Raw genomic sequence first — 144,179 nt, forward strand, 5'->3', positions numbered from 1 at the left:
GGAACCACATAAACAATGTCATCAAATAGTGTGCTCGCTACATCAAACGTGGGAGAATTGAACTTGGATTTATTCATAGAAGCCAATTGATTTTGTAAGGATAAAACAATTTGAGCTAGGTTATTGATAGTTGCTTTGGTGGATGGATTAAAATTAGACATATTGGATTGTAACGGAGGAGTAACATTATTGTAAGTAGATGGAGATTGAGAATAAGGAGGGAGAACATTATGGTATGTTGGTATGGGAGATAGTTGTGAAACAAATGGAAGACTCATGAAAGGAGGGATGCAAGAATATTTATTAATAGGATTGTCCCCATGAATAACATGTGTAGGATTAACATTTTGTGTGGAAGTAGTCATGATAGAAATGTAAATGTAATAACACTAGGCAAGGATGTAGGCATATGAATAAAATGGTTAAATTGGCTAATGGGTTGAGAATAGCCAAGTATGTAAACACAAATTTTGATTGGCATAATATTATTATCAACAATATGAGAAAGACTACATAATAAATCCACACCTATCTTATCATTTTGCACCATTCTTTTTAATCCTTCAATCAAATGGATTGCCTCACTATTCGAGTATTGGTGACCCATCCATTGCTGAATATTCTCAAATTCATTATCAGTATTCTCCAATTGGTCACTAGTAATCCTAGTTAGTGATTCATCCTCATCATGAGAAGTATGAGGAGAATGAGGATAAGTGATGTCATTTATTGGATTAGAGAAAGCACCAACATTCACATGAAACAAGTTATCCAATTGAGGCTCCATATACTTAGTGTTTAAACCTTGGGAAGTCCTAAGTCTATAAATATTTCTCATTGGAATATTGTATGTAGGACTAAGGGTAACAAAACGCATGCATGAAGGAGGAAAATTGAACACAAACATTAAAAACTATGATTAAACAATGCAATTCTTTGTAAAAATGATTGATTAACCAATAAATTAAACACTGTGAATTATGATATTGGATATTATATGCATATAAATCTTAACATAACATAATAATTAGATTTGAAAACACAATTGAATAATTATGCAACCCACAAATCAATTTTAGACTAATAAATTGGGGTTTTTACGAATTTAACCTCTAAATCTATGCAGTTCAATTGTAAATATGATTTATGAGTGAAAGGATTAATGTTAAAGTTTATACTAATCATATCTAAGATAATAAATCAAAATCAAGCATGAAAGAAGTCAAGTTTCACCAAAATGTGTTGGTGTAAAAATTAGGGTTTCACAAGTTATACTTTACAAACTAGGAAATAACCCAACTTTTAAATGTATCACATTAAAAGGAGGATAGAAACAATAGGTCCAAACTCAGTTCTATTAGGAAGAGGTTTGAATGTTGATTGAATTTTTGTTCCCCTTTTGTTTGAGTTGAAAATGCAATTGAAATTGTAACATTGAATTCGGGACAAGTATTTGAGAATTTGAAGTACACTGATGAGAATAGATTACTACAGATATCCAATAGAGCCACAATCAAGGATCTAGGCAAAAAATAGAATCCAAACATGTTCCTAAAAGTTTGAGTTTATTTTTTAGGACTAAGTAGTAGAGATCCACCTTAGTCATCTAACTTTTGCACCATTAAAAGGTGAACCTATTTGTCATCATCAACTCTATCAAAATTTATGATTACAACTCCAGAGTTGATTCCCTACACACATAAAGAGAGTAAAAAAGTTGTGAATAGGGGTTTTACTTGGGTCAAACCTTAGTTTAGAAATTAACCTTAAATTTAAAATGTTGAATGTAATAAAAAATTGTAACAAGATACTTTCCTTTTTAAGGAAAGGCTGGATCTGAAATGAAATTCTTGTAATTGGAATGTATACCTTGATGAAGCTTTCTTCAATCATCATGCAATGGTTTTAGTATTTTGTAGAATATCTTCATATAAAGTTGATCATGGATGTCATCTTGAATTCTTGAACTTGATTTCACTTCTTCTCAAATGCTTGATTGCTTGCTCACTTGAATTGAATTTAGTAGAGTGTAATTGAGATCATTAGATGACTTAGGTTTTAAATGAAAGGGTAGACCTCTTTTTATACTTGACTATCCAAAAAATATCCAAATTTATGGAGTAGGTAAACATGTGATCTGATTTCCTTCTCACTTGATGTGACCATTGTGAGAACCAAATTCGAGTCCTAATTAAGAGGACCAAGGCGCCCGATGACATGGTCCTGAGAATTAGGACTTAGGTCTAGGGATAAGGCAAGGAAGATGGCAAAAATGCAAGTTTGTGGATGGTCTGAGTAAAATCAAAATTGTCATCGAGAATTAAGAGACGAAGCACTAAGATGAGGTCTAGGTGAGGATGAAATTGTATGTGGGTACAATTTATGATGCTACAGTTACCTTGGTGTAAATGCCTCTATGAATTTTACTATGAGCTATTGATGTTGAAGGTCAAACACAAAACTATTTTACATCCAAAGTGATCTATGAAAAAACCATTCATATAATGTCAACTATTCACATGTAATTATTAAATTCTTTAATGAATACATACCTGGCGACTTAATAGTGTCATGTAAAATGGGGTTGGGGGAATGTCATAGGTAGTAAAAACACTCAAACCTTGGGTTTTCATCATAATAATTATCCTAATTTCGCTATCCTAACATTTCAAAATAAAATTTAATAAAAAAAATTAAATGAACTTGCAAAAAGTTTCTTGGCTATCAATGTTGATTTCCTTATTTAATGGAGATTCTACCATGACTATATTCTTTGTAGCATCTATGGTTATTGTGTAGGTACATACTAAATACTATTGGGGTCATAAGTGCAAAGAGATCTACATGATTAATAGTAGTGATATGGAACTCAAGGCCTACAAACTTCACTCCCATCACAATGTACTAGAAGTGTGACATATTGTATGATGGTTTGACTAAGGGAGCTAATGGACTCTAAGGCATTCACCTAGAAACTCTCCTTCACAATGGAAGGAATGGTCACATGCCCCACCATAGGTTTTGGAAAGGGTCTTGGTGGCAGGTTTGGTTCATGATGTTCCCCTAATTTGTCATGTGAAGATCCACCAACCCTACCTTAGAAATTTTGATAGTCAAAATAGTTAGGGATCTTATTGAGGAAAAACTCACAATAGAGTTTCCTCAAAAAGTATTGAGACACCTCATGATAATTGCATGGAGGATAATAAAAAAACATTCACTACCTATCCCAAAAGTTATTCCTTATCCCTTAGTGGTGACACTAATGGATAGGGAACCTCCTACATTCAGGGTGTAAAGGTTGATTGGTTTTAGGGTCCATGAAAGGTGCACATAGTCAACTTTACTGATTTTATTTTTCTTAACTTCAACATATGATAACTTATATGTATAATTTTTTTTTGTTCTTCTCTTTTGTTAGACCACATGTTAACTTGTCCACTCACTAAGCCTACATGGGCCATGTGATATAATGTAGTGATTCAACAAGGCTTGTCCTATGAGAGGTTGTTCAAGCAAGATCTTTAAGCCTATTGATCAATTCCTCAAGTTGTCTTTTGTTATTTTTAGTTTTCCCTAATATGTTTTCTTGTGTTCCTGGGAGTGTGTATGAATTGAAGGAGTAGTTGACCATCCCTCTTCTTTAGAATACTCTTGATGAGGAGGTGATGGTGGGTTTTCGATATTCTCGGACATATTCTCAATTTCTAAAAATCATAACAAATTTTAATTTAAAAACCTAATTTAATCAAAATTTGAGAGTAAGATATATAAAATGCATACCTCTTTGACCTCCTCAACATGAAAGTATCATTTTGATGACAATATCACACCTCCAAGTATTCTTTTGGTGAGCATGCTCTGCAAAGCAAAAAACTCAATCAAACTTGCAAGTTGTAGTAGGAAAATGATAGAATGGGCACAATTATGGGGTTTCTATTTGAGTTTTGATATTTGGTGCACAAAAAGTAAGGCATGCACCCTACTTGGTGCGTACCACATAGGATGCATGCTAAGAAACCTAATGGGGGGTAAAAATGTTTCTGGAAATTTTTTTGTCCCCCATCTTGGTGCACACACCCATTGTGGTATTGCAAATCCACTTAGGTTGCTATATTTGTGCATATAGAGTTCATTCATGTACATGATGCTATAGAGGAATATCTTGAGGGATGCCCTTTTTATATTAGTAATAATAAAAATTCTATAAATTTTGTGTAAGGTTTCGATTTGGTTAGCAGTCTAATATATCATTTAGTTAGCATTACATATGGTCAGATAATTGTACATCCCAATTTAAGAGCTTGTAGATGTTTTATTGGTTGAGTAGGATAAATAAGATTAATGGTGTTTAGCTTGTGAATTTTTTTTGTGAGGTTGAGCTTAGAAAGGGGGAACATAATGGTGTAGGAGCATGTATTAAAGTATCCTTAGCACAAGAAGAGTTGAAGTACAAAGATAATGAAAAGTTAACATATGTAGCATCTTTTGTCAAATGGTATAACACTACAACGGGTCTAGGTAATGAAGGCAAGTCTATAGTTCATAGATTTTTTTCCTTGGTATATGATACAAACATTACAAAATATGAGGATTGTTATACATTGATAGGATTGAGTGAGATACACTTTTTTAGAAGCTCAAATGTAGGTTCATGGAGCATTCATATAAGGTAGATTCCTTGCTTCTATTATCTATGTATATGCCAAGGTTGTAATGAGTATGAGTCAAAAGAGTGAGTTGATGAATGGTATATAATAATTTAAGCCCACTTGAGATATATCGACCCTTGAAAGTAGTACAACTCACGAAGATGAAATAATCAATTGACTTCAACCACATATCAAATCTAGTTCAACCAAGTAATATCTACATGCATATTTTAAGAAAATTAATTATTTTAACTTATTTTGTATTACACTTTCTATTTTTGACTAGGTTAATCTAATTAAATGCACATATCAATGTAGAGAATGTTTATATAGTTATTGTAGATGAAGACAACCAAGAAGGAAAAAATTATTATTTGTCATTGTGTTGAGAAAAATAAATAAATTAGAGGCACTTGCCATGGATGGAGAAGATATCAAGTATCCTATAGTATCAATGGTTTTCATAGGAACATGGCTGAAAAATATTTCATATGTAGTTGAGGACTTTGACATGAAGAGGAATATTCTTTATTATTCTAACCTTATTGTGGCATCAAATATTTTTTTGATCAAATATGGGGATAGACAATTGAATAAGAGATTGTTGAAGATTCATGAGTTTTACCATTGGGCAATACTTGACACATAATGAGTAGAGAAGATACACATGTGGTTTGTAAGGTTGATTTTAAAATTTAAAAAAAAATTGTAATGTCAAGATAATTGTATAAATGTACAAATGATTTGTATAAGTGTATGCATTAAATTTTGTTTCTTCTTTATGATCATGTCTCGCATGAGATACTTAAGTGCATTACTCTTATTTGTGTGTATTATTTTTAGATAATAGTCACACTTATACCTGCATCTCCCTTGATTGTTTGTATATTTACATAGGTTTATTTCATAATAAATGTAATGATAATGATAATTATTTAGTATCCATTACCAACTAGTGTTGTTGATCAAGCACAATTGAATTGCCCTAGTTGGAATAATCCTTCATACAATAATATCGAGTTATTTATTATTTAAGATTGACAATTATCTCATTACCATTACTATTAATTTAATCAATATATAAATTAAGAACAAACTCACATCACAATATATACTAATAATTAGTTTAGATCATTAAGTGTTTTTCTTGAGGCATTACATCCTTCCCTCTCAAAAATATATTATCTTGATGTTGACACAAATTTCTTGGGACTTAGAGTAAGAAATGAGAAAATTTTTAGATCATATAATTTACTTTCAATCATAGTTCTGATGGTCCTTTATTAGTATCACAGTTTCTTAGATTAATGATTGCATTAATTAAATTATTTATTTTGACAATTTTAGAAAAATTTCTAAGCTTTTTGAGTACATTGAACCTTCATACATGTTTATTTTAAGTACTATAATTTTGACTATGTTTTTTGCTAAAAGAAACATATATTTATGTGTCACTAACTTTAAAACAATCACAATACCAACACTTTTAGTATACCTTTCATGAAACAAGCCTAACCAAACCTTTCATAAATTATAATAATAATATACCATAACATAATAGATAACTTTAAAATCATGGAAAAACGCAACCACATCCATATAATTCTTGGGTGCTAGAAAGTTAAAAAATAAATTATTTACTATATATGTTAGGTGATTATTATTTTTTTATTAAATACTTTTTAAGAAACTTGTTTTGAGAGATATTTTTAAAATTATGTTCTCCAAAACATAAAAGTTTGATAAAATTCTTGGATGCTAGAAAGTTAAAAAATAAATTATTTACTATATATGAATTATTCACTATATATGTTAAGTGAATATTATTTTTTTATTAAATACATTTTTAGAAACTTAAAAAATAAATTATTTACTTTAACTTTTAAGGTATTTAATTTCTATATAAATATTAAATTTCAATAAAAATTTTAAACAATGCATCAAACTTACTTTAACTTTTATTTGACTAATTATTTTGTTTATTATATAAGTAATATAAAAAAAGTATTTTATTTTTATGGTGTACGTATCATATGGATGGGGTGATTATAGGGGTCAAACCTATATGGACATGATTATGTGTCGATGTAGCTACATACTAGAAACATAGAAACATATGATGGAATTTCATGTGAATATGAATATTGAAAAAAATATTTATATTAAACATATTTAAGTAATTTTTCTTAGGTAATTTTGTTCTTATTAGTTAGGCAGGCATCTCATTCCCTTACCTTTTTGGATTCTACCTTATTCTCTTCAAAATTTAAAAATTCAATGTTATATATTGTTTCTCTTTTATTTCATTTATTATTTAATTTAATTCAACTATTGAAATAATGAAATTCTTATCTTTGATTTCTCATCACCCTAAGGTACCTAAGGTATACTTATTATTGGAAGTTCATTATTCAATCTAACATGATATAGAAGTAAGGAATTTTAGATGAATTAATTTATTCTATGATATTGTATTACCTTTCTTTTGCCTAGAATTGATAGTTCTGATACTTAATATTAAGTACAGATCTGATAGCCAACAAGAGGAGAGGGGGGGGTGAATCATACAAACTTAATCATTAATGAAAACATCAGATTCAACCTCGGTAACATATATCAGTCATAGTATAAAAACTGTCAAACATGTAAACTCAAAAGCATATGAACAATATAATCCTCATAACACCAGATTTAATGTGGAAACCCAAATAGGGAAAAACCACTGTGGGATTTCGGACCCACTAAGAAATATACTCTTCTAGAGTATGCTCGGTTAAAAGCCAATCCTATTAAAGATTACAAAACACATTGCTAGATGTGACCCGGTTAAGGGATTTCCCTCAGATCTATTAGGATCTTCACTTTGTTAGAAGTGACCTTGTCAAAGGATTTCAAACACTCATTTAGAATGTCACCTTGTTAGAGGATTTACTTATAAGACTATTAAGTCCACTTGGTTAAGAGATTTCCTGTTACTTTCACAAGCTAACAGTAATACAATCTAGCTGCAACTTTACATCTAAAATGCTAAAGTAGATTCTTATTTGTTCAACACAATCTAGACATAGATCTATTCTGGTCTATCTGTTGGGCATCAATACTATGTTATTCCAACAGGTTTTCAAGCTTCTGTGCTCGGTGATCACTATGTAGCATCCCTGTGCATACACTTGCCCGCATTCATTATTTATCAACAGTTTCCTATTTATAAACAATCATCTAACTGCTTAATCTCCTTGATCTCATTTCCCATGATCAATCATAGCCATCAGATTTTCAATCTTGTCTAGGTTCATTGTATCTTACGATCTGAAAAATGTTTTACCCTGCCTTGGAACTTGCACAATCATCTTGGAACTTGTGTTAGGGTAATGCGGTTCAATCTAAGCTGTAGATCTTCTTGCCGACTTTCCATTGCCTTATATTTGTTAACAAACTTCTTCCACAGCTTGCCAATCATTGATCCGCTCTAGCTCATCAACTTCTTTCATTAAATATCACATGTAACCATTTAATTCATTCTGTTATAGCTCGGTAGACATTCTGTCTTCATTAACCGACTGCGATAACCTTAGGGTTTACCGACTAGGTTCTTTGGCTGATAACATAGTGTAGTATTAACCTTTACATTTTACAACATATGTATATGTTAAAACAATCTAAAGCATCAAGATCTCATCATTTTCTGACTTGGTAGAGTTGCCCATTGAATAACTTATCCCTTTATTCATCATATTCTTTCCTATGTCTTTACCGATTTCTTTATAATCTTCATATCATATTTCTTAAGATATGGCAACATCATACTGAATTAGAAAATCAATTTCTTGACATCAATGACAAAATAATAATATCAAGACAGTAAAACATCTTTAATCAGTTATGTCCATAATCATCAACAACCTTCTCAATATCCTTGTTATATTGCCAACAAGAATGTATAGCCTTACAAATTATGTGTTTTATACCACTCATTTTAAAAGAATTGAGGAGAAAAAATAAACTATTTTATTATATTAAAAACATGTAAAACTAATTAGGTCAAACTTTTATTTTATCAAAATTAGATATTGAATTCAAGTAACTAAAATTTTATAACTTTTATCTAGCACCCAAGGCTTTTACAAAAATTTTATGCCTTAAATAATTGTTAGTAAACAGATTTGTCAATTCAAAATCTTTACTATGTACCCAATGGAGGAGTGACAAAAAGTTCCCAACAGTTGGAGACATCATTTTGTGGAGCACGATCTTCCTCTACGTTTGAGAGGGGCAACTCCCTCGTATGATAGGGGCATTTGTATTTTTAAGAATAATTAACCTTGCAAATGAAAATAGAGAATAACTATGAATGGATTTAGAGGGAACCATCACAACAAACATACGATTGCCACTTGGATTCCATTAACTTTTAAACTTGTCACTATCAACTCTAGACTACGCATGAGGAGAGAGTTATACAAAACATTTAATTTGCATAACATTTATATATTTCTGAGATACCAAAGAAACTTGTAATGTTATATGACCATTGTCTTTATGAAACTGGGAAAGTAATTTGCAAGCTTGCTATTGCAACATTTGCGACTGCATCAAAACTAGGAGCTATCAGCTGAACATTTCTATTCTTATTCTGCAACCTCTATTGTAACCAGAATGATGAAGATGATGGTAATGATTCTTGATTGTTCACATATGCAGAGGTTAAAGATGCTAAATTATTTGGGAAGGGCAGAAATTGAATTTCAGCTTGAGCATCATCCATTTCAGCTTCCTCATGAATAGAAAAATCATCCTGTTGGGGTGAAGAAATAATGATAGTTGGTGAGATAGAAGGAAATTGTTGACTTTCAACATTGGGAGGGTGTTGGGGTGAAACAATTTCTAATTCAGCTTCAAGCTCTTGGACAAGATTCACTATTTTTCCCTTTGTCTTTGATCTCTTCTTGTTAATGACAGAGCTCACTTCACATGCCTTGGCAAGATCCTTCCCTTTTTCTGGATCTTCTGCATCGTCGCCTCCTTTGGAAATATTTTGGTGTGAACCCATTCTCAGATTAGATCTTTGCAGATCAGTTAGAATGAAAGAACTTCCCTGTGCCCCATTTCTATCCTTTGAGGAATTAGCTTTATTTGAAGGTCTAGTTGTCATAGACTCAATCCTCTTACCTTTAACCCATTTGAGAGTCCTTCGAACCATATAAGCTGATCTTTCTTGAATACTCCTCATTTCTGAAATTGACCAATTGATGGGTGGAAGTGGAAGAAGTTGGATCCTTTCAAATTAAAAACCATCGACCAAATCAGATTCATCGTTCTCAATGTCATTTACATTTATTTCAATTCTATAATCAAGTATCTACTTGATAGAAAATCTCATCAAGTCTCTTTTCCGCACTTCAAAATCATCTTCATAGTCTTGCCAAAAAACTTCCATATCAGGAAAGTGTTCAAATCCGGCACCAAGCTCTAACTCTCCTGTAGCATATCCTTTGCTATCAAAAGGAAATACCATTTCATAAGGATACATGTGAATCTTTTCTATAGACCTCTCGATACTTTGAGCATTTGAATGGCTCTCGCAGCTATAATAACCAAGTCCAATGGGAAAATAAATGATACCCTTTCTTTTATTCCGGCAAATTTTTTTGACTTGTGTAATTTGTCGGCATACCTCGATGAGAACCAACTTATCTTCAACAAACCTTGGAAACATGAGAGGGAAGCCATCATAACCACCTATTTGAATGTATGTGAACTTCAGAAACTATATAAAATAACTACCATATTTATGAATCAATGATGTTGCTTATGAGGATATTCTGAGTCCAATATTTCCCTGTAGTTCTCTTACTATAAACATAGTGAAAGCATCATTAATTCTCCTAGAATAATGATAACTTTCCTCCAACTGCAACTATGGATGATAATTGTAAATTTGGGTCATATCATCATAAACACCTTTAATATTTAATCCTGACCATTTCTTCATCCCAGCAATAGCATAGAAGAGGTACAATGTCATGTAGAAGTTATGATTGTCCTTTAGTTTGAGTAATCTATCGCAAAGATTATCCCTGATAATCTCAACCCAATTAATGAATTGTATGCCCTCACATATGATATTAATCAATAAGAACATCCATCCTTCCAAGTCATTTGAGTCTTCATTTGCTATGACCTGATTCAAGAAAATAACCATATTAGCAATATCTTCCATTAGTAGAGACCTGTGAATTATTTTAGGAAGCTGTGTTTTTTCCTTTCCTTGGTTTTGCTAACCACTTTCTGGCTATGTTATTCAAACACTGGGTTTCATTATTGATGAAATAAATTTCTGCATATTCCCTATTTACCTTCGTGAACTGATCTCTGAAAGGTAACCTGAAAGTTATAGCAATGGAAACTGGATCAAGTTTGGCAACCATGTTACCTTCCACTGTCCTAATTTCTTTTGTATCAGGATTAAATGCTTTCATGCATTCCAGAACTAACTTCGGACATTGCACTGATGTGGCATATCCTGCTGCAAGAGCTAGTCCATTATCTAATAATCTCTAAGCTATCAAATTCTTATCTTCCTTTTCCATTGTTTTCTAGAAGTCTGCAAGACTTACATTTCCCAACTTGGTATCCCCAATATCTGATATTGAACATTTAAGAATGGGAGCATAATAGGGGCTATGGAATTTATATTTCATTATGCCAAAATAAAAATGATGCCCTCACAGTCTTATTTTAACGAACATCCGCAACTTAGCCAAAACAATTTACACTCTATTCTTTATCCTAAACATCATACAAATCTTCTAAAACAAGAGCAGCTGCAACTTCCTTCCTCTGTACTCCGTGAATTAATCCTTTCATGAGATGACATATTACTGAAAATTTGGCCAACATTTGTGTGCCATAGCTATTTTTTTATACATCACATAGATATTTTATATGTAATCTCCGCGCCATGATACAACATACCGTCAAGGTATTTTAACAAGCACTGCACATATTTTCTAAATTTACAACAATGGACAAGTGCAATTTTGCAATGATTCCATCATCTACACCATTTGAAATCATTAATTTCTTTCATTAAGATGATATCTTTGAGGAGCATTCTGTCAAAAAGTTCATGTGCATTGTATGTGCTTCCACGGTGCTTTCATGTCTGCGGTGATTCCTTCAAACAGCTACAAAGAAATAACGATGCCTCCACTATCTACAACATATGACACATGTGTGTCGCTAATGGATGTAATACCTGTTTCAAAATCCATTTTGTGGATATTATGCAATCATTGCATTCCAACAAACAGTTCACAGTCTTGTCTCTGCCATTCTATAAAACATGAACTGCGGTTATTGAAAATAGTAAATATATATATATATATCTTTGGCGGCTTTTGTCAAATAGTTCAAATGCCTTGTCTAGCAAATGCATATGACTGAAAGTTTCTATCGCCTTGTCAACAGATGGATTTGTGAATACACTACAATCATCTCATTCTGCCTCCACATTTGCACGTGTAGTTATTATATCATTTCATTTTCGTCCAAACATTGTTGTTTATGCTATCTGATGAAAACCTTTATACAGTATGCCTCGATAGATGTTTACATGCTTTTTAAAAGCTCTCATTTTGGTATCAGCTTGAAAGAAAATAGGCAAAGGCTATTGTTTTGCTTTATGCTTGCCAATTGCATTTGTTTGAAAGTTCCATTTTTTAAGACTCATCAACAAATTAATATTGTGCATTTCATGTAATCATTGCATTCCATCAAAACATATCGGCTTGAGACATTCTATCAAACAATATACGTGCCTTGTCTTTCCTTAATCATTTTACTTGCATATCTAGCTGAGTATCTTCAACTATGATTTTGTGGAATCTAGTTTCATTTTACACCTACGAGAAGCATTTGCTAGAACTTCTAAAGATTGTTCAACATATACATAATCATGTGTACCCTGCGATCATATGTTCCATACGACCATATTTCTTTATGATCAACGTCTGCCATGAGACACGTTTCTTTGAGGAATTATGTCAAACGGTTCACATGCGTTGTCTGTGTTTTTCCTTATGCTCCCACGATACCTTCAAATTTGCCATGCGATTTGGTCAAACAGTGCACATGCATTGTATGCCAAATAGTTTTGTAGGGGCTTCCATGGTTTACATCTGTCAGTGACATACTCCTTTGTGGCCACTTGTCAAATAGTAAATGCCTTGTTTATGATTGCATTATAATGTGAACTGTGGTGATCTGCCAAAACAATTTATGTACATTTCCTCAAAATAGAAGCTACACCTCCATATTATGCATATCAATCATTCCAAGCAGCTACAACTCCATGCTTGACAAAATTCTTTGATCCTCTGTGTTATGATGAATATCGCGGTAGATTAACTCAACCTCAGCTAAAGGCATTCATTCATTCTAACAATCTACGCCTTCCACACTTTGCATCCATATTCCATTTCCAGTATGTCCGTTCTTCTTTCAGTACATTGATGAATGTTCATATCCTGCTACTTGAAGCTCTTTTTTTTGTTGTTTTCAAAACTCTTATTCAAAAAGGTTAAGAATGCTCACTTTTTTAGCATTTCTAACCTTCTTTGACAAAGTGGGACCCACAAGGTTAAGATATGAGGTTAGAAATGCTCATGAAAGGTTAGAAATATGGGTTAGAAATGCTCAAAAAGTGAGCATTTCTAACCTTCTTTGACAAAAGGTTAAGAAATGAGGTTAAGAATGCTCACTTTTTGAGCATTTCTAACCTCATGCTTCAACAAGCTATCCTTTACACCTTGGAAACCATTTTTCATTGAGAATGAATCAAGGAAGAATGACACTGATGATTGAAGATGATTTTCTTATCACAAATGACCAAACATAATGAAATAATTTAAAATATTAAATTATCATTTGAGAAATAATTTAAATATTTTAAATATAATTCTTTGGCTGGAAAAAAATGGCATAACTTTCAAATGATAGGGAGTTAGGTCCTAAAATTTGAAACACGCGTCAATGGTAGGGAAATAAGTCCACACAATCATTTACACCTCATGATGAAGCCTTAAATGAGATATTTTAATCATTTGGGAGCAACAAACACCAAAAATTGAAAGTTTAAAATATGACAAGGTATGAACTTGGTTCAGGTGAAAGTCTGACATGTGATACAAAATGATGTTTAGATCCTGATTGTCAATTGGTTTCCCTCAATTTGAGGTAATTCTCAAAATTCTTCCATTTTTCAGATTTTGACTAGTAATGACCTTGGACAACGCGCTCATTACTTACGCATAAACACTCATTAGACCTCTTTCCAACCTTGGGAACAATTTGAAATTCAAATAATAAGTATGCCAAATATGAGGGCAACAGCTAGCTCTGACTGGGGACAAAGACTACAAAGGACACAGGATGAACCCAAATCTCTGGTTTCGTAGGCTAGTGCACAATTCATTGGGCCAAAGAGTCAAGAGAGACACAAGACAAAAACATGTAGAAGAAGGGAAGGACAAAAACAAAAAATGAAGGGAAGAAAAATCCCTCACTACAAACCAAAACTGGGACAAGGACAAAAACCTTATATATCTTATGTACATGGACGAATGACAGTTCGTGCTACTGATTATAAAGTTTCAAATGTTGCCCACTATATGGAAGGGGCAACTGTGTTCCATCCATATATGCCAAGTAGAATGAATTCTCACTGCAAACCTGTCTGATCTAAAAAGGTCCTCTCCAAAGAGAGTCAAATTTACCATGCATTCACTTTGGCTCTCTTCTTTTATCCCACAACAAAACCAAGTCACCAACATAGAATAGTCTTTCTCTTGCTCTTCTATCAAATAACTCCTTGACTCACATTTGATGTTCTTTAATTCTGTCGACCACCACCTCTCTTTGTTGTTCCATCTTGGTCAAATACATCACTCGCTTTTCTAAGGCATCTTTAAATTCATAATTCTCCAAAACTTCCTGCAATTTGAGAAAAGATAACTCCAAAGGAATAGGCAACTTTGCTTCTGTTCCATAAACTATTTCAAAAGGAGAGAACCTTATAGCTCTTTTCTTCGTGGTGCGATCAACCCATAATGCCTCATACAAATGTTTGTGCCATGTCCTTTGATTTTCATCAACTAGCTTCTAGAGAATGGTAATAATATTCTTATTACTGGCCTCAGCTTGACCATTCCCTTGTGGGTAATAGTCAGATTCATGAGAGAGAATGATTTCATATTTGTAACAAAAAGCTGATATCTCATGGGAAGAGAAATTGGTAGCATTGTCGATGACAATCTTATGCAGGACTCCATATCTTACTAAGAGGTTTTGCTTGATGAAGTCGCAGACTACCTCTAATGTTGTTTGTTTCACTGGAACAGCCTCAACCCACTTAGTAAAATAATCCATAGCTAATAGGATATGGGTATGATTTGCACTAGAGTGAGGATGAATAGGACCGATGAAATCCAAACCCCATTGTTGAAAAGGCTCCTCTATGATTACTGGCTTTAATGGAAAAGCAGCAAGTTGTGCCTTTCCTTTAAACTGCTGACATGTGTCACATTTCTTCACCCACTCATCAGCATCCCTGAACATCCCAGGCCAATAGTAACAATTTCTTAGCATCTTGTATGTCGTTACTGAGGAAGAAAAATGCCCACCACATGCTTCATTGTGAAAGAACTTAAGAAGCTTCTCTCTTTGCTCTTTATCCACACATCTAAGGAAAGTACCATCGATTCCCTTTTATACAAGACATCGCCCCAGATAATATACTTAGCTTCCTTCAACTTGACAGTCTGTTTCTCTTTAGAGGCGAGGTAAGCTGGACATTCTCCATATGTGAGAAAGTAGGCTATATTGGTGAACCAATCGTCTGTGGTGCTAATGAACAAAACCAAAGGCAATTCAGACTCTGAAATAACCTCTCCTTTAACTTCTCCCTTTGATGTATTTTCAGCCAACAGCTTGCATAATCCTCACCCTCGGACAAGCTTGGTAGGTTTGATGTCAATATCATATTCCTAAACCTTTGCAATCTAGGAAGCTCTCTTGCTTAATCCAATCTCCCGTTGAGTAAGAATTATCTTCACAGCAGTATCTGGAACATATATTTAGAGTGTGAATTCAAGATGTAGAAATGAAATTGTTTCACAGCCTTCACCACCACAAAAGCTTGTTTTTCAACAACAGAATATCAGCGTGGGAGCATCTGCTATGGCTGACTTGATTTGATTGAATGCTCGCTTTCCTTCCTCTGACCATTTGAAAACCTCATTACCCTTCATCATCTCAACAATTGATTTTGTGATCTCGGAAAAATCTGGGATGAATTTCCTTATAAAATTGATTTGGCCAAAGAATGAGCGAACTCCTAGCTTACTAGAAGGTAATTGCAACTATTGAATAGCTTTAACTTGCTCAGGATCAATGTGAATTCCCTCCTTTGCAACAATGTGACCCAACAACTTCCCTTTGGTTACCCCAAAACTAGATTTCTTTGGATTCAAGGAGATCCCTTGTTGCCTACATCATTGCAACACGTATTCAAGATGATAAGCATTCTCTTCTCATTTCTTGGAAAAGACAGTTAGGTCATCCAAATAAACAACCACAATCTTGTTTCTTAGGCAACCAAAGGAGAGATCCATTGCACACTGAAAAGTGGCACTAGCATTAATTAAACCGAAAGGAATTTGGTTGTAAGTGTATATGGTGAAAATGGATAGCAATAATAACAATATTGAAAGGCTAAATGAATTCAACCACAAAACCCTAGCCTAAGAATCAACAAAGATCCACCATAACATATGAAGATTACCTAAGACAATGCAAATCACATGAAATCACAAAGATTATACCATCACATGTCCAATAGGGTTTTGATCTCCATTCTTCCTATCTCCATTGATCTTGCTTGATATATTTGCTCTCAGATTTTATGTGCACAAGAGATCAACAAAGAACAGAATGTGGTTGCAAGTATGATTGTCTATGCCAAGTAGTCAATTGATCAAGTCATTAGGGTTTGATAATGAAGGAAGCATCTCCTTATATAGAAGACACTATATGAAATGGAGGGATAAGATTGAGAGGTGTAAAAGGAGGTCGGCTATGATTAGAGGGTAGGTAAAAGAAATAATAAAATAATGAGAGGGGTAGGTAGTGTATGAATTAAGAGATGAATGACATGTGTCATAGGTAGAAAAGGCTAATGAATTAATTAAATAAATAAAGATTTATTTAATTAATAGAAGAAGTGGGATCAATTAAATAAATAAAATATTTATTTAATTTAGGAAAAGGATAATTTAAATAAATAAAGTATTTATTTAAATGAGAAATAAGGCTAGAAGAGGATAAATGAATTAATTAAATAAATAAGGATTTATTTAATTAATAGAAGAATTAAGCTTAGATAATTAAATAAATAAAATATTTATTTAATTAGACATGACGATTTTGGGTGTCTACATTTTGCCCCTCTTTGAGACAATGCGACTTGTCGCGTTGTTTCAAAGAAGATAAGATGAACTGATACAGAGTTGCCCCAGAATGGGAATGATATGCCCCCTCGAGAGATTGGAGATAAATGTCTGGAAAGATTGCAGACAATCTCTCGATAAGAAAGACAAGATAGAATGGATTGACCGGATAAAGTGACAAAGTCACAGGATAACAAAGACTGACTCGGGAAATGAATGCGAGGGCTAGGGTAGGCTATAAGATAGACCACGGGGGAAAATACATCCTCATTCTCATCTACACATTCACAAGAGCATATTGCAGAGCAAAAATAGAGCAGGAGCAGTCAGTAGCGATGGCTTTGGTTCACAGATTCGACTGCATTTGCCGATTCCAGAGGCCAGCAGAGGCAGGAGATCCACTAAGTACCACCAAATCTCCTCGTACTTTGATGCATTTAATTTTGTCATTAATGCATGGCGAATAGGGTAATAAATGTGTTTAGACTAGGGTCCAAAAAGTGTCAAAAAACATCCAGGCACGTCTGTGCAGAGCATAGGCACGTCTGTGTCAAGAAGGCGCGTCTATGTTTTTCAGGCGCGTCTATGCAATCTTTGAGCGCATTTATGTCATGTAAGCACGTTTGCGTTTGAAAAGTATGAATTTGCATCTTCTAGGTCAAATCGGCAGTTCTGTGATGAACATATGTTGTCGATTGAATAAGCTGCTGAGGGGATACACTCAAGCAGGTCCTCTAGGAAGACTAGGATAGATCAAGGCACTTTGTGATGAACAGGGAGTACTGAAATATGAGCAGCACTTTGTGATGAACAGGGAGTGCAAATGTGAGTAACACTTTGTGATGAACAGGGAGTGTCACACATGTAGTACTTTGTGATGAATAGTGAGTACCACTAGGATAAATAGCAACACTTTGTGATGAACAGTGAGTGTCACTAGGGTAGATAGCCATATGCATTTAGATAGTGAGTAGCATTTTGTGATAAACAGTGAATGCCACTATAACTGACATGATTGAGTTGTTTGACTACAGGAGTATTTGCCGATGCTAGAGTCACGGGAGAGATTCCCGTCGACGCAAAGGTTGCGACCTGAGTTGTCGCTCGAGGATAGAGCTACCATCGAGGAGATGGGTTTGAGACATGTGTTGTATGTGCCTAAGTTTCAGGCAAACATGGGTTTGTTGACTGCGCTGGCTGAGAGATGGCACTCTGAGACGTGCACGTTTCATCTACCGATGGGTGAGATGACAGTCACCCTGGAGGATGTATATAGGATTATGCGGATACTGATTGATGGGGAGCTGATTCCGTATGATCGAGATGGAGACAAGGATGCCCTTAGACGAGTGTTCTAGGATCCAAGACTGGAGATGAGGGTGGGACACATGGCATGGGATACCATAACATGGATAGGATTAGTACTACCAATAGTGTTGGCAGGAGTGATCAGTGAGTTCCTCTGTATCAGTTTTGTACCATTTTGTATAATGATGTAGACACCTGCGGGTGATTGTAGCCATATTATTTTGACATCATTGTATCATGACACTTTATATATATATATGAGATGATTCATCTTTGCGGCAGCTATATGCATGTGTACCTATGTGATGAGATGTTCTTATGTGATGCTTATGATATGGATGCAAATATGTATATGATGCAATGCAATATTTTTATTTTTTTTTGTTCATTTATGTTTTATATGTGTATGCATGATGCAAATGTGAATGTAAGTAATGCAGATGAATATGATAATGCAAATGTAAATTGTGCTAACAGGTGTTGTGTGCAGGATGTGATGTAATTGTGATATCTATATGTATGTATGAAATGCTTATATGTGGTAATGTAGGTGCAGCTACATGAAATGCAAATATTTTTGGTGTGTCATTATACTCAGTCATGTGATAGCAGGCTATGCGGACTCAAGAAGGACGATGGAAGTCAATCAAGAAAGGGGGATGGAAGATAGAAGATATGAAAGTGAAAGAGCTTCTTGTGTGTTATCATCATTGAGCTTTATTATGGCAAAATAGGTTATGACAATCGAGGCATATGTTTGACCCAGAAAGTCATTGTACCTGTTTGCATGGAGATAAGACAGTCACAAACAAGGAATGCCCCAGTTCACACTAGACTCACAGTGTCCTCATATCCTTGGACAAGTCATAGCATTACTAAAAGACAATCCACAGACAACAAATACAAATAGGTGATGATACCCCATCCTCACCTTTCTAGTCAAAGACATCCTGGAGATAGAATCTCTAGTCAAAGACATCCCGGAAAAGCTAAAAGACATGTCACCAAAAAAAAAAAATGAAATCAAAAGAAAACCAAGACTCGACACCAACATCCACTGTAGTCCTCAAGTTTAGTGTCTCTTGTCACTTGTATAAGTCTTATTTGATTGTGGTCACAATGTTTACTTTCACAAAAAGGATAGATAGCACTGAACCATAATGTTGTCTGAGTCTGTTGAAAGATTTGATTTGTTGAAGCCCATTGTTTTTGCTGTCTCATCTGAAATTGACTGAATCCATGAAACTGATACTTTATTGCGGATTTGTGATGCAAATGCTGCTTTATTGCGGATTGTGCGCGGATAGACTAAAGAAAGCTGGAAGAAACTATACTCCTCGAAACATGTGATGTTCTCAGTTCCATACCCATCACTAGACATAGGATTTGCCTTAGCCACAGATAAGATCTGATTTATTATGGATGGAAAGGGAGGTGAAAAGGGAGGTTTATTATGAATGGCTAACCAATCTTAGGGGGATCAATAACAAGCCATGATGGGAATGGGTAAGTTTATTATGGATGAATTGGCCGTGAGTGTGTGCAAAGTGAAGTGATGAAAGCGAATCCTGAAGGATGGAGGAGCAATGTCTCTATGCATGGCGCTGGTGACCCATTTTTCACCATGGTACTTGCCCAGGGCGCCACTGAAGTGGTTTTCACCATTGGACGAAATTATTTCTCTTTACTTTTTTCAATTTTTCAATGTTTTTTGTGTCACAAGGTGCCTGTTTGCCAGGTTTTCACCAAGTAACGATTTTTTTGTTTTATAATTTTTTTTTGTACTTTTGAATTTTTATTTTATTTTTTTGTATTTTTGAATTAGGATACTCTGAAGAGCTATGTGTAGAACCTTCGAAGGTGCATGCTATTGATAGGATCCTCCAAAGGTTCACCTTCTGCAGTTGAGAGCTGATATGCACCAGATCGATATGCTGCTGTAATAATGTAGGGACCAAGCCAGTTTGGTTCGAACTTTCCCTTCTTCTCTCTGTCTTGTTGATTTTTAGGATTTTCTCTGAGGACTAAGTCACCTACCTCAAATGTACGAGGCTTGACCTTGTGATTGTAGATGCGACTCATTCGTTGTTGGTAAGCCTTGAGATGACTATAAGTAGTTTGTCTTCGTTCATCCAATAGTTCCAGCTCTTGTAAGCGAGAGACCCTGTAGTTTTCATCACTGATGATGTTTTGCAAAGAGACCCGTAAAGAGGGTAACTTGACCTCGATAGGCAAGATGGCTTTAGAACCATAGACTAGCGAATAGAGTGTAGCTCCTGTAGGTGTACGGACACTTGTGCGGTAGGCCCAGAGTGCAGGATTAAGTTGAATATGCCAATTACGACCAGCATCGTCGACTATCTTCTTTAGGATTTTAAGGATTGTTTTGTTAGACGCCTCAGCTTGGCCATTACCTTGGGGGTAATATGGTGTGGAGAAACGATGAGAGATATGGAAGCGGTCACAGAGTTCATGAACATCCTAATTTTTGAAGGGACGCCTGTTATCAGTGATAATGAAAACAGGAATACCGTATCGACAAATGATATAGTTGAGGATGAATGTAGAAATCTATTTTCTAGTAACTTGTGTGAGAGGCACGACTTCAATCCATTTTGTAAAATACTCTGTGGCAGTGATAATGAATTTATGACCATTGGAAGAAGGAGGGTGAATCTTGCCTATGAGATCGAGTCCCCATTGACAAAAGGGCCAAGGAGACGCAAGCGGTTGAAGTTCTTGTGTTGGTGCATGTATGAGGTCTCCATGAATTTGACATTGCTTACATTTCTTGACAAACTAATATGAGTCTTTCTCCATATTGGGCCAGTAATATCCAGTCCTGATGAGTTTCTTGGCCAAGGTAGGACCACTAGCATGTGGACCACATATCCCTTCATGCACTTCCCCTAACGCAATCTGAGCTTTTTCTCTTTCTAAACATCTAAGAAGAGTGCCATCTAGACCTCGCCGGTATAGGATATCAGCTAAAATGACATATCGAGAGGATTGGCGAATAAAAGTGCGACGTTGGTTATTTGATAGATCAGGAGGTAAAGTATTGTCACGTAGGTATGTGAAAATGGAACCATATAACTGGGATTCGGGACCGACAATGCATATCATCTCAGTAGGCATTATCTCATATGAAGGTACCAAAAGGTTATCCACCAAGAACTCATAGCGGGTCTCGTTTGGAGGTAAATCGATCAATGAAGCAATTGTAGCCATGGCATCTGCGGCTTGATTTTGCTCTCTTGGTATCTGCTCAAAGTCTATCTTTGTGAAATGTTGTTTTAGACCATCCACCATTTGTTTATAAGGCATTAACTTTTCATCTTTTGTCTGGTAATCATCAGTTGCTTGATGGATGACAAGTTGGGAGTCCCCAAAAACACGAAGTTCCTGGATCTTCCATTGAACTGCAATTCGTAATCCTGTTGTTAATGCCTCATATTCCGCTATATTGTTAGTGCAAGGAAATGATAAGCGGTATGATTTTGGTATAGAATCCCCTTGAGGAGTTATAAAGAGGATGCTAGCTCCTGCCCCATGCTGTGTGTATGAGCCATCGAAGTACAGTTGCCATGGCTTTGCATGTGACATTGTCAAAATGGATTCATCTGGAAATTCTGAACTTAGAGGAACATCATCTATCATGGGAGCATCTGCTAATTGATCTGCGATGGCTTGTCCTTTTATTGCTTTTCTTTCCACATACTCGATGTCGAATTCACTCAGTATCATTACCCATTTGGCCAGTCGTCTAGTAAGCGTTGCCTTATTGAGAAGGTATTTCAACGGATCTATCCTTGCAACTAACTTTGTCTTATGAGTAAGCATGTAATGTCGTAATTTTTGTGAAGCAAAGACCACAACAAGACATGTGCGCTCAATTGGTGTGTAGTTTAGCTCGTATCCCACCAATGTGTGACTGATATAGTATACTGCTTTTTCCTTGCCTTCAATGATTTGTTGCGCTAAGAGTGCCCCCAGTGCTGTTGGAGTAGTTGATATGTATAGTAACAGTGGTTGATCTGGAACTGGTGGCATCAGAACTGGTGGATTTAGAAGATAATCTTTGAGCGTCTGGAAAGCCTGTTGACAGTTTTCATCCCATTTGAATTTGATGTTTTTATGTAGCAGGTGCTGAAAAGGATTACACTTATCTGCCAGTTGTGCTATGAATCTTCGGATGGACTAGAGTCTACCCTGTAAGGATCGAAGCTGACTGATATTTCTTGGTGGTTGCATTTCCAAGATAGCTTTGACTTTTGCTGGATCCGCTTCAATTCCTCTTTTGGATACAATGAATCCTAGGAGCTTCCTGGAGGTTACTCCAAAGACACATTTCTTAGGGTTTAATCTTACTTTGTATTTTTCCAACCGATCAAAGGCAACTGAAAGTATGTCCAAATGTGTATTTTTGTCTATTGATTTGACCAAGAGATCGTCAACATAATCTTCCATAGTTACATGCATGAGATCATGAAAGATAGTAGTCATGGCTCTTTGATATGTAGCACCTGCATTTTTTAGCCCGAAAGGCATGACATTCTAGCAGAAAGTTCCCCACGGACAAGTAAATGTTGTTTTATGTTGATCCTCGGGTGCGATTCTTATCTGATTATAGCCAGAGAATCCATCCATTAATGATAGCATTTCATGACCTGTTGTGAGATCAACAATCAAGTCAATGTTTGGTAATGGGAAATCATCCTTTGGACAAGCTTTGTTGATGTCTCTGAAATCTGTGCAAATTCTGATGCTGCGATCTGGTTTACTGACAGGTACCAAGTTAGAGATCCATTCAGGATAATCAATTGGATGTATGAATCCGACATCGAGTAATTTCTCAAGTTCTGCTTTGACTAGTAATGCCACTTGTGGATGCATTTTTCTTAATTTCTGCTTTACTGGTTTTGCCCCCGGTTTGACTGTCAGATGATGCATTACCAAATCTGGATCCAATCCAAGCATATCAGCGTATGACTAGGTGAAGTTGATTTGTCGCTCTTTGAAGAAACTTATGAATTTTGACCTTTCAGACTCTGTCAGTGATTGAGCTAGGAATATGTTGTGTGGAACCTCTTCTGTACCGATGTTTGTTCTGATAGTCTCCTCTACCAACATGGATGATTTTTCCTCATATGATGCTGGGAGATGTCGAGCTTTCCATCTTCGGGCGCCTCAAAGAGATTTTCACCCTCAGATACGTCCTTTCTTTTTACTTTTTTGGGGTCAGATAGCACCACAATGTGGTTTTCGCCATAAGACCCTTGATTTGTTCTTATTTTCACATTTTTGCGACTGGAAGGTCCGACACCCTCACCAAAATATGCCACGCTATTGAGTTCTATGGTGTATCCCGCTTTATGGTCTCCAGGGGGAAGATCATCTCGTATGCCTAGATAGTCAATAAAAGCTTCATCGTTTTGAAATGTATCCAACTGTGCAGGTCCTTCATGATCCCAGTCAATGAGTTGGTGGTGAACAAGGGGAAGGTCGTTAATGTCTTCAAAGTTAGCGGGGCTAAGAGTGAAGATGTGGTCATATTCGGGTATGTCAAGGTAATTATCGAGGTCATCGATGGCACTCTCCTCATCAGTCTCGATCACAAGCGAATCCCAATTATCATCACTAGTAGCGCATTCTGGGACAGGTGTTCTCATCCTATGTGATTTCAACCTAGAACCTTGAGACAAGGACTGTGTAAACTCCTCATGGGTTGTTTCTTGACCAACTCTGAATTTGTTATAAAACTCCTCCTCTTCTGTGTGTTCACCTGGCTCTCTGAATGTCTCGGTGAGCTCGTAGTCATTGGAAGACTTGTCGGAACCCCATTCCCATTCATTGGAATCTATGGAATAGCAATTCTCTTGTTGAATTTTGGCAGCTTTGATTTGTAAGGCTTCTTATGTCCTTTGGGTGTGGACCTTGGAAGTTAAGAAACCAAGTCCTTTCGAGCGTTCCTTCTTGAGAGTCAATTCAGGTTGCAAAGGTTCAATGATGCCTTCCTTTCGTAACCCCAGAGGGCTTTTTCCATCATACCCGAATTTTTGTAGAATTTTGAAGCCTTTGCCATATTTCTCACATGGTAGATTGACGTGATCTTGTGTTTCCTCTTCATTATCTCTGAAAAGCATTTGGTATAAACCTTCCTCTTCTAGTTCACCCCATCTTTGAAAGATAGTAGGGTCCCATTTGAGCATCATGATGGAGATTTGCTTGTTAGGATGTGGTCTTCCATATTCTTTTGGGGAACTCATGACTTGTCTTAAGTACATGGTCTGATTGAAAGTATATTCCCCCATGCCTTTGTCTTGAAACTTGCCTTTAAGCTCACCTTGTTTTGATGTCGAAGGTTTTAATGACTCAGGATCAATGTATGCCGACGAAGGAACAGCCTCCCGATTACTAGGAATGATGGTTTCAATTTTTGATTTCAGGTTATTGCAGTATATGAATGGATTAGGATCACCATTAACTGTTACTTCCACTCCATTTTGAGGAAACTTAATGCATTGGTGATATGTGGATGGGACTACCCTCATTTCATGAATCCAAGGACATCCTAGCAATATGTTATAAGTGAGATTTAAATCCAGGACTTGATAGACCACATCCTTTGTAACTGGTCCAACTCTGAGAGGTAAGATGACTGTACCCTTGGATGAACGCTCTTCATCATCATATGCCTTAATGGTGATCTTGTTTGTAGAATTCATAGCTTTATCAGAATATTCCAATTGTGTGATAGTGCTTAATGTGCAAATGTTTAGACCTGCTCCTCCATCTATCAGGACTCATTTTATTCGATGTTTGTGTATGAAGGCTTCAATGTGTAAGGGTGCATTATGCGGCTGACTTACAGAGGCATCATCAGCTTCCGTGAAAGTAAGTGAATGTGGAATGGAAAGGTATCCCAGCATGGCTTGAAACTGGTCCATGTTTAGATCAGTAGGAACAACAGTATCTCTCAAGATTTTGTCAAGAATGGCTTTATGTGCGGGAGATATGCGTAATAGTTCAAGGATTGAAATGAGCGCGGGTGTCTTCCCTAACTGTTCTACAAGGTCATACTCAGGTTTGGTTGATGAGGAGGCTGTGTTTTTAGTTGGAGCACCTTGCAAAGTGATTTTGCCTCGACGAGTTGTAACATGACATTCAGAGGTAGGTTCGGAAGAAGATCCAACACCTTTTAAGACAATCTTGGGTCTCTGGGTAGAATTCTCAGACGCTTTGTCCTTAATGATAATGGTAGAGACATAATTGTCCATTGAAATGTGATTAATAGTTGAATCATAATTGTAAGATGCTCTGGTATAGTTGGTTTGATCCTCTGTGGCTTTAGCTTTTCCCTTGTCATGTTTTGGGAAAGGTTCCTTAAACATCTCATGTTCTTGATTAGACGAATGTCCCTCAATCTCAATGTCACCTCTATCAATGAGATCTTGTATGATGTTCTTCAGTCGATGACAATTTCCTATCTTATGACCCTTGCTCTTATGAAATTCACAATATTCATCATCATTCCACCAATTTGGTTTAACCTTTGGTTCATATGGAGGAAAATCTGGAACTGTGATTACCTTGGTTGCCACAAGCTTCTTGAAAACTGACTCAAGTGGTTCTCCCAATGGAGTGTATTTCCTTCGTGATCTGGAAGTTGTTTGAGTATTCACTTGATTGTTGGTAGAACTTGATCCAGAAAAAATGAATTTGGGTCGCACTGTGTTGGCATCAACAACACCATCATTGACTGTGTTCTTGTTTTTATTCCAAAATCTTGGTTTATCTTTTCCTTTAAAGTCATCTTTGTTTTCCTTAAATATTTTAATGACTCCTTGTTCAATTAGGACCTTTTCTATCGCTAAGCTTTTTTCAATGACGTCCTTGAAGGTGGACAAACAAGCTTTCCTTAGATCATAGCCAATGTCTTTATTAACATTTTGGGTGAACATTTCTACCATTTGTTTTTGTGGAATTTCACAAGAGCATCTGCTGGCTAGATTTCTCCATCTTTGTAAGAATGATGCAAAAGACTCTCCCTCTTTTTGCTTAGTATTGCACAAAGTAGTGACTGATATGTCTGTCTCTATGTTGTAGGAGAAATGTTGAATAAATGCCTCTGCTAAGTCACCCCATGACTTAATTCCAGGTGGAAGTTGGGAGAACCATTCCATAGCTTGATCACCTAAGCTTTGTGGGAATAATCTCATCAAATATGTCTCTTCTGCTGCTACCTTAATGCAAGCTATGAAAAATTGTCTTATGTGTGCCTTAGGATCCCCTTTTCCTCTATACTTATCAAATTTAGGCGTCACAAAGTGTGTAGGAAAAGGAGGCATTGGAATGCTCTTGTCAAATGGATAAGGACATATGTCTCTCATTGTGTAAGTTGGCTTCAGTGTATTTATGTCCTCCATTTTCTTTTGTAAGTCCCTGATTTGTTGCTCCAAATTGCTTTTAGGTGGAGATCGACTTCTTGGCCCATATCCTATGTTTGAGGTACCCATTGGAGGAGGTGCATGTTGCATGTATGGATGATATTGATCATACACATGTTCATATGGAGGAGGTCTATAATGATGCTGCGTATATGGACCACTTGGTATAGATTCATGTTGAGGAACACCATATCTATTTTGTGCATGTATACCATATTCTATAGGCATGTCATGTTCCATTGTGTTGCCCCCAAATTTGACATGAGGTTTCCTTGTGTCCAAATTTTGAGCATGTCTTGGAATATCCCATTGCTTTGGTGGTTGATCCTTAGCATTGGTATGTGATTGAGCATATTTTTCTCCATAAGACTTCCATAATGGTCTGCGAAGGTGAGTATCATATGTTTGACCATGTGTATGTGGGACCTCTGGTTTTTGAAGCAAAGCTGATGGTGATTCAGGTACCATATGTGGTCCTCTACTTCCTCCACTATTAGGTCTCCTTTGATCCATATTGGAGTGAGGTTGTTGCAAAGGTCTATGTTCCATTATTTGAGACATGTCAAAATCATGAGGTATCTTGGCTCCACTTTGTGCCATCATTTGTAAGAAGTATTGTCTATCCCTCCTCATTATTTCCTCAACCAATCGATTGAAATGGGGATTCATGATGGATTCTTCCACATCTGCTGAATGTACTGAAAAGTTGTCCACATTGTCATTGTGTATAGCATTGTTGTTTATAGTGTCCATGTTCTCAACATTTGGATTGTTTCTATAGACATCCATGTCAGGTAATGTAGTATGATCAGAATTGAAAAAGATCTCATTGTCATATTCATAAGAACTCATGTTTGCAGACTCTTGAGCCTCTTTAGTTTCTCTCCTAAATTTTTGAAGACAGGTTTCAACCATGAACTAGGTATTGACCAGGATGTGTGAGACTAGATGAAAAATGGAAAAAAGAGTATGGAAGACCAAGAGTTGAATGGAATGTAAATGAGTCTGAAGTGTACTTGCAATGTCCAAAGTGTAAGACCAAGTATGTATGTAGTAGAGTAGGTGTGACTTCCAAAGAGAGGATAGTTTCTCTTGATGAGGTAAGTTGACCTTGACTCTAAGTAAAACCAAATGAGACCCAAAGGTAAGAAACCTTGATGAGGGACCACTTAGCAAAGTGTTGTTGTATGTAGTGTGTTGACAAAGTATGATGAGGACAAGCAAGTGACCTTTTGACTCAAGTTTAGACAAATGTGAATGTAAAGTGAGATGTGAAGCAATGATGGACTTTGTGAGACCCAAAGACAGGTTGAATGCTAAATGAAACCCTGGAGAAATGACCTAGGAAGCTCAAGAATTCCAAAACTGACTGTGTTTGTTTTCTGGACTGTAACAGTTTTTCAATCCTGGACACAGACGTGCTTGTATACTTCACAGACGCGGTTTCCCGACACAGCCACTGCTCTGTTTAACACAGACGCGCTTCTGAGATTTTTTTGTTTATGATTGCTGGACTGTAACAATTTTTCAATCCTGGACACAGACGTGCCTGTATACTTCATAGACGCGGTTTCTCGACACAGGCGCTGCTCTGTTTAACACAGACGCGCTTCTGAGATATTTTGTTTGCCAAATGCAATGTTGACTGTTGGAACACAGGCACGATTCTGTCCTTCACAGATGCGGCTAGAAAACACAGATGCTATTATGCCCGACACAGACGCGTTTCTGCAAATTTTGTGCAATTTTTCCAATCTATGAAGTTGTTTTGTTGTGACCAAATCTGACTACTTGACTGTTTTTCGTGACAAGAGGACACAGTGTTGATGAAGACCCAATGTTTGCAAGTTTTTAGACTCAAAATGACTCCAAGAAAAGTGTGTTGTTTGATGTAAAAATGTTTTGCATACACTTGAAGACACAAAAGACACAATGTTTTGCTATTTGGTCTTGAATGTTTAACATAAGTCAAGCACAATTCTTATGGCTGGCCAAGACAATAGTTGTTGATCCCACATGGGGTTTTACCCCCGAGGCTATGCTATTCAGAGTGGATACTTAGATGCTTGACCTCACTAGCTCCACCCTCGGCACTCACTTCTCGGGTCAGCCAAGCATCAGTCCCCATGAAAACTCCCCATGGCGAACTTTGTATCTCTACTAAGAACCGTATGTGTGTGGGCCGCTACCAGAGGTCCAATCTCCTGCCCCAACAACTAGAAGGATTTGGGCCTCTAAAAAAAAATGGTGCTAGTAAGGGCATCCGCTTGTGTGGCCATACATGCCGCACTTTCAGCTCTATAAATATAGAAGGCTCCCAGCCGGTAGGGGTTACGCCCTACAGCTGATCAAATAAATTTGATCAAACGGGTTTATGGGGAGACATAGTGTCGGTATGAACTAATCAGCACACGTTATTCATAGTTTTCACCATGAATACATTTATTTATAGTGGTTCAGAAGAAGATGGCTTTTCTTTTGCTACCACTTGGGTCGTTCTCTTCTCACTAGTAGTCCTAATGACCACACAAGAAGACAGGCCCTCTAAAGATTAAACAAAAAGAGCCTATTGCTCAAGACACAAAAGACAATGATTCAATTTTAGTGCACCAATGGAAGTGTTTGCTAGTCTATAAAAACAAGGCACACAATAAAATCCAAAAAAACTCTTGCCAAGGACCTGCAACAAAGATTTGTTAGTAGTTTGGGTTGTTTCAAATGATCACCCCTTCCTGCAAGCACACAAGTTAGGTAAATTTTAAAACCCAAAAGATTTTGTGAAAATAGGGGCCTTCAACCAAACGATTTTGCTTCCAAGACAAGCTGCACCAATTTTGTTAGCTAGATCTGAAAATGTTAGTCCAAAAATAAACCAGATCTGAAACCCTAAATGCAAAATCCGAAAACTGAATCAATGAAAAATTTCAAAATTTTGAAACAGGTGATACACAGATGCGATTACCCTTGACACAGACGCGACTCTGTGACACAAACGCGGTTCTGTGAGACACAGATGCGGATAAAAACCACAGATGCGCTTCCCCGACACAGATGCGGATAAAAATGCCACAGACGCGTTTTCGTACCATAGACGCGCCTTTCGGAAACCTGCAAAATAAAATTTTGTCGATGACACGGACACGCTTCCAGATGTCGCAAACGCGCTAGAAAATCAAAAACGCGATCCGAAAGTATGCAGATGTGAAAATGTCAAAAAATGTTGTCCGAAATGCCTGATCTGCAACTTCAAACACAAAATCTACAACAAAAGGTTAAATGCAAAAGGGACAAGAGTCCCACCGGGCATGCCAAAATGTATATGGTGAAAATGGATAGCAATAATAACAATATTGAAAGGCTAAATGAATTCAACCACAAAAACCTAGCCTAACAATCAACAAAGATCCACCATAACATATGAAGATTACCTAAGACAATGCAAATCACATGAAATCACAAAGATTATACCATCACATGTCCAATAGGGTTTTGATCTCCATTCTTCCTATCTCCATTGATCTTGCTTGATATATTTGCTCTCAGATTTTATGTGCACAAGAGCTCAACAAAGAACAGAATGTGGTTGCAAGTATGATTATCTATGCCAAGTAGTCAATTGATCAAGTCATTAGGGTTTGATAATGAAGGAAGCATCTCCTTATATAGAAGACACTATATGAAATGGAGGGATAAGATTGAGACATGACGATTTTGGGTGTCTACAGTAAGCAAAAGTTTCCCATGGAGTAGTAAAAGCAGTTTTGTGTTGATCTTCTTGATCCACACTGATCTGATTATAACCTGAAAAACCATCAAGCATGGACATCATTTCAAATCCAGAAATGGTTTGAAGAAGGTGATCCATAACTGGAAGATGATAGTTATCTTTGAGGGATGCTTGATTTAAATTGTGAAAATCAACACAAATTCTGATCTCCCCATTTTTCTTTCTAACAGGAACTATATTTGCTACCCACATAGAATGATGAATTGGATAAATTATTTTGGCTTTCAGCATTTTATCCACTTCTGTGAAGATTGCATCTGCTATCTTTGGGTTGAATTGCCTTTGCTTTTTCCTGAACAGAATTGAATTAGGTTTGAGGGAAATTTGATGCTTGAACTCACCATTCATAAATTCTTTGAGGTCGTCATAGCACCATGCAAAAACATCAATGTATCTTGTGAGTAGATCAATGAATACCTTCCTCTCCTTTAGTGTAAGGCATTTCCCAAGCAAAACCACTTTGGGATCATTTTCAGAACCTATGTCTACCTTCTCAACTTCTGAAGATCCTCAGGATTTGTGTTCACTTTTCTTCTTCACAAACTGATCATGTTTATCAAACAAACTCTCGAGAGAAACCAAGCCTTTGGGAATGGTATTACCTTTAAGCTGCAAAATTTCAGGTTCCTTCTCCTCTTAGGTTCCTTCTCCTCTTCTTTATAGTTTGTTGACTACTCGAAGGTGGGTTCCCATCAAAAGACAAATTGGAAAAAGTTTCCCTCCCTTCCAAGAATGAAATGATATGTTTATCATCATCGAAGACTTGCCAATTCTGATTATTGTCTGGCATACCAGGTTGATAGATCATCTCTACAACATAGACACTCCTATTAAATTTAGGATGAGGAAGTAACAAAGAAGCCAAGACAGTAAGAGAATCCGTCTTTTTATTTTTCTCTCTTGGAATGGCTTGTATGGAAAAAGCATCAAAACCTTCGATCTCATCCCACACTTTATTTCGATACAATCTTAACCTCTTATTCTTGCTCAAGTATTTATTATTTACTTGATTCACTATCAACTCAGCATCCCCTGTGACCTGCAACTTCTTGATCCCTTTCTCCTTAGCAAACTCCAGCCCTAAAAGGAGAGCCTCGTACTCTGTAGTATTATTTGTGGTGTCAAATGCAAGTTTATAAGCTTTAGGAAATTTTTCATCTAATGGGGAAATCAGCACCACCCCTACACCTAAACCAAAAGATGAGGAACGTCCATCAAATTGCATCTTCCAAAGTTCAGAAGATATATCAGGAGCTAGGATTTTAGAGACATTCTCTCCTTTTGATGACATCATATAAGTACCCAGACCAGTCTCAACATATAATATCTCTGCCCTTGGGTCATCAGTTTTAAGGACTGTATATTTTGCTTTAGGCTCTAGATCTAACCTGACTTTCTTGCTACCTAGAGGTATCAAAGCATGGGACCAATCTAGCTGAATTTCACCACCTAAATCTTTACAAAAACTGTGACTTAAGAGCATTCCATAACTAGCTGGGATATCAGCAACCAAGATGTTGAGTTTCAACTTCTTTTGGGGGTGAGCGGCTAAGGCAACTTGGGCATCTTTGATTTGTCCAACAAGAGGGACTTGTTTAGACTCCATTGAAAATACTTTACCGGTTGGTTTGTTCAAGGATAAACCTAACACATGAGCAACTTTGGAAGGCATTACATTATCAGATGCACCAGAATCAATGATACAATTGCTTAACTTACAACCAGCTATATACAAAGATATATAGAAAGGATTGGGCTTATCAGAAAAAGGAAGTAGCAGTAAGTGATGATTCCTTTACAATAGATTCCACTTGATCATCATCATCAAATTTCTTACTTGATTCTTGGTGTACATCGAAATGAGACTGCTTAAGATCCTTTTTAATACAATGCACCAGTTTATCCAACTGCTATGGATTCTTCTTGAGATACTCAAACTGAGAAATTTGCACCTTGGTCTTTTTACAATGTTCTAGAAAATCAAAAGAATCTTCAAGGGAAGGTTCCCTGTGTTCAACGACTTTGCCAGCTTTTCTGTCGATCCTGGCTCTTCTTTGTTTTGCTTCTTGGATAAGATCCTCTTAGGAATATCTTCCACTTCTTTATCTTTGGTAGCCGTTTTAGCTTTTTCCTCTAGTTTCTGGCACCAATTCTTTGTAAAGACATTACAAGAATGATTGTTGATGTCTTTCTCTTTCTCATCTTCCTCACCAGACTCATATTCTAAGAAGTTAATTGTAGATGAACCAAACTGCTGATCAGTTTCATCTTCAATATATTCTTCAATCTTCTCACTAGTTAGATTCATCTACATAAACCAAGTCATTTCAGGGCATGAACTTCCATCATGATCTATTGTGAGGTGAAAGTCACACATCGCAGTAGTTTGGCGATTACTTGTGGATGGATGTTTGATGGCCAACCTTGGTGTGGGGGTAGGAAGCTTTGGTTGCTGATTTTGTTGAGAAGGAAGATAATTTCTCCTAGGAATATCCTGATTAAAAGCTGGTGGATTCTGTGGCCTCAACTAGAGCAAATCATTGGCCAACTTTTGAACCATTGGATCAGTGGTTGTAGGGTTGGCTTACGTCTTTCCTTTCTGCAATTCCTTGTTCCATTTTCCTGCACCTAATAGGTCATCTTCAACCTCAATAGCTAGCCTTTGTGTTGCTGAAAGATCAGCAACTCGTCCTCGCCTTATTTGAAAACTTATATCAGGAGGTTGTGCATTAATAAAGAAACAATTTTGATTATCCTCTGTGAGTCTCTTATCAACTGCAAGTCTATTGAAAAGTTTGTTGAATCATGCCATGAATTCTCTCATAGGCTCATGCACTTCTTTCTTCATCTGAGTCAACTGTGCCAGAAGCAAGTGTCCATCACCGATAGTTTTGAACCTGTCTTCAAATTTTTGTATCATAGTCACCCAATTATGGATAGAACCTGCTGAGAGCTGATTAAACCATTCAATTGCGGTGTCGATAAGAGTTCAACAAAGAGTCAAACAAAAACATCTTCGTATTGAACTCCAAGAATTGCACATGCGGTAAAGAAAGCACTGATGTGATCTTCCGCAAAAACTTTTCCATCTCCTAAAAATTTCAGAAGATGCTTTCTTGAGCCAGTTGGCAAGTCATGTAACTGATTTCCCAAAGCCAAAGGACCTATGACAACGCCCTAGGGAATTGGTGGAGGATTTTGTTGCATGATTGGTGGTATAAAATTGATAACAAGAGGAGGAAGTAAGGTTAAAGCTTGAAAAGATGGTGAATATATACTTGCTTTCTTTGGGGTAGAAGGTCTATTAGTAGACTTAACTTTATTTTTATGAGATATGAAAGGTGTTGAAAAATTTATCTTATCTAGTTCAGCAAAATCAGGATAAAAAATACCCTTACTTCTATCACCTCTAGTATATCTTTTGCTTGTCAGTGTTCTTATTGGTTATTTTGCTCCAGCTGATCTTGTATGTGCTGAAAATTTTGCCTATTGCACCTTGGAATTACAACAATTATTTCAATGACGATCACCTCTTGTCCAATAGGTGCTCTCCTAAGAAGGTCACCAAACTTTCCTTCTTCAACCAACACTTGATGTACTTGTTGATATTCTTGATCACTTTTGTGACTCTTCCATGCGAGCCTATTGAACTGTAATATCACAACTTCTTGTTCAGCTTGCACCTGATTAAGATTTGGTTGTAGGACAGGTGGGTTATGACGAGTCAGAACCATAACTAGTCACAAAACACAATGTCTTATCTCCTAGGTTATCTTTGAACTTGAGGCCGATTCAATTCAACAACTGGGTTTATTCCTAAGAACATGGGAGGAAATCTTTCCACTATTCTTTCAAACACCACCATTGGATTTCTAGCTTGTCTTTGTTCTTCTTCTTCAATTAAACTCACTCTCTCGTATTCAGCTCGATTTCTTCTATTTTGCTAGGCTAAAGTATCCAATTGTGACACTATATTTTTTTGCTCAGCTTGAACCCAATTAAGATCTGGTTGCAATACAGGAAACACATTTTCATGCGGAAGAACCATCTTTCTTCATGGCAAAAAAGAAAGAAAATATCAAAGCGACCGTCTTCTTGTTTTGGTCCCCAGTAGAGTCACCAAAAATCTGTTAGTAAACAGATTTGTCACATCAAAATATTTACTATGTGCCCAATAGAGGACTGACAAAAAGTTCCCAACAGTTGGAGAGATCATTTTGTGGAGCACGATCTTCCTTTGTGTTTGAGAGGGATAGCTCCCTCGTATGATGGGGGTATTTGTATTTTTAAGAATAATTAACCTTGCAAATGAAAATAGAGAATAACTACGAATGGATTTAGAGGGAACCTTCATAACAAACATATGATTTCCACTTGGATCCCATTAACTTTTAAACTTGTCACTATCAACTCTAGACTACGCATGAAGAGAGAGTTATACAAAACATTTAATTTTAATAACGTTTATATATTTTTGAGATACCAAAGAAACTTGTAATGTTATATGACCATTGTCTTCATGAAACTAGGAAAGTAATTTGCAGGCTTGCTATTGTAACATCATGAGATAATCACATAACACCAAGCAAATGAACACTTAAAAATCATAGGGGCACTCCCAATTTGCCTTGTATTAAAAAATGATGAAATAGTACAATCCAAAAAATTTAGCTGTCCCAAAATCATAAAATCCAAAAGTCCTTCTATCATCTACCTTTCTAATATTTATAGTCATTCAAAATAACTACCTCATAACTAACCTGGTTCTGAGTTAGCAACTAACTCATTTCTGTGCAAATTACAATGAGTTCATAACTAGCATATTTATGCACAGAAATAGTCAACCTATTAACCTTGACTCTATGCTATGGAAAATCACAACATACACAATGAAACCAGCAATAAACTAAAGACTAACCAGGTATCACGTAACAAAATAAAATATACAAAGATGTGAACATGGTGTTGCTTTTTCAATATCCCAAAGAGCATGCTAGCTGATTATTTGCTTCTATTGAATTGGTGCTTTGACCTTGAATGACTTGTATGCTTTGAGTGTGTCCACCATGAGCTTGTACCTGGGAATGATCACATTATCGATTTTTAGTTTGTCAGTTGCTTGGTTATCTTGAATATTGACCAAATCCCGAAAATATGAAGGCATATCCCAAGCTTCTAAGGCAACTGAAACAACACTAAGTCTCTTCATCTTATTTGCATCTAGCATTTGTACATCTATTAACTCGGTATTAATTATGTCATGAAACTTGATTAAGAGCAGTTGCTTGTCCATTTGCTGAAATTTCTCTCTAACCAACAAATCACCAATGATATTCATTGTATCTTCTATTATCTTCATCTTTGTTTGTTCACAAGCTATCAAGAGTTTCTGATACTCATCTAAGCATTGCTTAATATTTTCCAATTTCCAACTTATACTTTTGCACCATGTATTGGATTGATTTTCTTCTTTGTGAGAGAAAACTTTCTCGGCAATGAGTATATTCACATCTATTTTTGCTATCTTCTGGAATTCCTTCAAAGTATCTTGCCAAGACATTTCTTGCTCTTTAGCATTCTTCAATTCTGCTCCAATCTCATGTTCCTGTGCATCCAACTTAATGTGAATATCTTTGGCCTTCTCAATAAAATCTTGTGCTTTAGACTTCATTTGATTAATCCGGTCTCCTAGCATCCTACTCTGTTTCCTACATTTGCGTATATCTTCCATCACCTTCTTCTCAATAATTCCTCCAATGTGTGCCAATGTAGAAGTTGAGGCCGACTCCAATTATCTATCTAAAGAATCCACAATAGATTTGATGTAGGATGAAAGAACTTGAATTTTATTCTTAAGTTGATCCTTTGTTTCCTTATCTTTATTTGCTTTATCGATAAGGATAGCTGCTGAAATTTAAAAATTATGAACAACTCCCTCATGTGTTGTAGGACCTAGATCCAACTGTGTCATACTTAAATCAGCTTCATTATCTTCATTTATATCTTTTTCAACAATGGGTTGAGCTATTTTAACACATAAGTTTCCTGGGAATGGATTAATCCACAATCTGGATGTGACTTTGGTTTTCTTGGATTAAGTCATCTCGTGAAGTACATTTGCGACTGCATCAAAACTAGGAGCTATCAGCTGAACATTTCTCTTCTTATTCTACAAACTCTATTGTAACCAGAATGATGAAGATGATGGTATTGATTCTTGGTTGTTCACATATGCAGAGGTTAAAGATGCTAAATTATTTGGGAAGAGTGGAGATTGAATTTTAGCTTGAGCATCATCCATTTCAACTTCCTCATGAAAAGCAAAATCATCCTATTGGGGTGAAGAAATAATGATAGTTGGTGAGACGGAAGGAAATTGCTGACTTTCAACATTGGGAGGATGTTGGGGCGAAACAATTTCTAATTCATCTTCAAGCTCCTGGACAAGATTCACTATTTTTCCCTTTGTCTTTGATCTCTTCTTCTTAATGACAGAGCTCAATTCACATGCCTTGGCAAGATCCATCCCTTTTTCTGGATCTTCTCCATCGTCGCTTCCTTTGGAAATATTTTGGTGTGAACCCATTCCCAGATTAGATCTTTGTAAATCAGTTGGAATGGAAGAACTTCCATGTGCCCCATTTCTATCCTTTGAGGAATTAGCTTTATTTGAAGGTCTAGTTGTCGTAGACTCAATTCTCTTACCTTTAACCCATTCGAGAGTCCTTCAAACCACATAAGCTGATCTTTCTTGAATACTCCTTATTTTTGAAATTGACCAATTGATGGGTGAAAGTGGAAGAAGTTGTATCCTTTCAAAGTAAAAACCATCGACCAAATTAGATTCATTGTCCTCAATGCCATTTACATTTATTTCAATTCTATAATCAATTATTTGCTTGATAGAAAATCTCATCCAGTCTCTTTTCTGCACTTCAAAATCATCTTCACAGTCTTGTCAAAAATCTTCCATATCAGGAAATTGTTCAAATCTAGCACCGAGCTCTAACTCTCCTATAGCATATCCTTTGCTATGAAAGGGAAATCTCATTTTATAAGGATACAGGTGAATCTTTTCTATAGACCTCTCGATACTTTGAGCATCTGAATGGCTCTCACATCTATAATAACCAAGTCCAATGGGAAAAGAAATGATACCCTTTCTTTTATTCCGGCAAATTTTGTTGACTTGTGCAATCTGTCGGCATACCTCGATGAGAACCAACTTTTCTTCAACAAACCTTGGCAACATGAGAGGGCAGCCATCATAACTACCTATCCGAATGTATTTGAACTTCGGAAACTGTATAAAATAACTACCATATTTCTGAATCAATGCTGCTACTTCTAAGGATATTTTGATTCCAATATTTCCCTACGGTTCTCTTACTATCAACATAGTGAAAGAATCATTAATTCTCCTGAAATGATGATAGCTTTCCTCCAACTGCAACTGTGGATGATAATTGTAAATTTGGGTCATATCATCATAAATGCCTTCAACATTTAATCGTGACCATTTCTTCATCCCAACAATAGCATAGAAGAGGTACGATCTCATGTAGAAGTTATCATTGTCCCTTAGTTTGAGTAACTGATCGCAAAGATTATCGTTGATAATCTCGGCCCAATTAATGAATTGTATGCCCTCACATATGATATTAATGAATAAGAACATCCATCCTTCCAATTCATTTGAGTCTTCATTTCATGTGACCCGATTCAAGAAAATAATCATATTAGCGATATCTTCCATCAACAGAGACCTATGAATTATTTGAGGAAGCTGTGTTTTTTCCTTTCCTTGGTTTTGCTAACCACTTTCTGGCTATGTTATTCAAACACTGGGTTTCATTATTGATGAAATAACTTTCTGCATATTCCTTGTTTACCTCCGTGAATTGATCTCTGAAAGGTAACCTAAAAGTTATAGCAATGGAAACTGGGTCAAATTGGCGACCATGTTACCTTCCACTGTCCTAATTTCTTTTGTATTTGGATTAAATGCTTTCATGCATTCCAGAACTAACTTTGAACATTGCACTGATGTGGGATATCCTGCTGTGTGAGCTAGTCCACTGTCTAATAATCTCTAAGTTGTCAAACTCTTATCTTCCTTTTCCATTGTTTTCCAGAAGTCTGCAAGACTTACATTTCCCAACTTGGTATCCCCAATATCTAAAAGTTAACATTTAATAATGGGAGCATAATTGGGGCTATGGAATTTATATTTCATTATGCCAAAATAAAAATGACGCCCTCACAGTCCTATTTTAACAAACATCCGCAACTTAGCTAAAACAATTTACACTCTATTCTTTGTCCTGAACATCATACAAATCTTCTAAAACAAGAGCAGCTGCAACTTCCCTCCTTTGTACTCTACAAATTAATCCTTTCATGGGATGACATATTACTGAAAATTTGGCCAACATTTGTGTGGCATAGCTATGTTTTTATACATCGCATAGAAATTTTATATGTAATCTCTGTGCCATGATACAACATACTGTCAAGGTATTTTAACAAGCACTACACACATTTTATAAATTTACAACAATCGACAAGTGCATTTTTGCAATGATTCCATCATCTACACCATCTGAAATCATTAATTTCATTCCTTAAGATGATATCTCTGAGGAGCATTTTGTCAAAAAGTTCACATGCATTGTTTGTGCTTCCATGGTGCATTCATGTCCGTGGTGATTCCTTCAAACAGCTACAAAGAAATAACGTTGCCTCCACGATCTGCAACATATAACACATGTGCGTCGCTATGCTTTAATGGATGTAATACCTGTTTCAAAATCCATTTTGTAGATATCCTACAATCATTGCATTCCAACAAATAGTTTGCAGTCTTGTCTCTGCCATTCTATAAAACATAAACTGCGGTTATTGAAAATCATAAAAAAAAAATCTCTTTGGTGCCTTTTGTCAAATAGTTCAAATGTCTTGTCTAGCAAATGCATATGCTTGAAAGTTTCTAATACCTTGTCAACATATGGATTTGTGAATACACTACAATCATCTCATTTTGCCTCCACATTTGCATGTGAAGTTATTATATCATTGCATGTTCACCCAAACATTGTTGTTTATGCTATCTGATGAAAACCTTTATATAGTATGCCTCGATGGATGTTTACATGCTTTTTAAAAGCTCTCATTTTGGTATCAGCTTGAAAGAAAATAGGCAAAGGCTGTTGTTTTTGCTTTACGCTTGCCAATTGTATTTGTTTGAAAGTTCCTTTTTTAAGACTCGTCAACAAATCAATATTGTGCATTTCATGCAATCATTGCATTCCATCAAAACACATCGGCTTGAGACATTCTGTCAAACAATATACGTGCCTTGTCTTTCCTTAATCATTTTACTTGCATATCTAGCTGAGTATCTTCGACTATGATTTTGTGGAATCTAGTTTCATTTTACACCTACGAGAAGCATTTGTTGAAACTTCTAAAGATTGTTCAGCATATACATAATCATGTGTACCCTGCGATCATACGTTCCATACGACCACATTTCTTTGCAATCAATGTCTGCCATGAAGTACGTTTCTTTGAGGAATTATGTCAAATGGTTCACATGCGTTGTCTATGTTTTTCCTTATGCTCCCACGATACTGTCAAATTTTCCACGCGATTTGGTTGAACAGTTCACATGCATTGTATGCCAAACAGTTCTGTATGGGCTTCCATGGTTTACATCTGCTGGTGACATACTCCTTTGTGGCCACTTGTCAACAGTAAATGCCTTGTTTATGATTGCATTATCACATGAACTGTGGTGATCTGCCAAAACAATTTATGTACATTTCCTCAAAACAACAACGACGCCTCCATATTCTGCATATCAATCATTCCAAGCAGCTACAACTCCACGCCTAACAAAATTCTTTGATCCTCTGTGCTATGATGAATATCGTGGTAGATTAACTGAACCTCAGCTAAAGGCATTCATTCATTCTGACAATCTACACCTTCCACACTTCGCATCCATATACCATTTCCGGTATGTCCGTGCTTCTTTCAGTACATTGATGAATGTTCATATCCTGCTGCTTGAAGCTCTCTTTTTTTGGTTGTTTTTAAAACTCTTATTCAAAAAGGTTAAGAATGCTTATTTTTTGAACATTTCTAACCTTCTTTGACAAAGTGGGACCCGCAAGATTAAGATATGAGGTTAGAAATGCTCAAAAACCTTCTTTGACAAAAGGTTAAGAAATGAGGTTAAGAATGCTCACTTTTTGAGCATTTCTAACCTCATGCTTCAACGAGCTATCCTTTACACCTTGGAAACCATTTTTCATTGAGAATGAATCAAGGAAGAATGCCACTGATGACTGAAGACGATTTTCTTATCGCAAATGACCAAACATAATGAAATAATTTAAAATATTAAATTATCGTTTGAAAAATAATTTAAATATAACGCTTTGGCTGGAGAAAAATGGCATAACTTTCAAACGATAGAGAGTTAGGTCCTGAAATTTGAAACACACATCAATGGTAGGGAAATAGGTCCACACAATCATTTACACCTCATGACGAAGCCTTAAATGAGATATTTTAATCATTTGGGAGCAACAGACACCAAAAATTGAAAGTTTAAAATATGACAAGGTATGAACTGGGTTCAGGTGAAAGTCAGACATGTGATACAAAATGATGTTTAGATCCTGACTATCAACTGGTTTCCCTCAATTTGTGGTAATTCTCAAAATTCTTCCATTTTTCGGATTTTGACTAGTAATGATCTTGGACAATGCGCTCATTACCTACGCGTAAACACTCATTAGACCTCTTTCCAACCTTGGGAACAATTTGAAATTCAAATAATAAGTATGCCAAATATGAGGGCAATAAGATTATAATTTAAAAAAATCTCTAAGGACCTAGGATTAAAATTTGACATTGTAAAAATTTATGTCATCTCTTAGAATGCCATTTAGACCAATGAGATAAATGTCAACATGAACCTTAAGTTATTTGAAGAGATAGATTAGATCAATTGTAAACCATTTTTACCATATTTTAACTATGCCCATTTAAAATTTAACTAGTTCATAATTATATATTAAAAATATAATATAAAAAAATATATTAAAAAATAAAAAAATTAATATAAATAATATATATATATATATATATATTACAAAAATAAAAAAATATATTATGAATAAAATATATTAAAAAATAATAATAATATAAAAAATGTATATTAAAAAATATAATATAATATAAATAAACTATATTAAAAATAGAAAAATATAAATAAAAATATTAAAAATTTATTAAATAAAATTTTTAAAATATTAAACAAAATTTTTAAAAATATAAAAAAATTATTTTCAAGGGGAGTGGGTGCTGGTCCGCCAGCATGCTGGCGGCCCCACCCCACATCCCCTGTGAAACGACACTGGCTATCCAGGGGAAAATTTGCACCGCCTGGATAGCCGTGCTTCCTCGGTCCGTGCCTTCTGTGCCTGCCACTTCCTGCAGCATCGTGCAATCCTCTCTCCCGTCCGTGCAACTCTGCGGCTTCGAAGAGTGTGCCCTCCGCTATCCTGTTAAAAGGAATTACGCTACCCCTTCAAAAGAAATTATTTATATTTTTGTTAAATTTTGTATATATTTTTTTATATTTTTTTAAATGTATTTTATTTATATTATATTTTTTATATTTTTATTTATTATTATATTTTAAATTTTATATATTCGTTTATATTTTGTTAAATAAATTTATTAAAATATGTTTAATATATATTTTTATTTTAGTAATGTATTTTATTTTTAAATTTTTAATATACTTCTATATTTAATTTTATAATTTAAAATTTAAATTATAATATTACATAATTCATAAATAATTATATAATCTATATTTAATATAAATTAAAATATATTTTCTATGTATTATATAATATTTAAATATATTATATTTTATATAAGTACTTTATAGTATAATAAATTTATGTAATGCATAAAATTTATTATACTATAAAGTACTTATATAAAATATAATATATTTAAATATTATATAATACATAGAAAATATATTTTAATTTATATTAAATATAGATTATATAATTATTTATGAATTATGTAATATTATAATTTAAATTTTAAATTATAAAATTAAATATAGAAGTATATTAAAAATTTAAAAATAAAATACATTACTAAAATAAAAATATGTATTAAACATATTTTAATAAATTTATTTAACAAAATATAAACGAATATATAAAATTTAAAATATAATAATAAATAAAAATATAAAAAATATAATATAAATAAAATACATTTAAAAAAATATAAAAATATATATACAAAATTTAACAAAAATATAAATAATTTCTTTTAAAGGGGCAGCGTAATTGCTTTTAACAGCAAAGCGGAGGGCACACTCTTCGAAGCCGTAGAGTTGCACGGACGGGAGAGAGGGTTGCACGATGCTGCAGGAAGTGGCAGGCACAGAAGGCACGGACCGAGGAAGCACGGCTATCCAGGCGGTGCAAATTTTCCCCTGGATAGCCAGTGCCCTGCGAAACTGCCCCTTTAAAAACCGGTTGATGTGCAGTTTTCTGAGCCTAGCACGTTTGTCGACCAGGCACATACGGATTGACTAACATACCGTATACGGAGGCATAGGAATTATAGGGACCGTAGGGAGGCTATGGGGTGTTGTTTAAAGGGACTCGTCTATTCTGGTTTCAAAAAGACAGTACAGATTGACTAACATGCGTGTTAGTTGCGCATTTTAAACCGTCGATTTTGCAATTAACGATTGCGATTGACTAACCTGTCACTAACACGCTGTACGACAGTTCTGTTTTGGAGCTAGAATAGCGGCTGCCTGTTTAAAGGGCCCCATAGCCAGTGCTTCAGTGTGTTTTATTTTTATTGAATGTGTTCACCCTCCCTTGGGGCATTTCATCTTGATACTTAGATTGGGTTATCACCTTAATTTCAAACTCCACTTTTCCCTAGGTCAGACTGTCCTCCATTATCTTTATATGTAGGTGAAAATAGGTTGTTCAAGTTTGAAGCTTCGTTACACCATTTGATCCTTCAAACCCATTTAAAGACAAACGTTTAAGTATATCCCAGCTGCAACGGCTACATTTTCTATGTTGACTACAAATTGCAGCTTTATGTGCCAAGCCTTGCCCACTAAAAAATCTAAGAGTAGTGCTTATTTTCACAGTTAAGAAATTCTCAAATATATGTTAAATATAAATACAAAATCTTAGTTAAATATCGGAGCTGCAAATAACTTGGTTGTTTGAAAGATCATTTGGTATTTGGAACAAAAAACAAAACATTTTGGGATATATTGTGAATATAACAGTGGACAACTTTTTAGTATTCCGCACACCTCCTTTTGCTACTTTGATCACTTCTTTTATCCTTCGCTTTCCACCATGCCCTGAATGCCCGACTTTGGAAATGCTTTAAAAATGCTCTTATACCAACTTTTGAGATGCGTTTCAGTTCATGGTATGGGATCTGCTGTTTCTACGTATCACTTCATTCACATTTAAAAGTAGTAAGTAGTACTATTGCAACTTCAATTTTACAGGCGCAAAAGCTTACAACCCACCTACTTGATATATTATTATAAGTTTATATATATATATATATATATATATAATGCGTCAATCTTTCACATTCATTTTTGTAATCTAGATTAAATCTTTATGTTTACACAGAATATTTGGAATATTTCATCATGATGTGATTATATAGAACATCTCTCGACGTAAATATTTGTATTCATGTGAAAGTTGTAATTTTAAAATATTATAAAATTACATAGGATACCTTTTTTCAACTAACCATCACGTCACTCAATTGCATCCATTAAATAAAGAATATATTACATTTACACTTGCATGCATGTTCATTCAACTTGATATATTATTATAAGTTTATATATATATATATATATATATATATATATATATATATATATATATATAATGCGTCAATCTTTCACATTCATTTTTGTAATCTAGATTAAATCTTTATGTTTACACAGAATATTTGGAATATTTCATCATGATGTGATTATATAGAACACCTCTCGACGTAAATATTTGTATTCATGTGAAAGTTGTAATTTTAAAATATTATAAAATTACATAGGATACCTTTTTTCAACTAACCATCATGTCACTCAATTGCATCCATTAAATAAAGAATATATTACATTTACACTTGCATGCATGTTCATTCAACTAAGAATATGAAAACAGGTTTTCTAATCACACTTATATTGTATAGATAACCATGAGAATGAATAAATAATGTCACACTTATTTTTCACACCAATTTGAAGATGTGCCAAAAGAAACAGGAGAGCTCTCCCCCCCCAACATGGATGAAATACAATCCAACACAAACAAGTCCAAAAATATTAATTATTACCATACAATGAGGAACTAATATTCCAAATTATACATTTTCTCGACAAGAGAGAAGAAAGGGTTGACACAATTGAATGTATTATTTTTCTCCAAAAGAAAGATTGGTGTCGATATAGACACTATCAAAGTATGATCATAAGATGGAGGCTGCATCTCAAACATAGAAGGGCTATACTCTAATTCAAAAATGATACAATATAAACAATGGCATTATTGATAAACTCCAAATGTGCTCTAATAACTGTAAATTATATCATAACAATAAATAGAATATATTTTCTGGACCATGCAAGATTTCCAAGAAGTGACTCATCCATATTACCATCATTGAGCACAATAGTTTCCTATGCCATTCTAGGAAACCGCTAAGCTATGGAGAGAGAAGATTATGGACACAATAGCAACAAAGCCACACTCACAAACATACATAGAGTCTCAAGTAAAGCATCTTCATTCACATGAGAGTTACATAAATTATCCTCACACATGTAACATTAAACACACGCTTTTCTAAAAACATGATTGGATACAAACAACCCAATCAAACAAGGAAGGTAGGGGTAGCTAAGGTATTAAACAATTTTCACTTTTTTCATTCAAAATCAAGCTAAGACGTGAAATAAACCATACAAACCTCATAATAAGAATCCACATCATGGATACTCCTCAATATGTAATGACATTTTTATTGCTTGCATTGGTGTCAATACTTCTTCAACGCCCACATCGTTCATTATCTTTCAACAATGTAGCATGTTTAATCAAGTTTTAGATTTCATTTTTATAGTTATTTTTTATTTAGTTTTATGGAAGGCATCAGTTTAAAACTTTCCCTGGTTGGAATTTATAAAGTAGATGATGACCTAAGATCTATTGCAGGAAATACAAACTATACAACTATAAATATAAAAGTTTTGACACTTGATAGTAGGAAATAAAGTAATGGTTTATGTAGCACATCCAAGTGTGTGAATAATGGAGGGAGAGATCATTGTGAAAAGAGCTATTTAGATCACATACATCCTTGGATATGATGTGGAAGTTTGGCCCACCAAAGTGATCCACAGAAAGGGACTCTGTGAATACTCAATAGAAGAATAGTCACTAGAATAGTTTTTTATTAACTAATTTGAGTATGCAAAAGATTGGATAACAAATTGAGTAAGTTTCATGTAGACTGGAAAATATCTGACTAGTCTTCCTCAAAAAAAAAAAAATTTTTTTTTACAGGTTGCAAAGTACTAGAAGTGTACTAGTTGAAGGGATCCTTTTTAGAAGAAACTTTGGCAGTATTCTCCTCCACTATGTGGACAAGGAGCAAGCACAAATAATTATAGATGATTTGTATAACAACCTCATAGGTTTTCATTTTTCTACACAGACCACTTTCCTAAAGATCATGCACACATCTTACTTTTGGCTTACTCTATTCATATAAAATCATCGTTTGGTTAAGAAATGACATAAATGTCAGTTCTTTGTTGGAAAACGTAAGAACTCAGCTATGCCTTTGAATCCAATTGTAGTTGGCAAGCCCTTTGCTTAGTAGGATTAGATTTGATTGGAACGGTTAGTCTGATATCCAATGCTAGACATAAATGGATCTTGACTACAATATATTGTTTCACTTAATGGACAAAGGTGGTACCCTTGAACAATGCTATTGATGTTGACCATTTGGAGGAATTGATTATGTGTTGCATTGATGTTTTGTCATTGATGTCAACACTAGCTATTTTGGATGCTTTATCGACACCCTTCTGGTCCCGGTAGGATGAGTAGTTTCTAGTTGGTTTGGATCCGGCATGATCCGATATGCTCTGGTATAGTTTAGTTATGGAATTGGCTTATTCAAGATACTCATGTTCATATTCAGTAACTTGGTTTTTCTCTCATGATCGGATACTATCCTGTTTGCTTGGAATCTTGGCTTGTGGTACCGACGAGGGTTTCACCGGCAGATCTTTGATGATATGCATAAGTGGTGTTGGTGATCATGTTCGAGACTTGGTGGATGGAGATCATTGCCTTAGCGTGTGGACCTAGATTGGGTCCTGATTGATCTAGGTTATGGACCGAATTAATGTAACGTGTGGATAGGACCTCTCGATGTGTTTTTGGGATGTCTTATGGGTTGAATATTGTTTGTTTGGTCTAAGGCCGACATGTTTTGTAAGTATGTAATTGGTTTATTATCTGGTGGCCGACCTGATTGTTTATGGTCGAGGGTTTGCATATATATGATGTAAGATCTCATTGTAGATCATCATGGTTATGGTCAAGGGATGTAATGTGTGAATAATGTAATATCATTTAGGCAGAGGATTTGGTCTATCATTGCAGATCGAATTGGGTTTATGTAATTTAGTCCTCCGGTATTGAGCTTAACTAGAACTATACTTAGGCATAGGAGATGTTATCTTTGCAATTCAAACACTTCTCCATATTGTAGTTTGGATTTCAATGTAGTCAGTGAGAGTCCTTTCGTGATGAGTAGTGCACTCTAGGTTGTTGGCCTTCTGGCAAGTGCAAGCCCCTCAATTGTAATTCACATACTTACTGCAGAAGTATTATCTGACTGTGGGTAGGGTTCCCACCATGGTTTTTCCCTTTACTTAGTTTTCCACGTATAAATATTTGTGTCATGTAGATGATATTTATTCTCTGATTATTGTTTATGCTTAATTGATTTAACTGCTATTTCAGTATTTGGTTTAATCATTCTGGTATTAATGTTTTGGGTTCCGGTATTAAATTTTTAATTGCCAAATGCTCTGGTAATTTGTGACAAATGATTCACCCCCCCCTCTCAATTGTCTTCTGGTTATTTGAATTATCTAACAAATGGTATCAAAGCTTTGGTCCTCTTTGCATAAAGCTTAACTGCTTGAGGAAGATCCTATGGCAACTAATAGTTCAAGTTCATTCAGTTCATCTGGAGATATCTTTCGGAGAGATATTCCTAGGATTGATGGAACAAATTACACAGTATGGAAGATTCAGATGGAGACTCATCCGAGATGTCTTGACAAGGAGATTTGGGAGATCACACAGAATGGTGTTACACCTTATAATCTGACATCTAGAAATCCTCCTCCAGCAAACCTGGATAAGGATCTTGAGAATGATTGTAGAGCAAGAGAAGCCCTCTTGTGTGCACTTTCTTATCATCAAATAATGGGATTTGTTTATGGTGAAAATGGATTACAATAACAACAATATTGAAAGGCTAAAATGAATCCAACCACTAAACCCTAGCCTAACAATGAACAAAGATCCACCATAACATATGAAGATAACCTAAGACAATGCAAAATAACTCAAAATCACAAAGATTATACCATCACATGTCCAATAGGGTTTTGATCTCCATTCTTCCTATCTCCATTGATCTTGCTTGATATATTTGCTCTCAGATTTTTGTATGCACAAGAGCTCAACAAAGAACGGAATGTGGTTGCAAGTAGGATCGTAGTGTAGCCAAGTACTCAAAATCAGTCATTAGGTCATTAGGATGTGTCATTAGGGTTAGACAATGAAGAAAGCATCTCCTTAAATAGAAGACACAATATGAAATGGAGGGTTAAGATTGAGAGGTGTAAAAAGAGAGGTCGGCTAGGATTAGAGGGTAGGTAAAAGAAATAGTAAAATAATGAAAAAGGTAGGTAGTGTATGAATTAAGAGAGGAATGACATGTGTCATGTGTAGAAAAAGCTAATGAATTAATTAAATAAATAAAGATTTATTTAATTAATAGAAGAAATAGGACAATTAAATAAATAAAATATTTATTTAATTTAGGAAAGGGATAATTTAAATAAATAAATGTATTTATTTAAATGAGAAATAAGGCTAGAAGAGGATAAATGAATTAATTAAATAAATAAAAATTTATTTAATTAATAGAAGAATTAGGCTTAGATAATTAAATAAATAAAATATTTATTTAATTAGACATGACAATTTTGGGTGTCTACATTTTGCCCCTCTTTGAGACAATGCGACTTGTCGCGTTGTTTCAAAGAAGATAAGATGAACTGATACAGAGTTACCCCAAGATGGGAATGATATGCCCCCTCGAGAGATTGGATGAAAATGTCTGAAAAGATTGCAGACAATCTCTCGATAAGAAAGAAAGGCTAGAATTTACTGACCGAATAAAGTGACAAAGTCACAGGAAGAAGAATATTGACTCGGGAAATGAGGGCGAGGGCTAGGGTAGGCTATAAGATATACCACGGGCAAAAGACATCCTCATTGTCATCCACACCCTTACAAGATCACAGTGCAGAGCGAGAGAAGAGCAGCAGCAGTCAGCAGCGATGGCTTTGGTTCATAGATTCGACCGCGTTCGCTGATTCCAGCGACTAGCAGATGCAGGAGAGCCGGTAAGTACCGCAAAATCTCCTCGTACTTTCACGCATTTCAAGTTTTGTCATTAATGCATGCTAGGTAGCAATAAATGCGCTAGGAATAGGATAGTTAAAAAATGCAAAAACGCGCAACCGCGTCTGTGTCAGTGTCAGGCGCGTCTGTGTCGGGTCCAGCTGGTCTATGCCTGGGACCGCGTTTGCGTTGATTGCGGGCACGTTTGCGAATTGTAGAGGCGTTTATGTCATGTAGGGACGTCTGTGTTCCCTGGCCGCGTTTGTGCATGATATAGGCACGTATGTGTTCAAGAAGCGCGTCTGTGTTTCAGAAGCGCGTTTGTGCAGTCTATAAGCGCGTTTAGGAGTGTAAAGCGCGTTTGTGTGTCAAAATGCATAAGTTGAGTCTTTTTAGGTCAAATCGGCAGTTCTGTGATGAACATACGCTGTCGATTGGATAAGCTGTTGAGAGGATACACTCAAGCAGGTCCTCTAGGATGACTAGGATAGATCAAGGCACTTTGTGATGAACAGGGAGCACCAAGATAGGCAGCACTTTGTGATGAACAGGGAGTGCGAATGTGAGTAACACTTTGTGATGAACAGGGAATGTCACACACGTAGTACTTTGTGATGAACAGGGAGTACTACTAGGATAGATAGCAACACTTTGTGATGAACAGTGAGTGTCACTAGGGTAGATAACCATATGCATTTAGATAGCAAGTAGCATTTTGTGATAAACAGTGAATGCCACTATAACTGACATGATTGATTGGTTTACTGCAGGAGTATTTGCCTATGTTGGAGTCACAGGAGAGATTCCCATCGACTCAAAGGTTGCGACTAGAGTTGTCGATTCAGGACATGATTCCTATTGAGGAGATGGGTCTCACACATGTGCTATATGTGCCTGAGTTTCGGGCAAACATGGGTTTGCTGACTGCACTGGCGGAGAGATGGCACTCCGAGACTTGCACGTTCCATTTGCCTATGGGGGAGATGACAGTGACGCTGGAGGATGTCTACAGGATTTTGCATATTCCGATCGATGGAGAGTTGATTCCATATGATCGAGACGGAGACAGAGAGGCACTGAGACGGGTATTTCAGGATCCCGGGTTGGAGATGAGAGCAGGTCACGTGGCATGGGATACCATGACCGCGATAGGGCTAGCGTTGCCGGCTGTTATTGGAGGAGCCATCAGTGGTTTCTTATGTCCAGACAGGGCTGCATGGGGATTGGCAGTTGGCTGGGGAGGAGCATTGGAGACACTGATGACAGAGCACACCAGATATGCATGGGGGCCATGTGTCCTGGCACATTTATACTATGAGCTGCATCAGTTTGTTTACCACGGATCAGTGGGCTTGGGCTGCGGAGTGACTCTCCTACAAGTGTGGGCATATGAGCACCTTCCTATCACACGACCTATCCACTTCAGAGGCAGAGGGCATGGACGGAGTTTTATTCATTTATACGATATGATTACATCACAGCCTCGGATTGGTCGATGGAGCATTGGAGACGCGTCATAGATGACATTGATATGGTTATCTAGAGGTCGTACCTGGGGTGCGAGGAGTGGGATGACGACGCAGTGGAGCTACCCTATGCATTTAGGAGCAGGTATCTTATTGGGCGGACGCCCTATATTCTGGAGAGGCAGCTTGTTGACAAGGTATGCAGACAGTTCAGCCGGATCCAGAGGATGCCGCGAGGCTCGGGCATGTATGCCCGTACAGTCAGAGATCAGGTATAGTTCGAGCCACTTCTATCATATGATCAGGCCGTGACACAGATGGCCGAGATGATGCCATTACCGTGGGACATGTGGCCGGAGGTAGAGGATGCAGGGATGGACGCAGAGTATTCTGCATATTGGGCAGAGCATCCATTTCCGAGGTTGACAGATCCGGGAGAGCTGCTGGAGGGAGAGGTGGGAGGGGATGATGATGATGATGGTGGAGGAGATGGAGGCAGGGGCCGACGGAGGCGGAGAGGAGTGGTGGGGGAGAGGCGAGTAGCACCTCGGAGGGAGGGAGGATAGGAGAGAGCAGCCCAGGTGGTGAGGGGTCGAGGTGGATTGCCCCTACATGTACCAGCAGCACAGGGTCCTAGAGCACAGGGACCGAGACAGGTGCAAGGACAGGGACAGGTGCAGAGACAGATACCTATTCAGGCACCTAGACAGGTACAAGGGGAGGCACAGGTGTAGGCACCTGCAGAGGAGGAGCCACAGGCAGAGGCTGAGGGTGGTGATCCTAAGGAGGATGAGCTGCTAGAGCTGAGAGAGATCTGCCAGGGCCAGGCAAACGAGATTGCGGATTTGGAGCGGGAGAGGGATCACCTCAGGATCAGGCTCAAGGACATAGAGCGGGAGAGAGACCAAGCCATCCAGTGATATACTGAGGCCGAGACAGCTCTGAGGGTAGGGAGGCGGGCAGCAGAGGATGCAGGGGCAGGCTACGCATATGTGCTGCGAGCCGGAGAGGAGATCGCCTACTGGAGGGATCTGTACTATGGTGCCGTGCCAGCGGATCAGCGAGCGAGGAGCTTCCATAGATCGTCGCGCACAGCGACGGCTACGGGAGGGAGTCGTAGGAGGCAGGCATCCAGCGGTGGGGTCATGGGTCCTCCACCACCACCAGACAGGCAGGGGGATCCTGGAGCGGGACCATCTAGAGCTCAGACTCCGTCGAGGCCAGGCGGCTCCGAGGGAGGGAGTTCATCATAGCCATAGAGGGCTCCCCTTTGTATCAGTATATGTACCATTTTTGTATTGTAGACACCTGTGGGTGATTTTGTAGCCATATGATTCTTTTGACATCATTGTATCATGACACTTTTGATTATATATGAGAGATGATCCATTTTTGCGACAGCTATATGCATGTGTACCTTATGTGATGAGATGTTCTTATGTGATGCATGTTTTATGATATGGATGCTTATATGATGTAATGCAATATTTTTGTTCTTTTATGTTTTATATGGGATGCTAATGCAAATGTGAATGTATGTAATGCAGATGAATATGATAATGCAAATGATTATTTACATAATGAAAATGTGAGATGTGCTAACATGTGTTGTATGCAGGATGTGATGCAATTGTGATATCTATATGTATGTATGAAATGCTTATATGTGGTGATGCAGATGTAACTATATGAAATGCAAATATTTTTGGTGTGTCATCATACTCAGTCATGTGATAGCGGGCTACGCGGACTCGAGAAGGACGATGGAAGTCAATCAAGAAAGGGGGATGGAAGATAGAAGATATGAACGTGAAAGAGCTTCTTGTGCGTTATCATCATTGAGCTTATTATGGCAAGTAGGTTATGACAATCGAGGCATCTGTTCGGCCCAGAAAGTCATTGTACCTGTTTGCATGGAGATAAGACAGTCACAAACAAGGAATGCCCCAGTTCATACTAGACTCATAGTGTCCTCATATCCTTGGACAAGTCATAGCATTACTAAAAGACAATCAACAGACAGCAAAAATAAATAGGTGACGATACCCCATCCTCGCCTTTCTAGTCAAAGACATCCTGGAGATAGAATCTCTAGTCAAAGACATCCTGGAAAAGCTAAAAGACATGTCACCAAAAGATAAAATCAAAAGAAAACCAAGACTCGACACCAACATCCACTGTAGTCCTCAAGTTTAGTGTCTCTTGTCACTTGTATAAGTCTTATTTGATTATGGTCCCAATGTTCACTTTCACAAAAAGGATAGATAGCACTGAACCATATGTTGTCTGAGTCTGTTGAAAGATTTGATTTTATTGAAGCTCATTGTTGCTGTTGTGTCTCATTTGAAACTGACTGAATCCATGAAACTGATACTTTATTGCGGAGAAGATAAAACTTTATTGCAGATCTGTGATGCAAATGTTGCTTTATTGTGTACTGTGCGTGAATAGACTGAAGAAAGCTGGAAGAAATTGTACTCCTCAAAACATGTGATGTTCTCAGTTCCACACCCATCACTAGACGTAGGATTTGGCCGTAGTCACAGATAGGATCTGATTTATTATGGATGGAAAGGGATGTGAAAATGGAGGTTTATGGGTGGCTAACCAATCTTAGGTAGATCAATAACAAGCCATGATGGGAATGGGTAAGTTTATTATGGACGAATAGGTTGTGAGTGTGTGCAAAGTGAAAGAATGAAAGAGAATCCTGAAGGAGAGAGGAGAAAAGTCTCTACGCATGGCGCTGGTGACCCAGTTTTCACCATGGTACTTGCCCAGGGCGCCACCGAAGTGGTTTTCACCGTTGGACGAAATTATTTCTCTTTACTTTTTTTTTCGATTTTTTTTTTTTTTTTTTTTTTGAAATTTTTTGATTTTTTTGTATTTTGAATTAGGATGTTCCGAAGAGCTTATGTGTAGAACCTGCGAAGGTGCATGCTATTGATAGGATCCTCCAAGGGTTCACCTTCTGTAGTTGAGAGCTGATATGCCCCAGATCCATATACCGCTGTAATGATGTAAGGACCAAGCCAGTTTGGTTCAAACTTGCCCTTCTTATCTCTGTCTTGCTGATTCTTGGGGTTCTCTCTGAGGACTAGGTCACCTACCTCAAATGTGCGAGGCTTAACTTTGTGATTGTAACTATGACTCATTCGTTGTTGATAAACCTTGAGATGATTAAAAGCAGTGTGTCTTCGTTCCTCCAGCAGTTCTAGTTCTTGTAAGCGAGAGACTCTGTAGTCTTCATCGTTGATTATGTTTCTCAAGGAGACCCATAAAGAAGGTAGCTCGACCTCAATAGGCAAGATGGCTCCAGAGCCGTAGACAAGTGAGTAGGGTGTAGCTCCTGTAGGTGTGCGGACACTTGTACGATAGGCCCAAAGTGCAGGATTGAGTTGGATATGCCAGTTACGGCCAGCGTCATCGACTGTCTTTTTAAGGATTTTGATAATTGTTTTATTAGACGCCTCAGCTTGGCCATTACCTTGGGGGTAATATGGTGTGGAGAAACGGTGGGCAATATGGAAGCGCTCACAGAGTTCACGAACATCCTGATTTTTGAAAGGACGCCCGTTATCAGTAATAATGGAAGTAGGAATCCCGTATCGGCAAATGATGTAGTTCAAGATGAAGGTAGTGATTTGTTTCCCAGTAACTTGTGTGAGAGGCATGGCTTCAATCCACTTTGTAAAATACTCTGTGGCTGTGATAATTAATTTATGTCCATTGGAAGAAGGAGGGTGAATCTTGCCTATGAGATCGAGTCCCCACTGACAAAAGGGCCAAGGAGATGCAAGTGGTTGTAGTTCCTGTGCTGGTGCATGTATGAGGTCTCCATGAATTCGACACTGCTTACACTTCTTGACAAACTGATATGCATCTTTTTCCATAGTGGGCCAGTAGTATCCAGTCCTGATGAGTTTCTTGGCCAAGGTAGGACCACTAGTATGCGGACCACATATCCCTTCATGCACTTCTCGTAACGCAATCTGAGCTTCGTCACTCTCTAAACATCTAAGAAGGGTGCCATCTAGACCTCGTCGGTATAGGATGTTAGCTAAAATGACGTATCGAGAGGATTGGCGAATGAAAGTATGGCGTTGATTGTTCGATAGATCGGGAGGTAAGATATTGTCGCGAAGGTATGTGAATATGGAACCATATAACTGGGATTCAGGACCAACAACACATATCATTTCCGTAGGAGTGATTTCATATGAGGGAATCAATAGGTTGTCTACCAGGAATTCATAGCAGGTCTCATTTTGCGGTAGATCAATGAGCGAAGCAATTGTAGCCATGGCATCAGCAGCGCGATTCTGTTCTCTTGGTATCTGCTCAAACTCTATCTTTGCAAAGTGTTGTTTCAGCTCATCTACCAGTTGTTTGTAAGGCATTAGCTTTTCATCTTTTGTTTGATAATCATCAGTTGCTTGACGGATGACAAGTTGAGAATCCTCAAAAACACGAAGTTCTTGGATCTTCCATTGAACTGCAATTCTTAACCCAGTTGTTAATGCCTCGTACTCCGCTATATTGTTAGTGCACGAAAATGATAAGCGGTATGACTTTGGTATAGAATCGCCTTGGGAAGTTATAAAGAGTATACTCGCTCCTGCCCCATGCTGTGTATATGAGCCGTCAAAATATAATTGCCATGGCTTTGCAGGTGATATTGTTAGAATGGACTCATCTGGAAATTCTGACTGTAGAGGAGCATCATCTATCATGGGAGCATCTGCCAATTGGTCTGCAATGGCTTGTCCTTTTATAGCTTTTCTGTCCACGTATTCAATGTCAAATTCACTCAAAATCATTACCCACTTGGCTAGCCGCCCAGTAAGTGTAGCTTTGCTGAGAAGATATTTTAGTGGATCAATTCTGGCAATCAACTTAGTCTTGTGAGTGAGCATATAATGTCGTAATTTTTGTGAAGCAAAGACCACAGCGAGACATGCACGCTCGATTGGTGTGTAGTTTAGCTCATATCCCACCAATGTGCGACTGATATAGTAGACTGCTTTTTCCTTGCCGTCAGGTATTTGCTGTGCTAGGAGTGCCCCCAGTGCTGTCGGAGTAGCCGATATGTAAAGTAGCAATGGTTGATCTGGAATTGGTGACATCAAAACTGGCGGGTTCAAAAGATAGTCTTTGAGCGCCTGAAAAGCCTGTTGACAGTTCTCATCCCATTTGAACTTGATGTTTTTGTGTAGCAGGTGCTGGAAAGGGTTACACTTATCTACAAGTTGTGCTATGAATCTTCGTATGGACTGGAGTCTCCCTTGTAAAGATCAAAGTTGGCTGATATTCTTGGGTGGCGGCATGTCCAAGATAGCTTTGACCTTCGCTGGATCAACTTCTATTCCTCTTTTAGACACAATGAATCCTAGGAGCTTCCCGGAGGTTACTCCAAAGACACATTTCTTAGGATTTAATCTTACCTTATATTTTTCTAGCCGATCAAAGACAACTGAAAGTATGTCCAAGTGTGTGTCTCTGTCTATTGATTTTCCCAAGAGATCATCAACATAATCTTCCACTGTTATGTGCATGAGATCATGAAAAATAGTGGTCATCGCTCTTTGATAAGTAGCGCCTGCATTTTTCAACCCAAAAGGCATGACATTCCAACAGAAGGTTCCCCATGGACAAGTGAATGATGTTTTATGTTGATCTTTAGGCGCAATCCTGATTTGATTATATCTAGAAAATCCATCCATTAAAGATAGCATTTCATGATCTGCTGTGAGATCAACGATCAAGTCAATATTTGGTAATGGGAAATCATCCTTTGGACAAGCCTTGTTGATATCTCTGAAGTCTGTACATATTCGGATGCTGCGATCCGGTTTGCTGATAGGTACTAAATTGGAAATCCATTCGGGATAATCAATTGGGCGTATGAATCCGACATCCAGTAATTTCTCCAGCTCTGCCTTGACTAGCAATGCCACTTGTGGTTGCATTTTCCTTAATTTCTGCTTTACTGGTTTTGCCCCCGGTTTGACTGTCAAATGATGCATAACCAAATCCGGATCCAGTCCAGGCATATCAGCGTATGACCATGCAAAGTTGACTTGTTGTTCCTTGAAAAAGCTTATGAATTTTGTCCTCTCGGCCTCTGTCAATGATTGAGCCAAAAATATGTTGTGTGGAACCTCTGCTGTACCAATGTTTGTCTTTATAGTCTCCTCTACCAACATGGATGATTTTTCCTCGTATGATGCTGGGAGAATGTCGAACCTTCCATCTTCGAGCACCTCAGAGAGGTTTTCACCCTCAGATACGTCCTTTCTTTTTACTTTTTTGGAGCCAGATAGCGCCACAGTGTGGTTTTCGCCATAAGACCCTTGTTTTGTTTTTATTTTCACATTTTTGCGACTAGAAGGCCCGACACCCTCACCAAAGTATGCTATGTTGTTGAGCTCTATGGCGTATCCTGCTTTGTGGTCTCCAGGGGGAAGATCATCTCGAATGCCAAGATAGTCGACAATAGCTTCATCATTTTGAAATGTATCAAATTGTGCTGGTCCTTCATGATCCTAGTCAATGAGTTGAGGATGAATAAGGGGAAGGTCATTAGTGTTTTCCGAATTTGCTGGACGAAGAGTGAAGATGTGGTTATATTCAGGTATGTCAAGGTAATCGTCGAGGTCATCGATGGCACTCTCCTCATCAGTTTCGATCGTGAGCGAATCCAAATTGTCATCACTAGTAGAGCCTTCTGGGACAGGTGTCCTCATCCTATGTGATTTTGACCTAGGACCTTGAAACAAAGCTTGTGCGGGATCCTTATGGGTTGGTTCTTGACCAACTCTGAACTTTTTGTAAAATTCCTCCTCCTCTGTGGGTTCATCTGGCTCTCTGAATGTCTCGGCGAGCTCATAGTCATTGGAGGATTTGTCTGAACCCCATTCCCACTCATTGGAGTTTGTGGAATAGTAATCCTCTTGTTGAACTTCGGCAACTTTAATTCGCCATACCTCTTTTGTTCTTTTATTATGTAGTTTGGGATTCAGAAAACCAAGCCCCTTGGAGTGTTCCCTTCTTGTAGTTAGCTCAGGTTGTAAGGGCTCCATGACACCTTCTTTGCGTAGTCCGAGAGGGATTTTTCCATCATACCCGAATCTTTGCAAAATTTTGAAGCCTTTGCCATAGTTCTCACAGGGTATAATAATCTGATCATGTGTGTCCTCTTCAACGTCCTTATAGAGCATTTTATATAAATTTTCTTCTTCTAGTTCACCCCATTTTTGAAAGATGGTAGGATCCCATTTGAGCATCATGATGGAGATTTGCTTGTTAGGATGTGGCCTCCCATATTCCTTGGGAGAGGTCATGACTTGTCGTAAAAACATTGTCTGATTCAGAGTGTATTCTCCCATGCCTTTTTCTTGAAACTTGGCTCTAAGTTCACCTTGTTTGGATGTCAAGGGATTTAATGACTCAGGGTCAATATATGCTGACGAAGGAGTAGCCTCACGATTGTTGGGAATGATAGTCTCAGTATGTGATCTCAAGTTATTACAATATATGAATGGATTTGGATCACCATTGACCGTTACCTCGACTCCATTGTGAGGGAACTTTATGCATTGATGGTATGTTGATGGGACTGCCCTCATTTCATGAATCCACGGACGTCCTAGCAATATGTTATACGTGAGATCTAGATCTAGGACTTGACAAACCACATCCTTTGTAACTGGCCCAACTCTGAGAGGTAAGGTGACTGTGCCCTTGGACGAGCGCTCTTCATCATCATAAGCCTTGATGGTGATTTGGTTTGTAGCATTCACAGCTTTGTCAGAATATCCCAATTGTCTTATGGTGCTCAATGTACAAATATTAAGACCTGCTCCTCCATCTATCAGGACTCGCTTTATTCGGTGTTTATGTATGAAAGCTTCAACGTGTAAAGGTGCATTATGTGGCTGACTTATGGAGGCGTCATCGGCTTCTGTAAACGTAAGGGAATGTGGAATAGATAGGTATCCCACCATGGCTTGAAACTGGTCCACATTTAGATCAGTAGGGATGGTAGTGTCTCTCAAGATTTTGTCAAGGATAGCTTTATGTGTAGGGGATATACGTAGAAGCTCCAGAATGGAGATGAGCGCGGGTGTTTTCCCTAATTGTTCTACAAGGTCGTACTCAGGCTTAATTGATAAAGGTTTGGTATTCTTAGTGGAGGTACCTGGCAATGTAATCTTACCTCGATGGGTTGTAACATGACATTCGGAGGTAGATTCGGAGGAAGATCCCACACCTTTTAGGACAATCTTGGGTCTCTGAGAAGGATTCTCAGGATTTTTGTTTTTGATAGTGATAGTAGAAATATGATTGTCCATCGAGATGTGATTGATAGTAGAATCATAATTGTAAGGTGCTCTAGTGTAATTGGCTTGATCATCTGTGACTTTGCCTTTTCCTTTGTCATGTTTTGGGAATGGTTCCTTAAACATCTCATGCTCTTGATTAGATGAATGTCCCTCAATCTCAATGTCGCCTCTATCAATGAGATCTTGCACAATGTTTTTCAATCGATGGCAATTACTTGTCTTATGACCCTTGCTCTTATGAAACTCACAAAATTCATCATCATTCCACCAATTTGGTTTGACCTTTGGTTCATATGGAGGAAAATCTGGAACTGTGATCACTTTGTTTGCCACAAGCTTTTTGAATACTGATTCAAGTGGTTCCCCCAATGGAGTGTACTTCCTTCGAGGTTTTGAAGTTGTTTGGTTGTTCACCTGATTGTTGGTAGAACTTGATCTAGAAAAGATGAACTTTGGTCTCACTGTATTTGCATCGACAACACCATCATTAACTGTGTTCTTGTTCTTGTTCCAAAATTTTGGTTTGTCCTTTCCTTTAAAGTCCTCTTTGTTTTCTTTGAATAGTTTGATAACTCCTTGTTCAATTAAGACCTTTTCTGTTGCTAGGCCCTTTTCAATAACGTCCTTAAATGTAGACAAACAAGCTTTTCTGAGATCATAGCCAATAGCCTTATTAACATTTTGTGTGAACATCTCCACCATTTGTTTCTGCGGGATTTCACAAGAGCATCTGCTAGCTAAGTTTCTCCATCTTTGTAAAAATGTTGCGAAAGATTCTCCTTCCTTTTGTTTAGTATTGCACAAGGTAGTAACTGAGACATCTGTTTCAATGTTGTAAGAGAAATGCTGAATGAATGCCTCTGCTAGGTTGCCCCATGACTTAATACCAGGAGGTAATTGAGAAAACCATTCCATAGCTTGATCTCCTAAGCTCTGTGGGAACAACCTCATTAAGTATGTTTCTTCTGCCGCTACCTCAATGCAAGCTGTGAAGAATTGTCTTATATGTGCCTTGGGGTCTCCTCTCCCTCTATATTTGTCAAATTTTGGTGTCACAAAGTGTGGAGGAAATGGAGGCATTGGAATGCTCTTATCGAAGGGATAAGGGCATATATCTCTCATAGTGTATGTAGGTTTTGATGTACTCATGTCCTCCACTTTCTTTTGTAAATCTCTTATTTGTTGCTCCAAATTATTTTTGGGAGGAGATTGATTTCTTGTAGCATACCCCATGTTTGAAACACCCATTTGAGGAGGAGCTTGTTGCATGTATGGATGATACTGATCATAGACATGTCCATATGGAGGTCTATATTGTTGCGACATGTATGGAGCATTTGGCATAACTTCATGTTGAGGGACCCCATATCTATTTTGTGTGTATAAACCATATTCAATAGGCCTTTCATTTTCCATTGTGTTGCCCCCAATTTTGACATGAGGTCTCCTTGTGTCAAAATTTTGAGGATGTCCTTGAGTATCCACTTGTTTTGGTTGATCCATACCTTGAGCGTGTGTTTGAGCATAAGGCCTCCATGATGGTCTTTGAGTATAAGTATCATATGTTTGAGCTTGTGTATGTGAGATTGTTGGCTTTTGAAGCAAAGTTGATGGTGACTCCGGCATCATATTATTCGGTCCTCTATTTCCTCCACTATTTGGTCTCCTTTGATCCATGTTGGGTTGAATTTGTTGTGAGGGTCGACTTTCCATAAGTTGAGATAAGTCAAAATCATGCGGTATTTTAGCTCCACTATGTGCCATCATGTTTAGAAAGTATTGTCGATCTCTCCTCATTATCTCTTCAACCAATCTATTGAATTGAGGATTCATTATGGATTCTTCTATGTCTGCTGATAGTATTGAAGAGTTGTCCACTGTGTCATTGTGTGTAGCATTGTTGTTTATAGTATTTGCGCTTTCCACATTTGAATTGTGTCTATAAACATTCATGTCTGGTAATGTAGTGTGCTCAGGATTGTAGAATAGATCATTGTCATACTCATAAGAACTCATGTTTACGGATTCTTGAGCTTCTTTAGCTATTCTCCTAGATTTTTGAAGGTGGGTTTCAACCATGAACTAGGTGTTAGACCAAGATGTGAGAAACTAGATGAAAAATGGAAAAAGTATGGAAGACCAAGAGTTGTATGGAGTGTAAATGAATCTTGAGGTGTATTTGCAATGTCCAAAGTGTAAGACCAAGTATGTAAGTAGTAGAGTAGGTGTGACTTCCAAAGAGAGGATAGTTTCTCTTGATGAGGTAAGCTGACCTTGACCCTAAGTAAGACCAAATGAGACCCAAAGGTAAGAAACCTTGATGAGGGACCACTTAGCAAAGTGTAGTAGTATGTAGTGTGTTGAAAGAGTATAGTGAGGACAAGCAAGTGACCTTTTTGACTTAAGTTTAGACAAGTATGAATGTAAAATGAGGTATGAAGCAATGATGGACTGTGTGAAACCTTAGAACAGGCTGAATGCTAGATGAAACCTGAAGAGACAACCTAAGAAGCTCAAGTATGCCGAAACTGATTTTCTTTGTTTGCTTGACTGTTAAAGTTTTCAAATCCTGACACAGACGCCTCTGTATACTTCACAGACGAGATTCCCAGACACAGACGCCTCTCTGTTTGACACAGACGCTGATAAAAACACAGACGCTATTCTGTACTTCACAGATGCGCTTATCCGACGCAGATGCGGTTTGAACAGACACAGACACGTTTCTGTAACCTTAGTGCAATTTTTCCTATCTGTGAAGTTGTTTTGTTGTGACCAAATCTGATTTTTCGACTGTTTTTCGTGACAAGAGGACACAATGTTGATGACTCAATGTTTGCAAACTGTTTAGACTCCAAAAGTGTGTTGTTTGATGTAAAAAGTTTTTGCATACACTTGAAGACACAAAAGACACAATGTTTTGCTGTTTTGTCTTGAATGTTTGAGTGTTTAGCATAAGACAAGCACAAATCTTAGGGCTGGCCAAGACAATAGTTGTTGATCCCACATAGGGTTTTACCCCCGAGGCTACGCTATTCAGAGCGGATACTTAGATGCTTGACCTCACTGGCTCCACCCTCGGCACTCACTTCTCGGGTCAGCCAAGCATCAGTCTCCATGAAAACTCCCCATGGCAAACTTTGTATCTCTACTAAGAACCGTATGTGTGTGGGCCTCTACCAGAGGTCCGACCTCCTGCCTCAACAACTAGAAGGATTTGGGCATCTAAAACAAAGAGGTGCTAGTAAGGGCATCCACTCGTGTGGCCATACATGCGGCACTTTCAGCTCTGTAAATACAGAAGGCTCCCAGCCGGTAGGGGTTACGCCCTACAAATGATCAAATAAATTTGATCAAACGGGTTTATGGGGAGACATAGTGTCGGTATGAACTAATCAGCACATGTTATTCATAGTTTTCACCATGAATACATTTGATTATAGTGGTTTGGATGAGGTGGGTTTTCCTCACTACCACTTGGGTCGTTCTCTTCTCACTAGTAGTCCTAATGACCACACGGGAAGACAGGCCCTCTAAAGATTAAACAAAAAGAGCCTATTGCTCAAGACACAAAAGACAATGATTCAATTTTAGTGCACCAATTGAAGTGTTTGCTAAGCTATGAAAAACAAGGCACACAATCAAAATTACAAAACCCTAACTAAGGCCCTGCAACAAAATTGTTAGTAGTTTGGGTTGTTTCAAATGATCACCCCTTCCTCCAAGCACACAAGTTAGGTAAATTTTAGAAAACCCAAAAGACTTTGTGAAAAGGGGCTTTCAACAAAAACATTTTTTTCCTCCAAAGCAAGCTGCACAAACCAGGTTAGCTAGATCTGCAAGGGTTAGCCGAAAATAAACCAGATTTGAAACCCTAAGTACAAAATTCGAAAACCCGAATCTCAGAAAAATTGAAATTGCAAAACAGAAAGAACAGACACCTCTATACCAGACACAGACGCGTCTGTATGACACAGACACGGTTCTGTTATTCACAGACGCGCTCAGAGATCATAGACGCTGTTAAATGACGCAGATGTGGTCCGATGCAGCGCAGACGCGGTTAGGAGTCACAGACGCACCTTTTGGAAACCTGCAAAAATAAAATTGACAGAAACACAGACGCGATTCCCTCTATCGCAGACGCTTCTGAAACACAAAAACGCGATCCGAACACTCGCAGACGCGGAAAAAACCTAAAATATTGTCGAAATTGTCCGATCTACAACTTCAAAAATGCAAAATCTGCAACAAAATTGTTAAATGCAAAGGGACAAGAGTCCCACCGGGCATGCCAAAATGTATATGGTGAAAATGGATTACAATAACAACAATATTGAAAGGCTAAAATGAATCCAACCACTAAACCCTAGCCTAACAATGAACAAAGATCCACCATAACATATGAAGATAACCTAAGACAATGCAAAATAACTCAAAATCACAAAGATTATACCATCACATGTCCAATAGGGTTTTGATCTCCATTCTTCCTATCTCCATTGATCTTGCTTGATATATTTGCTCTCAGATTTTTGTATGCACAAGAGCTCAACAAAGAACGGAATGTGGTTGCAAGTAGGATCGTAGTGTAGCCAAGTACTCAAAATCAGTCATTAGGTCATTAGGATGTGTCATTAGGGTTAGACAATGAAGAAAGCATCTCCTTAAATAGAAGACACAATATGAAATGGAGGGTTAAGATTGAGAGGTGTAAAAAGAGAGGTTGGCTAGGATTAGAGGGTAGGTAAAAGAAATAGTAAAATAATGAAAGAGGTAGGTAGTGTATGAATTAAGAGAGGAATGACATGTGTCATGTGTAGAAAAAGCTAATGAATTAATTAAATAAATAAAGCTTTATTTAATTAATAGAAGAAATAGGACAATTAAATAAATAAAATATTTATTTAATTTAGGAAAGGGATAATTTAAATAAATAAATGTATTTATTTAAATGAGAAATAAGGCTAGAAGAGGATAAATGAATTAATTAAATAAATAAAAATTTATTTAATTAATAGAAGAATTAGGCTTAGATAATTAAATAAATAAAATATTTATTTAATTAGACATGACAATTTTGGGTGTCTACAGGATTAACTCACAAATCATCTAGAAAGGCTATATGGGATAAGTTGGAGACTCTTAATAAAGGTCACTCTATAGTGAAGATTGCTAAACTTGATGGTTACTGGGTGAGATATGAAAACCTGAAGATGGAAGACGATGAAAGGATTACTACATTCATGGAAAGGGTAAATGAAATTGTTATTGGAATTCAATGTTGTGGTGGAACTCTGAGTGAAGATGAAATTGTTTCTAAAGTCTTGAGATCCCTACCACTGGCTTACAAGATGAAGGTTTCTACTATTAATAAGTTGAGAACAATGGCTAATACATCTGTCAACAAAGATACCTTGGTTGGGAAATTATCTTCTTTTGAGCTTAAAGAATTTGGACCTTCTGGAGTTGTGAAGAATGAACCTTCTTTTCATGCATCTGCATCAACAATCGGTAAGTAAGATTGGAAAGCTTTATATGCAAAGGAATTGGATGATATGAAGAGAGAATATGATGAGTTCGAGCAACTTGAAGCCCTATTTGCTAGAAGAGTACCTAAAGGACCGGTAGGAAGTAAGTATGAAGGAAAAGAACCTTTTAAATGTTTTGCATTTAATAAGCTTGGTCATTTTGCATCTAGATGTCCTGAAAGGAATGCAAGATTTGAAAAAAGAGTTAGAAGATCTTTTAAGCCTAACCTTGGATATCAGAACAAGTATAAGTAAAGGAAAAATAGAGACAAATCATGCTACATAGCGGATGAGGAAGGTATTACTGACTCTTATGATGAACCGGTAGAAGACTCTGCTAGTGGTTTGGCAATGAAAAGGAATGGGTGTTCTTGGCTATCAAGGAAGATGTTCCAATGCTGAAAGAGTATGTACCTGAAGAAAAGGCACTTGCTGCTAAAATTAAAGACAAGGATGAATGGGTAATTGATAGTAGATGTTCATATCATATGACTGGAGATAAAGGGAAGTTTTATCTTTGCAAAAATTTGATGGCGGTCTAGTTAGATTTGGAGATGATAAAGCATGTATGATGAAAAGAAAAGGAACTATATCATTGGATGGTAAGAACAATACTGATAATGTTTATTTTATTGAAGGTTTGAAGCATAATCTTTTGAGTGTAGGACAATTGGTGGATAAGGGATTTCAATTATAGCTCAAGGATGGAAAATAGAAAATCATTAACAGATCTGGTTTGGAGATTGCAACCGGTACACAGACAAAAGGTAATATATTCTATTTGAATCCCGATGAGAAGACATGTTTGATTGCACAAATTGATGAAAGTTGGCTATGGTATAAAAGGTAGTGTCATGTGAATTTTTATTGTATTGTAAAGATCAGTTCAACTAAGGCAGTTAGAGATATACCTAAGATTGTGAAGCCCTATAATCTGGTATGTAAAGAATGTCAAATGGGAAAATAGGTCAGAACCTCTTTTAGGAGTATACAAGATAAATCTAATGATGTTATTGATCTTATTCATACTGATTTGTGTGGCCTGCTAGAGTTAGAAGTTTTCAAGGTGATAGATATTTCATGCTAATCATTGATGATTATTCTAGAATGATATGGGTTACTTTTTTAAGGGAGAAATATGAAGCTTTTGAAAAGTTTAAAATCTTTAAAGCTAAAGTGGAAACTGAGACAGGATTGAAGATTAAATGTTTGAGGTCAGATCATGGTGGAGAATTCACATCTGGTGAGTTTAATAAATTTTGTGAGAAGCATGGTATAAGGAGACAATTTTCGGCTCCTTGGACACCTCAACAAAATGGAGTTGTGGAAAGGAAGAACATAAATATCTTGGATGCTGCTAAAACAATGATGACGGAAGCTAGTCTACCTCATATCTACTGGAGAGAAGCAATGATCATAATGGTTTATACATTCAACAAGGTACATATCAAAGGAGAAATTGGTAAGACACCTTACAATTAATTATGGTTTGGCAATACACCTACAATTAAGTATTTCAGAATCTTTGGTAGTAAATGTTATATCAAGAGAGATGATATCATTAGAAAATTTGATCCTAGATGTGATGAAGGCATATTTCTTGGTTATTCTAATGAAAGAAAAGCATATAGATGTTATAACAAGAGATTGCAGAGAATTGTGGAGAGTGCTAATGTCAAGGTGGATGAGCTGAATAGAGGTCAAATCAAAGTTTATGAAAAGGAACTAAAGGTGGAAATTATTATATCTGAATCGGTAGCACCTTTATTGGAATAGAGTGTTGAACCAGTTACTCCGGCAATATTAGAAAATTCAACAGTAACTGAAGAACCGGGAAGAGGAACAGAGAGTCAGAGGACTCCTAGGAATGTGAGATTGAATCATTCAGAAGATCAGATCATTGGGGATAAGAACAATGGAGTGATGATAGGAGTGATGACAAGAAGAAGACTGACAACTAATAAGGTATGTTTAATTTCTCAAGTTGAACCGGTCTTAGTAATTGAAGCATGTCAAGATGAATATTGGTTGAAAGATATGGAAGAAGAATTAGATCAGATTGAGAAGAATAACACATGGAATTTGGTTCCCCGGCCCAAAAATAAGAATGTTATTGGAACTAAATGGGATTTTTAGGAATAAATTGAATGAGGATGGTCAAGTTGTAAGGAATAAGGCTAAATTGGTTTATAAAGGATATTCTCAGAAGGAAGGAATTGATTATGGTGAGACTTTTGCACCTGTAGCTAGGATTGAAGCTGTAAGATTATTTCTTGCCTATGTTGCCCATAAGAACTACAAGGTTTATCAGATGGATGTTAAGTGTGCATTTCTGAATGGGGATTTTGATGAGGAAGTTTATATTGAGCAACCTGATGGTTTTTCACTATCAAATGATACAAACATGGTTTTTAGATTAAGGAAAGGTTTATATGGATTGAAATAGGTACCTAGAGCTTGGTATGCAAGGTTGGATAAATATATTTTGAAGCTTGGTTTTACTAAGGGTAATGCTGACAATAATTTATATTATAAGATCACTGATGATGATATACTGATTATTGAAGTATTTATTCATAAGATTATTTTTGGAGGTGAAGATAAGTTGTGCATGGAATTTTCCAAGAATATGGAGAAAGAATTTGAAATGTCTATGATTGGGGAAATGAAATTTTTCTTAGGTTTGCAGATTACTCAGACTAACAAAGGTATTTTCATCTGTCAAACTAAGTATGCTATGGAATTATTGAAGAAATTTTATATGGGAGATTCTAAACCAGTAAGTACTCCTATGGTTACAAGTGAGAAATTAACAAGGAAAGATGTTTTCGCACCGGTAAATCCTACAAGATACAAATCTATGATTGGAGGTCTACTTTATTTGACTTAGACTAGGCCTGACATAATGAATGTTGTTTGTATTGCATCTAGATTTCAGAGTGATCCTAGATAAAATCATGAGAGTGTGATGAAAAGGATTTTTAGATACTTTCAAGGCACATCAAAATATGGTTTGTGGTACCCTAAGGATGATGACTTTACTTTATTTGCATATACAGATGTTGATTGGGTTGGAGACGTTGATGACTAGAAAAGTACTTCCGGTGGAGCTTTCTTTCTTGGAAAGAAGCTGGTTTCATGGATCAGCAAGAAACAATCATGTACTTCTTTATCTACTATTGAAGCTGAGTATGTTGCTGCTACTATTAACTGTACACAGGTTTTATGGATGAAGTAAATGTTGAAGGATATCAAAGTGCATTGCACTGGACCGGTAGTTATTCACCATGATAACTCTATTGCTATTGACATATCAAAGAATCCAATATTTCATTCTAAGATAAAGCACATATCTATCAAGTATAACTTTTTAAAGGAAAAAGTGGAATAAAATGAAGTCAGATTGGTTTATGTGAACACTAAAGAGTAGATTGTAGATATTTTTACTAAACCTTTGTCAAAAGAGCCATTTGAGTACCTGAGAGACAGGTTAGGAGTTGTTGTCCCTTTGGTACAGAACTGATTGATGCTTTTTGGCATCAGTCCAGTATGTATTATCAGGGATTTTTTTAATTTCAACACTGATGTGGGGATGTTACTACTTAGGGATGTAGTTAGCTTTGTATTTTAATGGTTTATGTTTTTGCTTTGATATTTTTGTCAGATTTCTCGCATTGATGTCAAAGGGGGAGAGATATTGAAGTGAAAAAGAAAAAAAAAGGGAGTTGTATACATTAGGGGGAGAGATATATGTGTAATTCAGAACTTTACTGGGATATCATTCACAGGGGGAGTTTTGGTCTTTTCATTGCTATATCTTTATGTAGGAGATTATTGGTTGTCTTCCATTGGGGGAGACTTGTTTGGCATTTCTTGGTACTTAGATGTTTTTCACATCTAGTGTTGCCATCAATGCCAAAGGGGGAGATTGTTGGCCATTTGGAGGAATTGATTATGTGTTGCATTCATATTTTATCATTGATGTCAACACTAGTTGTTTTGGATGCTTTACTGGCACCCTTCTGGTCCCATTAGGGTGAGTAGTTTCTGGTTGGTTTAGATACGACATGATCCGGTATAGTTTGGTTATGGAATTGGCTTAATCATGATACTCATGTTTATATTCAGTAAGTTGGTTTTGGTTTGATGATCAGATGCTATCATGTTTGCTTGGAAGCTTGGCTTGTGGTACCGGCGAGGGTTTCACTGATAGAGATTTGATGAATATCTTTGATGATATGCATAAGTGGTGTTGGTGTAGCTTTTGGTAGAGATTTAGGATGTTGTTGGTGATCATGTTCAAGACCTAGTGGATGAAGATCATTTCCTTATCATGTGGACCTATATTGGGTCCCGATTGATCTAGGTTATGGACCGACTTAATGTAACGTGTGGATAGGACCTCTCAATGTGTTTCAGGGATGTCTTATGGGTTGAATATTGTTTGTTTGGTCTAAGGACAACATGTTTTGTAATTATGTAATTGGTTTATTGTCTGGTGGTCGACCTAAATGTTTATGGTCGAGGGTTTATAAATATATATGATGTAAGAACTCATTGTAGATCATCATGGTTATGGCCAAGGGATGTAATGTACGAATAATGTAATATCATTCAGGAAGAGGATTTGGTCAATCATTGGAGATCAAAATGGGTTTATGTAAGAGGATTTAGTCCTCTGATATTGAGGTTAACTGGAAATGTACTTAGGCATAGGAGATGTTATCTCTGCAGTTCAAACACTTCTTCGAATTCTAGTCTGGATTTCTATGTAGTCGGTGAGACTCCTTTTATGATGAGCAGTGTGCTCTAGGTTGTTGGGCTTCCTACAAGTGCAGGCCCCTCAATTGTAACTCACATACTTACTACAAAAGTATTATCTGACTGTGGGTAGGCTTCCCATCATAGTTTTTCCCTTAACCAAGTTTTCCACGTATAAATCTTGGTGTCATGTGGATGGTATTTACTCTCTTATTATTGTTTATGCTTAATTGATTTAACTGCTATCTAGTATTTGATTTAAGAACTCTGGTATTAATGTTTTGGGTTCCGGTATTAAAGTTTTAATTGCTAAATGCCCTGGTAATCTGTGACAACTGATTCACCCCACCCCCCTCTTAGTTGTCTTCTAGTTTTTTGAATTGTCTAACAATTGAAAATGAAATTGTAAATTTCCTAGAAGAGATGGTAATAAGGTTTGGTCCTCCTAAAACTGTCATTTTTAATAATGTTGGGATTTTATGGGATCTAAGATTTCAGAGTTCACATTAAAACATGGGATATTCCTCAAAAAATCATCAAATTACTATCTACAACAAAATGAACTTACAAATCTTCCAATAATAAGAATTTGATAAGATTGATCAAGCGGATAAGATCAAAGTATTAGAGGGAATGTCATAAAAATCTGTAGATGGTCATGCTATGGGCTGATATTATCATGCTGAAGCAAGTCAAAAGTATCTCCTTATAAGTTGGTCAATGGAAAAGAGGTTTTGTTGCCAATCTCTATGGAAACTCTAGTGCTAAAATTGCTCAAGTCATTGGAGATCAAAGAGGATGATGACACGGGAGTAAGGCTAGCAGAATTTCTTAGTGTTTAAGAATCTAGAGAAAAAAGCTTTTGAGACCTTGATGAACTGCCAAAAAGTCATCAAGCGATGGTTTGATAGGGTGTTTGACCCCTTATTCATGGAAGTGTTAGAAACTTGATTTTTTGTGTTGTGTTTTCATTGATGTCAACCTATCTTAAGTTGTCATAGATTTTCAAGTAATGGTGATATGGAAGTTTCAATGCGCAGGAAAGACAATTTATGTGTTTTGGTACTATTGAATTATCTAGTGTAGATGGTGATGTATTTCTAGAAGGGTGGCATGGTAGAATTCTTTATATGTAGGAAACAATATTTAATATCTCAGTGGAATAATATCTTGTATTCCTCTAACATGTAAAGATTATATGCTATGGTTATACATATGATTTATATGCTTTGTGTACATTGTACTATCTATTTTTTAGGTCCTCTACTTCTTAGTTGGAGGAATTGGTTATTGTTTCTTCTAACAGTAAGGTTGTCTATTAGAACTAATTTGGAGTATTCCTAGTGGCTTTTAGATTTGTGAATTTAGGTGCTAAGATTTGGAGGATTTTTTCATTTGATTTGTGCAATGCTTTAGTTTAGTTTTCAGGTGGTAACTTGATTGGAAAGTGAAATTAAGTTCTGGGTGTCAGATATTCCATTCTCTAGTTGATAGTGATGTTGCATTCTACTTGGACCATATTCTTTTGATCTAGATATCGCTTAATGGTTGAGTTTGGATGTTGATATGGGTATCGCAATGGCATGTGTACTAGATCCGCATTGAGTTTCATGCATTGGAGAATATTTTTAGGCTGACTGGTTGGTGTGCTTCATTGTTTATCTACATGTTTCATTTGATGTCTACTTTGGAGTATGTTCTAATGTGTGTGGTTCATTGAAATCATTTGGAAATTTTGTATTGTAATTTTTTTGGATCCTCTCTATCTCCTAGAGTGGATTGTATTTGATATTTTAGGTTCGGGTGGTTGAATTCATATAATAATATATACTCTATTTATGGCTGGCCTAGTTAAGGGTTTTGATGACTAATCTTGTATATAAAGGAGTGTAGATGTATTAGTGAGTGTGTGAATTGATTTTTTTATGGTGTGAAAGACCTACAAGAAGATTTGGTATTGGAGATGTGTGAAAGATTGTTATGAAGAGCTTTGATGTTGATATTCTTAGTGTGACAGAGTTCAAAGATTATATTTTGGAATCATAAGAGTGTTACGATATTGATTGCTTGACCCAATGGTTCAAGCTCAATTTCATGATCAGGAGATTTTGTTCATTCCGATTCAGTTATTTATTTCTCTACTAGAAGATAGTAAGTCTCTTGGAAAATTTTTGTATCTTGCCCTAAAATAGTGAGTTTCAAGTCTTTCAAGTCATTTGTATCTCACCCTAAGGTTGTGCACCTTAGTTTTGCAAGTCCTCCTAGGAGTAGGGTGTTCTAGAGGCAACATCATAACATATTATATTTTATAATTATTTTGATTCTCATTGCGGTTTTTTCTTGATTCGGTTTCCCACGTAAATCTGGTGTTCATGGTTTAGTTTTGTTTCATACTTTCATAATTTATTATTGTTGAGATTATATGCTTGTGGTTTAAAGTTTCAAGATTAGTATTTAAGTTCCAAGGGGTTGTGTTCTATTGGTTAAAGTATTGAGTTGTCATTGTCGAGGTCAAAGTTCAAATCCCAAAGGGACATCTAATATGGAATTCAAAGTTGTGACTCTTAGTCTTCCATAGTTGTCTTCTAGGTGGTTTCTTATGAGTGGATTCTAATTTGTGACTCTTGGTCTTCCATAGGTTGATTCTAGTGTGGTTTCTCAAAATGAGCTAATGGTGGTTTCTAATAAGTGGATTCTAATTTGTGACTCTTGGTCTTCCATAGGTTGATTCTAGTGTGGTTGCTCAAAATGAGCTAGTATCAGTGTCATGGTTGTGGTTGCTCAATTTGAGAAAATATTAGTGTCTTGTAATGGTCTCAAGTTCATGCTCATATGAGAAAAAATTTGTAAACGATTGGAATATAAAAAATATTAATATTTAAGTGTTTAAAGATCCAAATTGATTCACCCTCTCTCTCAGTCTTGTGGTGTGTTCAGTAATTAGTATCAAAGCAAGGTTCCTCTTTTGAAGCTCAAGAGATTGAGGAAGATCCAAGATGACATAGGACTATGCATTCAAGGCTCTAAAGTTTGATAGTACAAATTATGCTTATTAGACATAAAGGATGGAGTATTTGGCTACTATGTCGGTTGATATTTGGGAAAGCATTAAGAATAGTTAAATACTACTCAACAGAATGGTCCTACAACTCCAAATGATATCAAAGTATATGAGAGTAATTCAAAGGCTACTATTGAAATTGTTACTTGCTTGAATGATGTAGTGTTCAACAGAATTATAGGGGTTAAGCTAGCTAAAGAAATTTGGGACAAGATAAAGAATTTATTTGAAGGAGATGAGAAGAAAAGGCAAGCCATGATTACAAATCTAAAGAACAAGTTTGAGAATGTGGGAATGTTTGATGATGAAAATATTGAAGGCTACATTCATTGAGTGAATGGAATAGTAAATGCTATTAGAAGTGTTGGTGGAATGATAGAATAAAATGAAATTCTAAGGAAGATAATGAACACATTACCCAAAAGATACAAACTGAATAAGTATGCCATTGAGGAAAGTCACAACATGAATAACTAAACTATGAATCAACTCCTTGGTTCACTTGTTTCCTTTCAGATTGAAAAATTATATTACATCAAGAAGTAAATATAGGAAGTAGAATTCAAAGCCACAAAGAAGCCTAAAGAAGAACCATAAGAGAATGGAGACTTGGATGAGATTGAAGAAAACTTTGTAAGAATATTGAGGAGAGGATATGGGAAGTACAAAGATAAGTTACCCTTAAAATGTTTTAAATATGTAAGAGTAGGAAATTATGCTTCTAGATGTATATATAAAGAAGATTATAGTGGAAGACCTAATGATGATTACAAAGGAAAGGAGAAATATAGATGAAACAATTGATATGAGAAAAGATGATAGAAACAAGAAAAAGAGGATTTATTATTAAACAAAGGCCAACTCATTTGAAGAAGAAGATGGCATTGACTCAAATGAAGAACATTTGTTCCTAGCTATAAAAGAAAATATTGTTGGATGGTCTAAAAGCTCAAAATAAAAGTCTGTAAAGACTACTCTTCATGACAAAGTGGAACCTATGGAGTGGATCATAGACTTCAGATGTTCAAACTACATGACTAGTGATAGAAACAAGTTTAATAGTCCTGAAAAATATGATGGTGGGTTAGTTAAGTTTGCAAGAGAGGAAGCCTCACCTATCTATGGAAAATGAACCATTTCTATTGATGGTAAGCATAAAAATGATAATGTTTATTATGTTAAGGTTCTGATACATAGCGTATTAAGTGTGAGTCAAATGTGTAGAAAAGGATATAGATTATATTCTATGGATCTAGATGTGAAATTAGAAAAGGAATATTTGGAAGATTGGTTGCAGAAGGTATAAAGACTAATGGTAATGTCTATTATGTAAGAGGTAATAGTGGAAGTACCTATCTTCTAACACAAAGTAATGAATGTTGGTTATGGCATAAAAGGATGGGAAATATCAATTTGAATAACACGGTGAATATTATCTCTAATCATGTTGTAAGAGATTTACCTAGGATCATCAAACGTTATGATATCGTCTACAGGAAATGTCAGTTGGGAAAGCACACAAGAAGAAAATTCATAAGGAATATGTCACCTCAGAGTCTTTAGAGTCAATTCATACATATCTATGTGGACCTACAAGGATAGGAGGACTACGAGGAGAAAGGTATTTTATGCAACTTATTGTTGATTACTCTAGAATGACTTGGGTTACTTTCTTAAGAGAGAAGTATTGAGAATTAGATAGGTTTAACGTTTTTAAAGAAATGATTGAGAATCAAATAGATGGTACAATCAAATTCTTAAAGTTAGATAGAGAAGGAGATTTTACATCAAATGAATTCATCAACGTTTGTGAAGAACATGGCATGAGGAGGCACTTTTTTCCTCCAAGGATCCCTTAGCAAAATGTTATAGTTCAAAGGAACAATAGAACCATTGTTGAAATGGCCACAACCATATTAAAGGATACTAATCTGCCTAATTTATACTAAAGAGAAGTTGTACATACTGCAATTTACCTACTTAACTGGGTACAAATCAAAGTAAATCACACAAAGACACCTTACAAACTTGAATGGAAAACTTCCTATAGTCTAGTACTTTAGATTATTTGGAAGTGTTACATAAAAAGAGATGAAGATAATATAGGAACTTTTGATCCAAGAGAAAATAAAGGAATCTTTTTGGGATGCTCTATAAACAACAAGGCTTATCGATGCTACTTGACAAGAGGTTGCAAAAGATTTTGGAAAGTGCAAATGTGAAATTCTAATTGAGGTAACATTTGAACTTGAGTTTGAGATAGAAATAGTACCAGTTGTTGTAGGAAAGAAAGTCGATCTATAAGTAGTAAAAATTAATGCAAAAAAAGAAGAAATTGAACTAGCTCCTAAGACACTGACAAAATGTGTAGAAGAATCACTCAGAAGATTCAGATCATTGGAGACAAGAAAAAGGGTGTTCAGACAAGAAGAAGACTTGCAAAACTCAATAATCAAGCAAGCTATTTTTTCCTATCCAAAGTTGAGCTAAGGACCTATATGGAAGCTAACAAAGATGAAAGTTGGATAAAGGTGATGGATGAAGAACCAAACCAAATAGAAAAGAATTAGACATGGGAACTGGTACATATACCAATGGACAAAAATGTGATAGGAACTATGTGGGTTTTTTAGAACAAGCTAAATGCATCTAAGGAAAAGTCACTAGGAATAAGGCAAGATTGGTCTGCAAAAGTTACTCACAAGTCGAAGGCATAGATTTTGAGGAGACATTTTCTTTAGTAGAAAGGATGGAAGCTATAAGAATGTTCCTTGCATTTGTTGGACACACAAATTTCAAAGTATATCATATGGATGTCAATTCAACATTCTTGAATGGAGAATTTAAGGAAGAAGTATACATTGAACAACCAGATGGGTTCAAGTTAACAAACAAATCACATATGGTTTATAGATTTAAGAAGGCACTATATGGACTCAAACAAGCTCCTACAACTTGGTATGTAAGGATGGAAAGAAACCTATTACAAAAGAAATTCAAAAAAGGTACTACAAATAGCAATATTTACTTCAAAATTGAGTGTAAAATATTATTTATTGTTGTTGTGTATGTTGATAATATCATATTTGGAAGAGATGACAATGTCTATAGGAAGTTTGTAGAAGAAATGCAAAAGTAATTCAAAATTTCTTATGTTTCCTCAGTCTACAACTCACTCAATTAAAAAAGAGCATCTTCATTTCTCAGGTCAAATATATCAATGAGTTGTTAAAGAAGTTTGAGATGGAGAAATCTAAACTGATTGCCACTCCTTTGGCTACTAGTTGTAAGTTAAGCAATGATGACGAATCTTTGGGTGTAGATAAGAAAAGGTACAAATCTATGATTGGAGGATTATAGTATCTAACTACCTCAAGACTATATATTATGCAGGCTATCTATTTGGTATCTCAATATCAAGCCAACCCCAAGAAATCACATGAACAAGTAGTAAAGAGGATATTTATCTATTTGAAAGGAACTGTGGACTATGGTTTATGGTTTATGGTATAAGAAGGAAGATAATTTTATAATGAAAGAATATACAAATGTTGATTGGGCCAGATGTGAAAAAGATAGAAGGAGTACAAGTGGTGGTGCATTTTTCTTGGGAGATAGACTGGTCTCTTGGTTAAGAAACACGATTTAGTATCATTATCCATTGTAGAGGCAAAATGTATTGCAACAACATCTTGCTGCACTTAAGTGATAGAGATGAAATGGGCTCTAAAAGATATAAATGTAGTATATGATGAAGCAATTCCTATTTTGTGTAATAATACATGTGCTATTAATATTTTAAAGAATCTAGGAATGCATTCAAGGATTGAACATTTTTCAATCTAGTAATGTATTTGACCAAGTAGGGAGGCAGAACAAGAGTATGCCTATGGTAAAAATGCCTAATTGAATGTGTTGGAACTGACGGTTTGGGCCCACGACAAGAAGAATGAGAATTTGGCCCCATTGTAACATTTCATTGAATGCATATGACCATTTTTGTATCAACTGAAAAACATTGCCTTAGGAAAACAACTCCAAACCATGATCACAATCTAAGACAAGCAATCGTAGATAGCCCTCACTTGACCTTGTAGGTTTAGACAAATCATTGACAAGTGCAATAGATTTTGAGATATAGCTTGCCAAAGTTTGATAATTTTTTGCACTTAGGGTGCTCAAGGGATGACATTGCTTCAGTGTGGTCCTAAGAATTCAACCAAGTAGGGAGGCAAAAAAGGAGCATGCCTAGGGTAAAAATACTTAACCAGATGCGTAGGAACTGATAGTTCATACCCACGACGAGCCAAAACAAGAATTTGGCTCCATTGTAATATTTCATTGAATGCATCTGACAATTTTTGCATCAACTGAAAAAAAATCTTGAAAATATGAGACGGGCTATTGTAGAGGACCCTCGCATGACCTTGTAGGTTTAGAAAGATAATTTGCAAGTGCCACGTATTCCGAGATACAAATTGTCAAAGTTTAAGATTTTTTTGCACTTAGGGTGCTCAAGGGATGATGCTGCTACAATATGGCTTTAAGAGTTCAACTGACTAGGGAGGAAAAACATGAGCATGCCTAGGGTGAAAATACCTAACTAGACATGTTGGAATTGACAGTTCGTGCCCATGATGAACAAAACGAGAATTTGGCTCCATTGCAACTTTTCATTGAATGCATGTGATTATTTTTGCATCAACTAACAATATGCTACCCTAGGAAAACCTCTTCGAATCTTGAAAATTTGAGACAAACTATTGTAGACAATCCTCACATGACCTTGTAGGTTTGGATGGATCATTCACAAGTACCACAGATTCTAAGATATGACTTGTTAAATTTTGACAAATTTTCACGATTAGGACACTCAATGGACGGTGCTGCTACTGTATGGCCTTGAGTGTTCGACTAAGTAGGGAGGCAAAATAGGAGAATTCCTAGGGTAAAAATGCCTAACCAGAAGTGTTGGAACTGGCGGTTTGCCTCCACGATGAACAAAACAAGAATTTGGCTCCATTGCAACTTTTCATTGAATGCATTTGATGATTTTTGCATCAATTGAAAAAACATTGCCCTAGGAAAACTGCTCTGATTCTTGAAAATTTGAGACATACTATTGTAAATGGCCCTCACGTGACCTTGTAGGCTTAGATGGATCATTCACAAGTACCATGGATTTTGAGATACGACTTGTCAAAGTTTGACATTTTTTTGCACTTAGGGCACTTGAGGGATGACATTGCTATAGTATGACCCTAAGCATTCGACCAAGTAGGGAGGAACAATAGAAGCATTCCTAAGCTAAAAAACCTTAAATGGATGTGTTGGAACTGATCATTCATGGCCACGACAAACAAAACAAGATTTTGGCTCTATTGCAACTTTTCATTGAATGCATCTGATGGTTTATTTTGTCAACTAAAAAACAATGCCATAAGAAAACCAATCTGAATCTTGAAAATTTGAGACAATGTATTGTAGATAACCCTCACGTGACCTTGTAGATTCAGACAAATCATTTTCAAGTGCCACGGATTTCAAGATATGATTTGTCAAAGTTTGTGACAGTTTTTCGCACTTAAGGCACTTGAGGGACGATGCCACTATGGTATGGCACTAAGTGTTCAATCGAGTAGGGAGACAAAACAAGAGCATGGATAGGGTAAAAAATGCCTAAGCAGATGTGTTGGAACTGATGCCTCACACCCATGACAAATAGATTGATAATTTGGTTCCATTGCAAATAAGTTGTCTTCATATATCTCATAATTTTTTTAATATTATACTCATATGAGCATTTTCATGTGTGTGAATTGTAAAGTAAAAAAATGTAGTAAATTAATGCAATCTAATGTCTTGTTAGGTTAAGTAACTTCGATTTTTTTTGTCATGGTTTGGGATTGCAGCTATTTCTTAAACCATGGCAAAAAATGATTCAACATCCATGAACTATCATTAATAACAATTACAATATGGTCATTAAATTTGGTGAAGCTACTAAAGGCAACCAAATTTAACACTTAAGATTTAGATGGAACAAATTATATCGAATCTCAAATTTATACAAATAACATGCTATTGTTCATTATTTAGCCATTGTTCATTATTACATTCATGATTAAAGTTTCAAAGAATGAATCCATGCACATGAGGAACAAATTATATTGAATCTCAACTTCTATATATCAAATTGTTGAATAATTACAAGTGTATGTCCAAATACAAAAATGGCATAAAGAACAACTCAAAAAACATGTATGTCCACATGCAAAATATGCATGTTAACTAGACATGCAAGTATCCCAAAATGTCTCTATCACATCCTAAACTATTGATGGATCATCAAAATCAATCTTCTTTGAAGCACTCCTTGGCTTTGAAGGATCCTGCATAAGAAAAATCAAACCACAATTGAGATTAGTTATATTATATGATTTACATTCGAAAAGTTAACATAAAAACTAATATACATTGAACTATAATTTAACTCTAAAATTGAATTCTTAATTACCTCATGTCCATGTTTTCTCTTAAGATGGTTAGGAGTCCTAGAATATGTCTTTGATAGAGCAGGCATATCATCAAGATTTTTGTAGACAACCTATATATGTTCACAAACATAACATTGATACAAGTTAGTATCTAATTGTCAATGATAGGAACAAATTATATCTACTAAACACAAAATAAAATAAACAGATGTACCTGGGGCTTCTCTTCTACTTCTTCAAGTATTGTGGGTGCAATCTGTTGGCAACAAAGCAATAGGAAAACTGAGAGGGGGGGGGTTGAATCAGTTTTCACCAAAACTCAAGCAAGTTAACCTTAATTAAACATCTGATCATAAAAAAACAATAAAAATAATCACCACATCAACAACACACATGACGCATAGATTTTTGACGTGGAAAACTCAGTTTAGGGAAAAATCATGGTGGGAACCTACCCACAGTAAGATGATACTCTGCAATAGTATGTGTAACTATTATAATGGGGAATGCACATGCATTCAGGTAGACTGCCTAGAGCTCACTGCTCAAAACAACAAAGGGCTACAACCTTGAAAGACTCACTATCTTACAAAGATCGGACAACAATCTGGATTACATGAAGTGAAAGACTAACATCTCCAAGTGCCTGATTACAGTTTCGGGTAAGCACACTATTTGCACAACAACTCTTCTCTGCTCTTCCATACTTACAAATGATATATTCACTTGTTCATACATATAGTAACCTCTCAAATCATAAACACAACCGCAGACACACAACTAACATGATTACATCACCTATTTATACAATTCATCAACCTTAACCATAAGGTCAACTCAACACATAAGTCTTAAGTATAAAATTACATCACATGATACATAAATTCATAATCGAACCAATACAATGTCAGAAAGGACATAGGGGTGCCTGCAAGAAGTTGTGTCCACTTTTTGGCCAAAAAGTAGAAGTTTTTTCCCTTTTTTTCAATTTCGTCATGTTTGACCTAAAGATTTGAGGCACTTAAAGAATGAATCTTGGAAAAAATCAGCAATAGAAAATGTAGTGATGGAAGTCTACTTTCCAAATATGTAATTTATTTTATTACCCAGATCTCGAGAATGAAGTTTGAATAGGCATTACTAAAACCTATAGTTTAAATGTCACTTTTCAGGGCCATACCATGCCCATGTACGACAAGCATAATTTGACCTAAATGAAAGTATTTTCCTTTATCATTTTGGTATATGATCTGTGACTCACTCACCTTTGATGAGCATATTTTTTTGTAATTTTTTTCTGTATATATTTTTTTTGTTATTTTTTTATTGGGCATAATCACTATTTTGAAAAATTCGCATGTACGGAAAGCATAATTTGACCTAAACTTAACATTTTTTAATTTTTTTTTAAACTATATATAATCGTCTCTAGTTTGATACCATATAATTTTTTTTTCAAAAAACTTAAAGACAAAAATGTTTTTAAAAAATTTAAAAACCCTGTTATTTCAAGTTTATGGAACTCTTTCATTAGAAATTATTTTAAAATTAAAAATATTGATACATTCTTTTAAAAAATTATATATTTGGAATCTAGAGAGTGTGTACTGTAATGGGTTTTTGTTGTTTAAAAAAATTCTGAAAATTAGGTGTTCGGATATATTTTTGAAGTCATTTTTTTGTATGAAGCTTGATTTGGCCTTCAAGTTGCAGGTCAAACTAGGTCCAAACCTCAGGTTCGGCTCTCCAAACCATTTTCCAAGCCAAATTCTGAAGCTACAAGTGGGCCCCAAAAATAATTTTTTTCAAACGAGACCTCGTACCCAAAATGGGACCCCGTTAGGTTTTTGCAATTAATTAAAAATGCACAAACAAAACGGGATCCCGTTTTGTTTTGCATTAAAAAAAATTTCAAATTTGTATAAATAAGAGTTATTAAAAATGATAAATCATTTATTATTATGTGCAAGTTTTTACATAATATTTTATGATTTAGTTGTCTCTTTTGTTGCAATTTTAGATCCATTTTTTGAAGGTGGCATTTATTGCATAATTTTTTAGTCATGGGGTCTAAACAACGTCAGAAGAAGAAAGAAAGGAGGGAAATGATCGTCGAGGAAATTCAAGTAGAAAGAGAGAAGGAGGCCAAACTTCAAAGAGATAGAAGAATGAAGATTTGACAAATGAACAATCCTGATGCTTCTAGATCCACAAAAATGGAAGAGACAAACATTCAAGATGATGCCTTGGGGGATAAGATGGACATAGATGATGCAATTATGGATAATGTTGATGTGAATGAAACAATTATGAAGAATATTCCAAGTACTACATCCTCAAATCCAGGTACATCTTCAAGTTTCTTCAAGTTATCCAAGTGCATCTTCAAATCCTTCTCTGGAAGACATGGATAATGTGATTATAGGTGGTATTCATATTGATGATTTAGTAGAAGCTGGATATACCAATGTTGAGATTGATAGAATTGTCCACAAAAATGAAAACCTTCATGTTGGTAAAGATGAAATTCCTTTGAATGTTGAAAGTGAAAATCCTTTTGAACATGGTGAAAATGAAAATCCTCCAATTGTTGAAGATCAGGGAAACATTTTTATAAAAATTGAAAAAAATGTTTTGGATAATCTTCCTAGTAAGATTTCTTGGAGATAGATAAGAACATATGCCAATATAATATACAAAGAATTTTTTTATCAAAAAAAACTTGCAATTCAATGTCAACTTATGATGCAATTGATGAGAATGTGAAAAATGAGAAAAGTGATGAAAAAAATAGGCATCTATGTGAAACCATAAAAAAAAGATGAATCTGTTAAGCATGATATGTCTACCATTGCAAGTGTCATTGAATCTATTGGTACAAAGAGTCGATATAAACATAAGAATGTGCCACGATGAGCTATGACAACTGTCATAGTGAATAAAGAAACCTTGAATAAAAGAATGGTAAGCAACATTAGTGGAACTTTAAAGATGCATCCTAAAACATTAGTTAGAGCAGCTAAAAGAAGAGAAAGTATTGAAAATGATCCAATCAACCAAAGTTGGAGTTTTAGTGGCAGACTTCGAAGGTCAGATATGAAATTGAATATTGAAGTGACATCTTTGGTTGAAAAGTTTTGGCATGATAATACAAGGGTGTCATCTACTGCTAGAGATGTTCTAAAGTTGAGAGTGGGGTCAAAAATTCGTGACCCTCATCCAAAACACCTATTAGACACAACTCAAATTGAATTTTATAGAAAATTTTTAGATGAAGTTGTGTGACTTGGAAATATTACTATAAGTCAAAGATCATTTAAAAAATGCAAGTAAGCAAAGAATCTCTTGTTGTTGTAAAATGCATGTGCAATTTCATTACTATTATGGTGTTTTTCGATACATACGTTGTGTTTTGCATAGTAACATGCTTATCCAGGAATGTGGTATTAATATGCCACCTGAATCAATCACGGAATTTGTAGCAAGTTTATTTTGTGAAAGAACTGATGGGCAATTATTTTATTTACATTCATGTATCTTTGGACAATGTTCTAGTTGTGGCAATTTTTCATCACTAGTAGAATGTATGCATGAGAGTAGTGAAATTGATTTTGGACAACAAGTTAGAAGATTTAAGAATGTTGAGTATCCCTTAAAGGATGGGAAAACAGGAAATCATGTCGATTTAATCACAGAGATGGTTAGTGTACATGCATTCATGTCAAAATTTAAAAGTAAGATTGTACCAAAATATGTGACACACTCTCAACATGCTAGATGGCTTGAATCTCAATTTCGCAAATGTAGAAATACATTTCCAATTGGAAGTATACTATCAGTGGTGGACTTTGCAAAAAACTATACTCTTAGCCATAAGAGGAAATTCAATCTCAATATTACAATTGCACTCAAGTTGCTATTTTTGTTCATATTGTTTATAGACATACAGATGATAGCACAAAGGATGATAGGAAAATCCTAAGGGAGTACCATTTCTATGTGAGTGATAATAGGATGCACTCGTCAGAGTTTGTTCAATATTGTTTCAGCATATTTTACATAAATTTAAGAGAAAGAGGAATCTAGATGATAGAACATCTTATATGGTCAGATAATTGTATAGGACAATTCAAGAATGCTCGAATGTTTATTGGTTAAGTAGGGCTCACAAGGAATACAATATCCAACATATATGGAGTTTTTTTTAAGATGGACATGGTAAAGGAGAGCATGATGGAGCTAGTGCATGTGTTAAGAGAATTCTTTCTAGAGAGCAATTAAAATTTGAAGATAATGTAAAATTTAAAGATGGACGTGCAATTGTAGATTGGTGCAATACAACCTTATCTATTGGATTAGGTGTGAACTCTACAATTCAATGATTCTTTTGGTTAGTTGAAGAGGAAAACATTGTGCCCAAACTTGATTGTGAGACAATTAGTGGATCGACAAAATGGCATTCATTTGAGAGTTCAAATGCAAGCACATGGACTATATGGATAAGAGAACTTGCATGTTTTTGTCAATTTTGTATTTCGGGTGGTTCTGATGTATGTGAGAATACTGAATGGGTTGAAGATTGGAATCAAAGATCGTTGACTCCTAATTAAGCACAAGAGCAAATTAACACAATTGAAGATAATGATAAACTGTTTGCATCAGCTGATTATGATCATGTTTCAGACCTTGTACAAAAAGGTAATCATTTAATTATTTTGTTGAACATTTAATAAAATTAGTTTCAAACTTTTTAATATTTAATGTAAATAAAAAATGGTAATTTTTTAATTCTAAATTTTGATTATTTTTTATTTTTTATTTGTAGGACATGTGTATGTTGTTGTTGCACCTGAGGACAATGAAGAGGAAACAAAATATTGGTTGGCTCAATGTGTTGAGATTAAACACAAATTAGTTAATCCTCGAGAAGATGATGATGGTTTTCATTATCCGACTAGTTCAGTGGTAGTTGTTGGAACTTGGCTAAGGAAATATTTGACAAGCAAGAATGGTTTGCTAGTTTTTGAAGATTATGAAACACACAAGAAGATAATACACTATGATTGTCACAACAAATATACAACTATTGAGATATGGCGGCAAACCTAGTAATAAAAAGTTGTGTACAATTTCCATGGAAGATCACAAGACAATTATAGATGCTTTGGAAAAAAGAGAGGATGCAGATGGTACAATGGAATAAGTATTTAAATAAAGAGGTATATATATAATTTATTGTACCATTTGATCTATGGTTTAAATATTATTGTTTGATATATATGTCCATCCCCTTATTGAGATCTCTTACACAATTGTGGTACATGTAATGGAATAAGTATTTAATATATAGAGGTACGTATACTTGTTTTTTAAAGTACACGTCTTTCAATGATAAATTGGTAAGTTGCTTTTAAAATATAGGTTTTCATAATTCATTTAAAATGTCAACAACTATTTTGCACTTCCATCTAGATTCTATTTTTTTTTGTCCCCTTAAACCATGTCCTTATTATTTTGATCTCCTTAAGACACAAGGCCAAATTGTACACCCATCCCCTTAAGCCTCATGTCCTAATCAGTTAATTTACCCTTAAGCCATGTCCCATTTAGTTCAAATGATCCCCTTTTAAGCCACATGTCCTATTTCTAGTTTGATCCCCTTAAGCCACATGTCCCAATTATGTCCATCACTTTCAGCTTGCCTCATGTGTCCCAATTAGTTAATTTCCCCTTAAGACGTGTCCTAGTTAACTTAAATTCACCCCCCTATTTCCTATATATAATATATATCTAACTATTTTTTGTTGTTGTAGGTTTATCTTTATTAGTTTTTTGTTGTTGGTGGCATGTGAAATGAGTTCATGAATCTTTAGAATTAAATGAAGATTTCCAATGAATTGTTAAGCATCATTTTTTTGGTTAAATGTTTAGTTTTAATTTCTATATTTGATATTTTTCACTGATAAATTATTAAATTACTTTTAATAAATTTTGAAACCATTTTGTAAGATTCCATCTAGATTCTAATTTTACGTCCCCTTAAGCCATGTCTAGGATTTAGTTCGATCCCCTTCCTTGCCACATGTCCCAATTATGTAGATAGATTCCCTTACAATTTGCATTGTCCTTATTAGTTCAAATGATCCCCTTTTAAGCCACATGTCCTATTTAGTTTGATCCCCTTAAGCCACATGTCCCAATTTTACACCCATCACCTTAAACCTCATATCCTAGTAATTAGTTAATTTCCCCTTAAGCCATGCCCTAGTTAACTTAAATTGACCCCCTATTTCCCATTTATAATATATATCTAACTTTTTTTTGTCAAGTTGTAGGTTTATCTTAGTTTTTTGTTGTTGGTGGCATGTGAAACGAGTTCATGAATCTCTAGAATTAAATGAAGATTTCCAATGAATTGGTAAGAATCATTTTTTTGTTAAATGTTTACTTTTAATTTCTATATTTGATGTTTTTCAATGATAAATTGTTAAATTGCTTTTAATAAATTTCAACTATTTTGTACACTTCCATGATCTAGATTCTAATTTTATGTCCCCTTAAGCCATGTCCTATTTAGTTCGATCCCCTTCCTTGCCACATGTCCCAATTAGGTAGATACGTCCCCTTACAGTTTTCCTTGCCCTAGAATTAGTTCAAACCATCCCCTTTTAAAAGCACATGTCCTATTTAGTTTGATCCCCTTAAGCCTCACACGTCCTAATTAGTTAATTTCCCCTTAAGTCATGTCCTATTTAGTTCGATCCCCTTCCTTGCCACATGTCCCCTTAAGTCATGTCCTATTTAGTTCGATCCCCTTCCTTGCCACATGTCCCCTTAAGTCATGTCCTATTTAGTTCGATCCCCTTCCTTGCCACATGTCCCCTTAAGTCATGTCCTATTTTCAAATTCATTCCATTTTTAAAGCCACATGTCCTATTTACTTTGATCCCCTTTCTTGCCACATGTCCCAATAAGGTCTGCATCCCCTTAAGCCATGTCCTAATTATTTTAAATCCAATCCCCTTTTTAGCCACATGTCCTATTTATTTTTATCCCCTTAAGTCACATGTCCCAATTACGCCCATCCCCTTAAGTCTCATGTCCTAATCAGTTAATTTCCCCTTTTAAATTTGACTTAGTTAATTTTTGTATTTTTAATTTCTATATCTAACTATTTTCAATTGTTGTTCTAGGTTTATATCTTAGGTAACTAAATGTCAAGTTTGTCCAACATCTAATTATATCAATATTTCTGACCTCAAGAAATTGAATTACTTTTAATATACATACATTTAATAATTTAATTCTAATTAAGTTCTGATTAATTTTTTTTGTGCATGTAGGCACATCTTGTATAGAGGACAATTTAATTTGTCTCTAGGCAGAGATCTAATTTATCTAGATCGCTTTTGAAACTGCTTTTAATGTCTTAGATTGGATCAAACTTATATAATACTTTAGATTTCAAAATATTGAGTTCTTTAATATATATATTTAAGACATGTGTGGATCTTGAAACTTTTAAATTTGAGATGTGGATCAAACTTTTATTATATTCAAGAGATGCACAGATTAAACTTTTTTATATAAGCTTTTAGTACATATGTGTACACGTGTTCTCTAACTTTAAACAATTGCTTCATTTATTTATAATGTATACATGTGTACATGTGTTATTTTAAAAAATATCAATTGCTTCATTTATTTTTAATGTATTTATTTATTTTTAGTACACATACACATACATATATATAGATTTAAATTAAATTGTGTATAAATTTAATATACATATGTAAGTCAATCATTTTTAACATTGCACACATATGTCATGAAATACATAGCTCCAGATGATTATAAATAAATAAATATAAATAGATATAATGACCATGAAATATGTACATGTGTACTAGAAGCTCTCATAAAACATATATATATCACATTTACACATATGTATAGAGGATAATAAATAAATAACATACATAAATATAATGTCCATGAAAAATGTACATGTGTACTAGAAGTTCTAGTAAACAAGTCTATGTGTGATGAAACAAGTCCACATGTGGTCAACATGAAATATAATCAAAGTACGCGCAAAATAAACAAGTCCCATGGGATGGAGTGATCAAATGTCAGTAAACTGCATGAAAGATATGTACATGTAACAAAGATCTCTCTCTCTCTCTCTCTCTCTCTCTCTCTCTCTCTCTCTCTCTCTTTCTATATATATATATATATATATATATATATATATATATATATATATATATATATATATATATATATATATAGAGAGAGAGAGAGAGAGAGAGAGAGAGAGAGAGAGAGAGAGAAAGAGAGAGCCCCCTAAAATGAAGAGGACAAGCCCTAAATCATTCTAGATTCCTCTTCAAGCCATGCGAACGATAATGAGGAGAAGATCCACTCTACAAAACAAAAATGAAAGTTTGTGAGAACTACAGTTCATGTGTAATTATATATATATATATATATATATATATATATCAAAACAATTTAAAAATTTTAATCATAAGTTCAGTAGCACATACGTGTACATGAGTAGGCTCATCTCCTCTAGTCTCCACTGAGGGCTCTGCATCTCTAGGTGCTATAGGGGTTGTCGATGCCACTGCTATCTCATGCTATATAGTACACACACACATATATATAGATTGATCAGCGATTTAAAATAGAAATTTAAATTAAATTTATTTTTAAAATGTTCAATTTGAACTAGAGATAAATTTAAATATAAATAAAAAATTTAAATGTGGACTACCTGTGTACAGATCATGTTTAATTAGGTGCAATCTTTTTAAATTTATTTAATTCAATTTTTAGGACCTACATGAAAGATTATATATATATATTCATACACATACCTAACTCTAATCATCTCCTCTATGCAATGTATCCTGGGCGACATCAACAAAAGCTCCACTATCAACAAGATCCTACAAGGTATTTAAAAAAGCGATGTGTGTCAATTATATGCACACACGTACAATACAAATTAATTTAATTTTTAAATAAAAACTCAACTTGTATTAAATTTATTTAAATTTAAATCAACATTTTTCGTAAATATAGACACTGTCTACAGAAAACTAGCAAGTGGGCCAAGATGATCATATGGCCCATTCGAATGTAAACACATCCTAATGGTCGTGTCCACTTGTACAACAAAATTAATTATCTAGATATTAAATTAATTACATATGTTTAAATTTATTGAAAATATCATGTAAGTTTGATGAACAAAATTAATTAAATCTCTAGATATATATAAATTAAGATAGAGTGTCAACATACAGAATCTCTCTGCTCATCCACAACAATCGACGTTGGGGGAGATGCACTCACCATAGTGGTAGGTGGATAATACGACATGGATTTTGATGTCGTAGTGGCCCCAAACATGGGCTGGAGACATACATATAAATGGTGAAGACATATAGATAGAGAGATCTATATAAATATAAATTTGAATATATATAGAAAACTGTATGTATGCACAAGACCCCATACCTATTTACCACGTGAATCATGATCTATGGGATGATCAATCATCAGTGTAAAGAAAATCAACATATGAACCAATATTATCGTGATCAATGGATGCTCCTTGTGCAGCTGAAGAGGATGGACCATGATATGAACTCAAAGAAAGGTCTAGACCATCACGAGGCCCATAGCATTGTTGATGGAAAATTGTACAAAAATAAGGTGTTGATGTACGTGGAATGGTTGTACTCATGTCAACATCATCCTCACCTCCTAATAGATCTCCACTAGTGTCAATGTGGCCACGAGCCACCAAATAAGATGTCTTCTCAATAAGGCTACCAGTGAGTGTGGTCAATGAGTCCAATGTGGAGATAATAGAATGCTGATGAACAATCATAGGTATAACAGGCATAGGAGCCACAATGGCATGGCGACGGGCAAGTCTGTTGGGGTCAATACGTACCCCCAACCTATCTTGTGGCATGCCACCACCAACACCCTGGAATTCTTTAATATCAAAAAAATTGGGCTTTAAACCCAAAACAAACTTTGCATATAATTTTCTCAAAAGTATAAAGGGCACTCTAAGTTGGCATATGGTGGGGAGTCAAATATTATTTGCCACTGATCCCAAAAATTATCGGCCATGCCTTGATGTGTACACCACCCCATGGATGTGTGGGATTTGTTTGGTGGAATGGGTTCACCTGTGATGGGGTTTGAAAAATATGGAACAAAGTGAGATTTGTCTATTTTTAAGTCCAAAATATCCCTATAGGAGAGGCCATCAGAATAAAATCGACATCTCTCCTCTCTTCATGCTCGATGTGAATCGATCTCTGCATCTATAGACCTAACTACATCAATAACATTTTTGCATGTGTGGGGACATATGTGGTTCTCTAAGGATCACATTAACTTTCCCTTGTATGAAAACAACATTCTCATCAATAATGGCTCGAAATCGAGCGTCATCAGAACCAGGAGGTGGAGGTTGATTCTTGTGTGGAGGTGGAAGAGGGGGTGAGGGTGGAGGTGGGGGTGGAGGTGGTGAACCATGGGTAGGGTCATCTCGGGGGGGGTTGAGCCCTTGCTGCATTATGCAAATCTTCTATATCAAGCTCATATATGTGATGATGTGTATGCAATCTGAGCTCTACATATATATACATACATTTAATTACAAATCAAATAAAAATTGAAAACTAACTTTTGAAACTAAAACAAGAATAAATTATAAATGATTTTAAAACATGTGCAATCTACATATACATTACATACATACAAGCTCTACAGACAAATAAATGATCAAGAATTTACATATATATACATACATGTGTACATGAAATCAAGAACATGTTTTTACATATGATCACATAAGAGTTTAAAATTTAACATCTATGAATTTTTTTGTAATTAATCATTGTAACACACATGACTTAAGGGGATTGGCCTAACTAGGACATGTGGCTTAAGGGGATCAAACTAGAAATAGGACAATTGGCTTAAGGGGATAGGCCTAAATAGGATGTATGTGGCTTAAGAGGAAGAAGTTACTTTAAATAGGACACACATGTGGCTTAAGGGGATCATTTTAAATAAATAATTATGACCATCCCTTTAAGACAGGTGCATGTCCTAGTTACATGTGTCTTAAGGGGACATGGTCGTAATTAAATTTAGCATCTACAAATTTTGTAATTAATCATTTAAGGCACATGACTTAAAGGGATTGGCCTAACTAGGACACGTATCTTAAGGGGATGGGCCTAATTAGGATGTATGTGGCTTAAGGGGATAGGCCTAATTAGGATGTATGTGGCTTAAGGGGAAGAAACTTTAAATAGGAGACACATGTGGCTTAATGGGTATGGTCGTAATAATACATGTTAAAAGGGGTATGGTCGTAATTAGTTAATTTCATACTTAGAAAAGGAATTTCAAATTTAGCATCTACAAATTTTGTAATTAATCATTTAAGACACATGACTTAAAGGGATTAGCCTTACTAGCACATGCAGCTTAAGGGGATAGGCCTAATTAGGATGTATGTGGCTTAAGGGGATAGGCTTGATTAGGATGTATGTGGATTAAGGGAATCAGCCTAATTAGGATGTAATTGGCCTAATAGGATAGTCTTAAATAGGATGTATATGACTTAAGGGGAAGAAGTTACTTTAAATAGGACATGCATGTGGCTTAAGGGGATCATTTTAAATAAATAATTATGACCATCCCCTTAAGACACATACTTGACTTGTGGTATAATATGGACATGGCTTAAAAGTGGATGAAGGTCTAATTGGGACATGTGGTAAGAAAGGGGATTAAACTAAATTATAAGACATGTGGCTTAAAAGGGGAATGAATTTGAAAATAGGAGATGGCTTAAGGGGACACACACATGTGTTCTATAATGTACATGCATGACCCCTTAGGACCACATATGACCCCTTATGACACTATGTGATCCTATGGGGTCATGCACATGTACATGGTCCTATAAGGGGTTGAATGCATGATTTAGTTCACACGTGCATGTGCGATGACCCTTTAGGACCAAATTGTGTTCTAAGGGGTCATATGTGATCCTAAAGGTTCATGCATGTGTTAGAACACATGAGTGACACCTTAGGACCACATATGAGCCCTTTTAACATCCTAGTAGTGTATACAATATACCTAAACTACTAGGATGTTAAAAGGGCTCATATGTGGTCCTAAGGGGTCACACATATGTTCTAACACATGTGTGACCCCTTAGGATCACATATGACCCATGCTTAGAACACAATGTGGTCCTAAAGGCCCGTCACACACATGCACGCATTCTAACTCATTGTATAATATGGGCATGGATTAAAAGAGGATGCATGCCTAATTGGGACATGTGGCAAGAAAGGGGATCAAACTAAATTATAGGACATGTGACTTAAAATGGGAATGGATTTTAAAGTAGGAGATGGCTTAAGGGGACACACACCTATCTTCTAGAATGTACATGTGTGACCCCTTAGGACCACATATGACCCCTTAGGGTCAACTATGTGATCCTATAGGGTCATACACATGTAAATGGCCCTAGAAGGGGTTGAACGCATGAGTTAGTTCATGCATGCAATTGTGACGGGCCTTTAAGATCACATTGTATTCTAAGGGGTCATATATGTGATCCTAAGGGGTCATACATGTGTTAGAACAAATGCGTGAACCCTAGGACCACATATGAGCCATTTTAACATCCTAGTAGTTGGGGTATAATTGTATACCCCAAATACTGGGATGTTAAAAGGGCTCATATGTGGTAGGTACCCCAACTACTAGGGTGTTAAAAGGGCTCGTGTGTGGTCCTAAGGGGTCACTCATGTGTTCTAACACATGTGTGACCCCTTAGGATCACATATATTGCCCCTTAGAACACAATGTGGTCCTATAGGTCCATCACACATGCACACATTCTAACTCATGTGTTCAACCCCTTCGGACCATGTACATGTATGACCCCATAAGATCGTGCATAGTGTCCTAAGGGGTCATGTATGTGGTCCTAAGGGGTCACACATGTACATTAGAATGTGCATGTGTGACCCCTTAGGACCACATACATGACCCCTTTAGACACTATGCCTGATCCTATGGGGTCATATGTGGTCATCAGAGGCTGAACACATGTGTACATGACCCTGTTGGCAATATGGAAGATTATGGGGTGATTGATTATGTGTTGCATTGATGTTTTGTCATTGATGTCAACACTAGTTGTTATGGTTGGTTACCGGTAGATAGGTTTTGGTTACCAACAGACAAGTTTTGGTTACCGACATATAGGTTTTGGTTACCGGTAGAAGATCTAGTGTTACCGACAAAAGGGACCATCTGCTGGACACTTTCGACATGTTTAGATCAATGGAGTATGTTTGGTTTTATGTGTTACATGTTCCTGGAACATGTTTTGGTCAGTTGGTATTGACTTGGTGATCAGATGCTATCATACACTCTAGTATGCCTATACCGGTAAGGGTTTAAGGTTTTACCAACAGAGCTTTTATTGAGAATCTTTGGCAGGATGCATAAGTGGTGTTGGTGCAGATTCCAGATGGAATTCAGGATATAGAAGGTGATCATTGATTGTGTTTTGACTGGTTGAAGACATTGCTTTGGCATGGTGGACCCATAATAGATCTGGTACCTGTCTAGGTTATGGACTGGTATCATGTTAATGTGTTCTCCACACGTTACTGGGATGATTTATGGATTGGTTAATGTTGTTTTGGTCTAAAACCGACATGGCATATCATTGTAATATGGATGTATGTAATGATCTTAGTGTAATATATTTTAGGTGGCCGACCTAATTGGTTTAGGCCTTAGGGTTTGTATAAATTGATGTAAGATCTCATTGTAGATTGTGGTAATGGATATGGGAATGTAATGTGCAAATAATGTAATATCATTTAGACAGAGGATTTGGTCAATCATTGAAGATTGAATTTGGCTTAACCAAGATTGTAATCAGGCATGGTAGATGCTATCTCTGGCATTTCATTCTACTGGATTGTTGTCTAATTATCTTGAGGTGGTTATAACCTCTCTATATTAAGTGAGACTCTTTTGTAATGAGCAGTGCGCTCTAGGCAGTGTACCTTCTTGCATTTGTAGGCCTCTCATTGTATCACATACTTTCTGTAGAAGTATCATCTGACTATGGGTAGGCTTCCCACCATGGTTTTTCCCTTTACCAGGTTTTCCACATACAAATCAGATGTTGTGTGGTATGGTTGCATTGTGTTGATTATCTGTTTCATTGTTAAGTTGTATTGTTTACCAGTATCCATTTCTACCGGTATCTATTTTTGCTATTTTGCTATTTAATGTTTATGTGCTCCAGTTAAAGGTTGTAAAGTGGATTAATTGATATAATCTATTGACAACTGATTCACCCCCCTCTCAGTTGTCCACTGGTTATCCTAACAGACCCTTTAGGACCACATATTCAATGACCCCTTGGGATACTATGATGTTAAAAGGGGTCATATGTGGTGGGCTAAGGGGTCACGTATGTGTTAAAACACATGTGTGACCCCTTATGACCAAATATAACCCCTTAGGATGTGATGTGATCCTATGTGGTCATAGAAGGTATGTTGTATACACTAGATGTTAAAAGGGGTCATATATGGTCCTAAGGGGTCACGTGCATACATTTTAAAACACATGTATGACCCCTTAGGACCAAATATGACCCCTTAGGACATGATGTGATCCTATGGGATCATATGTGGTCCTAAGTAGTCATGCATGTGTTAGAACACGTGTGACCTCTTAGGACTACATAGGACCCCTTACGGTCCACTATGATCCTAAATGGCCGTATTACGTCATATGGGTCAGATGGTCATGTATCTGATCCTATAAGTTTTGGTTTTTCAACATTTTCATTTTCTTTTAAAATAAGGTTTTGGTTTTGGTTTTCACTTTGGTAAATTTTAACAATGTTTTAGTTTCGTTTTTGTTGTAAATTTTTGGTTTTTGTTTTTGTTTTGATTTTGTATTTTGTTTTGGTTTTGATTTTTTTGGGGGTTTGGGTTTTGTTTCAAGGTTTTCAACATTTTTATTAAATTCATTCATCAACCATGAAAAAATAATTTTATAAAAGAAATACTATTATTAAAATCTAGATTAACATTTAAAAAAAATCCTAATCTAATCAATTCATAAAAAAAAATTCATTATCAATAATTAAAAAAATAAATTTCAAACTAAATTTAACTAATTTTAAAACTAAAAACATAATTTTCTAATGAAAAAAATTATTTTTAAACTAAAAATCAATTTTTTTTATCAAAAAAAATAAATTTTAAACTAAAAAAATAATTTTTAATCTAAAAATCTATTTTTTTTAACTAAAAAATTAATTTAAATATGAATTATTGAAAAAAAAAGGTGTTGGGCGTACTAGGAAGACTTGTAGGCAACTTGCTGGCACCTTCTAGGGAGGGCTCCACTCCAATTGGGATCCCGTATGACAAAAAATGAACTCCACCCCATTTAAAAAAAATTATATATTCGAAATGCAATCCCATTTTAAAATGAAACAAGATCTTGTTTCCCATTTCATTTTACAATGGGATCTCGTTTCATTTTAAAATGGGATCCTGTTTGGGGTTCTAGGCTCGGGATCCTATTTGGTTTTTGGCTCGGGATCTCGTACGTAGGCGGGATCCCGATTTGTCCCCTATTGGCTTTGCTCGATTTCCACTTTTTAAATAAGTCTAAAAATTTCACATTAAGTGGACACAACTTCTTGCACTTACCCATAGTATGGACCCAAATCAAATCCTCGAATACACAACACCATCAATTGATTCGCCAAGATCATCTGCAACATGCTACACCACCAAATATGTCGCATAACACGAAGAATACGATCGAACCAATAAAATCTTCAATAACGCACACCACGATCAACGTAGACCACTAAAACACATAGGACACGATCAAAGAACATCAACAAGCAATGTGAATTCCTCTGCAATCACCACAGCAACTCAGTTAATAAGAATCATCATAAACATCATTACTAGAGCTCAAGAACATCAATTGACAAACTGAAAGATATGCTTGTAAAGTTCCAAATCATGAACCATCTAATCTGAGGACACACATGAACATATCAATCACTCTCCAAAATCCGCAACTCAAGATATCATCATTATGAACCAATATAGATCAAATACCACAACATTGCAACACTGAACACTGAAAAACTAGTCCACATATCAGACCTCATAACTTGATAAAATCACCTCATAGCCTCATGAAACTTATATTGAATCAAGTAGAGACAAGAATCTCAAACCAACTCTTTGCAACACACCAATTCTCTAAAACATAGGAATATGTTGACATCAATGACAACATATCCCAACAATTGTAATATCCAATAATCTCCCCCTTTTTAATTGATATAAACATGTGAATGTGAAAAACAATCAATGCAAAGAAAGAAATCAACATCCAACAATTTCCCAAAACTCTCAAAATCCTCCTCCTGTGATCATTATAAGATAAGCACAGGATATAGCAGTTTTTCACATGCATCTCTCCCCCGACGGAAAGACAATTTATCCCCTATACATACTCACAAATCTAAACATCTGAACAACATACTGACTACTCCCCCAGAGCAGCAACACCCACTCATCAATCCATATAACATGATAAGACAATGAAGTCCACCAGATCGATGCAACTCAAGGCATCTAGTTCACAACAGGAGGGGTAATCACCCCTAACTTCTCTCTCAGATATACAAATGTATCAGTAGGAAAAGGCTTTGTAAATATATCTGCAATTGATTCCTTTGTAGATACATACTCCAATATAACTTCCTTCTAATTCACCTTCTCTCTCAAGAAATGAAACGTGATCGATATATGCTTTGTCTTAGAATGCAACACTGGATTCTTATAAATATTGATAGCACTAGAATTGTCACAATATATAATTGTAGGCTCATGATAAACAACTCTAATATCCTTCAACATCTACTTTATCCAAAGTAGCTGAGTATAGTTGCTAGCAGAAAAAACATATTCAGCTTCAGTAGTAGATAAGGAATTAGAATCTTGCTTCTTACTTGTCCAGGCAACTAACTTCTTTCCCAAAAAGAATGCTCCATTGGTAGTTCTCTTTTGGTCATCTACATCACCTACCCAATCAACATCAGTATAAGCATTTAAAGTGAAATCATCTTCTTTTGGATACCACAGATAATAATCAACTGTTATCTTCAAGTATTTGGATATCATCTTGATAGCAGTAACGTGACTTTCCTTTAGATTATCTTCAAATCTGGCAACAAGGCATACAACGTTCATAATGTCAAGGCTAGTCTAAGTCAAATAAAGCAATCCACCAATCATAGATCTATATAGGGTCCAGATAGCCTTCAAAGATTCATCATCTTTTGTCATGTCTTACATCCAATCACCATAGGAAATCCAATAGGTTTGGAATCATCTAACCCAAACTTCTTCAACAATTCCTTCACATACTTAGATTGAGATATGAAAATGACTTTATCAGTCTGTGAAATTTGCAATCCCCAAAAGAACTTCATCTCACCTATCATAGACATCTCAAACTCTTTTTGCATATCATCAGCAAACTTTTTACTCAAATCATCATCTCCTCCAAAAATAATATCATCAACAAAGACTTCAACAATCAAAATATTATCATTACCAATCTTGAAGTACAAATTACTATCAATGGTACCTTTACAGAATCCCAACTTCATCAAATACCTGTCCAATCTAGCATACCAAACTCTAGGGGCTTTTTTAAGACCATACAATGCTTTCTTCAGTCTACAAACCATGTCTTCTTCATCTATCAATGAAAATCCATCTGGTTTCTCAATCTAGACTTCCTCTTCCAACTCACCATTCAAAAAGACCGACTTCACATCCATCTGATATACCTTGAATTTCTTATGAGCATCATATGCAAGAAATAGTCTAACAAATTCAATTCTAGCTACTGGAGAAAAAGTCTCCTCAAAATCGATACCTTCCATTTGTGAATATCCGTTACATACCACTCTTGTTTTGTTTCTAACAACTTCTCCATCTTTATTCAACTTATTCTGGAACACCTATTTAGTACCAATTACATTCTTATCCTTAGGTCTTGGAACAAGTTCCCATGTTTTGTTCTTTTCAACCTGATCTAACTCTTCTTCCATAGCTTTTAGCCAATTTTCATCTTTACAAGCTTCAACAACATCTTTACTTCCTCAATTTTAGAAATCAAACATGTCTCTTTAGTAGCAATTCTTCTCCTAGTTATCACACCTTTATTCTTATCACCAATAATCTGATTCTTTGAATGATTTAGTCTTACATACCTCGAGGTCTTCTGATTATTCTAATTTTTGAGGTTTTTGAACTTCTTCACCAGTAGCAGCATCAACATTCACCATCTCTACCTCTACCAGATCACTCTACTTCATTCTCGGACTCTGCACTTGCTTTGAATTCCTGATCATCAGACATATCCGCATGGTCTGATTTGCTTCTCATGACTCTCATCTACCTTCACATTTGCACTTTCCACTATCTTTCTCAGTCTTTTGTTGTACATTGGTAGGATTTGCTTTTAGTAGAATATCCCAAAAAGATTCCTTCATCACATCTTGCATCAAATTTTCCTATACCCTCATCTCTTTTGATATAATATTTGTTTCCAAAGATTTTGAAATATCTAACTATAGGAACATGAACAAACCATAGCTCATAAGGGTTCTTACCAAAATCACCTTTTATATGCACCTAGTTGAATATGTATACAGTAGTGCTAACAACTTCTCTCCAATAGATATGTAGAACATTTCCTTCACTCATCATAGTTCTAGCAGCATCCAAAACAATTAAATTCTTCCTTTCAACAACTCCATTCTTCTGAGGGGTTCTCTGAGAAGATATCTATCTCCGGATTTCGTGCTCTTCATAGAAATAATTAAACTCACTGGAAATGAATTCTCCTCCTCTATAAGACCTTAGGCACTTCAGCTTCAATCCAGTCTCTGTCTCCACTTTAGCTTTGAATATTTTGAGTTTATCTAATGCTTTAGATTTCTCCCTTAGAAAAGTGACCCACATCATCCTAGAATAGTCATCAACAAACAACATAAAGTATATGTCTCCTTGCAAGCTTATCACTCTAGAAGGTCCACATAAATAAGTATGCACAAGATCTAATAATCCATTAGATGTATACAATTTGCTCTTGAATAAAGTTCTTGTTTGCTTTCCCAATTGACAATATTTGCATACCGGATTAGTAGGCTTCACTATCTTAGGAAGATCTCTAATATCTTGAGTAGAACTAATCTTAATCATACAGTCAAATTTAACATGACACATTCTCCTATGCCACAACCAACTCTCATCAATCTGAGCAATCAAACAACTTTTCTCACTAGCATTAAGATGAAATATATTACCTTTAGTTTTAGTACCTGATGCAATCTCTATACCAAAGCTTTAAGATCTTACATTTCCCATTCTTGAATTGTAAATCTTATCCCTTATCGACCATCTCTCCAACACTCACAAGATTGTGCTTCAAACCTTCAAAATATAAAACATCATCTATGCTTACAATCAAGACAAATAGACCCTGCTTCTTGGATATAGTAGCTTTAAATGCACTCTCATTTTTACCATGTGACTCACCAAGTTCACTCAATTCAAAAGAAATAAGCTTTCCAACCATCATATCTCTTGTCACAGTTGTCACGGTTTGGATCTCATCAATAGCAACAATTTTATGTTTATAAGAAGGAGGCAAAGATCTCAACACTTTAGCCACAATATCATCTTCTTCAAGGACTCCACTAGCACATCTTATGTTCAGCACAAGGTCATTCACTTTAGCCATAAAGGATGAAATATTCTCATCTTCTCCCATTCTCAGAAACTCATATTTTCCTTTCAAGCTTTGCAATTTATCAACTTTCACATGTTTATCTCCTTCATACAAGGTTTCAAGCTTCATCCAAATCTCATGTGCAATCTGCAATCCCATCACATTGGTCATCTCTGCATTAGTTAGGGCACTCAACAATGCTTCTTTATCTCTAATATTACTTTCAACATCCTTGATCTCAACTACAGTAACAGGACCATTCGAAGGAACAATGTATGCATTCTTTGTGATCTTCCAATAATCTTCTCCAAGACAATTCAAGTGAACTTCCATTTGGTGCTTCCATATAGAGTAATTAGTTCCATCAAATCTTGGACTCTCCTTCTTAAAAACAACAACTTCCATCCCGGATCTCTTCAAGCGACCAAGATCCTACTAGAGGATCTAGATCTGATACCAATTGTTGGTAGCAAAGTAGTAGGAAAACTGAGAGAGAGGGTGAATTAGTTCTCACCAAACTCAACCAAGTTAACTTTAATTATAGATTTGATCATGAACAACAATAACAAAAATAATCACCACATCAACAACACACATGACACATAGATTTTTGATGTGGAAAACACAGTTAAGGGAAAACCAATGGTGGGAACCTACCCACAATAAGATGATACTTTGTAGTAGTATGTGTAAATATTACAATGGGGAATGCACATGCATTTAGGAAGACTACCTAGATCTCACTGCTCAAAACAACAAAGGGCTACAACCCTGGGAAGGCTCACTACCTTACAAAGATCAGACAATAATGTGGAATACATGAACTGAAAGAATAGCATCTCTAAATGCCTAATTGCAATTCCGGTTAAGCACATTGTTTGCACAACAATTGTTCTTTTCTCTTCCATACTTTTGAATGATAGATTCACTTGTTCACACATATAATAACCTCTCAAATCATAAACACAATTGCAAACACACAACTAACATGATTACATCACCCATTTATACAATTCATCAACCTTAACCATTAGGTTGACTCAACACATATGTCCTAATTACAAAATTACATCACACGATACAAAAATTCATAACCAGACCAATACAATGTTGGTAAGGATGTAGTATGGACCCAAATCAAATCCTTGAACACATAACACCATCAATTAATTTTCCAAGTTCATTCGCAACATACTACACCACCAAATATGTCGCATAACACGAAGAATACTACCAGACCCATAAAATCTTCTATAACGTGCACCCCAATCAATGTGGACCACCAAAACACATAGGACATGATCAGAGAACATCAACAAGAAACGTGGATTCCACTGCAATCACCACAACAACTTAGATAATAAGAATCATGATAAAAATCATTATCGAAGCTCAAGAACACCAACTAACAAACTGAAAGACACACTTGCAAAGTTCCAAATCATGAACCATCCGATTGGAGGACACACATGAACATCTCAATCACTCTCCAAAATCTGCAACTCAAGATATCATCATTCTGGAGCAATATAGATCAAATACCACAACACTGCAACACTAAAAAACCATTCCATATACTAGACCTCATAACTCAATGAAATCACCTCATATCATCATGAAACTCATACTGAATCAACTAGAGATAAGCATCTCAAAACCCAATAAACTGCATCAACACATTTACAACAGATCACCCAAACCAACTCTCTACAACACACCAATTCTCTACAACACAGGAATATTTTGACATCAATAGAAACAACATCTCCCAACAACTCTAATATCCAACACAATCAATACGGATGTGAAGCCAACAATTCTTTGTACATAAAGACAACAAGTATGTTAAACTATCACTCTATGTAGACATGTATAATTATTATGTTATTTAAACTCTTGATTCAATTAGATTTGTATTCAATTACCTTTCCCTTGTCTCTAACTATGCTTCCAGAGCCTGGATCATGCGGCACCACACTCACGCTAGGTGTGTCCTACAAGAATAAAATAAGATAAACATGCAAGTTAATATATAATTTAATTAATGACAAGCATGTATATAATAAAAAATGTAAATGACTAGGTGCAATAATATATACTGTATAGTTGTCAAGGCCAAATGAAATGGCTATTAGGGTGTTGTCATGGACCTATGATAACTCCTCCTTGGGCATCAACTGTTAAATAGACCATGTATATAAATATTAGTACGTAATACTATCTCTTATATATATTCATTTAAAATAAAATGCACTATGAAATTACAAGTTTAGTCTTACCACTATATTGCTAGTGTATGATGAAGGTACCTCCTCATCTCTAGCATGCACGGACTCCCCATGGTGTGCTCCAGTCCTTTTCATCACATTGGGTGCATCAACCATATCATGCAACTCATAATTAGTTATGTCTATGGGAGGATTAATAGGCTATCCAACAGGACCTAAGCATACTTGATGACACATAGCAAAAGTATGCAACACACAAATATGTGGAACTAAGGAGGATGTGTTAGCACCACCTAATCCACCACTAGCATCACCAAAAGGCTAAGCTAGTGCCCTAGCCTGAGAAACCAAAAGGCCACTCAAAGAGTGAATAGCCAATATAGTTCATGGCCCTGCCTCAAAAATAATATTTGTATGTTGTACTGGAGGTGGGGAATCAATGGGAGGAGGGTGAACATATGGGCCTTATAATACTCAAACTGCCCCAAGTCTATCCTAAGACATACCTCCCCCCACACCATGGATAGGCTTGATGTCAAAGTAGTTGACATGCTTGCCCAAAACAAACTCAACATACAATTTTTTGATGAAGTAGAATGGCACATTGATATTGTTGTTGGGTGGCTATCAAAAACCATCCACCAACAATGTCAAAAGTGTTTTACAATATCATCATTTTGACACCATTTGATGGAAAGTTATTTTTTTCACATCTACGGGTTGTCTGGTGAGGTGATTAATAAACAAGGCAACAATATCGACTTTAGATATCTCAAGCTCCTTCACCTACATAGGTCAAGCCATCTGCACATTTATCCCTCATGGCCTCTCACCACAAAAGAATAGAATTGTGCTCAATGGTTACAATTTCTACATTGTTTATTATAGCATTTAGTGCAGTTAACATTGTAGATAGATAGAATTGATTCTACTATAAATATTAGCAATGCCACTCAATTGGTTCAAATTATGACCAATTAAATCTTGAATTAAGGGGGGGTTTGGTAATGGAGGGTTTGGTGATTGCGACAGTTGTGGTCATTGTGAATTGTCATTGTTATCACCCATTTTACCTGATTGAAGTTGAAAATTTGGATTTAATTAACAAATTTCAAATAGTAGTGTATTTGAAATAAAAAAACCTAATTCATATAAAAAATCAAAAAACAAATTAAAAAATGCGAATAAATCATTAAAAATACAAGGAAATCGATAAAAAACATACTTGTTGGCAAGATTTTGCAAAACAATGCTCTGGAAATCGGATATCAAGTCAAATCGGATATTAGATCACTTTTTTTCGCCAAACCCATGGGTGAAAATGACCCACATGCTATCTTAGTTAGGTATAAAATTCCCACAGGGATCGGATATCTATTTTATGTTCCCTTTTCCATTTAAAAAATACGATTTACATGTATATTATATATTATATAATATGTAATATATAGTATATAATATGTAATATGTAATATGTAATATATAATATATAATATATTATAATATATATTGTTCATATATAATATATTACACAATATATCATATATTATATATAATATATTTAATATATTACATAATATAAAATTTTAATAATATCGGATAGTCGATATGGTTTGTATTTTGCCATGGCTAAATGTACTAACATCCAAGTCAAACAAAAAGTCAACATGGATTTTTCGCATTTTTGGGTGAGTGGAGAAGGCAATTTTTTTCATATTGCTACTTTTTGGCTCCTCATGATCCTACACATACCCTTATGGTAGTCAGACATGCGAGTTTTCATATTTTAAAAAAGTGTTAGTAAAAAAATAGTAACTAATTATTTACTTAGCAAAAACTTACAAAAAAATATGTGTCACATCCAAGCACGATTCCTCTACTTATATTTAAAGTGGCATAAAAACATATTATGTTTTTCTTGTACTTAGGTTGGTCAAACATACACCTACTTTTTATTTTTTTCTTGAAAATTTAGTACTCACTGCATTGAAATTTCAAATTTTCACTGAATATATATTTTTTCTTTTGAGAAAACAACTAGTGGCTTAGAAACTACATTCAATTTGCTACAAATTTTATTTATATATTTTTCAAATTATGTTCATAAACCTATTCAAATTTTAATGTCAAGTTGTCTAACTCTATTTTTAAAAAATTTCATGGCCACTTAAGGGCCTAGTTTGGCTCACCATGATTCTGTTGGTATTTTGGTATGGTTTTTTCATTGATGTCAACACCTGCTAAATTAACCTACTTTGGAGATCCAGCAACATTCACCGGCAATCAGTAAACTGTTCAATGGTCACCGGTATATGGTTAACCGGCAGGATATAATGTCCACCGGTACCTGCATTGACATGGAAGTTACTTGGTAATGTCGAAGACATCATGCGGACACTTTACTTTGAAGTAATAATCATTGGTATATCCTTATTTGCATATTTGCTTTTACCGGCAAAAAGGTCTAGGTTATCTAGGGTTACACCGACAGGTTTATCTTTTCCAGATCAGCATGGCATGCTATGGAAATGATTTATTATTGTTGTAAATGCATTAAGCCGACATGTTCAATCGGTTATTGCATCGGATATTGTATTATTTGTAAAATGTTTTATTGTAATATCTTGTAGAGCTGACCTACTAAAATTGGTCTTAGGGTATGGTATAAATGTAAGATCTTATTTGTAAGATCAAATGTGGAATGCGAAAAAAGATTTAAGGAAGGATATATGCAAGATCAAGCAGAGATATACATGAAGACATCATTTGAAGGTGAAGCTAGGTTTTTGTAGAAGCATATCAGCATTACACCGGTACTGAATCCAGCATATGAAGATGCTATTTTGTGCAGTACATTCTCATTGGATTTAATCATACAACTGTAGTCAGTGTGACTCCCATTTGTGTTTGAGCAGTGAGCTCTAGGCTGTTGGCCTTTCTGCATGTGCAGACCCCTCTTTGTACACTTACTATCTGCAGTAGTATCATCTGATTGTGGGTAAGGTTTCCCACCGTGGTTTTTCCCCTTACAGGGTTTCCACGTACAAATATTTGTGTCATGTGTTGTGATTGACTTTGTGCTTATGTTTCATTCATTAATTCTTACCGGTATAGCATTTCCTGTTAACACTATTTACCGACACACTTAACTGTCTTACCGGTATTAAGCATTAAGTTGGTTAATAAGATTTTGGTTTGAATTTATTAGACAACTTATTCACCCCCCCCCACCCTCTCAGTTGTCCCCGGGACCTACAATTCGTATTAGAGCCTAGTCCTCTTTTTTTTGCAGAAGTTTAACAACTTGAGGAGATCCAATGTCTACTAATTATTTCAGAAAGGATAGTCCTAAACTTGATGGAACCAACTATGGAATATGGAAAATCAGAATGGAGACACATCTGAATTGCATTAATAAAGATATCTGGGAAGTTACTAAGAATGGTTATATTGCTGCTGTAGCTGGTCAGACTGCTCCTATTACTTTAGCTAAAGATGAAGAAAATGATTGCAAAGCAAGAGAAGCACTTTTGAGTGCATTATCAGATCAACAAATCATGGGGTTATCAGATAGATCAACTACAAAAGCTATTTGGGATCATTTGGAAACACTGAATGAAGGGGATTCCACAATCAAAATTGCAAAACTTGAAAGCTTCCGAGTCAGGTATGAACATCTGAAAATGGAAGAAGATGAAATAATTTCTGCTTTTATGGAAAGAGTAAATGAAATTGTTTTAGGTATCAAATGTTGTGGAGGAACCTTGCATGAAGATGAGATTGTTTCAAAAATCTTAAGAGGTTTGCCACCGGCATATAACATGAAGGTTACTGCTATTAATGAGTTGAGAACAATGCCTAATACATCAGTAACTAGGGATACATTGATTGGAAAACTTACAGCTTTCGAAATTGAGGAATTTGGTCCTATTGCTACTATAAAAACTGATTTGGCCTTCAAAGCATCAACATCATCTACTCCATCTTTTGATAAATCTAATTGGAGAGCCTTTTATGCAAGAGAACTTGAAGAAACCAGGAAGGAGAATGAAGAGCTTGAAGAACTTGAAGCACTATTTGCAAGAAAAATGCCAAAAGGTCCAATTGGAAGTAAGTATGAAGGTAAAGCACCCTTTAAATGTTTCAACTGCAATAAGATTGGTCATATGGCTTCAAGATGCCCTGATAGACATGCTAGACTAAGAGAAGAAGCTAGAAGGACATACAAACCTAATCCTGAATATCAGAGATACAGATTTAAGAAAAACAAAGATAAATCTTGTTACATTGCTGATGAAGGTGTGACTGATGATTTTGATGAGGATCCAACAGACAATGGATGGGTCTTTGTTGCTATAACAGAAGATCAATCGGTACCTATTGCTCAACCGGTAGAACAAGCCCTAGCAGCTAAAGTGGAATCAAAGGATGAATGGATTATTGACTCAAGATGCTCACATCACATGACTGGAGACAAAGGTAAATTCTTGAACTTTCAAGAATACAATGGAGGTTTAGTAAGATTCAGAGATAAAAAAGCCTGTTCAATCAAAGGTAAGGGTTCAATATCTCTTGATGGTAAACATAACACTGACAATGTTTACTATGTTGAAGGATTAAAACATAATCTTTTAAGTGTTGGTCAATTAGTTGAGAAAGGTTTTCAGTTACAATTTAAAAATGGAAAATGGAAAATCATGAATAGAACTGGTTTGGAAATTGCAACCAGTAATAAAACTAGAGGTAATATCTTTCATTTGAATAACAGTGAAAAGGCATGCTTAATTGCACATATAGATGAAAGTTGGCTATGGCATAAAAGACTATGTCATGTAAATTTTGATTGCATGGTAAAAATCAGTACTTCTAAGGCAGTTAGAGATCTACCTAAACTTATGAAACCTTAGAATACAATTTGCAAGGAATGTCAATTTGGAAAACAAGTTAGAGCTAGTTTCAAAAGTATTCCAGAAAAATCCAATAATGCTCTTGATTTAATCCACACTGATTTATGTGGTCCGGCTAGAACTAAAAGCTTACAAGGTGATAGATATTTCATGCTAATCATTGATGATTATTCTAGAATGTGTTGGGTTACTTTTCCTAGGGAAAAATCAAAAGCACTTGGGAAGTTCAAACTATTCAAAGCAATGGTTGAAAATGAAACCAGTAAGAAAATTAAATGTTTAAGATTAGATCAAGGAGGAGAATTCACATCTAGAGATTTTAATACATTCTGTGAAGTAAATGGAATCAAAAGACAGTTATCAGCACCTCGGACACCACAACAGAATGGAGTTGTTGAAAGGAAAAATAGAACTATTTTGGATGCAGCAAGAAGTATGTTATCATAAGCAAATCTACCACATGTGTACTAGAGAGAGGCTGTAAGCACTGCTGTCTATACATTCAACAAAGTTCACATCAAAGGTGAAACCGGTAAGACCCCTCATGAACTATGGTTTGGTAATACTCCGACTCTTAAGTATTTCAGAATTTTTGGAAGTAAATGTTATATTAGAAGAGATGAGTATATTGGCAAGTTTGATCCTAGAAGTGATGAAGGAATATTTCTTGGTTATTCATCTAAGAGTAAAGCTTATAGATGTTTTAATAAAAGATTACGGAAAATTGTTGAGAGTACAAATGTAAAGATTGATGAACAATTCAGAGGAACTTCAAGGTATATAGACTCTGGACCGGTAACAGAAATTATGACAAATGAACCAACAGTAAATCCACCGGTATAAAATGATGATCCAGTTACTCCAGTATCATCAGAGGATACCACAGTAATTGAAGGACAACAATAGACTAAGACACCCCGGTATGTAAGACTGAATCATTCTGAAGATCAGATAATTGGAAGCAAATTTAAAGGAGTCATGACAAGAGGAAGATTGGTAAATGAAGAGGTATGTCTTATTTCTCAAATTGAACCATTATCTATCAATGAGGCATGTGAAGATAAATTTTGGATTAAAGCTATGGAAGAAGAATTAGGACAAATTGAGAAAAATAATACTTGGACATTAGTTCCCTGGCCTGAAAATAAAAATGAAATTGGAACCAAATGGGTATTTAGAAACAAAATCAATGAAGATGGTAAGGTTGTCAGGAATAAAGCAAGACTAGTGTGTAAGGGATATTCTCAGAAAGAAGGAATTGATTACAATGAAACCTTTGCACCGGTAGCCAGAATTGAGGCAGTTAGATTATTCTTGGCCTTTGCAGCTCACAAGGATTACAAAGTTTATCAAATGGATATTAAATGTGCATTTTTGAATGGAGATCTTGAAGAGGAAGTCTATATTGAACAACTTGATGGATTTTCTTTGACAGATAACAATGATATGGTTTGTAGATTAAGAAAGGCTCTGTATGGACTAAAACAAGCTCCAAGAGCCTAGTATGCAAGATTGGATAAGTATCTTTTAAAAATTGGTTTTACTAAAGGAAATGCAGATAGCAATTTATATTACAAAGTAACTAATGATGACATCTTGATTATGGAAGTATTTGTTGATGATATAATGTTTGGAGGAGAAGATGGATTATGCAAAGAATTTTCTCTTAAAATGCAACATGAATTTGAAATGTCTATGATTGGAGAAATAAAATTCTTTTTAGGATTGCAAATTTTACAGATTGATAAAGGCATATTTTTTAGTCAATCTAAGTACTTGAAAGAGCTACTCAAGAAATTTGGGATGGAGAACTCTAAACCAGTAAGCACACCCATGACTACAAATGATAAATGATCTCAAAGGGACGAATCTACACCTGTTAATCCAACTAGATACAAATCTATATAGGAGGTTTACTGTATTTGACACAAACCAGACCTGATATTATGAATGCAGTATGTATAGTTTCTAGATTTCAGAGTAATCCCAGGGAAAATCATGAATCAGTAGTAAAAAGGATTTTCCGGTACTTACAAGGCACAACAAATCTTGGATTATGGTATCCTAAAGATGAAAATTTTGATTTATATGCATACACAGATGCAAATTGGGCAGGAGATGTGGATGATAGAAAAAGCACCACTGGAGGAGCATTCTTTCTTGGAAAGAGATTAGTTTATTGGTTAAGTAAGAAACAGAGTTGTACATCCTTATCAACAGCAGAATCAGAATATGTTGCAGGAACAACAAACTGTACATAGGTACTTTGGCTTAAGCAAATGTTGAAAGACATAAAGGTAAAATGCAAAGAACCTATTACTATATATTGTGATAACACTGCAACAGTTGATATATCTAAGAATCCAGTATTACATTCTAAAACAAAACATGTTTCTATCAAACTGAATTTTCTAAGGGAAAAAGTTGAAGAAAAGGAAATAAAACTGGTTTATGTGAATACTAAAGAACAGCTTGCAGATATTTTTACAAAACCTTTGCCTAAGGAAACTTTTGAGTATCTTAGAGATCAGCTCGGAGTCTTACCTCCACCGGTAGAGACTTAGACAGTTGATGATTGTCATCAACTGGTAGAATTAAATAGACAAAACTTCTATTCCGGTATTTGATGAGGAAGCTACTTCTCAGGGGGAGTAGTTGGTATATTGAATTGGTTGGCATTTTGTATGAACTTGACTTTTTGTGACTTTGGCATTTGATGTCAAAGGGGGAGAGATATATGGAAAAACATTAAGGAAAGATATATGGAAAAATGCATTATCTTTTTGAGGAGAGATTGGTATGAGAGTTTAGTATGAACACATATTACTCCCAGGGGGAGAAATGGAGATTGTTAATTTTTGTACTTGGCATTTCTGTTTTGGCACTTTGATGGTTTTTCCATCTTGTGTTGCCATCAATGCCAAAGGGGGAGATTGTTGGTATTTTGGTATGGTTTTGTCATTGATGTCAACACCTGCTAAATTCACCTACTTTGGAGATCCAGCAACATTCACCAGCAATCAGTAAACTGTTCAACAGTCACCGGTATATGGTTAACCGGCAGGATATAATGTTCACCGGTACCTGCATTGACATGGAAGTTACTTGGTAATGTCGAAGACATCATGTGGACACTTTACTTTGAAGTAATAATCATTGGTATATCCTTATTTGCATATTTGCTTTTACCGACAAAAAGGTCCAGGTTATCTAGGGTTACACCAGCAGGTTTATCTTTTCCAGATCAGCATGGCACGCTATGGAAATGATTTATTATTGTTGTAAATGCATTAAGCCGACATGTTCAATCGGTTATTGCATCAGATATTGTATTATTTGTAAAATGTTTTATTGTAATATCTTGTAGAGCCGACCTACTAAAATTGGTCTTAGGGTATGGTATAAATGTAAGATCTTATTTGTAAGATCAAATGTGGAATGCGAAAAAATATTTAAGGAAGGATATATGCGAGATCAAGAAGAGATATACACGAAGACATCATTTGAAAGTGAAGCTAGGTTTTTGTAGAAGCATATCAGCATTACACCGGTACTGAATCCAACATATGAAGATGCTATTTTGTGCAGTACATTCTCATTGGATTTAATCATCCAACTGTAGTTAGTGTGACTCCCATTTGTGTTTGAGTAGTGAGCTCTAGGCTGTTGGCCTTTCTGCATGTGCAGACCCCTCTTTGTACACTTACTATCTGCAGTAGTATCATCTGATTGTGGGTAAGGTTTCCCACCATGGTTTTTCCCCTTACAGGGTTTCCACGTACAAATATTTGTGTCATGTGTTGTGATTGACTTTGTGCTTATGTTTCATGCATTAATTCTTACCGGTATAGCATTTCCTGTTAACACTATTTACTGGCACACTTAACTGTCTTACCGACATTAAGCATTAAGTTGGTTAATAAGATTTTGGTTTGAATTTATTAGACAACTAATTCACCCCCCACCCTCTCAGCTGTCCCCGGGACCTACAGATTCAACACATACCTTGATATTTTATGGTTAGTAGAATATTGCTATAGATTTTGGATCATGACATGTATTCTTTCAATTTCTACAATCGTTTATGTTTAGTTATCTTACAATACTCATTAGTGATGAATATTTAGAAGAATTAAAGGTTTTAATAAGATAATAAAAGCATGTTAGATAGTGAGCCTTAGTAGATTCTTCTCACAGGAATATTTGAAAGCTATTCCCTATGTCATTTTACCTTAAGCATTTCATTCTCTTTCCAACAATGGAGAGATTGCGGTATTCTTTGTTCGTTTGAGATGTTTTGATTACTCTTGAGAGAAAATTTAAAGTGTTGTAAAAGCTTTAGTATATTTCCGGAGATTTAATTTGTTTATGTGTTTATTCTCTCATTTTCCATCCCCATAGATAAATGAAAAGATGAATTCTAAAATCCTAGAGGTTGTTTGGCGAAGTGCACTTAGTCCCCCATTCACCGAAATTCCCATAAAACTATTTACTTAAGTTTTCAACTTTATGGATTAACAATTTGTATGCAATCAATATTGTAATATGAGTTTGAAATAATTTTAAATATCATTTTATGATTAATAGAAAATATAAATTTTCCTCTAACTCTTTTTTTTTTGTATATTTCTAGCTATTCAGAAAAAAAAGTAGCAACTTTGTAGTTATGCCTTTGTTTTATTTTCAAAATATTGGTATTAGAGAATTGATTTCTATGGATTTTATTCCAAAAAAAGGATTTCATAAATACTCACAATTACAAGGTAATATTTAGGCCTAGAGATAACTTCTTTAGTACTTTTGGTTTGTGTCAATAACATGATTTTCATTAGAAACAATTTAAATAATCTAAAAAAGGAAAATATAACTCATTGTGTTGTCAAATATAATGTATACAACATAATTTCACCTTACATTGTACATTTACTTTAATGCTCACCCCTCTAATAATGTATAGGGCTCATTTTGAGTATTTCCTACCTTGAAAACCCACCATTGGTGTTTCATGCAAGGAAACATAGACTCACCTCATTGCTATTGAACCTCACCTCAAGCATGGAGTATTCATTCCTTAAAGACACTTGTGTTTCTATGACTAAGACACTAGTGCCTTCCAACACCTCATTCAACTTCAAATTTAATTGTTATTTACATGCAAAACCTTAGGAATTGCTAAAGTTAGTGATACTTCTTTAGATAAAACTTGATCTATCACTCTAATTATACATTTAAAAAATACTCTCTCTCTCTCTCTCTCTCTCTCTCTCACACACACACACACACACACACACACACACACACACACACACACACACACACACACACTTCCTCATCCTCGTATTCCTCCAATACTATTTTTTCTAATTCATTTTTGGTTTGTTATACTTCATTGATGAACATGGCATTCCAAGTGACATTAATGAAGCTTTCTATAGACTTCCTCTCTATTGTTAAACTCTAGAATTTATAGCCTTCCCTAATTTCCTCTCTTAATGTTCTTCTCTCCTACATGCATACTAAGGTTTTATTTATCTAAGTTAACATACCTAGTAGTTAGTCAATACATCTAATGAAGTTAGCCTTGGATATACATGATTATCATAATGTTCCCCAAGATTTCAAGTGTCTAGAAGACCTAAAATAATTTTAGTTACTGTCATGTTAGAGCATTAGTGATCCAAATGAATAGAGTCAAGTTTTTCTAGATATATCTTTTGTAGTATGTCACAAGTATCATCTTAATCATGTTTTACTTGTTAGTAGAGATATGAAACTTTCTATGATATGTTTCTAAGCTATGTTGCTAAAACATTATGTATATACTGACAACTCATACCACATTCCATTGCAATATTTTTTTATGGCTTGTAGTTTAAAAGATAAGCAAGTATGCACATGAAGATAGATATATTCAAGTTTCAGAGGTGGATTTCAAGAAGGAAATTTAAGGTTGACATTATGCTCATTGTGACCTATTCTCAATTTGTTCTAGTATTTTGGATGTACACAACAATAGTATTTCACTATGTGCCAGCTCTAGATGAAGTGTGTGGATGTCCACTAGGGTTAGTAGAGTGTGCTTTGGGTAACAAATAGTGTGTCCCAACTCTTGGAGTAATGTGTAGGACTTGAAATGTTTTATTGAGGAACTTGCATGTGACTAACTTGTAGATATTATTAAGTGTAATCTAGGCTAACATAAGATGGTAATTATTATTGGGATGCATATACATTGACAATCAGATATGTATTCCAATGTGAGTAGTTAAGGATGTATGAGAAAAACTGATAATGGGATTTTAAAGTTGTGCAAACTATCTATTCAATATCCGAACTCAATTGAAGATGGTATCATACACATTGTGAGAGTGTTTTAAAGAAAATAAGATTAGGTAGATGTTGAAGGTTCAACTTTGATGGTTTGTTATATCATATCTTTTGCATATCTTGATGTATTTGAGATTGGTTTCTCATACTCTTAATTGGTACTCAGATTTTGAATTAGGGGATTGGTATCTCCTATAGGTTGGTGCTTGCAAATGTATTTAGGGATTGGTGTCTTTGGTTGGTTGGTGCCTATAGAATATTGCAAGTTCTTTGATATCTTTTGTGAGTCTATATTTGGGTAGTAGATCAAAGAATTTGTTCTCATTGTGGTTTTTCCTTTTTGGGTTTCTACATAAATATGATATTCTTTTTGTTTTTGTGTGTTTTATTGTTTCTTAGCTATTTTAGTGATGCTTGGAGATTTTTTTTTATGTTCAACCTAGGGGTATCCCCATGTCTCATCTCAACCATTCCCACTAGACCTTTCCTTGCTCTTACTTTTTGTGCCAATTTGGGGTGCTACTTGGGCTAGATGAGGCAAGATCGGTCCCCTAGGGATGGGCACAATGACCCACAATTCATGCCCATCGAGTTAGCTCAACCACCAAGAGTTGAACATTGGACCTACATGGGACGAACCCAAAGCCTTAGCATAATATTACCAAACACTCGGGCTATTGAGTTTCAATACTTGAAGAATTTATTACTAGTAATTGATGTTAAATTAACTTGGAATTGATATACAATGGTTCACCTCACCTCTTAGTATATTTGTGTGATTCACAAATAGCATAATGTAAAATTTATATATAATTTAATTATAGTTATTGCTTAATTTGTACTTAAGGTAAGTCATATATGTTTAGTCCTCTAGATCATTAACTTTTATTTTTTTATTTAAGTGGAGTTTTTGTTAGCTTTTGTGACAGGTGTGATTCAAAAGTGCTTTATATGTATGATGTGAAGTTAGTGAATGTAGTTGTTCAAGAATACTTACTTCCCATTAGAAAATTTAGAAAATTAAAAAAGTACACTTTTATAAAAGCCAATGAAATTAATATAAAAATAATTTCCATAATATTATTTTTCTATTCATTTATCTTATTTAGAATATGATTTCATATACCTAATTTAGATCAAACACAAGCCACATGAATTTTTAATCATTTATAATTTTAGTGCTCACTAATAACCACTTAGCAAAGAACCATTTAATATTACCATAATTACAACAAAATTGTGGTTCATATTAGATTAATATTTTATTGGTTAAGGTTGTGGTGGTTTTAGGATCACATTCTTCCTATGTTGGATTTTGTTATCTTAGTATCCAAGACAATGAATATATTATTGTAATATTCTATTCTTTGTCTAATTGATTGTAAAAAACAAAATATTGTAATCCAAAGGTCCCCATCAACCATATTTTGCAATCTAAGTATAGAATAGAGTTAATACTACAGGTGGCATGGTGAAAACAGTGATGTGAGAGGTGAAGAAAGTGATAGATTAGACTGATCATGTCTCCTCCAAACCCATCACAAGGTACAATGGAAGGGCATGCTTATACTGTTGAGTACAGCGCATGCTATGCTATACCCCATAAGAACGGCACCTGCCTTGGGAATCTGTTTCTTTTTCTTTTTGTTTATCATGCGTTGAAATCTTCTCTCCCATACTTTGCTTAATCTTCTCTGCAATTTCCCACTTAATTCTCTCATCCACATACATTTGAGTACTGACTAAGCATTGCACTTGAGTCTATTCCTAGACAATCCTTTTAACTGCTTTAAAATTATTGCCTTAGCTTTGAGAATGACTTGGATGCCACTGGCCACTCAATATTCTATCCACCACATCTCAATTAGTGCGTGTCCTTTCATTGTACAATGATTAGACTATGGAACTTATGATGCTCAAGATAAGATGACAAGTTACCCAAAACGATAGAATTTCTCTTAAGTTCCTCTTATGCCATAATATAATCATAATAGGGTCATTGGTATTGTTATTATATATATGTTGCTTTTCTGTTGTGGAAAAAACCATCAAGCTTTGGATTTGTGGACATGTATAATAACACCAGTAATTCCACTGCAACCTCAGCTTCAAGTCACTCCCAATGGCGTTGGCCTGTTCCTTTTCTCTTTGGAGGCTTAGTTGCCATGTTGGTTCTTATTGCTTTTGCATTTGTCATTCTTGCTTGCTCTTACTGCACCTCTAAAAATGTCCAAAATGCTCCTGATAGCACTGCAGATGAGTTAAAAGAAGTATCAGTAGAAGATGATGAGGAGAAAGTGGTGGTAATCATGGCTGGTAATGACATTCCCACCTTCTTGGCCAAGCCTGCTTCTACCAATTTCCAAATCAAAATTTAGTGATCTGGGTTTGAATTGGGGTGCTTGTGGAGAGAAATTGTGGTTGTGCAAGGGATGGAGAATCCGCCCATTATATTTCTGGTGCAGAGATTTGAGTAAAATATATGGTGATGGATATTTGAGTTTGTATAAGCAGCTAATTTTGTTAGGTCTTTCCGCTTCTCACTGGTGGGAGGTCAGCTGTTGAAATTTAGGGTTTGTTAGTTAATTTTGTTAGATTTCAATGGTGGGAGGTCATTTGTGTGAAATTTAGGTTTTGGGTATTGAGGGATTGTAGTTCATTTGATTGAGTATGCTTGGTGAGGATGACTGTATGCTCTTGGATTATTTCATCCATCAAGATTGGGGAGAATCTACAGAGGTGTGACGTAAGGTCAAGGAGCATTGGTGGAATGGATGCCTTCAGTCTTTGACTCTTGGCTGAAGAGGTATCTAAACATATGCTCATATTTCTATATCTGACAGCAAAATGAATTCATGGACGATATAAAATCTTTCATGAAAAAAATAAGTTGTCTTATCTACTATTAAACTTATTGAAATAGAGAGGAATTAGAGTTTCTTATTCTCATCAAATATATTGGATTGCTTAATATCATTTGATAGTTTTAATTTTTGAATGGTTTATTTTTCTTTCTAATGATTTGCAGTCTCTCGTTTCACTTCTAGATAACATGTTTTTTAATTCAAAAAATTAATTATAAATCACAAAATGTGATTAGAAACATTGATATAATTAAGATTTTCTGATATATATACCATTGTTTATATATTTTTATAAAACAATTTTGCTCATGATACAGTGGAGCAATATTTCAGGGTTAGAAGATTCAGATACAGTTTACTGCAGTTCTTTACATATTTGATTAGCCCTCTTTGTTATTTATTAGTTATGGGATTGCTCATTTCACAAATAGCCTCAGCTTGCTCTGAAAACCTATGCTGTTAATGATAAGAGTGTGATTGCAGAAATAGGGAAAGATGGCTTTTCAACAAGGTTGTTTTGTTATGGTGATTGGGATTGCAGAAATAGGGAAAGATGGCTTTTCAACAAGGTTGTTTTGTTATGGTGATTGGGTAGGGTGATGCAGTGTAATTATAAGTTATTCAAAATTGGATATAGGAAGTGTTATCTTCAGTTTTCTTTAAAGATGGTGGTACATGATATATTTAATTCATATATTGTTTCAAAAGTCTAAATTGCCTATATATTTTAAGATCAATAATTTCAAACATGATTGTTACATATTGATATGTGTCAAAAAGTGTGAATTGTGTGTTTGCAACATACATTTAAAGATCACTATAACATGTAAGGATCATCAAAAAGTTATATTATTTGTCAAATAAAATAACATATTTATACATCTATCACTAACATTTGTAAGTTTCAACTAGCAACTACTTTATCTACATCAACATCCATCTCCATTGTCAACCTTTATTTTTTCATGTTTAAGTCTAGGGACCCAATTGCTAGTAAGAAATTCAATCTTTCTTCCCTATTAACAAACCCAAACCATACTATATTTTCAATAATGTAAGGGTCCACTATTATTCACTTGTATAAAATTTATTAACAGTTTTTGTTTTCTATTTGTTGTAGAATAACTTTATATTGCATGATATATTGATCTTATATCTTGTTTCAAAAGTTTAAATTGTCTATATATTTAAAGATCAATAATTTCAAACATGATTGTGACATGTTGACATGTGTCAAAAAGTGTGAATTGTATGTTTATGACATTATATAAAGATCACTATAAGGCATGATGATCATAAAAAAGTTATATTATTTGACAACTAAAATAACATATTTGCTCATCTATCACTAACATTTGTAGGTTTCAAATAGCAACTACTTTATCTATATCAACATTCATCTCAATTTTCACCCTTTTTTTAATCACTTTTAAGTCTAGGGACTTGATTGCTAACAAGAAATTAAAACTCTCTTCCCTATTGTTATAGAAGGTTATAGTGACTCTTCTTAGCACCACCGTAGTTTTCTTAAAGCATTTATACATTAGTTGAGTCCCTTCCACAAGTACCAAATGTCTATCTCTATCCAAGAGAAAATCACAAGAACTTGAATTGGTTTACCCTAGTTTGATCACCTTTGAGGATCTCTATCTTCAATTAGTATGCTATATTTTAGATAGTAGTTTTGTGCATCACATTGATCATATTTCACATTGTGTCAAATCTTACATAAATACATAATTTCATGTTGTTTCCATTTTCTACACAAACTTGTTTGTAACTGTAATTAATTCCCTTTACTTGATTTTATCATACTCAATTGAACTATGTAATATTTGCATCATATTGATTTATCCCTATATATGCTTTTTGTCATATGTATTTTATCCCCTGTTGCAACAATGGAATATAGTTCTCCAAATTCTTACCCAAGGAATTCTCCTAGGTGGTGTTGCCCAAAACCTATTCATTTGGATGAAACTCTATAAATATGCAACTTATTTTTTGAACCGCAAAAGTACTATAGAACAATAATGCAACACAATTTTTTTCATCATGATATCAAACATGCATGCAAGATACATGTCAACAACACATGAGCATAAGGAGGATAACACCCCCATGTAACACACCACATACAAAAATGGAAGCATTATGAAAATAAAATGCATTAATACTTTAGAATTATAAGAGTGGCATCTTCATGATAATCACTTACCCAACATTCTGCATGAGATAGAGATTAATGTCATAGCATAACCCCAAAATTAAAATACAATATAAAGGAATTTGATGATTTAACTAAGTAATGATTGAAGGTAAGACAATGTATAATCCAAGTAAGAGAAATCCTATGTCTGCTTAACTAATTATTTAAAAATTGCAATGCATTCCATTTGTTTAAATAGTATTACAATGCATTTAAGACTTTTACTACCAAGGACATTTGTGTTCATTTAAATAGTTCCATAATGCAACCTATGTTAACTTTGTTAATTCAATTTAAAAACATTTCATTTGTTTATTTTTAGATGATCTAAAAGGCAGAGATCATATATATTGCATATGATAATGAATTTCCCCTCATCTAACTTAGCATTTTTAGAAGATATTTTACAAGATTACTTTGAATGGATTAATTATAATTAAACAAAACTATTGTTCGATTTCCATGCGATCATCCAATAGTAGATAGAGATATACAGTCACATTTACTCGTTTTGATGAAGGACTACTCCACCTAACAATCAAATATAACACAACAAGAGATAATAAGACAAATAAATGCAAAAGGAAAATGACCCTCTTTTGATTTCTTTAATAAAATGGAATTACAAATTTAAAATTACAATGCTACAATCACATGTGGTTAAATCATTACAAATAAAATCAACTCTCTAAGAAAACTATACAATTTGGAGCCACAATCAATACTAATAGAGCTTTCCTCTATAACCTTTGTTTCCCTCTTTATTTGGTACCCATTTAACTACCTTAGAATATTCTAGAAAGTGTAACCATTCATTTTCTCTCCCAAGAATAATTTTCATTTGAAAGTAGAATTTTAAGAGCACAATTTCCTAGAGCCATAAATTTTGATTTGAGCATTCGATTTTTATTAAAATACATCTAAGGATCATTTTGAGGTGAGTGCACCAAGATTGGGAACCAAAAAGTTGCCAATTGTTTTTTTGCCCAAATGAAGTCATTTGGTGCATGCCAAATAGGGCGCTCACCATATTTAGCATGTGCCAACAAGTTTGGCATATGCCAACAGGTTTGGTATGTCGATTCTAAGGTTTGATCACCCCAAATAAGGCGAGCACAATATTTGGTAAGCCCCAAATTTGGCGCTAGCCAAATGGAAATGCATTTTTCAAAAGTGCATTTCCATTTGGCTAGTGCCAAATTTGATGTTAGCCAAATGTTAAGCATTGAAAAAATGTCCTTCTCTTTCACTTTGATAGTGTTTTTGGATCTCTAAGAGTTATAATGTAGATTCTAGGTTTTAGAGGATCATTCAAAGTTTTAGACAATCAAATTTTAGTAATCAACACGCTCCTATCAACATTCTCTCACTCTCTCTATGTCACTATTTTTTTCTCCCCTAAACTCTAAACCTATAGATCTCTTCGTATCACTCCTCTGTCTCATTTATACCTCTCTCTATTTCACTCTCTCCTCTCTCCCCAAATATATAACAATACCTCTTTACCTCTCTTTCCTACCCTTCACTCTCTACTATATGTTCCCTCTCTCTCTCTCTCTCTCTCTCTCTCTCTCTCTCTCTCTCTCTCTCTCTCTCTCTCTCTCTTTACACACCTCCACCTCACTCCCTCACTATCTCTATTTCTCTAGGTCTCTCCTACCTTCTCTCCCTTTGTACATCATATTTCCTCATTACCCCAAGCCATATCCCTTCCTCCCCCCTTCTCTCTTTTTATCTCTCCCTCCCACTCTCTATCCCTCTTCATCTCTAGGTCTCTCCTTTCCTCTATCTTTACCTCTCTACCTCTCCCTCCCTATCTCATTACCCACCTCTCTCCCCAAGCTCTAGGAATCTCATCTAAATATCTATCCACTCTCTAGTTCTTAACCTCACTCTCCATCTCTCTCCCTATGTCATTACCCCTCTTTCTCTCTTTGCGAACTTCTATCTCTCCCTCACCTCTTTACATCTTCCCTCTCTAGATCTCTCCCCCCTCTCTCCTTCTCTACCTTTCCTTCCCTATCCTTTCCTTTCCTCACTCTTAAGTGCAAGAGAGGGAGGGAGGAGGGAAAGAGAGGGAGACACTTGAGAGAGAGAGAGAGTCCAAGTGCAAGAGAGGGAGGGAGGGAGGGAAAGAGAAGGATACACTTGAGAGAGATAGGGAGATAGAGAGAGAGGGAGAGACCAAAGAGAGAGGACGAAAAAAATGTACTAATTTTTCCAAAACCAAAATTTTACAGCCTTCAATCAAAAATTATGTTCGATCAAACAAAAAAAACCTTCGATTAAACAAAAAGTTTGATTGATTGTCTTATCAACCAAGTTTTATATAGAAGGAATCATGAAGGAATTTACTTGAGGTGTATAGGAAAAGATGAAGCAAAACAAATCATGGAACACTTTCACAACAAATTTGGGATAGGGCATGGAGCAAGCTTAGCTACGACACACCAGATACTGAGGGTTGGATACTATTGGCCTACACTATTCAAAGATACTCATAAGCACGTTAAGAGAGATCCTAAAAAGACTTAATCACCTAAAAAGACCTAAAAAGGAATAATAGAGAGCTCATATATATAGAGAGAGATGGATCCTAAAAAGACTTAATCACCTATTTAAAAGACCTAAAAATAATAATAGAGAGAGAGTGTGTTGGAAGTATGTGTTTCTATGGTTTTCATTGATGTCAAACTTGTTGTTTTGGATAGTTGTCAGTCTGGAAAGTCTACGGTGTACGGTGTATAGATATCTTGTTGTATTGGTGTTGTAGTTATTGTATTTATTATTCAAGAAGTGTTTGGGTCCGAGAAGTGTTGCTAATTTTTCTTGGGGTTGTTATCTTCTTTGGTTATGTTTTTGGCATAGTGGATATGTTAGTTTTGAGGTCCAGAAATATCTTTGTGTTCTCCACATGTTGTAGTATGTTTCATTATTTTTGTGATATTCTATGTTAATTATATATGTTGGTCTGTATATGATTTGTGGAAGGGAATTCAATGCGTTATGGGTCTCACCATAGTATGTGGAGATCCATATGAGAGTAATTTGAATTGGAGAATATGTTTGTCTTGTTAATTGTCTATATGGACATGTTATGTGTTGGATTTTGTGGGATATATTCTGGAGTTTGTGGATTAGTGGATTGGACTTAGGAAGATGTGTTTTCCTCCCCTCTTTCTCATAGAGTGGATTGGTGTGTGTATTTTGTTCTAGAAGGTGTATTTTGTTTCAAGTCAACTTGGTTTAGGTTTTGATGATCTATCTTATATATAAATAATGTATGTTATTGAGTTATAAAAGAAGCATGAGAGAGAGTGTGATGTGGAGATAGTGGGTGAAATTCAATGAAGAGTACATAAGAGGAGTTGTATTCGAATAATATGCAAATTGTTTGAGACAGTGGCATAAGTATGAGATAGTGTGTTGACAAATAAGGTTTGAGTTGTGTGTGTTGATGTTGGTCACTTGATGGAGAGTTTAAGGACAACTTCATGATCATGAGATCCTTCTTTTCAAATCAATTTTTTGTATCTTTCCCTATTGTAGTTAGCATTAGTTTGCATGTCATTTTTGTATCTTTCCGTAAGAGAAAGTAGCCTTAGTTTGCAAGTCTAGAGCAGTGAGCTCTTTCATTAATCTAATATATATAATGGATCATTTCTATGAGTTGGCACTCACCGTGGTTTTTCCACATACAAAATCTTGTTGTTGATGTGTTGGTTTTGTGTTGTTGATTATTGGTTTATATGTTGCATTAATTTTGGGTTAGAATAATTCACCCCCCTCCCCCTCTCAGTCTTGCCTTGGGTTCAACAATTGTTATCAGAAAAAAGGTTCTTCTTGAGTAATCTTAACTGCTTGAGGTAGATCAGGATGGCACAAGACATGCATTACAAAGTTCCAATATTTGATGGCACAAACTTTCCATACTGGAAGGAGAGAATGAAAGCACATTTGGAGACATTGTAGAATGAAATATGGGACATCATTCAAACTGGATATACACCCTTGCAGGGTGGTCCTTAGACTCTAGATGAGAAAAAGTTACAAGAGACTAATGTAAAAGCTAGAGCTATAATTTTTAGTTGTATAAGTGATTCAATGTTTGAAAGAGTAAGAGGATTAAAAGAAGCAAAAGTTATATGGAACAAGATATGTTGGAATTTGAAGGAGGTCTAAAGAAAAAATGGGCTAGGCTGATGAATCTAAAGTAGAAGTATGAATATCTGATAATGTTTGAAGATGAGGTGTTGAGAATTATATACATAGAGTGATTTATATTGTTGATGGCATTAGAGTTGTTGGTGTAGATTTGGACAAAGGTGATGTTGTTCAAAATTTCTTGTTGACCTTGCCAAAATCCTAGAAAGGAACTAGGTGTTCCATACAAGACAACAATGACTTAAGCAAGTATACCATTGATCATCTTACCAGTACCTTGGTAGCCTTTGAAATTTCAAAAATGGAGGAAGAGAAAAGAGAAAAGAAAGAGGCAACATTTAATGTTTCAAGACATGATGATCCAAAATGTAATAGAGACATGAATGAAGTTGAGGTAAACTTTGTGAGAATATTGTAGAGAGGCACTGGGAGATACAAAGGTAATTTATCTTTGAAATATTTTTCTTGTGGAAGAATTGGACATTATGCTTCTCACTTCACTTATAGGGAAGACTATAAAAGACCGAATGATGATGAAAATAAGAATAAAATTAGAAGACACAATTGTAACAAAAGAGAGAAAAATGGATTATATTCTAGATGAACATTCATCCAAAGATGAACTTGATGATGACTCTAACGAAGAATCCTTGTTTTTGGAAATTGAAGAGAAGAAGAATGCATCAAAGAAATTGGAAGAGGAGAAAACAACCAAGACTACATTGCATGCAAAAATAGAACCAAATACATGGATAATTGATTCCAGATGTTCAAATCATATGACTGGTGACAAAGACAAGCTTATTAATCTTAAGAGATATGATGGTGGATCAGTGAAATGTTGGAGAATATGGTGTAGCTATTCGAGGTATTGGAAGTGTTTCTATTGATGGTAAGAATAAAAATGATGATGTTTATTATGTTGAAGGATTAATAAATAGTCTATTTAGTGCTAGTCAAATGTTTAGAAAAGGATATGAAGTTTTGTTAAATAGTAGTGGATGTGTGATCAGAAAAGAAAAGACTAGTAAAAAGGTTGTAGAAGGGGTTAGAATAAATGGAAATCTATACTACATCAAGGATAAAAGAGAAAGAAAATGTTTTCTAACTCAAAGTAATGAATGTTCGTTGTGGCACAAAAGGACGGGACATGTGAATTTTGATAATTTGATTAAGATCTACAGATTTGAAGAAGTTAGAGACTTACCTAGACTTGTGAAGCCTACTGATACAATGTGTAGAGAATGTCAATTGGGGAAGAAGATAAAGAGAAGATTAAAGAATAAGGACATTCCACTATGAAACTAATAGAGCTAGTTCATATAGATTTGTGTGGACCTACAAGGACAAGAGGAATAAACAAAGAGAGGCATTTCATGTTATTTATTGATGATTTTTCTATAATGACTTGGGTTACATTTCTAAAGGATAAATTTGAGGTTTTTGATAGATTCAATTTTTTTAAATCCATGGTTGAAAATCAAGTAGGTGATAAGATTAAGTGCTTAAGATCAAATAGAGGAGGATAATTCACTTCATGGGAGTTTGATATTTTTTGTGAAATTCATTAGATAAGAAGACACTTTTCTATTCTGAGGACTCCTCAGCAGAATGGTGTTGTGGAAAGGAAGAATAGGATCTAGTTATAGAGATGGCTAGGACTTTGTTAAAAGATGATAATCTAGCTAATGTGTATTGGAAAGAGGCTGTACATACTACTATATATCTTCATAGTAGGGTGTAGATCAGGGTAAATCACACTAAAACACCTGATGAACTATCAAATGGAAGACAACCTACTATGAAATATTTCAATTTTTTTTGAAGAAAATGTTATATCAAAAGAGATGAGGATAACCTATGGAAGTTTGACTCTAGAGTAGATGAAGGGACCTTTCTGGGATATAGTATAATTGATGAATACTAAGAGGGGGGGGGTGAATTAGTATACCAAAAAATACTGAACTCAAACTCTTAAATAGTTTAGCGGATAACCGGTATAACAGATTCACTAATAAACCGGTTAAGATAAATGCAAACCAAATAGCAAATAAAGCATTCACCCACAAAAGCACAATCACCATAACACAAGTATTTTGAAATGGAAACCCAAATGGGAAAAATCATGGTGAGCAGAAACTCACAAATAACTATTTACAGAATAGAAACCAAACTGGTTAAGGTCATACAATGTTCTTCACCGGAACAGATCCTGTTAGGAATCTAGCTCTTTGTTAGGAGATAAGTCCTATTAAAGACTACCTTGCTAAAGGATTTCAGATCCACAGTTGTGAACCACCTTGTTAGAGGATTTGAAAAGGCTTTGCTAAGTCTACCCAGTTAAGGATTTCAGACTTGTCGAAGATGTGAGTAATCAACAAGTGAGTGATCTAGATAATATCATAGTATGCTTGGTTAGATCCTTGATAGCTCACTGTTAATGCATTTCATCATTACTTCAGTCTTCAATATCTCCACACTCTAACTCTTCACACAGACCTAATCTTCTATGCAAAGATCACACATAACCTTCTCATACATCATGCATCTCTCATTCATACAAACTTTAGACATGATGTCCTTATAAAGGAAACTAATTTCATGTCAATCCAATAGGATTAAACTACAAGTTCCTAGGTTCAGTGCATCTAGAAATATTTGGTAACATGACACAAAATCACCGCCAAAGTGTTAGTGGATGATAACTCATCACATAAATACCGGTTGGTAACTCATCAAAGAGTAATATCGATTCATACAATATACTGATTACCAGTTGTCAAAAATGAAGACTGGAAAATGTTAACTACCGCTTTGTTCCTTCGTACCGCTTGAGATCCTCGAACCACTTGAGGTCTTCATACCACTTGGGTTCTCCATACCGCTTGAGGTCTTTAGTCAATTTGTGACCAGTAAACACCTTCTGCAAAACACCGATAGTCTAAAGACTATAATACATAATATCGGTTGGAACAATTATCGGTTGAGCATAACTCATACATCAAGAAAGTGTGTGTCCATCAATGACAATCAAAACATCATCAAAATACCAACAATTTCCCCCTTTGGCATTGATGGCAACACTTAGGAAAATTTTGACATTTAAGTGTTTTTACAAAAAAAATATGCCATAATAAAAATTAATCCCCTTAAGCATATACACTATCCCTTTTGTAGAAATTACAATGTATACTACTCCCCCAAAGTGGTAACATGAAAGTATACATAACATTCACCAAAATTTTAAATACTACTCCCCCTTTGCCAACAATGACAAAGTAATGCAGAATAACCCTTGTTTCCTTATATATAAAAATAGAGTAAATTTTTATGACAATAAGGAATAAAACTTATCAAAAATAGATTTAAAATCCCCCATAAAAGTTTTCATGGCCAATGACCATGACTCAAGTAATGAGGTAGCAACCTCACTCTCTATCTGCATCTGGAATACTAGTTCTTCCATAGCATCAATGGTACTCATCTCTTGAGTTATCGTGATGGCTTCCAGATTGAGAAAACATTTATGAAGAATTTGCAGTCTGGGTAATTAGACCAGTTGAAGCTCCTGCAAATCTTCTGTCTGGTTTGCAGATTTCTGATTCCACCCTCGTAGTCTGTAGCTTATAATGATGAACCATTTGCCCATATGTATTAAATGAATGATATGGCATCTTGAAGGTGTTGATGTATGCCTGGAACTCCAATTGGAGTTTATCTTTCTAGTTAAGCACATCATCACAAAATAGATGGGGTTGGCCGATTTTACTCAGCAGTAATTTGCCCTCATCCATAGCACCACTAATAGCCTTCTATTGCTTCAGAAGTTGTGACCAAAGCTCATTCAGTTTCTTGACTAAGGCAGTGTTGGGTGCCTTTTCATGATTCTTCTTCACAGTGGCTACAACAACATCGTCCAAGCATTGTACTTGGTCCTCTACTACAGTACAAAGGAGTTTCAGCGTGGATAGAGAGGAATCGGTACTAGGGAGGTTAGTACCAGGAATTAGACCAGTAAGGGTGACGCTTCTCCAGGTTTATTTTTCCAAGTTTTATTCATTCTCGCTTGAACGGTTTCAACATCAATCTTCCCTTCTAGAGTGATTGGTATATCATCCGATAGGTTCTTTCTCATTCTGCAGTTTTTGGCAGTGTGTCCCAGTTTGTTGCAATGATAGCATACCATTCCAGGTGATCTCCATCGTCCATTATTCATACTACCATTCTTCCTTCTGCATGTTGCAACAGTGTGACCGCTACCATGATAGATCAAACAGGTTGCTCTCCAACCAGTTGCCGCTTGATAGCCACTTGACCGATGGTCATAGGTATTATACTGGTTGGGATTCCGGTTCACAGAGGGTTTCGGGATAACTCCTTGAGTCCTTGCAGGGTATCTCCCAGTGTTGTGAAAAATAGACCTGCATTCAAATGCTCTATGCCCAAACTTGTTGCATGTATAGAAGCCTCCACTGAATCTATTGGATCTAGGCTTATTGTTTAGAAAATAAGAAAATTATTGTAGGCCTTTCTTCTACACACATTAGCAGTATGTCCTTCCTTGAGACAATTGAAGCAGACAGGTTTAAACTTTTTCTTACCTTTATCCTTGGATGCTGGTTGCTTCTGTGATGCTTTAGCTTTTGTTCCAGAGGTCTCACCTTCCTCATACCTAGAGAAACCAAGTCTAATGGTATTCTTTACCGGTTTTGCTGATTCAAGCTTTTCCTCTAGCTTAGCAGTACTCTGATTGAATTTGGCAAGTATCTCCTTTGACTTAGTAAGTCCTTTGGAAGTAGAAGCATTGGATTCCTTCAAGGTTGCATTCTCAGAAATAGCCATGTTTAGTTCACCTTGCATTTCTTCTAGTTCACCTTGCATTTCTTCTTTTTCCACTTTACTCTCTTGGAGATGAGTGGTAAGGGCATTGATTTCTTGCTTCAGCTTGGAGATCCCATGATCTTTGTCTTTTACCAGATCTTTAGCTTTCCTTCAGTTCTCAAGCTCTTGACACATTCTGATATTTAGTCCTTCCAACTCCTTTCTCAAGTTGGCTTTAGATTCATTCAGTTTTTCAACTTCTTCAACAAGGGCATCCATGTCAGCTTCATCAGAAGAGCTATTTTCAGTAAGTTCCATCAGTTTCTCAGCATGCTCTCTTCTCTCAGCCAAAGAGGCTTTATACTTGACTTTGAGTTCATCATAGGCTCTCTCAGTCTGAGTGAGACGATAAGTAAGTTCCCTCACAGTGTATTCCCTCATATCTCCCTCCAAGTGGTCAGACCTTTAGAAAGGTTGGCTCTAATACCAATTGATGAATACTAAGAGGGGGGGTGAATTAGTATACCAAAAAATACTGAACTCAAACTCTTAAATAGTTTAGCAGATAACTGATATAACAGATTCACTAATAAACCAGTTAAGATAAATGCAAACCAAATAGCGAATAAAGCATTCACCCACAAAAGAACAATCACCATAACACAAGATATTTTGATGTGGAAACCCAAATGGGAAAAATCACGGTGAGCAGAAACTCACAAATAACTATTTACAAAATAGAAACTAGACCGATTAAGGTCATACAATGTTCTTCACTAGAACAGATCCTGTTAGGATTCTAGCTCTTTGTTAGGAGGTAAGTCCTATTAAAGACTACCTTGCTAAAGGATTTCAGATCCACAGTTGTGAACCACCTTGTTAGAGGATTTACAAAGGCTTTGCTAGGCCTACCTAGTTAAGGGTTTCAGACTTGTCAAAGATGTGAGTAATCAACAAGTGAGTGATCTAGATAATAGCACAGTATGCTTGGTTAGATCCTTGATAGCTCACTGCTAATGCATTTCATCATTACTTTAGTCTTCAATATCTCCACACTCTAACTCTTCACATAGACCTAATCTTCTATACAATGATCACACATAACGTTCTGATACATCATACATCTCTCATTCATACAAACTTTAGACATGATGTCCTTATAAAGGAAACTAATTTCATGTCGATCCAATAGGATTAAACTACAAGTTCCTAGGTTTAGTGCATCTAGAAATATTTGGTAACATGACACAAAATCACTGCCAAAGTGTCAGTGGATGATAACTCATCACATAAATACCGGTTGGTAACTCATCACAGAGTAATATCGATTCATACAATATACCGATTACCGGTTGTCAAAAATGAAGACTGGAAAATGTTAACTACCGCTTTGTTCCTTCGTACCGCTTGAGATCCTCGAACCGCTTGAGGTCTTCATACCACTTGGGTTCTCCATACCGCTTGAGGTCTTTAGTCAATTTGTGACCAGTAAACACTTTCTGCAAAACACTGATACTCTAAAGACTATAATACATAATATCGGTTGGAACAATTATCGGTTGATCATAACTCATACATCAAGAAAGTGTGTGTCCATCAATGACAATCAAAACATCATCAAAATACCAACAATTTCCCCCTTTGGCATTGATGGCAACACTTAGGAAAATTTTGACATTTAAGTGTTTTTACAAAAAAAATATGCCATAATAAAAATTAATCCCCTTAAGCATATACACTATCCCTTTTGTAGAAATTACAATGTCTACTACTCCCCCAAAGTGGTAACATGAAAGTATACATAACATTCACCAAAATTTTAAATACTACTCCCCCTTTGCCAACAATGACAAAGTAATGCAGAATAACCCTTGTTTCCTTATATATAAAAATAGAGTAAATTTTTATGACAATAAGGAATAAAACTTATCAAAAATAGATTTAAAATCCCCCATAAAAGTTTTCATGGCCAATGACCATGACTCAAGTAATGAGGTAGCAACCTCACTCTCTATCTGCATCTGGAATACCAGTTCTTCCATAGCATCAATGGTACTCATCTCTTGAGTTATCGTGATGGCTTCCAGATTGAGAAAACATTTATGAAGAATTTGCAGTCTGGGTAACAAGACCAGTTGAAGCTCTTGCAAATCTTTTGTCTGGTTTGTAGATTTCTGATTCCACCCTGGTAGTCTGTAGCTGATAATGATGAACCATTTGCCCATATGTATTAAATGAATGATATGGCATCTTGAAGGTGTTGATGTATGCCTGGAACTCCAATTGGAGTTTATCTTTCTAGTTAAGCACATCATCACAAAATAGATGGGGTTGGCCGATTTTACTCAGCAGTAATTTGCCCTCATCCATAGCACCACTGATATCCTTCTGTTGCTTCAGAAGTTGTGACCAAAGCTCATTCAGTTTCTGTGTGGGAGAAAAAGTGACACTAAGCAAGCATGCCCTAATCTCAATTTTAACCACACACTTGTGGAATACGAAAGAGCCTAGAGGTATCACACAATTGGCTACTTCTTCTTGTGGAAGAGAGAGCCACGGGCTACCTATTAGGATTTCTATTCCTTTGTTGTAATTGAAAGATGAAATGATGCAAGTTCAATCCCTAACCCCAAAGTGCAAGTATGAACTAATGACAAGATTGCAGAATTGAACTTAAATAATGAAAAGCTGTAAACACAAGGACAAGACAAGAATGCAAATGCGTACCCAAAGTTAAAATCTGACTGAAAATGTTCAGGACGGGGGCGCGGACGCCACTGTCCTGATTCTGCCCCTGAAACTGCTCCGAAAACTGCTGTTTTGCAACCTGAAAAGCTGTCAAAATGCTGAAACTTGCTGTCTGTCAGGAGGACCAGGGTGCCCAGCGCCCTTGTCCCAAGGACCAGGGTGCCCAGCGCCCCTATCCTGGCAGGACCAGGGCACCCCACGCCCCTATCCTGGTCTTTTGCTCTGAGATTTGGTGTGAAGTTCGGTCTCTGTCTGCTTCTTCCGGATCTGCAACCTGCGGCGTCGTCCGAGTCCCGAAACCTGCACTTATATCTGAAAAGGTGTTTGGGTGGCTATATAGGGTTTTGCCTTAGTCAAACCCCCGCTTCGGTGATTTCCACCTCCACGAATAGCCAATTTGTATTGTAAAATGTATTGTGTGCGCAGACCTAGTGTGTGTGCAAGTGTATTGCTTGTAAATGATAATGTAAATGCTCTAAATCAAGATGCAAAGTGATCTAAAGCATGAATAAAGGATATATTGAAGCTTATGCAAAGACATGAAAACAACATGAAATCATACCCAACCCTCAAGGGAGGAGTACAAGCCAATCTTCAGTCGGTAATCTCCTATTGTTCTTCAATGTCTTCCAAGCTCTAAATGGATGAATGAAATTGATAAATGCTTGATAGAAGGATGTTGAATGTTGTTGAAGTCTTCAAAGATCTGCTCTTTCGCTGCATAGAAGGTCCTTGAAAGCCAAAAATTGGGTCCCTTCAAATGAAGAAAGAGAGCTCTTATGTATGAAACCCTAGGTCTTAATTTCATCTTTTGGCCGACCTAGAGATTGAATATCTCGCCAATTTCTTGGGGTTAAGCTTTATTTTATGATTGGATCGTGCTCCTAAAATTTCGGGAAAAATATCCGGGACCATGTTGCACTCCGGGCGCCATGGTCCCAACAACTTTTCACCAAATTTTCAGGGCCGTCGGATATGATGATTTTAGAGAGAATTCTGAAGTTACAGGTGATTTCGAGATGTTTTGACCCCCGAAATCAGGCCCCCAAGTTCAAAATAGGACCTAATTAGGGTTTTTGATTAAATGATGTATAGGAGGAATAAAATGAAAAGGGCACACTTTAATGAAAGGGCCCAACTTTATGATATAGGAGATGATAAAATAGAACCTTAGACCTAATTAATTTAATTAATTAAGTGCTAAAGGGGAAATGCAATGCAAAATGCAAAATGCGCCAAGGCGGGTGCTAAACTAGGTGTGAAATTGTACCACCCTAGCAAGTGCGTACAATTTACGACGCTACATTTAGCCCCCACTTTAGCGGTCATATGAACACTACGTGCATATGCAAGCTAAAGTACAGAAAAGTAAACATTATTTGAAAAAGGATATATCCATAAGTCTGTCGAACGAAGCCCCCAGCGGCATCTGCATTACATAGTTAGGAACCGCACCCTACAAAACCACATGTTAGATCACAAAATCACCTAATGCTTACCAAGGAAGGTGATGAAAATTCGAGGGTAGCTATATGCCCCCCCTTGTTTCGGCTTGCTAATTTTAGTGAGTTGAAATAGGGTATCATGTTTACCACTTCGAATTGTTAAAGAATATTGATGACAAATGCTCACAAGAAGATTTGATATGAGATCAAAAACTAATGGAGAATCATTTGGTAAGAAAGAGGACTAAATCTCAATTCCAACACAACAAAGAGTGTGAGGATTTGGGAGTTCTCTAACACAAGATGAAGGATGTAAATGGAAACAAAATGCAAAGAGAAGAAAAGAAAGGAAAAAAAGCATGAATACACACATTGGTGATCCATGAGAAGAATAGCGAGAGAGAAAACATGGACTTCTCGCCCCTAGATCTTGTCTAGGTGATCCATGGGAAAAAGGACATGGAAAACTAGCCCCTAGAGTCTGTCTAGGTGATCCATGTAAGGGAGGAGAGTGAGAAAGTATAGCCTTATGCCGCTAGTTCCACTCAACCTCGTGCATGTGTGTGTAAGTGAGGTTAGAAGCATCTCATAGGAGTCTATGCCCGAGTATGCTACAACCTGTATATGTATAGTACAAAAGTGTGACATCTCGCTCTAAGAGTCTGTGCTCTGGTTCCGAGAATAATCACCTTGCATAAAAGAAAAATGGAGACATCTCACTCTAAGAGTCTGTGCTCTGGTTTCGAGAATGACCCATTGCTCAAAAAGTGTAATGTTTATGTCATAAGTAAAGTAGAACAAGGATACCTACAAAAGAAGATACCCCAAAAATGCAACAATGTCATAGATCGAAGCAAGAGAGTTTTGCACTCTTTAAGCAAGGATAAGATAGTTGAAAAATGGATATCTTGTAGTATGTGTAAAGGAGATCCTTAGAGGAGAAGAGATCTTTGTACAAAAGACACCTATCCCTGAGAGGAATTGTCTTAGACAAATATAACATCTTCTAGAATAAGACAAAGAAGAGAATACGAATGCAATACTTCCTTCTTTTGCGAGGTGAAAGTGATTCTTAATGAAGGATGACGCTCTTTTTAACCCAATTGGGAGAGTGAATTCATTATGGATGTATTTTACCAAGTGCAAAAGAGGTTGTAGTCAAGGAGTTACACCTCTTGTAAGAGAGAATCCTTGAACAAACAACAACAAATGCATACAAGGAATAACATCAAGTAATAAAGTTCACACCATCCACGAAATAGGAAAAAGTGGATCCTTAGATAAAAATAAGGAAAGATCATTGCCTCCCAAGTATAAGGACAATGAGAAGGACTTACACAATCTTCTAGGGAGAGATTTGGACATAAGAAAAAGAAGAGATGTATGAAATCACTCTTGTCCCCATAGGAACAAGAGATAACATAGAAAAAATTAGGCTATTATGTTGCTTCAAAAAATATGATTGCACTTGAAATTGTACCATCATGAATGACAATGAGCCCCCAGTAAATGAGCTACCAATGTCACATAATGATGAGCAACATAATAGCCCTTAATGTTATTTAAAGACATGATAGACTGAATGAGGTATTTGAATATGACATGCTAAATGCTCAACTATAAGTGAGATAAAAAACATGTATAAAATGATAAAAATTGAAGAAGAAAAGTCACAAGAAATATTAGAAGAGGGATGAGTGTAATTTATTAGAGCCTTATCCCTGGGGAAAAGGACTTTAGGAGATAAAGATTCATAAGTAGATTTAGAAATTCGAGGGGAGTCATAAAGAGATTTGCTCATCACCAAGATTTCCTTATGAGGGGAATGAGAGTTGATAGAAGTAGAAGATGATTTAGTTGAAGTGAGATCATCATTACTACTAAATATAGCATTCACATTGAGAGATGGTCTTTTAGATGCTTTGGTACGTTTGCAGGGATTATAGCCGAGTCCAAAGGCATAATTGTGAAAATTAGTCTCTAGAGGAACTTTTATCCCTTGTTCATGAGCACCACAACCATTTCCATGATACCCATGCTTAGCAAAAATGCGAAAACCACGACCATAACGATCAGCCATTTCAGGAAGAGAAGGTGGTTTTTCATAAGACAGAATCAAACTCTTCATAATTAGAGGTGTGAGGAGAAGAAGTTTGAGAAGCGGCCACAAAATTATTGCTCATAGGTTCAAGTAAGACTGATTGATCTCTAGTTTCTTCCTTCTTTTTACCTTTAAGATCTCTAGGAGGAACCCTATACTCACCTACAAAGGTGGGATTAAAATCAAGAGATCCCCAATCGTCTTCTGCGAGAACCTTCTCAGGATCAAAAGCCTTTTCATGTGTAAACTCAAGTCGAGAAGGATCTTCTTCAGGAGCTTTAGACTCATCCAAAGAATTTTGATTATTAGAGGGTGATGATTCATCCATAGGTATCTTGTTTAAAGAGTCATCATTAGAAGAGGAAGATTTAGAAGAACTCCCTTTGGAAGTAGATGTTTGCAAACAAGCCTGAAGATTAGTATCACCTATCAAGGTATATGTCTTATTGTTATAAATAAATTTAACTTGTCTATGCAATGTAGAGGGGACAGCTTGCATACTATGAATCCAAGGTCTCCCTAATAACAAGTTGTATGTTAGATTCCCCGACATAACATGGATAGGAGTAGGCAAAGTAACAGGTCCCACTGTGATGGGTAAGGTGATAATACCTAATGAAGACTTAGCCACATTATCAAAGCCTCAAATGGGATGAGAGTCAGGCTCAATAAGGGATGTATCCACATTCATCTTATGCAAAAGATTAATGCTACACACATTAAGACCAGAGCCATTATCTACTAGTGTTCGCCTTATAGCAGTGTCTTTTATGATAACCACAATCATCAAGGGATCATATTGATGTTGAATTTCACTAGTAGGCAACTCATCTTGGGTAAACACAATTTGAGCTTTAGGATTCATCACAGAGTTAACCAAAGACACTATATTACTAGATGTATTAGGTGGAGGCACATTCAAATCTTTCAAGGCATCTTGTAACATTCCATGATGAGCGGAAGAAGTTTGAATCAAATCCCAAAGGGATATCTTAGCAGGGGCAGCTTTAAGTTGTTCTATGAGATCATATTCCTTACCAAGAACTTGTGAAATACGCGGAGCTTGCGGAAGAATTGGTTGAGAAGGAGGAAGTGAAGTTGGGATAACTGGAGGAGGATTAGGTTGCCTATTGTTTCTTGTGTTATAGGTATGAGCAACCGCATGATAACTCTCTCTAGTCAATTGCTTAGCATACTCATAAGGACTCTTAGAGGAATAACCTCCTTGCACAGTAATAACAGGTTTCTTAGGAGTGCAAAAAGAATCATTAGCATAACCACCTTGAACCACTAAGATAGGCTTATTTAAAGGTTGAGAATTTTGAGAAGGACAAGCACCTTGGACAGTGAAGAGAGGTTTGTTAGGTGTTTCATTCACATGTATCAAATTGATTGAGGATGGTTTAGAGGAATGAACAAAAGTGTTGGAAGAATTATTGATAGTCTTCTCTTGCACTAAAATCTTATCACAGATTAGATCAATTTTAGGAGAGAGACAAGGGATAGGCATTGATGTTCTAGTAGGAAGGATAATACTAGGAAATGTCATATCATCCTCTATCATCAAAGGATCTACATGGGGAATAAACTCTCTAGGAGAAGGATCAACATTACTCTCTAAAGTCTCACTTTTGAGAGGGAGATCTTTGAAAGAAATGTTAACCATCTTGCTTTGAACTAGGGTTTCCTTATGAGTAGAACCAAGTTGAGGAGAGGGAGACGCTTTATTTTTAGAGGAAGAATAATTGAGATTCAAGGAAGGGGAGAAACTATCACAGGAGAGAGAATAATCTACACCTTCTTCTAATGGTTCATCCCAAATAGTGAAGTGGTTGAAAGGAATGTTTGAAGTATTGTCAATTTCGGGAGAGGAGATAACTTTGTTTATTAATTCCTCATCCTTAGGAGGAAGAGCATCAATAGATGTGTTAAACTCATCCTCTTTCCTCAAAATATGTTCAATATGATCTTTAGGGGAGAGAGAGTTAAGGAAATTGCTTATTATTTCATCTTCTTTCTCTAAGGGATGCTTATGGGTAAGACAAACTTTAGGAGAAGGGTAAGCATTTATCATTAATTCATCATCTCTAGTGGGAATTTTGTTGGAAAAGGAAATTCCCTCACTAGGAAATGTAGGGATAATGTCATCTTCTTGCACAAAAGGATCCTCATGAAGGGAGTGTTTTTTAGGAGGAACATGAACATATTTCTCCAAAGATTCATGCTTAGGAAGGAGATCTTTGAAAGAAGTGTTCATAACCTCTTGTTGCACTAACATGCCCCCATTGGAAGGACCAACTTTAGGAGAAAATGAGTCAATGTCCATCAATACCTTTTCACTTAGAGAGGCATCATGTAGGGAAGGTGAAGTAACATTAAGAAAGGTGTTTATGATATCATTCTCTTCCTCTAGGATAGCTAAATAGGAAGGGCACATTTTAGGAGAGTTGTCAAGATCACTCTTAAAGTCTTCATCCTTAGAGCATGGGAGAGTCTCAAAGGGATTGGTAGCAACTCTTTTAGACACTAAAATGTTGTTATGGATGAGGGGAGGTTCTTTAGGAGAAGGAAAAATTGAAACAAGGGAAGCCAACCCATTATCACATCTATGAAATGAATGCATCATGACAACAATTTTCCTCTTTCAAATGATAACACATGCAAAATAGAAGAAAATGTTCAATTTTAACCAATGCAAGCACTTAGAATGTAGATTTAGAAAATGAAATTTATGATTCAAATGAGTTCATAAATCAGATTTAAAATTATTGATCCCAATTAAGCTATCCACAAGTTCAACTTTGAATTGAAAAATTAGCAAAAATTTCCTCTAAATTTTTAAATCTTCCAAGAAATTAAAACTTGTAAATACAAATTTGAATTTGAAATAGCATAAACACTCGAATTTGAAAACATAAATTAGAATTTAGAGAAGATTGGAGTTCATGTCGGGTTCACCAAAATGTGTGGGAGAAAAAGTGACACTAAGCAAGCATGCCCTAATATCACTTTCAACCACACACTTGTGGAATACGAAAGAGCCTAGAGGTATCACACAATTGGCTACTTCTTCTTGTGGAAGAGAGAGCCACGGGCTACCTATTAGGCTTTCTATTCCTTTGTTGTAATTGAAAGATGAAATGATGCAAGTTCAATCCCTAACCCCAAAGTGCAAGTATGAACTAATGACAAGATTGCAGAATTGAACTTAAATAATGAAAGCTGTAAACACAAGGACAAGACAAGAATGCAAATGCATACCCGAAGTTAAAATCTGACTGAAAATGTTCGGGACGGGGGCGCGGGCGCCACTGTCCTGATTCTGCCCCTGAAACTGCTCCGAAAACTACTGTTTTGCAACCTGAAAAGCTGTCAAAATGCTGAAACTTGCTGTCTGTCAGGAGGACCAGGGTGCCCAGCGCCCCTGTCGTGGCAGGACCAGGGTGCCCCATGCCCCTGTCCTGGTCTTTTGCTCTGAGATTTGGTGTGAAGTTCAGTCTCCGTCTGCTTCTTCTGGATCTGCAACCTGCGGCGTCGTCCGAGTCCCGAAACCTGCACTTATATCTGAAAAGGTGTTTGGGTAGCTATATAGGGTTTTGCCTTAGTCAAACCCCCACTTCGGTGATTTCCACCTCCACAAATAGCCAATTTGTATTGTAAAATGTATTGTGTGTGCAGACCTAGTGTGTGTGTAAGGTCCTAAAATGCAAGAAAGCAAACTAGAGCAACCTAGAAAGTAAACCCTAATTGCTTGTAAATGATAATGTAAATGCTCTAAATCAAGATGCAAAGTGATCTAAAGCATGAATAAAGGATATATTGAAGCTTATGCAAAGACATGAAAACAACATGAAATCATACCCAACCCTCAAGGGAGGAGTACAAGCCAATCTTCAGTCGGTAATCTCCTATTGTTCTTCAATGTCTTCCAAGCCCTAAATGGATGAATGAAATTGATAAATGCTTGATAGAAGGATGTTGAATGTTGTTGAAGTCTTCAAAGATCTGCTCTTTTGCTGCATAGAAGGTCCTTGAAAGCCAAAAATCGGATCTCTTCAAATGAAGAAAGAGAGCTCTTATGTATGAAACCCTAGGTCTTAATTTCATCTTTTCGCCGACCTAGAGATTGAATATCCCACCAATTTCTTGGGGTTAAGCTTTATTTTATGATTGGATCGTGCTCCTAAAATTTCGGGAAAAATATCCAGGACCATGTTGCACTCCGGGTGCCATGGTCCTGACAACTTTTCACCAAATTTTCAGGGCCATCGGATATGATGATTTTAGAGAGAATCCTGAAGTTATAGGTGATTTCGAGATGTTTTGACCCCCGAAATCAGGCCCCCAAGTTCAAAATAGGACCTAATTAGGGTTTTTGATTAAATGATGTATAGGAGGAATAAAATGAAAAGGGCACACTTTAATGAAAGGGCCCAACTTTATGATATAGGAGATGATAAAATAGAACCTTAGACCTAATTAATTTAATTAATTAAGTGCTAAAGGGGAAATGCAATGCAAAATGCAAAATGCGCCAAGGCGGGTGCTAAACTAGGTGTGAAATTGTACCACCCTAGCAAGTGCATACAATTTATGACGGTACAATTTCTTGACTAAGGCAGTGTTGGGTGCCTTTTCATGATTCTTCTTCACAGTGGCTACAACAACATCTTCCAAGCATTGTACTTGGTCCTCTACTATAGTACAAAGGAGTTTCAGCTTGGACGGAGAGGAATCGGTACTGGGGAGGTTAGTACCAGGAATCAGACAGGTAAGGGTGTCAACCACAATTTGTTTGACATCCATTTCCTTCTTCCTTCGCAACTCTTCCAGTCTTTCTTGTGCCAGTTTGATGCCTCGTAGTAGCTCAGACTCATCTGTTGATTGAAGGTCAATCGGACTGGTGGTGTCAACCGGTTTGTCTTGACAACCAGTTGCCTTGGGAGTCTCTGCTTGTTTGGTTTTCTCTGCTTCCTTCTCCTAATGTTCTTCATTGTCCTGTGACAATGTGTCACAGGCTTAGAGGAGGAAATATCTATGTTTACCAGTGCTGAAGTTCCAGATGTACTATCGATAGATTTTGCCTTCTTGCTTGATTGTCTTGTCTTCTTAGGTTGAATTTTTGGTTCAATATCCTCTGACTCTAGTGAGCTGGTTTTGGTTTTCCGCTTCCTCTCGAATACTTTAGCAGGAGAAGCCACAGGTTTCTTCTTGGCAGGTGACCGTTTGGTCACTTTTGGACTGGCTGAGGTAACCGGTGCTGATACCGATGACACTGCCTTGCCCTTTTTCTACGTAGGATCTTCAACCGGTGTTACCCTCTCTAAGTAGGTGCTAGTTTTCTTTTTCTTAGCATCTAGTGGTGAGACAAACAGGGTAGAGGCATACCTGATCAACATATCATACATCACTTCATACCTCACTAGCTCAACTGGTTCCTTTCTTGGTTCCATAACTTCCATTATGCATTCATCTACCTTTATTGTGAAGCAGATGTCATCTTCATACTTCTTCACAATATCACCAGATATCCTCATTCTTTGGCTCATTTTCCACTTGAATTCATCAAAATATTTATTAAGAACCTCAAGATATTCGGTTCCCACAAGTTGAAGACTTTCCCTAATTTGCTTGGAGACCAGTTGGTCAGCAGACCATTGAACATAACCTACTCCAGGGAAATAGCCTTGAAAGTAAAAGAATAGGCCGACCAGAATTTGTCCAAACTTGAACCTTAAAGCATTATCCTGTTTAATGGACTTTAGGTTTAGTAGCAATTGCTTCTGCAAACAGGTACACAAATCAAATGAGGCATCTTCCTTAATCATTCTATAGGCGGCATTCACTACAGCAGCAGGGACAGAGTTCATTCTGTTGGCATAAAATATCCGGTAGACAATCAGCATGCAGGCATACTTAACCAAATAATCTTTGATGGTGTTGACGGTCATCGCCCATTGGTCGCTTAGAGAATGGGTGAGCTTAGTCATTTCAGCCTTGGTGACCTTCCTTAGAGTTCAAACCTCTCCAATGTTACAGAAACCCGTGATGACATGAATTGCTTCCTATATGATGTCATGCATCCACTCAAGATATATTTTATCACCATGCACTCTGCTCAGGATGATGCAGATGTGATCATCACTGAACTCTTCCAGAAAATAAACTGCATTGTGCAGTTTCTTCCTCTCTAGGATGCTATATTTAGGTTTGATTTTCTTGTCATCCCCACAGAACAAACCTAGCTGAGAATGAATCACTAAGGATCTTAGGTCATCTACTTTACAATCTATATATCCTGAAATGTCTTCCTCAACTATAACTCCAACGGGTATCTGGGATAGGGCATTGTATTTCATCTTCTTTTGAATAAATTCAGTCGAATCTACAGGTGCACTAGAGTGCGATGCAGATGCCATGATAAGAAAGAAATTTTGAGAAATACCTTCACAAACCAAAATTTAGGGTTTAGCAATGTCTCCCACAATACACCACTTCAGTTGCTAGATTACCACTTAGTGTTCTTCACTTGATAGATTGAAAAGGTTGCTAGATTTCTCTGCAAGATTTTTGAATTCACTTTGAATCGCTAGACGAATCGCTCTTTTTTGCTTTGCTCTTGAAAATCCTTCACTCGAAAATAGATAAGTGAAAATGATGACAAAAATCCCTTTTAAACAATCTTTCACCTACCATAATAAATGCATCTTCGTTAGGATACAACCCTAATTTTTCCTTTTACCACTTCAAGTCTTCTGCCAATTTACAGGTAACATATACCGGTTAAGGTCTTTACCGATATAAAATGGGGGTTCAAATATTTCACTGATATGCTCCCCCTAAGCTTTTCTGAAGCTCAGTTTGCCAGTTCAGAGACTTCCACACTAGGTGCAGAAACCAGTTCATCCCGTGACGCTTCTCCAGGTTTATTTTTCCAAGTTTTATTCATTCTCGCTTGAATGGTTTCAACATCAATCTTCCCTTCTAGAGTGATTGGTATATCATCCGATAGGTTCTTTCTCATTCTGCAGTTTTTGGCAGTGTGTCCCAGTTTGTTGCAATGATAGCATACCATTCCAGGTGATCTCCATCGTCCATTATTCATACTACCATTCTTCCTTCTGCACGTTGTAGCAGTGTGACCGCTACCATGATAGATCAAATAGGTTGCTCTCAAACCAGTTGCTACGTGATAGCCACTTGACCGATGGTCATAGGTATTATACCGGTTGGGATTCCGGTTCACAGAGGGTTTCAGGATAACTCCTTGAGTCCTTGCAGGGTATCTCCCAGTGTTGTGAAAAATAGACCTGCATTCAAATGCTCTATGCCCAAACTTGTTGCATGTATAGCAGCCTCCACTGAATCTATTGGATCTAGGCTTATTGTTTAGAAAATAAGAAAATTATTGTAGGCCTTTCTTCTACACACATTAGCAGTATGTCCTTCCTTGAGACAATTGAAGCAGACAGGTTTAAACTTTTTCTTACCTTTATCCTTGGATGCTGGTTGCTTCTGTGATGCTTTAGCTTTTGTTCCAGAGGTCTCACCTTCCTCATACCCAGAGAAACCAAGTCTAATGGTATTCTTTACCGGTTTTGCCGATTCAAGCTTTTCCTCTAGCTTAGCAATACTCTGATTGAATTTGGCAAGTATCTCCTTTGACTTAGTAAGTCCTTTGGAAGTAGAAGCATTGGATTCCTTCAAGGTTGCATTCTCAGAAATAGCCATGTTTAGTTCACCTTGCATTTCTTCTAGTTCACCTTGCATTTCTTCTTTTTCCACTTTACTCTCTTGGAGATGAGTGGTAAGGGCATTGATTTCTTGCTTCAGCTTGGAGATCCCATGATCTTTGTCTTTTATCAGATCTTTAGCTTTCCTTCGGTTCTCAAGCTCTTGACACATTCTGATATTTAGTCCTTCCAACTCCTTTCTCAAGTTGGCTTTAGATTCATTCAGTTTTTCAACTTCTTCAACAAGGGCATCCATGTCAGCTTCATTAGAAGAGCTATTTTCAGTAAGTTCCATCAGTTTCTCAGCATGCTCTCTTCTCTCGGCCAAAGAGGCTTTATACTTGACTTTGAGTTCATCATAGGCTCTCTCAGTCTGAGTGAGATGATGAGTAAGTTCCCTCACAGTGTATTCCCCCATATCTCCTTCCAAGTGGTTAGACCTTTAGAAAGGTTGGCTCTAATACCAATTGATGAATACTAAGAGGGGGGGTGAATTAGTATACCAAAAAATACTGAACTCAAACTCTTAAATAGTTTAGCAGATAACTGATATAACAGATTCACTAATAAACCAGTTAAGATAAATGCAAACCAAATAGTGAATAAAGCATTCACCCACAAAAGCACAATCACCATAACACAAGATATTTTGATGTGGAAACGCAAATGGGAAAAATCACGGTGAGCAAAAACTCACAAGTAACTATCTGCAGAATAGAAACTAGACCGATTAAGGTCATACAATGTTCTTCACCAGAACAGATCCTGTTAGGATTCTAGCTCTTTGTTAGGAGATAAGTCCTGTTAAAGACTACCTTGCTAAAGGATTTTAGATCCACAGTTGTGAACCACCTTGTTAGAGGATTTACAAAGGCTTTGCTAGGCCTACCTAGTTAAGGGTTTCAGACTTGTCGAAGATGTGAGTAATCAACAAGTGAGTGATCTAGATAATAGCACAGTATGCTTGGTTAGATCCTTGATAGCTCACTGCTAATGCATTTCATCATTACTTCATTCTTCAATATCTCCACACTCTAACTCTTCACATAGACCTAATCTTCTATACAAAGATCACACATAACCTTCTCATACATCATACATCTCTCATTCATACAAACTTTAGACATGATGTCCTTATAAAGGAAACTAATTTCATGTCGATCCAATAGGATTAAACTACAAGTTCCTAGGTTCAGTGCATCTAGAAATATTTGGTAACACGACACAAAATCACCGCCAAAGTGTCAGTGGATTATAACTCATCACATAAATACCGGTTGGTAACTCATCACAGAGTAATATCGATTCATACAATATACCGATTACCGGTTGTCAAAAATGAAGACTGGAAAATGTTAACTACGGCTTTGTTCCTTCGTACCGCTTGAGATCCTCGAACCGCTTGAGGTCTTCATACCACTTGGGTTCTCCATACCGCTTGAGGTCTTTAGTCAATTTGTGACCAGTAAACACCTTCTGCAAAACACCGATAGTCTAAAGACTATAATACATAATATCGGTTGGAACAATTATCGGTTGAGCATAACTCATACATCAAGAAAGTGCGTGTCCATCAATGACAATCAAAACATCATCAAAATACCAACAATTTCCCCCTTTGGCATTGATGGCAACACTTAGGAAAATTTTGACATTTAAGTGTTTTTACAAAAAAAATATGCCATAATAAAAATTAATCCCCTTAAGCATATACACTATCCCTTTTGTAGAAATTACAATGTATACTACTCCCCCAAAGTGGTAACATGAAAGTATACATAACATTCACCAAAATTTTAAATACTACTCCCCCTTTGCCAACAATGACAAAGCAATGCAGAATAACCCTTGTTTCCTTATATATAAAAATAGAGTAAATGTTTATGACAATAAGGAATAAAACTTATCAAAAATAGATTTAAAATCCCCCATAAAAGTTTTCATGGCCAATGACCATGACTCAAGTAATGAGGTAGCAACCTCACTCTCTATCTGCATCTGGAATACCAGTTCTGCCATAGCATCAATGGTACTCATCTCTTGAGTTATCGTGATGGCTTCCAGATTGAGAAAACATTTATGAAGAATTTGTAGTCTGGGTAATAAGACCAGTTGAAGCTCTTACAAATCTTTTGTCGGGTTTGCAGATTTTTTATTCCACCCTGGTAGTCTGTAGCTGATAATGATGAACCATTTGCCCATATGTATTAAATGAATGATATGGCATCTTGAAGGTGTTGATGTATGCCTGGAACTCCAATTGGAGTTTATCTTTCTAGTTAAGCACATCATCACAAAATAGATGGGGTTGGCCGATTTTACTTAGCAGTAATTTGCCCTCATCCATAGCACCACTGATATCCTTCTGTTGCTTTAGAAGTTGTGACCAAAGCTCATTCAGTTTCTTGACTAAGGCAGTGTTGGGTGCCTTTTCATGATTCTTCTTCACAGTGGCTACAACAACATCTTCCAAGCATTGTACTTGGTTCTCTACTACAGTACAAAGGAGTTTCAGCTTGGACGGAGAGGAATCAATACTGGGGAGTTTAGTACCAGGAATCAGACAGGTAAGGGTGTCAACCGTAGTTTGTTTGACATCCATTTCCTTCTTCCTTCACAACTCTTCCAGTCTTTCTTGTGCCAGTTTGAGCCTCATAGCAGCTCAGACTCATCTGTTGATTGAAGGTCAATCAGAATGGTGGTTTCAACCGGTTTGTCTTGACAACCGGTTGCCTTGGGAGTCTCTGCTTGTTTGGTTTTCTCTGCTTCCTTCTCCTAATGTTCTTCATTGTCCTCTGACAATGTGTCATAGGCTTAGAGGAGGAAATATCTATGTTTACCGGTGCTGAAGTTGCAGATGCACTATTGCTAGATTTTGCCTTCTTGCTTGATTGTCTTGTCTTCTTAGGTTGAATTTTTGGTTCAGTATCCTCTAACTCTAGTGAGTTGGTTTTGGTTTCCACTTCCTCTTGAATACTTTAGCGGGAGAAGCCTCAGGTTTCTTCTTGGCAGGTGACCGCTTGGTCACTTTTGGACAGGCTGAGGTAACCAATGTCGATATTGATGGCACTACCTTGCCCTTTTTCTACGTAGGATCTTCAACCGGTGTTACCCTCTCTAAGTAGGTGCTAGTTTGCTTTTTCCTAGCATCTAGTGGTGAGACAAGCAGGGTAGAGGCATACCCAATCAACATATCATACATCACTTCATACCTCATTGGCTCAACTGCTTCCTTTCCTGGTTCCACAACTTCCATTATGCATTCATCTACCTTTATTATGAAGTAGATGTCATCTTCATACTTCTTCACAATGTCACCAGATATTCTCATTCTCTGGCTCGTTTTCCACTTGAATTCATCAAAATATTTATTAAGAACCTCAGGATATCCGGTTCCCACTACTTGAAGACTTTCCCTAATTTGTTTGGAGACCGGTTGGTCAGCAAACCATTGAACATCACCTACTCTAGGGAAATAGCCTTGAAAGTAAAAGAATAGG

Source organism: Cryptomeria japonica, chromosome 6, assembly GCF_030272615.1.
Source record: "Cryptomeria japonica chromosome 6, Sugi_1.0, whole genome shotgun sequence".
Classification (NCBI taxonomy): domain Eukaryota; kingdom Viridiplantae; phylum Streptophyta; class Pinopsida; order Cupressales; family Cupressaceae; genus Cryptomeria; species Cryptomeria japonica.